We start from the raw sequence: 144,179 nt of genomic DNA, 5'->3' as shown, positions 1-144,179 counted from the left end.
GATTCAAGCTTGCAACTTCATTGGAAACAAGTGGCCGGACTTGGGGTTCATCACACCTACAGTGCCCTTGTGCCTTAAGCATAATGCAAAGTCAAGAAAGATGTCTTGAGGACATTGAAGAGAAGAATCGATGCCTCCTTTCCAAGGCCCATAGCATTCTTTGAAGGTCAGTCTCTTTTTCCGAAGCTCTGGTGTCACGTGGGCCCACTGGGCACATGGTAATGTGTCCCAAGAGATGTCTAGGAAGCCTTGAAGGAATGGAGCCCTGTCACGCTTGGGGTATGTCTCTTTGTTTGGAAGTGCTCTACAAGGGTGCTGAAAAGCACCCTCTTCCACAGGGCTTCGTTCCTTCGTGAAGGCTGCCCTCCCAGGCTAGTGTGCTCTGTTTGCCTCCATCGAAATTCTCTCCCCCTACCTCTTGCCGTAGAAGGATTATTGATTATGTGTTTTGACACCATATGTAAGGAAGTTGCACGAAAATTAGAACTTTACAGTTGTGTTTCAAGAAAAATACACAGGCCAGGGTAGAGGATGTAGGGCAAACAAATGGCCCACCCTATAAAAATTAAGTAAGCCCGTATCTGGACGGAATCTAGGGGAACGTTCAAGGATCAGGGGTCAAGTTCGAAACTTCCCAAATCCGGAAAAGAGACAGAAAAATCTCTTTCCTGGAGAGTGGAATTCATCCGATTTGTCTAAGTTGTCTTGGAAACATTGTGTCCGTGAAGGGGGTTGCCAGGACCACCTCGAATTTGGAGTTTCTGATCTCAGGATGTCAAACCAACCCACATGACCACGTGTTCTCAGGGCTTAGTTTGACCCAGGCTAGGATAGCCAAGAGTCCTACAAGTGACCGGTGCAAATTCAAGGACAACAACCAAGAGTCACGAAAGCACTCACACCTCACCCTAGAGAACATACAGCGATTAAAGAAATACAAACTAATCCCTTGGAATGAAGGAGAACGGACTGATAAGCATGTCTAAGGGAGATAGCTGAGAAAGACCATGACGAGTATACTATGGAAAAGAAAAAGAGGACCCAGAAAATGGAAGGTGAACAGAAATCACACCTGAATTATCCACAATGAAAGATGATGTCCGTCTTTAGACAGACTCTGCTGGAACGTTTGAAAGTCAGAGAAATTCACAAGCCAAAAAACGGCAGCGAAGGTCAAGCATGGGCTAACTGGGAAGGGTGAGTTATGAGACTGCTCCAAGCAGGCTCTGAAACCTGTATCCATGAAGCATGCTGGACCTCAGAGACACACTTATGACAAATCCTCTGACATCACAATGGACCCGAAAAACAACCTAGCCTCATCTACACAGTGCTAGAGTTGGGCTCACTAGTATATTTAACTCCCATTGCACTCAACTGCACGTTGCCACTGAACATGTAAGTGGCCGGCCGGTGGTGCAGTGGTGAGGTCCGCACCTCCTGGGTCTGTGGCCCAGTATGGGCTGGGTGGAATCCTCGGTTTGGGCCTCCTCACCACTGCTTCAGTTGTTCTGGTGCAGGCGTCCGAGGTAGAGTAGAGGCAGATGGGATGGGACGTTGGGCAGGGCCAGACTTCCACAGCAAATACAGGAGCATTGCCAGCAGATGTGAGCACAGCAATGCACTTGTGCCAAAACAAAACCAATTAAAAGTTGCAAAGAATAGAAAAACTGAAGCTAAGGAAAAAAAAAAAACAAAAAAACAGGAGCTTGCCATTACGAAGAATAGGATCTCTGTGAATAACCTTAGCAAAACAGGTGAATTCTATGTTAATTCAAAAACTAGCAAACCTTTGGGGAAAGAAACTCAAGAAGACACAAGAAAAAAAAAGATATCGAGGGATCTAGGAATGGAAGGATTAACACACTTGAAAGGTTCATACCGCAGTAAGGAATCTCTGGATTCCATGCAATCCCAGTCAAAGTTGCAGCAGTATTTGCCACAGAGAAGAAGAGAGAATCCTAAAGTTTCTAGCCAGCAACACGAGACCCTGACTAGGCAAAGGAATCCTCAGGAAAACGAACAAAGCAGCACGTGTCACAATTTCTGATTTCAACATAGAGGACGAAGCGCTAGGTACCGAAACGGCACAGTCTGGGCCCCAAAACAGGCATGAAGACCCATGCAAAACAATTGAGAGCCCAGAGCCCAACTCAAACTTACATGGACAGCCCATTTTGGACCAGGGAGCCAAGTGGAGACAGCGGAGAAAGGAGAGTCTCTACAATAAACGGTGCTGGGAAGCCTGCACAGCCACATGGAACACAACGAGAGTACACCATGCTGTTACACCTGGCACACACACCACCTGAAATGGATTAAAGCCTTGAATGGCAGACTTGAAACCGAGAACCTTGTAGGAGAAGACCTAGGCAGAGTGCTCTTTGCCATCTGTCTGAGCCGCCTATTGGGAAGAAGCATGTCTGACTGGGCAAGGGCAACAAAGGAAACAAGAAACAAACGGGACCACATCAAATGCACACACTTCTGCCAGTCAAGGAAACCATCAACTGAATACTAAGACACCACAACAATTGGGAGAGGATGTTTGCAAACCACACATCGGACAAGGGGTGAAAAGCCCAAAGATACAATCAACTCGCACGTCTCCACAAGAAAAAAAACAAGCCAATGAAAACCTGGTCAAAAGATGGAAGCAGAGATTTCTCCGAAGAAGACAGAAAGAGGGCCAGTAGGTGCATGAAAACTTGTTCACCATCATTAAGTCTCAGGAAAATGCAAATCCAAACTGCAAGGACATGGCAGCTCACTGTGGTCAGCATGGCTAGAAGGAAGCAGACAGGAAATAACAAGTGTCAGAGAGGAGGTGGAGAGAAGGGAAGCCTCCTGCACTGCTGGTGGGAGTGTAACCCGGTGCAGCCACGATGCCAAAGGTGTGGAACTGCCTCAGAAATTTAAGCATCCATGTCCCGTATGACCCAGCTATTAACCTGCCGCTTGTTTATCCAGAAAAGTCAGAAAGACTACCGCATGAAGACATGTGCATGGCTGTGTTCACCACAGTCTTACTCCTGATATCCAAGGCTTGGAAAGCACCCTGGTGTCCAGCAAGGGATGATTGGAGAAGGAAGATGGGCTATAGCCACACAATGGTATACCACTCAGCCGGAACAAATGATGCAATCCAGCCATTTGTGACCACCAGAATGGCTGTGAGGGTTTTAGGGGAAGTGTAACAAGCCCCAGTGAGAAATTCAAATACCATAGAATCTCACTTACAAGGAGAAGAAAAAGCAAGCACTAACCAACAGGTGGCACTGAACATTTGTATGCGGGCTCCCAGAGGCAAAGAGGGGCGGTGACGGAGGGTGAAAGAGAAGATTAGGCACAAGTGTGTGGTGAGGGCCTGTGATTAGTCTTACACTGGTGAAGATGATGTAAGCTACACAGAAGTCTAAAGCAATGAGGATGTGAATCTGGAAGTTATAGTACGTTCTAAGGCAGGGTCATGGCTATAAATTCACCTCAAATCAAAAATCCACAAAGGGGTCCAGAATGATGTCATAAAGCTTTGGGGGCGGAAAGAGTTTACAGAAGGTGAACTTCCAAGGATGGAAAATCACCTCCAAATGCTTACAGATGCTACAGAAAGGCAGACCATTCCAAATAGGTGAAGAGGAATACTACGAAGAGAACATGATCAGTCCTAAACCCATGAACGAACGGAAAATGTTACCGTCCATGATGTTATTACTAATCACCTTCACGAATAATCCAAACAGGCCCACGTCTTCCCAAGTTCAGGCAAAAGGTTGGTCCAAAAGTACAATTCAGGGCCGGCCCTGTGGTGGAGCAGGGAAGTGCCCACATTCCGCTTGGGCGGCCCGGGCCTCACTGTTTCACATTACGAGTGCATATCACATTAGTAGTGTTAGGAAATATAGATTTCATGGTATGGTGCGGGCAGAGATCATAAATAAGCAGCAATTGTGAGGATACGTTATCAATACGCACAAGAAAAGGAACCATAAGAATATTGCAATCTATGGAAGTATCTGGTACACTTCCCAAAGGCAGAAGGAAGGAAAACATGTGACCTGCCAAGGTGGAATTGGCAGAGTGCCACGAGATGACACCATCATTGTGCGTCAGAACATTCCCTGGGCAACTTCAACTTGTGAGGGAGTCCAGGACTTTTTCTGGGTAAGGTCCACCCATTTTGCCATCTACCCAAGATATAAGAGATAAAACCCAGGATAATCTTACAGGAGTGAAACCAGTGTCTAGAGAGAATGTAGGAGCCCTTTCGAAGTTCAAGGAGAAAGATAGAAACTGACAACAATTGCAGAAAAAGGAAAACTATCCTACCTAGACAGGGTGAGGAGTCAGACTGGTCTGAGATGGCTGTGAAACTCTGTGTGCACGGAGGTTGTCAGGACAACTTCGAATTTTGAGGTCGCTTATGACATCACGGTGAACATGCCCCCCAGGGTGGCCGCATGGTTACAGTCTGAGGATTGGCCTAGGCTAGGCTATTAAAGGGACAGATACCCAGAAACAGGTTTGGCAAACAGAAAGCAGGCACAGAAACTAGAAGAGATAAAACAGAGTCTGATGCAAGGGATAAGAAAGGAACCCTAGGCCACAAGTGAGAATAGAGGGACAAGCACGGAGAGGAGAACATTGTCATCTATTCAAGTCTATGGGGAGGTCATGCTGATTCAAGCTTGCAACTTCATTGGAAACAAGTGGCCGGACTTGGGGTTCATCACACCTACAGTGCCCTTGTGCCTTAAGCATAATGCAAAGTCAAGAAAGATGTCTTGAGGACATTGAAGAGAAGAATCGATGCCTCCTTTCCAAGGCCCATAGCATTCTTTGAAGGTCAGTCTCTTTTTCCGAAGCTCTGGTGTCACGTGGGCCCACTGGGCACATGGTAATGTGTCCCAAGAGATGTCTAGGAAGCCTTGAAGGAATGGAGCCCTGTCACGCTTGGGGTATGTCTCTTTGTTTGGAAGTGCTCTACAAGGGTGCTGAAAAGCACCCTCTTCCACAGGGCTTCGTTCCTTCGTGAAGGCTGCCCTCCCAGGCTAGTGTGCTCTGTTTGCCTCCATCGAAATTCTCTCCCCCTACCTCTTGCCGTAGAAGGATTATTGATTATGTGTTTTGACACCATATGTAAGGAAGTTGCACGAAAATTAGAACTTTACAGTTGTGTTTCAAGAAAAATACACAGGCCAGGGTAGAGGATGTAGGGCAAACAAATGGCCCACCCTATAAAAATTAAGTAAGCCCGTATCTGGACGGAATCTAGGGGAACGTTCAAGGATCAGGGGTCAAGTTCGAAACTTCCCAAATCCGGAAAAGAGACAGAAAAATCTCTTTCCTGGAGAGTGGAATTCATCCGATTTGTCTAAGTTGTCTTGGAAACATTGTGTCCGTGAAGGGGGTTGCCAGGACCACCTCGAATTTGGAGTTTCTGATCTCAGGATGTCAAACCAACCCACATGACCACGTGTTCTCAGGGCTTAGTTTGACCCAGGCTAGGATAGCCAAGAGTCCTACAAGTGACCGGTGCAAATTCAAGGACAACAACCAAGAGTCACGAAAGCACTCACACCTCACCCTAGAGAACATACAGCGATTAAAGAAATACAAACTAATCCCTTGGAATGAAGGAGAACGGACTGATAAGCATGTCTAAGGGAGATAGCTGAGAAAGACCATGACGAGTATACTATGGAAAAGAAAAAGAGGACCCAGAAAATGGAAGGTGAACAGAAATCACACCTGAATTATCCACAATGAAAGATGATGTCCGTCTTTAGACAGACTCTGCTGGAACGTTTGAAAGTCAGAGAAATTCACAAGCCAAAAAACGGCAGCGAAGGTCAAGCATGGGCTAACTGGGAAGGGTGAGTTATGAGACTGCTCCAAGCAGGCTCTGAAACCTGTATCCATGAAGCATGCTGGACCTCAGAGACACACTTATGACAAATCCTCTGACATCACAATGGACCCGAAAAACAACCTAGCCTCATCTACACAGTGCTAGAGTTGGGCTCACTAGTATATTTAACTCCCATTGCACTCAACTGCACGTTGCCACTGAACATGTAAGTGGCCGGCCGGTGGTGCAGTGGTGAGGTCCGCACCTCCTGGGTCTGTGGCCCAGTATGGGCTGGGTGGAATCCTCGGTTTGGGCCTCCTCACCACTGCTTCAGTTGTTCTGGTGCAGGCGTCCGAGGTAGAGTAGAGGCAGATGGGATGGGACGTTGGGCAGGGCCAGACTTCCACAGCAAATACAGGAGCATTGCCAGCAGATGTGAGCACAGCAATGCACTTGTGCCAAAACAAAACCAATTAAAAGTTGCAAAGAATAGAAAAACTGAAGCTAAGGAAAAAAAAAAAACAAAAAAACAGGAGCTTGCCATTACGAAGAATAGGATCTCTGTGAATAACCTTAGCAAAACAGGTGAATTCTATGTTAATTCAAAAACTAGCAAACCTTTGGGGAAAGAAACTCAAGAAGACACAAGAAAAAAAAAGATATCGAGGGATCTAGGAATGGAAGGATTAACACACTTGAAAGGTTCATACCGCAGTAAGGAATCTCTGGATTCCATGCAATCCCAGTCAAAGTTGCAGCAGTATTTGCCACAGAGAAGAAGAGAGAATCCTAAAGTTTCTAGCCAGCAACACGAGACCCTGACTAGGCAAAGGAATCCTCAGGAAAACGAACAAAGCAGCACGTGTCACAATTTCTGATTTCAACATAGAGGACGAAGCGCTAGGTACCGAAACGGCACAGTCTGGGCCCCAAAACAGGCATGAAGACCCATGCAAAACAATTGAGAGCCCAGAGCCCAACTCAAACTTACATGGACAGCCCATTTTGGACCAGGGAGCCAAGTGGAGACAGCGGAGAAAGGAGAGTCTCTACAATAAACGGTGCTGGGAAGCCTGCACAGCCACATGGAACACAACGAGAGTACACCATGCTGTTACACCTGGCACACACACCACCTGAAATGGATTAAAGCCTTGAATGGCAGACTTGAAACCGAGAACCTTGTAGGAGAAGACCTAGGCAGAGTGCTCTTTGCCATCTGTCTGAGCCGCCTATTGGGAAGAAGCATGTCTGACTGGGCAAGGGCAACAAAGGAAACAAGAAACAAACGGGACCACATCAAATGCACACACTTCTGCCAGTCAAGGAAACCATCAACTGAATACTAAGACACCACAACAATTGGGAGAGGATGTTTGCAAACCACACATCGGACAAGGGGTGAAAAGCCCAAAGATACAATCAACTCGCACGTCTCCACAAGAAAAAAAACAAGCCAATGAAAACCTGGTCAAAAGATGGAAGCAGAGATTTCTCCGAAGAAGACAGAAAGAGGGCCAGTAGGTGCATGAAAACTTGTTCACCATCATTAAGTCTCAGGAAAATGCAAATCCAAACTGCAAGGACATGGCAGCTCACTGTGGTCAGCATGGCTAGAAGGAAGCAGACAGGAAATAACAAGTGTCAGAGAGGAGGTGGAGAGAAGGGAAGCCTCCTGCACTGCTGGTGGGAGTGTAACCCGGTGCAGCCACGATGCCAAAGGTGTGGAACTGCCTCAGAAATTTAAGCATCCATGTCCCGTATGACCCAGCTATTAACCTGCCGCTTGTTTATCCAGAAAAGTCAGAAAGACTACCGCATGAAGACATGTGCATGGCTGTGTTCACCACAGTCTTACTCCTGATATCCAAGGCTTGGAAAGCACCCTGGTGTCCAGCAAGGGATGATTGGAGAAGGAAGATGGGCTATAGCCACACAATGGTATACCACTCAGCCGGAACAAATGATGCAATCCAGCCATTTGTGACCACCAGAATGGCTGTGAGGGTTTTAGGGGAAGTGTAACAAGCCCCAGTGAGAAATTCAAATACCATAGAATCTCACTTACAAGGAGAAGAAAAAGCAAGCACTAACCAACAGGTGGCACTGAACATTTGTATGCGGGCTCCCAGAGGCAAAGAGGGGCGGTGACGGAGGGTGAAAGAGAAGATTAGGCACAAGTGTGTGGTGAGGGCCTGTGATTAGTCTTACACTGGTGAAGATGATGTAAGCTACACAGAAGTCTAAAGCAATGAGGATGTGAATCTGGAAGTTATAGTACGTTCTAAGGCAGGGTCATGGCTATAAATTCACCTCAAATCAAAAATCCACAAAGGGGTCCAGAATGATGTCATAAAGCTTTGGGGGCGGAAAGAGTTTACAGAAGGTGAACTTCCAAGGATGGAAAATCACCTCCAAATGCTTACAGATGCTACAGAAAGGCAGACCATTCCAAATAGGTGAAGAGGAATACTACGAAGAGAACATGATCAGTCCTAAACCCATGAACGAACGGAAAATGTTACCGTCCATGATGTTATTACTAATCACCTTCACGAATAATCCAAACAGGCCCACGTCTTCCCAAGTTCAGGCAAAAGGTTGGTCCAAAAGTACAATTCAGGGCCGGCCCTGTGGTGGAGCAGGGAAGTGCCCACATTCCGCTTGGGCGGCCCGGGCCTCACTGTTTCACATTACGAGTGCATATCACATTAGTAGTGTTAGGAAATATAGATTTCATGGTATGGTGCGGGCAGAGATCATAAATAAGCAGCAATTGTGAGGATACGTTATCAATACGCACAAGAAAAGGAACCATAAGAATATTGCAATCTATGGAAGTATCTGGTACACTTCCCAAAGGCAGAAGGAAGGAAAACATGTGACCTGCCAAGGTGGAATTGGCAGAGTGCCACGAGATGACACCATCATTGTGCGTCAGAACATTCCCTGGGCAACTTCAACTTGTGAGGGAGTCCAGGACTTTTTCTGGGTAAGGTCCACCCATTTTGCCATCTACCCAAGATATAAGAGATAAAACCCAGGATAATCTTACAGGAGTGAAACCAGTGTCTAGAGAGAATGTAGGAGCCCTTTCGAAGTTCAAGGAGAAAGATAGAAACTGACAACAATTGCAGAAAAAGGAAAACTATCCTACCTAGACAGGGTGAGGAGTCAGACTGGTCTGAGATGGCTGTGAAACTCTGTGTGCACGGAGGTTGTCAGGACAACTTCGAATTTTGAGGTCGCTTATGACATCACGGTGAACATGCCCCCCAGGGTGGCCGCATGGTTACAGTCTGAGGATTGGCCTAGGCTAGGCTATTAAAGGGACAGATACCCAGAAACAGGTTTGGCAAACAGAAAGCAGGCACAGAAACTAGAAGAGATAAAACAGAGTCTGATGCAAGGGATAAGAAAGGAACCCTAGGCCACAAGTGAGAATAGAGGGACAAGCACGGAGAGGAGAACATTGTCATCTATTCAAGTCTATGGGGAGGTCATGCTGATTCAAGCTTGCAACTTCATTGGAAACAAGTGGCCGGACTTGGGGTTCATCACACCTACAGTGCCCTTGTGCCTTAAGCATAATGCAAAGTCAAGAAAGATGTCTTGAGGACATTGAAGAGAAGAATCGATGCCTCCTTTCCAAGGCCCATAGCATTCTTTGAAGGTCAGTCTCTTTTTCCGAAGCTCTGGTGTCACGTGGGCCCACTGGGCACATGGTAATGTGTCCCAAGAGATGTCTAGGAAGCCTTGAAGGAATGGAGCCCTGTCACGCTTGGGGTATGTCTCTTTGTTTGGAAGTGCTCTACAAGGGTGCTGAAAAGCACCCTCTTCCACAGGGCTTCGTTCCTTCGTGAAGGCTGCCCTCCCAGGCTAGTGTGCTCTGTTTGCCTCCATCGAAATTCTCTCCCCCTACCTCTTGCCGTAGAAGGATTATTGATTATGTGTTTTGACACCATATGTAAGGAAGTTGCACGAAAATTAGAACTTTACAGTTGTGTTTCAAGAAAAATACACAGGCCAGGGTAGAGGATGTAGGGCAAACAAATGGCCCACCCTATAAAAATTAAGTAAGCCCGTATCTGGACGGAATCTAGGGGAACGTTCAAGGATCAGGGGTCAAGTTCGAAACTTCCCAAATCCGGAAAAGAGACAGAAAAATCTCTTTCCTGGAGAGTGGAATTCATCCGATTTGTCTAAGTTGTCTTGGAAACATTGTGTCCGTGAAGGGGGTTGCCAGGACCACCTCGAATTTGGAGTTTCTGATCTCAGGATGTCAAACCAACCCACATGACCACGTGTTCTCAGGGCTTAGTTTGACCCAGGCTAGGATAGCCAAGAGTCCTACAAGTGACCGGTGCAAATTCAAGGACAACAACCAAGAGTCACGAAAGCACTCACACCTCACCCTAGAGAACATACAGCGATTAAAGAAATACAAACTAATCCCTTGGAATGAAGGAGAACGGACTGATAAGCATGTCTAAGGGAGATAGCTGAGAAAGACCATGACGAGTATACTATGGAAAAGAAAAAGAGGACCCAGAAAATGGAAGGTGAACAGAAATCACACCTGAATTATCCACAATGAAAGATGATGTCCGTCTTTAGACAGACTCTGCTGGAACGTTTGAAAGTCAGAGAAATTCACAAGCCAAAAAACGGCAGCGAAGGTCAAGCATGGGCTAACTGGGAAGGGTGAGTTATGAGACTGCTCCAAGCAGGCTCTGAAACCTGTATCCAGGAAGCATGCTGGACCTCAGAGACACACTTATGACAAATCCTCTGACATCACAATGGACCCGAAAAACAACCTAGCCTCATCTACACAGTGCTAGAGTTGGGCTCACTAGTATATTTAACTCCCATTGCACTCAACTGCACGTTGCCACTGAACATGTAAGTGGCCGGCCGGTGGTGCAGTGGTGAGGTCCGCACCTCCTGGGTCTGTGGCCCAGTATGGGCTGGGTGGAATCCTCGGTTTGGGCCTCCTCACCACTGCTTCAGTTGTTCTGGTGCAGGCGTCCGAGGTAGAGTAGAGGCAGATGGGATGGGACGTTGGGCAGGGCCAGACTTCCACAGCAAATACAGGAGCATTGCCAGCAGATGTGAGCACAGCAATGCACTTGTGCCAAAACAAAACCAATTAAAAGTTGCAAAGAATAGAAAAACTGAAGCTAAGGAAAAAAAAAAAACAAAAAAACAGGAGCTTGCCATTACGAAGAATAGGATCTCTGTGAATAACCTTAGCAAAACAGGTGAATTCTATGTTAATTCAAAAACTAGCAAACCTTTGGGGAAAGAAACTCAAGAAGACACAAGAAAAAAAAAGATATCGAGGGATCTAGGAATGGAAGGATTAACACACTTGAAAGGTTCATACCGCAGTAAGGAATCTCTGGATTCCATGCAATCCCAGTCAAAGTTGCAGCAGTATTTGCCACAGAGAAGAAGAGAGAATCCTAAAGTTTCTAGCCAGCAACACGAGACCCTGACTAGGCAAAGGAATCCTCAGGAAAACGAACAAAGCAGCACGTGTCACAATTTCTGATTTCAACATAGAGGACGAAGCGCTAGGTACCGAAACGGCACAGTCTGGGCCCCAAAACAGGCATGAAGACCCATGCAAAACAATTGAGAGCCCAGAGCCCAACTCAAACTTACATGGACAGCCCATTTTGGACCAGGGAGCCAAGTGGAGACAGCGGAGAAAGGAGAGTCTCTACAATAAACGGTGCTGGGAAGCCTGCACAGCCACATGGAACACAACGAGAGTACACCATGCTGTTACACCTGGCACACACACCACCTGAAATGGATTAAAGCCTTGAATGGCAGACTTGAAACCGTGAACCTTGTAGGAGAAGACCTAGGCAGAGTGCTCTTTGCCATCTGTCTGAGCCGCCTATTGGGAAGAAGCATGTCTGACTGGGCAAGGGCAACAAAGGAAACAAGAAACAAACGGGACCACATCAAATGCACACACTTCTGCCAGTCAAGGAAACCATCAACTGAATACTAAGACACCACAACAATTGGGAGAGGATGTTTGCAAACCACACATCGGACAAGGGGTGAAAAGCCCAAAGATACAATCAACTCGCACGTCTCCACAAGAAAAAAAACAAGCCAATGAAAACCTGGTCAAAAGATGGAAGCAGAGATTTCTCCGAAGAAGACAGAAAGAGGGCCAGTAGGTGCATGAAAACTTGTTCACCATCATTAAGTCTCAGGAAAATGCAAATCCAAACTGCAAGGACATGGCAGCTCACTGTGGTCAGCATGGCTAGAAGGAAGCAGACAGGAAATAACAAGTGTCAGAGAGGAGGTGGAGAGAAGGGAAGCCTCCTGCACTGCTGGTGGGAGTGTAACCCGGTGCAGCCACGATGCCAAAGGTGTGCAACTGCCTCAGAAATTTAAGCATCCATGTCCCGTATGACCCAGCTATTAACCTGCCGCTTGTTTATCCAAAAAAGTCAGAAAGACTACCGCATGAAGACATGTGCATGGCTGTGTTCACCACAGTCTTACTCCTGATATCCAAGGCTTGGAAAGCACCCTGGTGTCCAGCAAGGGATGATTGGAGAAGGAAGATGGGCTATAGCCACACAATGGTATACCACTCAGCCGGAACAAATGATGCAATCCAGCCATTTGTGACCACCAGAATGGCTGTGAGGGTTTTAGGGGAAGTGTAACAAGCCCCAGTGAGAAATTCAAATACCATAGAATCTCACTTACAAGGAGAAGAAAAAGCAAGCACTAACCAACAGGTGGCACTGAACATTTGTATGCGGGCTCCCAGAGGCAAAGAGGGGCGGTGACGGAGGGTGAAAGAGAAGATTAGGCACAAGTGTGTGGTGAGGGCCTGTGATTAGTCTTACACTGGTGAAGATGATGTAAGCTACACAGAAGTCTAAAGCAATGAGGATGTGAATCTGGAAGTTATAGTACGTTCTAAGGCAGGGTCATGGCTATAAATTCACCTCAAATCAAAAATCCACAAAGGGGTCCAGAATGATGTCATAAAGCTTTGGGGGCGGAAAGAGTTTACAGAAGGTGAACTTCCAAGGATGGAAAATCACCTCCAAATGCTTACAGATGCTACAGAAAGGCAGACCATTCCAAATAGGTGAAGAGGAATACTACGAAGAGAACATGATCAGTCCTAAACCCATGAACGAACGGAAAATGTTACCGTCCATGATGTTATTACTAATCACCTTCACGAATAATCCAAACAGGCCCACGTCTTCCCAAGTTCAGGCAAAAGGTTGGTCCAAAAGTACAATTCAGGGCCGGCCCTGTGGTGGAGCAGGGAAGTGCCCACATTCCGCTTGGGCGGCCCGGGCCTCACTGTTTCACATTACGAGTGCATATCACATTAGTAGTGTTAGGAAATATAGATTTCATGGTATGGTGCGGGCAGAGATCATAAATAAGCAGCAATTGTGAGGATACGTTATCAATACGCACAAGAAAAGGAACCATAAGAATATTGCAATCTATGGAAGTATCTGGTACACTTCCCAAAGGCAGAAGGAAGGAAAACATGTGACCTGCCAAGGTGGAATTGGCAGAGTGCCACGAGATGACACCATCATTGTGCGTCAGAACATTCCCTGGGCAACTTCAACTTGTGAGGGAGTCCAGGACTTTTTCTGGGTAAGGTCCACCCATTTTGCCATCTACCCAAGATATAAGAGATAAAACCCAGGATAATCTTACAGGAGTGAAACCAGTGTCTAGAGAGAATGTAGGAGCCCTTTCGAAGTTCAAGGAGAAAGATAGAAACTGACAACAATTGCAGAAAAAGGAAAACTATCCTACCTAGACAGGGTGAGGAGTCAGACTGGTCTGAGATGGCTGTGAAACTCTGTGTGCACGGAGGATCAGGACAACTTCGAATTTTGAGGTCGCTTATGACATCACGGTGAACATGCCCCCCAGGGTGGCCGCATGGTTACAGTCTGAGGATTGGCCTAGGCTAGGCTATTAAAGGGACAGATACCCAGAAACAGGTTTGGCAAACAGAAAGCAGGCACAGAAACTAGAAGAGATAAAACAGAGTCTGATGCAAGGGATAAGAAAGGAACCCTAGGCCACAAGTGAGAATAGAGGGACAAGCACGGAGAGGAGAACATTGTCATCTATTCAAGTCTATGGGGAGGTCATGCTGATTCAAGCTTGCAACTTCATTGGAAACAAGTGGCCGGACTTGGGGTTCATCACACCTACAGTGCCCTTGTGCCTTAAGCATAATGCAAAGTCAAGAAAGATGTCTTGAGGACATTGAAGAGAAGAATCGATGCCTCCTTTCCAAGGCCCATAGCATTCTTTGAAGGTCAGTCTCTTTTTCCGAAGCTCTGGTGTCACGTGGGCCCACTGGGCACATGGTAATGTGTCCCAAGAGATGTCTAGGAAGCCTTGAAGGAATGGAGCCCTGTCACGCTTGGGGTATGTCTCTTTGTTTGGAAGTGCTCTACAAGGGTGCTGAAAAGCACCCTCTTCCACAGGGCTTCGTTCCTTCGTGAAGGCTGCCCTCCCAGGCTAGTGTGCTCTGTTTGCCTCCATCGAAATTCTCTCCCCCTACCTCTTGCCGTAGAAGGATTATTGATTATGTGTTTTGACACCATATGTAAGGAAGTTGCACGAAAATTAGAACTTTACAGTTGTGTTTCAAGAAAAATACACAGGCCAGGGTAGAGGATGTAGGGCAAACAAATGGCCCACCCTATAAAAATTAAGTAAGCCCGTATCTGGACGGAATCTAGGGGAACGTTCAAGGATCAGGGGTCAAGTTCGAAACTTCCCAAATCCGGAAAAGAGACAGAAAAATCTCTTTCCTGGAGAGTGGAATTCATCCGATTTGTCTAAGTTGTCTTGGAAACATTGTGTCCGTGAAGGGGGTTGCCAGGACCACCTCGAATTTGGAGTTTCTGATCTCAGGATGTCAAACCAACCCACATGACCACGTGTTCTCAGTGCTTAGTTTGACCCAGGCTAGGATAGCCAAGAGTCCTACAAGTGACCGGTGCAAATTCAAGGACAACAACCAAGAGTCACGAAAGCACTCACACCTCACCCTAGAGAACATACAGCGATTAAAGAAATACAAACTAATCACTTGGAATGAAGGAGAACGGACTGATAAGCATGTCTAAGGGAGATAGCTGAGAAAGACCATGACGAGTATACTATGGAAAAGAAAAAGAGGACCCAGAAAATGGAAGGTGAACAGAAATCACACCTGAATTATCCACAATGAAAGATGATGTCCGTCTTTAGACAGACTCTGCTGGAACGTTTGAAAGTCAGAGAAATTCACAAGCCAAAAAACGGCAGCGAAGGTCAAGCATGGGCTAACTGGGAAGGGTGAGTTATGAGACTGCTCCAAGCAGGCTCTGAAACCTGTATCCATGAAGCATGCTGGACCTCAGAGACACACTTATGACAAATCCTCTGACATCACAATGGACCCGAAAAACAACCTAGCCTCATCTACACAGTGCTAGAGTTGGGCTCACTAGTATATTTAACTCCCATTGCACTCAACTGCACGTTGCCACTGAACATGTAAGTGGCCGGCCGGTGGTGCAGTGGTGAGGTCCGCACCTCCTGGGTCTGTGGCCCAGTATGGGCTGGGTGGAATCCTCGGTTTGGGCCTCCTCACCACTGCTTCAGTTGTTCTGGTGCAGGCGTCCGAGGTAGAGTAGAGGCAGATGGGATGGGACGTTGGGCAGGGCCAGACTTCCACAGCAAATACAGGAGCATTGCCAGCAGATGTGAGCACAGCAATGCACTTGTGCCAAAACAAAACCAATTAAAAGTTGCAAAGAATAGAAAAACTGAAGCTAAGGAAAAAAAAAAAACAAAAAAACAGGAGCTTGCCATTACGAAGAATAGGATCTCTGTGAATAACCTTAGCAAAACAGGTGAATTCTATGTTAATTCAAAAACTAGCAAACCTTTGGGGAAAGAAACTCAAGAAGACACAAGAAAAAAAAAGATATCGAGGGATCTAGGAATGGAAGGATTAACACACTTGAAAGGTTCATACCGCAGTAAGGAATCTCTGGATTCCATGCAATCCCAGTCAAAGTTGCAGCAGTATTTGCCACAGAGAAGAAGAGAGAATCCTAAAGTTTCTAGCCAGCAACACGAGACCCTGACTAGGCAAAGGAATCCTCAGGAAAACGAACAAAGCAGCACGTGTCACAATTTCTGATTTCAACATAGAGGACGAAGCGCTAGGTACCGAAACGGCACAGTCTGGGCCCCAAAACAGGCATGAAGACCCATGCAAAACAATTGAGAGCCCAGAGCCCAACTCAAACTTACATGGACAGCCCATTTTGGACCAGGGAGCCAAGTGGAGACAGCGGAGAAAGGAGAGTCTCTACAATAAACGGTGCTGGGAAGCCTGCACAGCCACATGGAACACAACGAGAGTACACCATGCTGTTACACCTGGCACACACACCACCTGAAATGGATTAAAGCCTTGAATGGCAGACTTGAAACCGAGAACCTTGTAGGAGAAGACCTAGGCAGAGTGCTCTTTGCCATCTGTCTGAGCCGCCTATTGGGAAGAAGCATGTCTGACTGGGCAAGGGCAACAAAGGAAACAAGAAACAAACGGGACCACATCAAATGCACACACTTCTGCCAGTCAAGGAAACCATCAACTGAATACTAAGACACCACAACAATTGGGAGAGGATGTTTGCAAACCACACATCGGACAAGGGGTGAAAAGCCCAAAGATACAATCAACTCGCACGTCTCCACAAGAAAAAAAACAAGCCAATGAAAACCTGGTCAAAAGATGGAAGCAGAGATTTCTCCGAAGAAGACAGAAAGAGGGCCAGTAGGTGCATGAAAACTTGTTCACCATCATTAAGTCTCAGGAAAATGCAAATCCAAACTGCAAGGACATGGCAGCTCACTGTGGTCAGCATGGCTAGAAGGAAGCAGACAGGAAATAACAAGTGTCAGAGAGGAGGTGGAGAGAAGGGAAGCCTCCTGCACTGCTGGTGGGAGTGTAACCCGGTGCAGCCACGATGCCAAAGGTGTGCAACTGCCTCAGAAATTTAAGCATCCATGTCCCGTATGACCCAGCTATTAACCTGCCGCTTGTTTATCCAAAAAAGTCAGAAAGACTACCGCATGAAGACATGTGCATGGCTGTGTTCACCACAGTCTTACTCCTGATATCCAAGGCTTGGAAAGCACCCTGGTGTCCAGCAAGGGATGATTGGAGAAGGAAGATGGGCTATAGCCACACAATGGTATACCACTCAGCCGGAACAAATGATGCAATCCAGCCATTTGTGACCACCAGAATGGCTGTGAGGGTTTTAGGGGAAGTGTAACAAGCCCCAGTGAGAAATTCAAATACCATAGAATCTCACTTACAAGGAGAAGAAAAAGCAAGCACTAACCAACAGGTGGCACTGAACATTTGTATGCGGGCTCCCAGAGGCAAAGAGGGGCGGTGACGGAGGGTGAAAGAGAAGATTAGGCACAAGTGTGTGGTGAGGGCCTGTGATTAGTCTTACACTGGTGAAGATGATGTAAGCTACACAGAAGTCTAAAGCAATGAGGATGTGAATCTGGAAGTTATAGTACGTTCTAAGGCAGGGTCATGGCTATAAATTCACCTCAAATCAAAAATCCACAAAGGGGTCCAGAATGATGTCATAAAGCTTTGGGGGCGGAAAGAGTTTACAGAAGGTGAACTTCCAAGGATGGAAAATCACCTCCAAATGCTTACAGATGCTACAGAAAGGCAGACCATTCCAAATAGGTGAAGAGGAATACTACGAAGAGAACATGATCAGTCCTAAACCCATGAACGAACGGAAAATGTTACCGTCCATGATGTTATTACTAATCACCTTCACGAATAATCCAAACAGGCCCACGTCTTCCCAAGTTCAGGCAAAAGGTTGGTCCAAAAGTACAATTCAGGGCCGGCCCTGTGGTGGAGCAGGGAAGTGCCCACATTCCGCTTGGGCGGCCCGGGCCTCACTGTTTCACATTACGAGTGCATATCACATTAGTAGTGTTAGGAAATATAGATTTCATGGTATGGTGCGGGCAGAGATCATAAATAAGCAGCAATTGTGAGGATACGTTATCAATACGCACAAGAAAAGGAACCATAAGAATATTGCAATCTATGGAAGTATCTGGTACACTTCCCAAAGGCAGAAGGAAGGAAAACATGTGACCTGCCAAGGTGGAATTGGCAGAGTGCCACGAGATGACACCATCATTGTGCGTCAGAACATTCCCTGGGCAACTTCAACTTGTGAGGGAGTCCAGGACTTTTTCTGGGTAAGGTCCACCCATTTTGCCATCTACCCAAGATATAAGAGATAAAACCCAGGATAATCTTACAGGAGTGAAACCAGTGTCTAGAGAGAATGTAGGAGCCCTTTCGAAGTTCAAGGAGAAAGATAGAAACTGACAACAATTGCAGAAAAAGGAAAACTATCCTACCTAGACAGGGTGAGGAGTCAGACTGGTCTGAGATGGCTGTGAAACTCTGTGTGCACGGAGGTTGTCAGGACAACTTCGAATTTTGAGGTCGCTTATGACATCACGGTGAACATGCCCCCCAGGGTGGCCGCATGGTTACAGTCTGAGGATTGGCCTAGGCTAGGCTATTAAAGGGACAGATACCCAGAAACAGGTTTGGCAAACAGAAAGCAGGCACAGAAACTAGAAGAGATAAAACAGAGTCTGATGCAAGGGATAAGAAAGGAACCCTAGGCCACAAGTGAGAATAGAGGGACAAGCACGGAGAGGAGAACATTGTCATCTATTCAAGTCTATGGGGAGGTCATGCTGATTCAAGCTTGCAACTTCATTGGAAACAAGTGGCCGGACTTGGGGTTCATCACACCTACAGTGCCCTTGTGCCTTAAGCATAATGCAAAGTCAAGAAAGATGTCTTGAGGACATTGAAGAGAAGAATCGATGCCTCCTTTCCAAGGCCCATAGCATTCTTTGAAGGTCAGTCTCTTTTTCCGAAGCTCTGGTGTCACGTGGGCCCACTGGGCACATGGTAATGTGTCCCAAGAGATGTCTAGGAAGCCTTGAAGGAATGGAGCCCTGTCACGCTTGGGGTATGTCTCTTTGTTTGGAAGTGCTCTACAAGGGTGCTGAAAAGCACCCTCTTCCACAGGGCTTCGTTCCTTCGTGAAGGCTGCCCTCCCAGGCTAGTGTGCTCTGTTTGCCTCCATCGAAATTCTCTCCCCCTACCTCTTGCCGTAGAAGGATTATTGATTATGTGTTTTGACACCATATGTAAGGAAGTTGCACGAAAATTAGAACTTTACAGTTGTGTTTCAAGAAAAATACACAGGCCAGGGTAGAGGATGTAGGGCAAACAAATGGCCCACCCTATAAAAATTAAGTAAGCCCGTATCTGGACGGAATCTAGGGGAACGTTCAAGGATCAGGGGTCAAGTTCGAAACTTCCCAAATCCGGAAAAGAGACAGAAAAATCTCTTTCCTGGAGAGTGGAATTCATCCGATTTGTCTAAGTTGTCTTGGAAACATTGTGTCCGTGAAGGGGGTTGCCAGGACCACCTCGAATTTGGAGTTTCTGATCTCAGGATGTCAAACCAACCCACATGACCACGTGTTCTCAGGGCTTAGTTTGACCCAGGCTAGGATAGCCAAGAGTCCTACAAGTGACCGGTGCAAATTCAAGGACAACAACCAAGAGTCACGAAAGCACTCACACCTCACCCTAGAGAACATACAGCGATTAAAGAAATACAAACTAATCCCTTGGAATGAAGGAGAACGGACTGATAAGCATGTCTAAGGGAGATAGCTGAGAAAGACCATGACGAGTATACTATGGAAAAGAAAAAGAGGACCCAGAAAATGGAAGGTGAACAGAAATCACACCTGAATTATCCACAATGAAAGATGATGTCCGTCTTTAGACAGACTCTGCTGGAACGTTTGAAAGTCAGAGAAATTCACAAGCCAAAAAACGGCAGCGAAGGTCAAGCATGGGCTAACTGGGAAGGGTGAGTTATGAGACTGCTCCAAGCAGGCTCTGAAACCTGTATCCATGAAGCATGCTGGACCTCAGAGACACACTTATGACAAATCCTCTGACATCACAATGGACCCGAAAAACAACCTAGCCTCATCTACACAGTGCTAGAGTTGGGCTCACTAGTATATTTAACTCCCATTGCACTCAACTGCACGTTGCCACTGAACATGTAAGTGGCCGGCCGGTGGTGCAGTGGTGAGGTCCGCACCTCCTGGGTCTGTGGCCCAGTATGGGCTGGGTGGAATCCTCGGTTTGGGCCTCCTCACCACTGCTTCAGTTGTTCTGGTGCAGGCGTCCGAGGTAGAGTAGAGGCAGATGGGATGGGACGTTGGACAGGGCCAGACTTCCACAGCAAATACAGGAGCATTGCCAGCAGATGTGAGCACAGCAATGCACTTGTGCCAAAACAAAACCAATTAAAAGTTGCAAAGAATAGAAAAACTGAAGCTAAGGAAAAAAAAAAAACAAAAAAACAGGAGCTTGCCATTACGAAGAATAGGATCTCTGTGAATAACCTTAGCAAAACAGGTGAATTCTATGTTAATTCAAAAACTAGCAAACCTTTGGGGAAAGAAACTCAAGAAGACACAAGAAAAAAAAAGATATCGAGGGATCTAGGAATGGAAGGATTAACACACTTGAAAGGTTCATACCGCAGTAAGGAATCTCTGGATTCCATGCAATCCCAGTCAAAGTTGCAGCAGTATTTGCCACAGAGAAGAAGAGAGAATCCTAAAGTTTCTAGCCAGCAACACGAGACCCTGACTAGGCAAAGGAATCCTCAGGAAAACGAACAAAGCAGCACGTGTCACAATTTCTGATTTCAACATAGAGGACGAAGCGCTAGGTACCGAAACGGCACAGTCTGGGCCCCAAAACAGGCATGAAGACCCATGCAAAACAATTGAGAGCCCAGAGCCCAACTCAAACTTACATGGACAGCCCATTTTGGACCAGGGAGCCAAGTGGAGACAGCGGAGAAAGGAGAGTCTCTACAATAAACGGTGCTGGGAAGCCTGCACAGCCACATGGAACACAACGAGAGTACACCATGCTGTTACACCTGGCACACACACCACCTGAAATGGATTAAAGCCTTGAATGGCAGACTTGAAACCGAGAACCTTGTAGGAGAAGACCTAGGCAGAGTGCTCTTTGCCATCTGTCTGAGCCGCCTATTGGGAAGAAGCATGTCTGACTGGGCAAGGGCAACAAAGGAAACAAGAAACAAACGGGACCACATCAAATGCACACACTTCTGCCAGTCAAGGAAACCATCAACTGAATACTAAGACACCACAACAATTGGGAGAGGATGTTTGCAAACCACACATCGGACAAGGGGTGAAAAGCCCAAAGATACAATCAACTCGCACGTCTCCACAAGAAAAAAAACAAGCCAATGAAAACCTGGTCAAAAGATGGAAGCAGAGATTTCTCCGAAGAAGACAGAAAGAGGGCCAGTAGGTGCATGAAAACTTGTTCACCATCATTAAGTCTCAGGAAAATGCAAATCCAAACTGCAAGGACATGGCAGCTCACTGTGGTCAGCATGGCTAGAAGGAAGCAGACAGGAAATAACAAGTGTCAGAGAGGAGGTGGAGAGAAGGGAAGCCTCCTGCACTGCTGGTGGGAGTGTAACCCGGTGCAGCCACGATGCCAAAGGTGTGGAACTGCCTCAGAAATTTAAGCATCCATGTCCCGTATGACCCAGCTATTAACCTGCCGCTTGTTTATCCAGAAAAGTCAGAAAGACTACCGCATGAAGACATGTGCATGGCTGTGTTCACCACAGTCTTACTCCTGATATCCAAGGCTTGGAAAGCACCCTGGTGTCCAGCAAGGGATGATTGGAGAAGGAAGATGGGCTATAGCCACACAATGGTATACCACTCAGCCGGAACAAATGATGCAATCCAGCCATTTGTGACCACCAGAATGGCTGTGAGGGTTTTAGGGGAAGTGTAACAAGCCCCAGTGAGAAATTCAAATACCATAGAATCTCACTTACAAGGAGAAGAAAAAGCAAGCACTAACCAACAGGTGGCACTGAACATTTGTATGCGGGCTCCCAGAGGCAAAGAGGGGCGGTGACGGAGGGTGAAAGAGAAGATTAGGCACAAGTGTGTGGTGAGGGCCTGTGATTAGTCTTACACTGGTGAAGATGATGTAAGCTACACAGAAGTCTAAAGCAATGAGGATGTGAATCTGGAAGTTATAGTACGTTCTAAGGCAGGGTCATGGCTATAAATTCACCTCAAATCAAAAATCCACAAAGGGGTCCAGAATGATGTCATAAAGCTTTGGGGGCGGAAAGAGTTTACAGAAGGTGAACTTCCAAGGATGGAAAATCACCTCCAAATGCTTACAGATGCTACAGAAAGGCAGACCATTCCAAATAGGTGAAGAGGAATACTACGAAGAGAACATGATCAGTCCTAAACCCATGAACGAACGGAAAATGTTACCGTCCATGATGTTATTACTAATCACCTTCACGAATAATCCAAACAGGCCCACGTCTTCCCAAGTTCAGGCAAAAGGTTGGTCCAAAAGTACAATTCAGGGCCGGCCCTGTGGTGGAGCAGGGAAGTGCCCACATTCCGCTTGGGCGGCCCGGGCCTCACTGTTTCACATTACGAGTGCATATCACATTAGTAGTGTTAGGAAATATAGATTTCATGGTATGGTGCGGGCAGAGATCATAAATAAGCAGCAATTGTGAGGATACGTTATCAATACGCACAAGAAAAGGAACCATAAGAATATTGCAATCTATGGAAGTATCTGGTACACTTCCCAAAGGCAGAAGGAAGGAAAACATGTGACCTGCCAAGGTGGAATTGGCAGAGTGCCACGAGATGACACCATCATTGTGCGTCAGAACATTCCCTGGGCAACTTCAACTTGTGAGGGAGTCCAGGACTTTTTCTGGGTAAGGTCCACCCATTTTGCCATCTACCCAAGATATAAGAGATAAAACCCAGGATAATCTTACAGGAGTGAAACCAGTGTCTAGAGAGAATGTAGGAGCCCTTTCGAAGTTCAAGGAGAAAGATAGAAACTGACAACAATTGCAGAAAAAGGAAAACTATCCTACCTAGACAGGGTGAGGAGTCAGACTGGTCTGAGATGGCTGTGAAACTCTGTGTGCACGGAGGTTGTCAGGACAACTTCGAATTTTGAGGTCGCTTATGACATCACGGTGAACATGCCCCCCAGGGTGGCCGCATGGTTACAGTCTGAGGATTGGCCTAGGCTAGGCTATTAAAGGGACAGATACCCAGAAACAGGTTTGGCAAACAGAAAGCAGGCACAGAAACTAGAAGAGATAAAACAGAGTCTGATGCAAGGGATAAGAAAGGAACCCTAGGCCACAAGTGAGAATAGAGGGACAAGCACGGAGAGGAGAACATTGTCATCTATTCAAGTCTATGGGGAGGTCATGCTGATTCAAGCTTGCAACTTCATTGGAAACAAGTGGCCGGACTTGGGGTTCATCACACCTACAGTGCCCTTGTGCCTTAAGCATAATGCAAAGTCAAGAAAGATGTCTTGAGGACATTGAAGAGAAGAATCGATGCCTCCTTTCCAAGGCCCATAGCATTCTTTGAAGGTCAGTCTCTTTTTCCGAAGCTCTGGTGTCACGTGGGCCCACTGGGCACATGGTAATGTGTCCCAAGAGATGTCTAGGAAGCCTTGAAGGAATGGAGCCCTGTCACGCTTGGGGTATGTCTCTTTGTTTGGAAGTGCTCTACAAGGGTGCTGAAAAGCACCCTCTTCCACAGGGCTTCGTTCCTTCGTGAAGGCTGCCCTCCCAGGCTAGTGTGCTCTGTTTGCCTCCATCGAAATTCTCTCCCCCTACCTCTTGCCGTAGAAGGATTATTGATTATGTGTTTTGACACCATATGTAAGGAAGTTGCACGAAAATTAGAACTTTACAGTTGTGTTTCAAGAAAAATACACAGGCCAGGGTAGAGGATGTAGGGCAAACAAATGGCCCACCCTATAAAAATTAAGTAAGCCCGTATCTGGACGGAATCTAGGGGAACGTTCAAGGATCAGGGGTCAAGTTCGAAACTTCCCAAATCCGGAAAAGAGACAGAAAAATCTCTTTCCTGGAGAGTGGAATTCATCCGATTTGTCTAAGTTGTCTTGGAAACATTGTGTCCGTGAAGGGGGTTGCCAGGACCACCTCGAATTTGGAGTTTCTGATCTCAGGATGTCAAACCAACCCACATGACCACGTGTTCTCAGGGCTTAGTTTGACCCAGGCTAGGATAGCCAAGAGTCCTACAAGTGACCGGTGCAAATTCAAGGACAACAACCAAGAGTCACGAAAGCACTCACACCTCACCCTAGAGAACATACAGCGATTAAAGAAATACAAACTAATCCCTTGGAATGAAGGAGAACGGACTGATAAGCATGTCTAAGGGAGATAGCTGAGAAAGACCATGACGAGTATACTATGGAAAAGAAAAAGAGGACCCAGAAAATGGAAGGTGAACAGAAATCACACCTGAATTATCCACAATGAAAGATGATGTCCGTCTTTAGACAGACTCTGCTGGAACGTTTGAAAGTCAGAGAAATTCACAAGCCAAAAAACGGCAGCGAAGGTCAAGCATGGGCTAACTGGGAAGGGTGAGTTATGAGACTGCTCCAAGCAGGCTCTGAAACCTGTATCCATGAAGCATGCTGGACCTCAGAGACACACTTATGACAAATCCTCTGACATCACAATGGACCCGAAAAACAACCTAGCCTCATCTACACAGTGCTAGAGTTGGGCTCACTAGTATATTTAACTCCCATTGCACTCAACTGCACGTTGCCACTGAACATGTAAGTGGCCGGCCGGTGGTGCAGTGGTGAGGTCCGCACCTCCTGGGTCTGTGGCCCAGTATGGGCTGGGTGGAATCCTCGGTTTGGGCCTCCTCACCACTGCTTCAGTTGTTCTGGTGCAGGCGTCCGAGGTAGAGTAGAGGCAGATGGGATGGGACGTTGGGCAGGGCCAGACTTCCACAGCAAATACAGGAGCATTGCCAGCAGATGTGAGCACAGCAATGCACTTGTGCCAAAACAAAACCAATTAAAAGTTGCAAAGAATAGAAAAACTGAAGCTAAGGAAAAAAAAAAAACAAAAAAACAGGAGCTTGCCATTACGAAGAATAGGATCTCTGTGAATAACCTTAGCAAAACAGGTGAATTCTATGTTAATTCAAAAACTAGCAAACCTTTGGGGAAAGAAACTCAAGAAGACACAAGAAAAAAAAAGATATCGAGGGATCTAGGAATGGAAGGATTAACACACTTGAAAGGTTCATACCGCAGTAAGGAATCTCTGGATTCCATGCAATCCCAGTCAAAGTTGCAGCAGTATTTGCCACAGAGAAGAAGAGAGAATCCTAAAGTTTCTAGCCAGCAACACGAGACCCTGACTAGGCAAAGGAATCCTCAGGAAAACGAACAAAGCAGCACGTGTCACAATTTCTGATTTCAACATAGAGGACGAAGCGCTAGGTACCGAAACGGCACAGTCTGGGCCCCAAAACAGGCATGAAGACCCATGCAAAACAATTGAGAGCCCAGAGCCCAACTCAAACTTACATGGACAGCCCATTTTGGACCAGGGAGCCAAGTGGAGACAGCGGAGAAAGGAGAGTCTCTACAATAAACGGTGCTGGGAAGCCTGCACAGCCACATGGAACACAACGAGAGTACACCATGCTGTTACACCTGGCACACACACCACCTGAAATGGATTAAAGCCTTGAATGGCAGACTTGAAACCGAGAACCTTGTAGGAGAAGACCTAGGCAGAGTGCTCTTTGCCATCTGTCTGAGCCGCCTATTGGGAAGAAGCATGTCTGACTGGGCAAGGGCAACAAAGGAAACAAGAAACAAACGGGACCACATCAAATGCACACACTTCTGCCAGTCAAGGAAACCATCAACTGAATACTAAGACACCACAACAATTGGGAGAGGATGTTTGCAAACCACACATCGGACAAGGGGTGAAAAGCCCAAAGATACAATCAACTCGCACGTCTCCACAAGAAAAAAAACAAGCCAATGAAAACCTGGTCAAAAGATGGAAGCAGAGATTTCTCCGAAGAAGACAGAAAGAGGGCCAGTAGGTGCATGAAAACTTGTTCACCATCATTAAGTCTCAGGAAAATGCAAATCCAAACTGCAAGGACATGGCAGCTCACTGTGGTCAGCATGGCTAGAAGGAAGCAGACAGGAAATAACAAGTGTCAGAGAGGAGGTGGAGAGAAGGGAAGCCTCCTGCACTGCTGGTGGGAGTGTAACCCGGTGCAGCCACGATGCCAAAGGTGTGGAACTGCCTCAGAAATTTAAGCATCCATGTCCCGTATGACCCAGCTATTAACCTGCCGCTTGTTTATCCAGAAAAGTCAGAAAGACTACCGCATGAAGACATGTGCATGGCTGTGTTCACCACAGTCTTACTCCTGATATCCAAGGCTTGGAAAGCACCCTGGTGTCCAGCAAGGGATGATTGGAGAAGGAAGATGGGCTATAGCCACACAATGGTATACCACTCAGCCGGAACAAATGATGCAATCCAGCCATTTGTGACCACCAGAATGGCTGTGAGGGTTTTAGGGGAAGTGTAACAAGCCCCAGTGAGAAATTCAAATACCATAGAATCTCACTTACAAGGAGAAGAAAAAGCAAGCACTAACCAACAGGTGGCACTGAACATTTGTATGCGGGCTCCCAGAGGCAAAGAGGGGCGGTGACGGAGGGTGAAAGAGAAGATTAGGCACAAGTGTGTGGTGAGGGCCTGTGATTAGTCTTACACTGGTGAAGATGATGTAAGCTACACAGAAGTCTAAAGCAATGAGGATGTGAATCTGGAAGTTATAGTACGTTCTAAGGCAGGGTCATGGCTATAAATTCACCTCAAATCAAAAATCCACAAAGGGGTCCAGAATGATGTCATAAAGCTTTGGGGGCGGAAAGAGTTTACAGAAGGTGAACTTCCAAGGATGGAAAATCACCTCCAAATGCTTACAGATGCTACAGAAAGGCAGACCATTCCAAATAGGTGAAGAGGAATACTACGAAGAGAACATGATCAGTCCTAAACCCATGAACGAACGGAAAATGTTACCGTCCATGATGTTATTACTAATCACCTTCACGAATAATCCAAACAGGCCCACGTCTTCCCAAGTTCAGGCAAAAGGTTGGTCCAAAAGTACAATTCAGGGCCGGCCCTGTGGTGGAGCAGGGAAGTGCCCACATACCGCTTGGGCGGCCCGGGCCTCACTGTTTCACATTACGAGTGCATATCACATTAGTAGTGTTAGGAAATATAGATTTCATGGTATGGTGCGGGCAGAGATCATAAATAAGCAGCAATTGTGAGGATACGTTATCAATACGCACAAGAAAAGGAACCATAAGAATATTGCAATCTATGGAAGTATCTGGTACACTTCCCAAAGGCAGAAGGAAGGAAAACATGTGACCTGCCAAGGTGGAATTGGCAGAGTGCCACGAGATGACACCATCATTGTGCGTCAGAACATTCCCTGGGCAACTTCAACTTGTGAGGGAGTCCAGGACTTTTTCTGGGTAAGGTCCACCCATTTTGCCATCTACCCAAGATATAAGAGATAAAACCCAGGATAATCTTACAGGAGTGAAACCAGTGTCTAGAGAGAATGTAGGAGCCCTTTCGAAGTTCAAGGAGAAAGATAGAAACTGACAACAATTGCAGAAAAAGGAAAACTATCCTACCTAGACAGGGTGAGGAGTCAGACTGGTCTGAGATGGCTGTGAAACTCTGTGTGCACGGAGGTTGTCAGGACAACTTCGAATTTTGAGGTCGCTTATGACATCACGGTGAACATGCCCCCCAGGGTGGCCGCATGGTTACAGTCTGAGGATTGGCCTAGGCTAGGCTATTAAAGGGACAGATACCCAGAAACAGGTTTGGCAAACAGAAAGCAGGCACAGAAACTAGAAGAGATAAAACAGAGTCTGATGCAAGGGATAAGAAAGGAACCCTAGGCCACAAGTGAGAATAGAGGGACAAGCACGGAGAGGAGAACATTGTCATCTATTCAAGTCTATGGGGAGGTCATGCTCATTCAAGCTTGCAACTTCATTGGAAACAAGTGGCCGGACTTGGGGTTCATCACCCCTACAGTGCCCTTGTGCCTTAAGCATAATGCAAAGTCAAGAAAGATGTCTTGAGGACATTGAAGAGAAGAATCGATGCCTCCTTTCCAAGGCCCATAGCATTCTTTGAAGGTCAGTCTCTTTTTCCGAAGCTCTGGTGTCACGTGGGCCCACTGGGCACATGGTAATGTGTCCCAAGAGATGTCTAGGAAGCCTTGAAGGAATGGAGCCCTGTCACGCTTGGGGTATGTCTCTTTGTTTGGAAGTGCTCTACAAGGGTGCTGAAAAGCACCCTCTTCCACAGGGCTTCGTTCCTTCGTGAAGGCTGCCCTCCCAGGCTAGTGTGCTCTGTTTGCCTCCATCGAAATTCTCTCCCCCTACCTCTTGCCGTAGAAGGATTATTGATTATGTGTTTTGACACCATATGTAAGGAAGTTGCACGAAAATTAGAACTTTACAGTTGTGTTTCAAGAAAAATACACAGGCCAGGGTAGAGGATGTAGGGCAAACAAATGGCCCACCCTATAAAAATTAAGTAAGCCCGTATCTGGACGGAATCTAGGGGAACGTTCAAGGATCAGGGGTCAAGTTCGAAACTTCCCAAATCCGGAAAAGAGACAGAAAAATCTCTTTCCTGGAGAGTGGAATTCATCCGATTTGTCTAAGTTGTCTTGGAAACATTGTGTCCGTGAAGGGGGTTGCCAGGACCACCTCGAATTTGGAGTTTCTGATCTCAGGATGTCAAACCAACCCACATGACCACGTGTTCTCAGGGCTTAGTTTGACCCAGGCTAGGATAGCCAAGAGTCCTACAAGTGACCGGTGCAAATTCAAGGACAACAACCAAGAGTCACGAAAGCACTCACACCTCACCCTAGAGAACATACAGCGATTAAAGAAATACAAACTAATCCCTTGGAATGAAGGAGAACGGACTGATAAGCATGTCTAAGGGAGATAGCTGAGAAAGACCATGACGAGTATACTATGGAAAAGAAAAAGAGGACCCAGAAAATGGAAGGTGAACAGAAATCACACCTGAATTATCCACAATGAAAGATGATGTCCGTCTTTAGACAGACTCTGCTGGAACGTTTGAAAGTCAGAGAAATTCACAAGCCAAAAAACGGCAGCGAAGGTCAAGCATGGGCTAACTGGGAAGGGTGAGTTATGAGACTGCTCCAAGCAGGCTCTGAAACCTGTATCCATGAAGCATGCTGGACCTCAGAGACACACTTATGACAAATCCTCTGACATCACAATGGACCCGAAAAACAACCTAGCCTCATCTACACAGTGCTAGAGTTGGGCTCACTAGTATATTTAACTCCCATTGCACTCAACTGCACGTTGCCACTGAACATGTAAGTGGCCGGCCGGTGGTGCAGTGGTGAGGTCCGCACCTCCTGGGTCTGTGGCCCAGTATGGGCTGGGTGGAATCCTCGGTTTGGGCCTCCTCACCACTGCTTCAGTTGTTCTGGTGCAGGCGTCCGAGGTAGAGTAGAGGCAGATGGGATGGGACGTTGGACAGGGCCAGACTTCCACAGCAAATACAGGAGCATTGCCAGCAGATGTGAGCACAGCAATGCACTTGTGCCAAAACAAAACCAATTAAAAGTTGCAAAGAATAGAAAAACTGAAGCTAAGGAAAAAACAAAAACAAAAAAACAGGAGCTTGCCATTACGAAGAATAGGATCTCTGTGAATAACCTTAGCAAAACAGGTGAATTCTATGTTAATTCAAAAACTAGCAAACCTTTGGGGAAAGAAACTCAAGAAGACACAAGAAAAAAAAAGATATCGAGGGATCTAGGAATGGAAGGATTAACACACTTGAAAGGTTCATACCGCAGTAAGGAATCTCTGGATTCCATGCAATCCCAGTCAAAGTTGCAGCAGTATTTGCCACAGAGAAGAAGAGAGAATCCTAAAGTTTCTAGCCAGCAACACGAGACCCTGACTAGGCAAAGGAATCCTCAGGAAAACGAACAAAGCAGCACGTGTCACAATTTCTGATTTCAACATAGAGGACGAAGCGCTAGGTACCGAAACGGCACAGTCTGGGCCCCAAAACAGGCATGAAGACCCATGCAAAACAATTGAGAGCCCAGAGCCCAACTCAAACTTACATGGACAGCCCATTTTGGACCAGGGAGCCAAGTGGAGACAGCGGAGAAAGGAGAGTCTCTACAATAAACGGTGCTGGGAAGCCTGCACAGCCACATGGAACACAACGAGAGTACACCATGCTGTTACACCTGGCACACACACCACCTGAAATGGATTAAAGCCTTGAATGGCAGACTTGAAACCGAGAACCTTGTAGGAGAAGACCTAGGCAGAGTGCTCTTTGCCATCTGTCTGAGCCGCCTATTGGGAAGAAGCATGTCTGACTGGGCAAGGGCAACAAAGGAAACAAGAAACAAACGGGACCACATCAAATGCACACACTTCTGCCAGTCAAGGAAACCATCAACTGAATACTAAGACACCACAACAATTGGGAGAGGATGTTTGCAAACCACACATCGGACAAGGGGTGAAAAGCCCAAAGATACAATCAACTCGCACGTCTCCACAAGAAAAAAAACAAGCCAATGAAAACCTGGTCAAAAGATGGAAGCAGAGATTTCTCCGAAGAAGACAGAAAGAGGGCCAGTAGGTGCATGAAAACTTGTTCACCATCATTAAGTCTCAGGAAAATGCAAATCCAAACTGCAAGGACATGGCAGCTCACTGTGGTCAGCATGGCTAGAAGGAAGCAGACAGGAAATAACAAGTGTCAGAGAGGAGGTGGAGAGAAGGGAAGCCTCCTGCACTGCTGGTGGGAGTGTAACCCGGTGCAGCCACGATGCCAAAGGTGTGCAACTGCCTCAGAAATTTAAGCATCCATGTCCCGTATGACCCAGCTATTAACCTGCCGCTTGTTTATCCAGAAAAGTCAGAAAGACTACCGCATGAAGACATGTGCATGGCTGTGTTCACCACAGTCTTACTCCTGATATCCAAGGCTTGGAAAGCACCCTGGTGTCCAGCAAGGGATGATTGGAGAAGGAAGATGGGCTATAGCCACACAATGGTATACCACTCAGCCGGAACAAATGATGCAATCCAGCCATTTGTGACCACCAGAATGGCTGTGAGCGTTTTAGGGGAAGTGTAACAAGCCCCAGTGAGAAATTCAAATACCATAGAATCTCACTTACAAGGAGAAGAAAAAGCAAGCACTAACCAACAGGTGGCACTGAACATTTGTATGCGGGCTCCCAGAGGCAAAGAGGGGCGGTGACGGAGGGTGAAAGAGAAGATTAGGCACAAGTGTGTGGTGAGGGCCTGTGATTAGTCTTACACTGGTGAAGATGATGTAAGCTACACAGAAGTCTAAAGCAATGAGGATGTGAATCTGGAAGTTATAGTACGTTCTAAGGCAGGGTCATGGCTATAAATTCACCTCAAATCAAAAATCCACAAAGGGGTCCAGAATGATGTCATAAAGCTTTGGGGGCGGAAAGAGTTTACAGAAGGTGAACTTCCAAGGATGGAAAATCACCTCCAAATGCTTACAGATGCTACAGAAAGGCAGACCATTCCAAATAGGTGAAGAGGAATACTACGAAGAGAACATGATCAGTCCTAAACCCATGAACGAACGGAAAATGTTACCGTCCATGATGTTATTACTAATCACCTTCACGAATAATCCAAACAGGCCCACGTCTTCCCAAGTTCAGGCAAAAGGTTGGTCCAAAAGTACAATTCAGGGCCGGCCCTGTGGTGGAGCAGGGAAGTGCCCACATTCCGCTTGGGCGGCCCGGGCCTCACTGTTTCACATTACGAGTGCATATCACATTAGTAGTGTTAGGAAATATAGATTTCATGGTATGGTGCGGGCAGAGATCATAAATAAGCAGCAATTGTGAGGATACGTTATCAATACGCACAAGAAAAGGAAGCATAAGAATATTGCAATCTATGGAAGTATCTGGTACACTTCCCAAAGGCAGAAGGAAGGAAAACTTGTGACCTGCCAAGGTGGAATTGGCAGAGTGCCACGAGATGACACCATCATTGTGCGTCAGAACATTCCCTGGGCAACTTCAACTTGTGAGGGAGTCCAGGACTTTTTCTGGGTAAGGTCCACCCATTTTGCCATCTACCCAAGATATAAGAGATAAAACCCAGGATAATCTTACAGGAGTGAAACCAGTGTCTAGAGAGAATGTAGGAGCCCTTTCGAAGTTCAAGGAGAAAGATAGAAACTGACAACAATTGCAGAAAAAGGAAAACTATCCTACCTAGACAGGGTGAGGAGTCAGACTGGTCTGAGATGGCTGTGAAACTCTGTGTGCACGGAGGTTGTCAGGACAACTTCGAATTTTGAGGTCGCTTATGACATCACGGTGAACATGCCCCCCAGGGTGGCCGCATGGTTACAGTCTGAGGATTGGCCTAGGCTAGGCTATTAAAGGGACAGATACCCAGAAACAGGTTTGGCAAACAGAAAGCAGGCACAGAAACTAGAAGAGATAAAACAGAGTCTGATGCAAGGGATAAGAAAGGAACCCTAGGCCACAAGTGAGAATAGAGGGACAAGCACGGAGAGGAGAACATTGTCATCTATTCAAGTCTATGGGGAGGTCATGCTGATTCAAGCTTGCAACTTCATTGGAAACAAGTGGCCGGACTTGGGGTTCATCACCCCTACAGTGCCCTTGTGCCTTAAGCATAATGCAAAGTCAAGAAAGATGTCTTGAGGACATTGAAGAGAAGAATCGATGCCTCCTTTCCAAGGCCCATAGCATTCTTTGAAGGTCAGTCTCTTTTTCCGAAGCTCTGGTGTCACGTGGGCCCACTGGGCACATGGTAATGTGTCCCAAGAGATGTCTAGGAAGCCTTGAAGGAATGGAGCCCTGTCACGCTTGGGGTATGTCTCTTTGTTTGGAAGTGCTCTACAAGGGTGCTGAAAAGCACCCTCTTCCACAGGGCTTCGTTCCTTCGTGAAGGCTGCCCTCCCAGGCTAGTGTGCTCTGTTTGCCTCCATCGAAATTCTCTCCCCCTACCTCTTGCCGTAGAAGGATTATTGATTATGTGTTTTGACACCATATGTAAGGAAGTTGCACGAAAATTAGAACTTTACAGTTGTGTTTCAAGAAAAATACACAGGCCAGGGTAGAGGATGTAGGGCAAACAAATGGCCCACCCTATAAAAATTAAGTAAGCCCGTATCTGGACGGAATCTAGGGGAACGTTCAAGGATCAGGGGTCAAGTTCGAAACTTCCCAAATCCGGAAAAGAGACAGAAAAATCTCTTTCCTGGAGAGTGGAATTCATCCGATTTGTCTAAGTTGTCTTGGAAACATTGTGTCCGTGAAGGGGGTTGCCAGGACCACCTCGAATTTGGAGTTTCTGATCTCAGGATGTCAAACCAACCCACATGACCACGTGTTCTCAGGGCTTAGTTTGACCCAGGCTAGGATAGCCAAGAGTCCTACAAGTGACCGGTGCAAATTCAAGGACAACAACCAAGAGTCACGAAAGCACTCACACCTCACCCTAGAGAACATACAGCGATTAAAGAAATACAAACTAATCCCTTGGAATGAAGGAGAACGGACTGATAAGCATGTCTAAGGGAGATAGCTGAGAAAGACCATGACGAGTATACTATGGAAAAGAAAAAGAGGACCCAGAAAATGGAAGGTGAACAGAAATCACACCTGAATTATCCACAATGAAAGATGATGTCCGTCTTTAGACAGACTCTGCTGGAACGTTTGAAAGTCAGAGAAATTCACAAGCCAAAAAACGGCAGCGAAGGTCAAGCATGGGCTAACTGGGAAGGGTGAGTTATGAGACTGCTCCAAGCAGGCTCTGAAACCTGTATCCATGAAGCATGCTGGACCTCAGAGACACACTTATGACAAATCCTCTGACATCACAATGGACCCGAAAAACAACCTAGCCTCATCTACACAGTGCTAGAGTTGGGCTCACTAGTATATTTAACTCCCATTGCACTCAACTGCACGTTGCCACTGAACATGTAAGTGGCCGGCCGGTGGTGCAGTGGTGAGGTCCGCACCTCCTGGGTCTGTGGCCCAGTATGGGCTGGGTGGAATCCTCGGTTTGGGCCTCCTCACCACTGCTTCAGTTGTTCTGGTGCAGGCGTCCGAGGTAGAGTAGAGGCAGATGGGATGGGACGTTGGACAGGGCCAGACTTCCACAGCAAATACAGGAGCATTGCCAGCAGATGTGAGCACAGCAATGCACTTGTGCCAAAACAAAACCAATTAAAAGTTGCAAAGAATAGAAAAACTGAAGCTAAGGAAAAAACAAAAACAAAAAAACAGGAGCTTGCCATTACGAAGAATAGGATCTCTGTGAATAACCTTAGCAAAACAGGTGAATTCTATGTTAATTCAAAAACTAGCAAACCTTTGGGGAAAGAAACTCAAGAAGACACAAGAAAAAAAAAGATATCGAGGGATCTAGGAATGGAAGGATTAACACACTTGAAAGGTTCATACCGCAGTAAGGAATCTCTGGATTCCATGCAATCCCAGTCAAAGTTGCAGCAGTATTTGCCACAGAGAAGAAGAGAGAATCCTAAAGTTTCTAGCCAGCAACACGAGACCCTGACTAGGCAAAGGAATCCTCAGGAAAACGAACAAAGCAGCACGTGTCACAATTTCTGATTTCAACATAGAGGACGAAGCGCTAGGTACCGAAACGGCACAGTCTGGGCCCCAAAACAGGCATGAAGACCCATGCAAAACAATTGAGAGCCCAGAGCCCAACTCAAACTTACATGGACAGCCCATTTTGGACCAGGGAGCCAAGTGGAGACAGCGGAGAAAGGAGAGTCTCTACAATAAACGGTGCTGGGAAGCCTGCACAGCCACATGGAACACAACGAGAGTACACCATGCTGTTACACCTGGCACACACACCACCTGAAATGGATTAAAGCCTTGAATGGCAGACTTGAAACCGAGAACCTTGTAGGAGAAGACCTAGGCAGAGTGCTCTTTGCCATCTGTCTGAGCCGCCTATTGGGAAGAAGCATGTCTGACTGGGCAAGGGCAACAAAGGAAACAAGAAACAAACGGGACCACATCAAATGCACACACTTCTGCCAGTCAAGGAAACCATCAACTGAATACTAAGACACCACAACAATTGGGAGAGGATGTTTGCAAACCACACATCGGACAAGGGGTGAAAAGCCCAAAGATACAATCAACTCGCACGTCTCCACAAGAAAAAAAACAAGCCAATGAAAACCTGGTCAAAAGATGGAAGCAGAGATTTCTCCGAAGAAGACAGAAAGAGGGCCAGTAGGTGCATGAAAACTTGTTCACCATCATTAAGTCTCAGGAAAATGCAAATCCAAACTGCAAGGACATGGCAGCTCACTGTGGTCAGCATGGCTAGAAGGAAGCAGACAGGAAATAACAAGTGTCAGAGAGGAGGTGGAGAGAAGGGAAGCCTCCTGCACTGCTGGTGGGAGTGTAACCCGGTGCAGCCACGATGCCAAAGGTGTGCAACTGCCTCAGAAATTTAAGCATCCATGTCCCGTATGACCCAGCTATTAACCTGCCGCTTGTTTATCCAGAAAAGTCAGAAAGACTACCGCATGAAGACATGTGCATGGCTGTGTTCACCACAGTCTTACTCCTGATATCCAAGGCTTGGAAAGCACCCTGGTGTCCAGCAAGGGATGATTGGAGAAGGAAGATGGGCTATAGCCACACAATGGTATACCACTCAGCCGGAACAAATGATGCAATCCAGCCATTTGTGACCACCAGAATGGCTGTGAGCGTTTTAGGGGAAGTGTAACAAGCCCCAGTGAGAAATTCAAATACCATAGAATCTCACTTACAAGGAGAAGAAAAAGCAAGCACTAACCAACAGGTGGCACTGAACATTTGTATGCGGGCTCCCAGAGGCAAAGAGGGGCGGTGACGGAGGGTGAAAGAGAAGATTAGGCACAAGTGTGTGGTGAGGGCCTGTGATTAGTCTTACACTGGTGAAGATGATGTAAGCTACACAGAAGTCTAAAGCAATGAGGATGTGAATCTGGAAGTTATAGTACGTTCTAAGGCAGGGTCATGGCTATAAATTCACCTCAAATCAAAAATCCACAAAGGGGTCCAGAATGATGTCATAAAGCTTTGGGGGCGGAAAGAGTTTACAGAAGGTGAACTTCCAAGGATGGAAAATCACCTCCAAATGCTTACAGATGCTACAGAAAGGCAGACCATTCCAAATAGGTGAAGAGGAATACTACGAAGAGAACATGATCAGTCCTAAACCCATGAACGAACGGAAAATGTTACCGTCCATGATGTTATTACTAATCACCTTCACGAATAATCCAAACAGGCCCACGTCTTCCCAAGTTCAGGCAAAAGGTTGGTCCAAAAGTACAATTCAGGGCCGGCCCTGTGGTGGAGCAGGGAAGTGCCCACATTCCGCTTGGGCGGCCCGGGCCTCACTGTTTCACATTACGAGTGCATATCACATTAGTAGTGTTAGGAAATATAGATTTCATGGTATGGTGCGGGCAGAGATCATAAATAAGCAGCAATTGTGAGGATACGTTATCAATACGCACAAGAAAAGGAAGCATAAGAATATTGCAATCTATGGAAGTATCTGGTACACTTCCCAAAGGCAGAAGGAAGGAAAACTTGTGACCTGCCAAGGTGGAATTGGCAGAGTGCCACGAGATGACACCATCATTGTGCGTCAGAACATTCCCTGGGCAACTTCAACTTGTGAGGGAGTCCAGGACTTTTTCTGGGTAAGGTCCACCCATTTTGCCATCTACCCAAGATATAAGAGATAAAACCCAGGATAATCTTACAGGAGTGAAACCAGTGTCTAGAGAGAATGTAGGAGCCCTTTCGAAGTTCAAGGAGAAAGATAGAAACTGACAACAATTGCAGAAAAAGGAAAACTATCCTACCTAGACAGGGTGAGGAGTCAGACTGGTCTGAGATGGCTGTGAAACTCTGTGTGCACGGAGGTTGTCAGGACAACTTCGAATTTTGAGGTCGCTTATGACATCACGGTGAACATGCCCCCCAGGGTGGCCGCATGGTTACAGTCTGAGGATTGGCCTAGGCTAGGCTATTAAAGGGACAGATACCCAGAAACAGGTTTGGCAAACAGAAAGCAGGCACAGAAACTAGAAGAGATAAAACAGAGTCTGATGCAAGGGATAAGAAAGGAACCCTAGGCCACAAGTGAGAATAGAGGGACAAGCACGGAGAGGAGAACATTGTCATCTATTCAAGTCTATGGGGAGGTCATGCTCATTCAAGCTTGCAACTTCATTGGAAACAAGTGGCCGGACTTGGGGTTCATCACCCCTACAGTGCCCTTGTGCCTTAAGCATAATGCAAAGTCAAGAAAGATGTCTTGAGGACATTGAAGAGAAGAATCGATGCCTCCTTTCCAAGGCCCATAGCATTCTTTGAAGGTCAGTCTCTTTTTCCGAAGCTCTGGTGTCACGTGGGCCCACTGGGCACATGGTAATGTGTCCCAAGAGATGTCTAGGAAGCCTTGAAGGAATGGAGCCCTGTCACGCTTGGGGTATGTCTCTTTGTTTGGAAGTGCTCTACAAGGGTGCTGAAAAGCACCCTCTTCCACAGGGCTTCGTTCCTTCGTGAAGGCTGCCCTCCCAGGCTAGTGTGCTCTGTTTGCCTCCATCGAAATTCTCTCCCCCTACCTCTTGCCGTAGAAGGATTATTGATTATGTGTTTTGACACCATATGTAAGGAAGTTGCACGAAAATTAGAACTTTACAGTTGTGTTTCAAGAAAAATACACAGGCCAGGGTAGAGGATGTAGGGCAAACAAATGGCCCACCCTATAAAAATTAAGTAAGCCCGTATCTGGACGGAATCTAGGGGAACGTTCAAGGATCAGGGGTCAAGTTCGAAACTTCCCAAATCCGGAAAAGAGACAGAAAAATCTCTTTCCTGGAGAGTGGAATTCATCCGATTTGTCTAAGTTGTCTTGGAAACATTGTGTCCGTGAAGGGGGTTGCCAGGACCACCTCGAATTTGGAGTTTCTGATCTCAGGATGTCAAACCAACCCACATGACCACGTGTTCTCAGGGCTTAGTTTGACCCAGGCTAGGATAGCCAAGAGTCCTACAAGTGACCGGTGCAAATTCAAGGACAACAACCAAGAGTCACGAAAGCACTCACACCTCACCCTAGAGAACATACAGCGATTAAAGAAATACAAACTAATCACTTGGAATGAAGGAGAACGGACTGATAAGCATGTCTAAGGGAGATAGCTGAGAAAGACCATGACGAGTATACTATGGAAAAGAAAAAGAGGACCCAGAAAATGGAAGGTGAACAGAAATCACACCTGAATTATCCACAATGAAAGATGATGTCCGTCTTTAGACAGACTCTGCTGGAACGTTTGAAAGTCAGAGAAATTCACAAGCCAAAAAACGGCAGCGAAGGTCAAGCATGGGCTAACTGGGAAGGGTGAGTTATGAGACTGCTCCAAGCAGGCTCTGAAACCTGTATCCATGAAGCATGCTGGACCTCAGAGACACACTTATGACAAATCCTCTGACATCACAATGGACCCGAAAAACAACCTAGCCTCATCTACACAGTGCTAGAGTTGGGCTCACTAGTATATTTAACTCCCATTGCACTCAACTGCACGTTGCCACTGAACATGTAAGTGGCCGGCCGGTGGTGCAGTGGTGAGGTCCGCACCTCCTGGGTCTGTGGCCCAGTATGGGCTGGGTGGAATCCTCGGTTTGGGCCTCCTCACCACTGCTTCAGTTGTTCTGGTGCAGGCGTCCGAGGTAGAGTAGAGGCAGATGGGATGGGACGTTGGACAGGGCCAGACTTCCACAGCAAATACAGGAGCATTGCCAGCAGATGTGAGCACAGCAATGCACTTGTGCCAAAACAAAACCAATTAAAAGTTGCAAAGAATAGAAAAACTGAAGCTAAGGAAAAAACAAAAACAAAAAAACAGGAGCTTGCCATTACGAAGAATAGGATCTCTGTGAATAACCTTAGCAAAACAGGTGAATTCTATGTTAATTCAAAAACTAGCAAACCTTTGGGGAAAGAAACTCAAGAAGACACAAGAAAAAAAAAGATATCGAGGGATCTAGGAATGGAAGGATTAACACACTTGAAAGGTTCATACCGCAGTAAGGAATCTCTGGATTCCATGCAATCCCAGTCAAAGTTGCAGCAGTATTTGCCACAGAGAAGAAGAGAGAATCCTAAAGTTTCTAGCCAGCAACACGAGACCCTGACTAGGCAAAGGAATCCTCAGGAAAACGAACAAAGCAGCACGTGTCACAATTTCTGATTTCAACATAGAGGACGAAGCGCTAGGTACCAAAACGGCACAGTCTGGGCCCCAAAACAGGCATGAAGACCCATGCAAAACAATTGAGAGCCCAGAGCCCAACTCAAACTTACATGGACAGCCCATTTTGGACCAGGGAGCCAAGTGGAGACAGCGGAGAAAGGAGAGTCTCTACAATAAACGGTGCTGGGAAGCCTGCACAGCCACATGGAACACAACGAGAGTACACCATGCTGTTACACCTGGCACACACACCACCTGAAATGGATTAAAGCCTTGAATGGCAGACTTGAAACCGAGAACCTTGTAGGAGAAGACCTAGGCAGAGTGATCTTTGCCATCTGTCTGAGCCGCCTATTGGGAAGAAGCATGTCTGACTGGGCAAGGGCAACAAAGGAAACAAGAAACAAACGGGACCACATCAAATGCACACACTTCTGCCAGTCAAGGAAACCATCAACTGAATACTAAGACACCACAACAATTGGGAGAGGATGTTTGCAAACCACACATCGGACAAGGGGTGAAAAGCCCAAAGATACAATCAACTCGCACGTCTCCACAAGAAAAAAAACAAGCCAATGAAAACCTGGTCAAAAGATGGAAGCAGAGATTTCTCCGAAGAAGACAGAAAGAGGGCCAGTAGGTGCATGAAAACTTGTTCACCATCATTAAGTCTCAGGAAAATGCAAATCCAAACTGCAAGGACATGGCAGCTCACTGTGGTCAGCATGGCTAGAAGGAAGCAGACAGGAAATAACAAGTGTCAGAGAGGAGGTGGAGAGAAGGGAAGCCTCCTGCACTGCTGGTGGGAGTGTAACCCGGTGCAGCCACGATGCCAAAGGTGTGCAACTGCCTCAGAAATTTAAGCATCCATGTCCCGTATGACCCAGCTATTAACCTGCCGCTTGTTTATCCAGAAAAGTCAGAAAGACTACCGCATGAAGACATGTGCATGGCTGTGTTCACCACAGTCTTACTCCTGATATCCAAGGCTTGGAAAGCACCCTGGTGTCCAGCAAGGGATGATTGGAGAAGGAAGATGGGCTATAGCCACACAATGGTATACCACTCAGCCGGAACAAATGATGCAATCCAGCCATTTGTGACCACCAGAATGGCTGTGAGCGTTTTAGGGGAAGTGTAACAAGCCCCAGTGAGAAATTCAAATACCATAGAATCTCACTTACAAGGAGAAGAAAAAGCAAGCACTAACCAACAGGTGGCACTGAACATTTGTATGCGGGCTCCCAGAGGCAAAGAGGGGCGGTGACGGAGGGTGAAAGAGAAGATTAGGCACAAGTGTGTGGTGAGGGCCTGTGATTAGTCTTACACTGGTGAAGATGATGTAAGCTACACAGAAGTCTAAAGCAATGAGGATGTGAATCTGGAAGTTATAGTACGTTCTAAGGCAGGGTCATGGCTATAAATTCACCTCAAATCAAAAATCCACAAAGGGGTCCAGAATGATGTCATAAAGCTTTGGGGGCGGAAAGAGTTTACAGAAGGTGAACTTCCAAGGATGGAAAATCACCTCCAAATGCTTACAGATGCTACAGAAAGGCAGACCATTCCAAATAGGTGAAGAGGAATACTACGAAGAGAACATGATCAGTCCTAAACCCATGAACGAACGGAAAATGTTACCGTCCATGATGTTATTACTAATCACCTTCACGAATAATCCAAACAGGCCCACGTCTTCCCAAGTTCAGGCAAAAGGTTGGTCCAAAAGTACAATTCAGGGCCGGCCCTGTGGTGGAGCAGGGAAGTGCCCACATTCCGCTTGGGCGGCCCGGGCCTCACTGTTTCACATTACGAGTGCATATCACATTAGTAGTGTTAGGAAATATAGATTTCATGGTATGGTGCGGGCAGAGATCATAAATAAGCAGCAATTGTGAGGATACGTTATCAATACGCACAAGAAAAGGAAGCATAAGAATATTGCAATCTATGGAAGTATCTGGTACACTTCCCAAAGGCAGAAGGAAGGAAAACTTGTGACCTGCCAAGGTGGAATTGGCAGAGTGCCACGAGATGACACCATCATTGTGCGTCAGAACATTCCCTGGGCAACTTCAACTTGTGAGGGAGTCCAGGACTTTTTCTGGGTAAGGTCCACCCATTTTGCCATCTACCCAAGATATAAGAGATAAAACCCAGGATAATCTTACAGGAGTGAAACCAGTGTCTAGAGAGAATGTAGGAGCCCTTTCGAAGTTCAAGGAGAAAGATAGAAACTGACAACAATTGCAGAAAAAGGAAAACTATCCTACCTAGACAGGGTGAGGAGTCAGACTGGTCTGAGATGGCTGTGAAACTCTGTGTGCACGGAGGTTGTCAGGACAACTTCGAATTTTGAGGTCGCTTATGACATCACGGTGAACATGCCCCCCAGGGTGGCCGCATGGTTACAGTCTGAGGATTGGCCTAGGCTAGGCTATTAAAGGGACAGATACCCAGAAACAGGTTTGGCAAACAGAAAGCAGGCACAGAAACTAGAAGAGATAAAACAGAGTCTGATGCAAGGGATAAGAAAGGAACCCTAGGCCACAAGTGAGAATAGAGGGACAAGCACGGAGAGGAGAACATTGTCATCTATTCAAGTCTATGGGGAGGTCATGCTCATTCAAGCTTGCAACTTCATTGGAAACAAGTGGCCGGACTTGGGGTTCATCACCCCTACAGTGCCCTTGTGCCTTAAGCATAATGCAAAGTCAAGAAAGATGTCTTGAGGACATTGAAGAGAAGAATCGATGCCTCCTTTCCAAGGCCCATAGCATTCTTTGAAGGTCAGTCTCTTTTTCCGAAGCTCTGGTGTCACGTGGGCCCACTGGGCACATGGTAATGTGTCCCAAGAGATGTCTAGGAAGCCTTGAAGGAATGGAGCCCTGTCACGCTTGGGGTATGTCTCTTTGTTTGGAAGTGCTCTACAAGGGTGCTGAAAAGCACCCTCTTCCACAGGGCTTCGTTCCTTCGTGAAGGCTGCCCTCCCAGGCTAGTGTGCTCTGTTTGCCTCCATCGAAATTCTCTCCCCCTACCTCTTGCCGTAGAAGGATTATTGATTATGTGTTTTGACACCATATGTAAGGAAGTTGCACGAAAATTAGAACTTTACAGTTGTGTTTCAAGAAAAATACACAGGCCAGGGTAGAGGATGTAGGGCAAACAAATGGCCCACCCTATAAAAATTAAGTAAGCCCGTATCTGGACGGAATCTAGGGGAACGTTCAAGGATCAGGGGTCAAGTTCGAAACTTCCCAAATCCGGAAAAGAGACAGAAAAATCTCTTTCCTGGAGAGTGGAATTCATCCGATTTGTCTAAGTTGTCTTGGAAACATTGTGTCCGTGAAGGGGGTTGCCAGGACCACCTCGAATTTGGAGTTTCTGATCTCAGGATGTCAAACCAACCCACATGACCACGTGTTCTCAGGGCTTAGTTTGACCCAGGCTAGGATAGCCAAGAGTCCTACAAGTGACCGGTGCAAATTCAAGGACAACAACCAAGAGTCACGAAAGCACTCACACCTCACCCTAGAGAACATACAGCGATTAAAGAAATACAAACTAATCCCTTGGAATGAAGGAGAACGGACTGATAAGCATGTCTAAGGGAGATAGCTGAGAAAGACCATGACGAGTATACTATGGAAAAGAAAAAGAGGACCCAGAAAATGGAAGGTGAACAGAAATCACACCTGAATTATCCACAATGAAAGATGATGTCCGTCTTTAGACAGACTCTGCTGGAACGTTTGAAAGTCAGAGAAATTCACAAGCCAAAAAACGGCAGCGAAGGTCAAGCATGGGCTAACTGGGAAGGGTGAGTTATGAGACTGCTCCAAGCAGGCTCTGAAACCTGTATCCATGAAGCATGCTGGACCTCAGAGACACACTTATGACAAATCCTCTGACATCACAATGGACCCGAAAAACAACCTAGCCTCATCTACACAGTGCTAGAGTTGGGCTCACTAGTATATTTAACTCCCATTGCACTCAACTGCACGTTGCCACTGAACATGTAAGTGGCCGGCCGGTGGTGCAGTGGTGAGGTCCGCACCTCCTGGGTCTGTGGCCCAGTATGGGCTGGGTGGAATCCTCGGTTTGGGCCTCCTCACCACTGCTTCAGTTGTTCTGGTGCAGGCGTCCGAGGTAGAGTAGAGGCAGATGGGATGGGACGTTGGACAGGGCCAGACTTCCACAGCAAATACAGGAGCATTGCCAGCAGATGTGAGCACAGCAATGCACTTGTGCCAAAACAAAACCAATTAAAAGTTGCAAAGAATAGAAAAACTGAAGCTAAGGAAAAAACAAAAACAAAAAAACAGGAGCTTGCCATTACGAAGAATAGGATCTCTGTGAATAACCTTAGCAAAACAGGTGAATTCTATGTTAATTCAAAAACTAGCAAACCTTTGGGGAAAGAAACTCAAGAAGACACAAGAAAAAAAAAGATATCGAGGGATCTAGGAATGGAAGGATTAACACACTTGAAAGGTTCATACCGCAGTAAGGAATCTCTGGATTCCATGCAATCCCAGTCAAAGTTGCAGCAGTATTTGCCACAGAGAAGAAGAGAGAATCCTAAAGTTTCTAGCCAGCAACACGAGACCCTGACTAGGCAAAGGAATCCTCAGGAAAACGAACAAAGCAGCACGTGTCACAATTTCTGATTTCAACATAGAGGACGAAGCGCTAGGTACCGAAACGGCACAGTCTGGGCCCCAAAACAGGCATGAAGACCCATGCAAAACAATTGAGAGCCCAGAGCCCAACTCAAACTTACATGGACAGCCCATTTTGGACCAGGGAGCCAAGTGGAGACAGCGGAGAAAGGAGAGTCTCTACAATAAACGGTGCTGGGAAGCCTGCACAGCCACATGGAACACAACGAGAGTACACCATGCTGTTACACCTGGCACACACACCACCTGAAATGGATTAAAGCCTTGAATGGCAGACTTGAAACCGAGAACCTTGTAGGAGAAGACCTAGGCAGAGTGCTCTTTGCCATCTGTCTGAGCCGCCTATTGGGAAGAAGCATGTCTGACTGGGCAAGGGCAACAAAGGAAACAAGAAACAAACGGGACCACATCAAATGCACACACTTCTGCCAGTCAAGGAAACCATCAACTGAATACTAAGACACCACAACAATTGGGAGAGGATGTTTGCAAACCACACATCGGACAAGGGGTGAAAAGCCCAAAGATACAATCAACTCGCACGTCTCCACAAGAAAAAAAACAAGCCAATGAAAACCTGGTCAAAAGATGGAAGCAGAGATTTCTCCGAAGAAGACAGAAAGAGGGCCAGTAGGTGCATGAAAACTTGTTCACCATCATTAAGTCTCAGGAAAATGCAAATCCAAACTGCAAGGACATGGCAGCTCACTGTGGTCAGCATGGCTAGAAGGAAGCAGACAGGAAATAACAAGTGTCAGAGAGGAGGTGGAGAGAAGGGAAGCCTCCTGCACTGCTGGTGGGAGTGTAACCCGGTGCAGCCACGATGCCAAAGGTGTGGAACTGCCTCAGAAATTTAAGCATCCATGTCCCGTATGACCCAGCTATTAACCTGCCGCTTGTTTATCCAGAAAAGTCAGAAAGACTACCGCATGAAGACATGTGCATGGCTGTGTTCACCACAGTCTTACTCCTGATATCCAAGGCTTGGAAAGCACCCTGGTATCCAGCAAGGGATGATTGGAGAAGGAAGATGGGCTATAGCCACACAATGGTATACCACTCAGCCGGAACAAATGATGCAATCCAGCCATTTGTGACCACCAGAATGGCTGTGAGGGTTTTAGGGGAAGTGTAACAAGCCCCAGTGAGAAATTCAAATACCATAGAATCTCACTTACAAGGAGAAGAAAAAGCAAGCACTAACCAACAGGTGGCACTGAACATTTGTATGCGGGCTCCCAGAGGCAAAGAGGGGCGGTGACGGAGGGTGAAAGAGAAGATTAGGCACAAGTGTGTGGTGAGGGCCTGTGATTAGTCTTACACTGGTGAAGATGATGTAAGCTACACAGAAGTCTAAAGCAATGAGGATGTGAATCTGGAAGTTATAGTACGTTCTAAGGCAGGGTCATGGCTATAAATTCACCTCAAATCAAAAATCCACAAAGGGGTCCAGAATGATGTCATAAAGCTTTGGGGGCGGAAAGAGTTTACAGAAGGTGAACTTCCAAGGATGGAAAATCACCTCCAAATGCTTACAGATGCTACAGAAAGGCAGACCATTCCAAATAGGTGAAGAGGAATACTACGAAGAGAACATGATCAGTCCTAAACCCATGAACGAACGGAAAATGTTACCGTCCATGATGTTATTACTAATCACCTTCACGAATAATCCAAACAGGCCCACGTCTTCCCAAGTTCAGGCAAAAGGTTGGTCCAAAAGTACAATTCAGGGCCGGCCCTGTGGTGGAGCAGGGAAGTGCCCACATTCCGCTTGGGCGGCCCGGGCCTCACTGTTTCACATTACGAGTGCATATCACATTAGTAGTGTTAGGAAATATAGATTTCATGGTATGGTGCGGGCAGAGATCATAAATAAGCAGCAATTGTGAGGATACGTTATCAATACGCACAAGAAAAGGAACCATAAGAATATTGCAATCTATGGAAGTATCTGGTACACTTCCCAAAGGCAGAAGGAAGGAAAACATGTGACCTGCCAAGGTGGAATTGGCAGAGTGCCACGAGATGACACCATCATTGTGCGTCAGAACATTCCCTGGGCAACTTCAACTTGTGAGGGAGTCCAGGACTTTTTCTGGGTAAGGTCCACCCATTTTGCCATCTACCCAAGATATAAGAGATAAAACCCAGGATAATCTTACAGGAGTGAAACCAGTGTCTAGAGAGAATGTAGGAGCCCTTTCGAAGTTCAAGGAGAAAGATAGAAACTGACAACAATTGCAGAAAAAGGAAAACTATCCTACCTAGACAGGGTGAGGAGTCAGACTGGTCTGAGATGGCTGTGAAACTCTGTGTGCACGGAGGTTGTCAGGACAACTTCGAATTTTGAGGTCGCTTATGACATCACGGTGAACATGCCCCCCAGGGTGGCCGCATGGTTACAGTCTGAGGATTGGCCTAGGCTAGGCTATTAAAGGGACAGATACCCAGAAACAGGTTTGGCAAACAGAAAGCAGGCACAGAAACTAGAAGAGATAAAACAGAGTCTGATGCAAGGGATAAGAAAGGAACCCTAGGCCACAAGTGAGAATAGAGGGACAAGCACGGAGAGGAGAACATTGTCATCTATTCAAGTCTATGGGGAGGTCATGCTCATTCAAGCTTGCAACTTCATTGGAAACAAGTGGCCGGACTTGGGGTTCATCACCCCTACAGTGCCCTTGTGCCTTAAGCATAATGCAAAGTCAAGAAAGATGTCTTGAGGACATTGAAGAGAAGAATCGATGCCTCCTTTCCAAGGCCCATAGCATTCTTTGAAGGTCAGTCTCTTTTTCCGAAGCTCTGGTGTCACGTGGGCCCACTGGGCACATGGTAATGTGTCCCAAGAGATGTCTAGGAAGCCTTGAAGGAATGGAGCCCTGTCACGCTTGGGGTATGTCTCTTTGTTTGGAAGTGCTCTACAAGGGTGCTGAAAAGCACCCTCTTCCACAGGGCTTCGTTCCTTCGTGAAGGCTGCCCTCCCAGGCTAGTGTGCTCTGTTTGCCTCCATCGAAATTCTCTCCCCCTACCTCTTGCCGTAGAAGGATTATTGATTATGTGTTTTGACACCATATGTAAGGAAGTTGCACGAAAATTAGAACTTTACAGTTGTGTTTCAAGAAAAATACACAGGCCAGGGTAGAGGATGTAGGGCAAACAAATGGCCCACCCTATAAAAATTAAGTAAGCCCGTATCTGGACGGAATCTAGGGGAACGTTCAAGGATCAGGGGTCAAGTTCGAAACTTCCCAAATCCGGAAAAGAGACAGAAAAATCTCTTTCCTGGAGAGTGGAATTCATCCGATTTGTCTAAGTTGTCTTGGAAACATTGTGTCCGTGAAGGGGGTTGCCAGGACCACCTCGAATTTGGAGTTTCTGATCTCAGGATGTCAAACCAACCCACATGACCACGTGTTCTCAGGGCTTAGTTTGACCCAGGCTAGGATAGCCAAGAGTCCTACAAGTGACCGGTGCAAATTCAAGGACAACAACCAAGAGTCACGAAAGCACTCACACCTCACCCTAGAGAACATACAGCGATTAAAGAAATACAAACTAATCCCTTGGAATGAAGGAGAACGGACTGATAAGCATGTCTAAGGGAGATAGCTGAGAAAGACCATGACGAGTATACTATGGAAAAGAAAAAGAGGACCCAGAAAATGGAAGGTGAACAGAAATCACACCTGAATTATCCACAATGAAAGATGATGTCCGTCTTTAGACAGACTCTGCTGGAACGTTTGAAAGTCAGAGAAATTCACAAGCCAAAAAACGGCAGCGAAGGTCAAGCATGGGCTAACTGGGAAGGGTGAGTTATGAGACTGCTCCAAGCAGGCTCTGAAACCTGTATCCATGAAGCATGCTGGACCTCAGAGACACACTTATGACAAATCCTCTGACATCACAATGGACCCGAAAAACAACCTAGCCTCATCTACACAGTGCTAGAGTTGGGCTCACTAGTATATTTAACTCCCATTGCACTCAACTGCACGTTGCCACTGAACATGTAAGTGGCCGGCCGGTGGTGCAGTGGTGAGGTCCGCACCTCCTGGGTCTGTGGCCCAGTATGGGCTGGGTGGAATCCTCGGTTTGGGCCTCCTCACCACTGCTTCAGTTGTTCTGGTGCAGGCGTCCGAGGTAGAGTAGAGGCAGATGGGATGGGACGTTGGGCAGGGCCAGACTTCCACAGCAAATACAGGAGCATTGCCAGCAGATGTGAGCACAGCAATGCACTTGTGCCAAAACAAAACCAATTAAAAGTTGCAAAAAATAGAAAAACTGAAGCTAAGGAAAAAAAAAAAACAAAAAAACAGGAGCTTGCCATTACGAAGAATAGGATCTCTGTGAATAACCTTAGCAAAACAGGTGAATTCTATGTTAATTCAAAAACTAGCAAACCTTTGGGGAAAGAAACTCAAGAAGACACAAGAAAAAAAAAGATATCGAGGGATCTAGGAATGGAAGGATTAACACACTTGAAAGGTTCATACCGCAGTAAGGAATCTCTGGATTCCATGCAATCCCAGTCAAAGTTGCAGCAGTATTTGCCACAGAGAAGAAGAGAGAATCCTAAAGTTTCTAGCCAGCAACACGAGACCCTGACTAGGCAAAGGAATCCTCAGGAAAACGAACAAAGCAGCACGTGTCACAATTTCTGATTTCAACATAGAGGACGAAGCGCTAGGTACCGAAACGGCACAGTCTGGGCCCCAAAACAGGCATGAAGACCCATGCAAAACAATTGAGAGCCCAGAGCCCAACTCAAACTTACATGGACAGCCCATTTTGGACCAGGGAGCCAAGTGGAGACAGCGGAGAAAGGAGAGTCTCTACAATAAACGGTGCTGGGAAGCCTGCACAGCCACATGGAACACAACGAGAGTACACCATGCTGTTACACCTGGCACACACACCACCTGAAATGGATTAAAGCCTTGAATGGCAGACTTGAAACCGAGAACCTTGTAGGAGAAGACCTAGGCAGAGTGCTCTTTGCCATCTGTCTGAGCCGCCTATTGGGAAGAAGCATGTCTGACTGGGCAAGGGCAACAAAGGAAACAAGAAACAAACGGGACCACATCAAATGCACACACTTCTGCCAGTCAAGGAAACCATCAACTGAATACTAAGACACCACAACAATTGGGAGAGGATGTTTGCAAACCACACATCGGACAAGGGGTGAAAAGCCCAAAGATACAATCAACTCGCACGTCTCCACAAGAAAAAAAACAAGCCAATGAAAACCTGGTCAAAAGATGGAAGCAGAGATTTCTCCGAAGAAGACAGAAAGAGGGCCAGTAGGTGCATGAAAACTTGTTCACCATCATTAAGTCTCAGGAAAATGCAAATCCAAACTGCAAGCACATGGCAGCTCACTGTGGTCAGCATGGCTAGAAGGAAGCAGACAGGAAATAACAAGTGTCAGAGAGGAGGTGGAGAGAAGGGAAGCCTCCTGCACTGCTGGTGGGAGTGTAACCCGGTGCAGCCACGATGCCAAAGGTGTGCAACTGCCTCAGAAATTTAAGCATCCATGTCCCGTATGACCCAGCTATTAACCTGCCGCTTGTTTATCCAAAAAAGTCAGAAAGACTACCGCATAAAGACATGTGCATGGCTGTGTTCACCACAGTCTTACTCCTGATATCCAAGGCTTGGAAAGCACCCTGGTGTCCAGCAAGGGATGATTGGAGAAGGAAGATGGGCTATAGCCACACAATGGTATACCACTCAGCCGGAACAAATGATGCAATCCAGCCATTTGTGACCACCAGAATGGCTGTGAGGGTTTTAGGGGAAGTGTAACAAGCCCCAGTGAGAAATTCAAATACCATAGAATCTCACTTACAAGGAGAAGAAAAAGCAAGCACTAACCAACAGGTGGCACTGAACATTTGTATGCGGGCTCCCAGAGGCAAAGAGGGGCGGTGACGGAGGGTGAAAGAGAAGATTAGGCACAAGTGTGTGGTGAGGGCCTGTGATTAGTCTTACACTGGTGACGATGATGTAAGCTACACAGAAGTCTAAAGCAATGAGGATGTGAATCTGGAAGTTATAGTACGTTCTAAGGCAGGGTCATGGCTATAAATTCACCTCAAATCAAAAATCCACAAAGGGGTCCAGAATGATGTCATAAAGCTTTGGGGGCGGAAAGAGTTTACAGAAGGTGAACTTCCAAGGATGGAAAATCACCTCCAAATGCTTACAGATGCTACAGAAAGGCAGACCATTCCAAATAGGTGAAGAGGAATACTACGAAGAGAACATGATCAGTCCTAAACCCATGAACGAACGGAAAATGTTACCGTCCATGATGTTATTACTAATCACCTTCACGAATAATCCAAACAGGCCCACGTCTTCCCAAGTTCAGGCAAAAGGTTGGTCCAAAAGTACAATTCAGGGCCGGCCCTGTGGTGGAGCAGGGAAGTGCCCACATACCGCTTGGGCGGCCCGGGCCTCACTGTTTCACATTACGAGTGCATATCACATTAGTAGTGTTAGGAAATATAGATTTCATGGTATGGTGCGGGCAGAGATCATAAATAAGCAGCAATTGTGAGGATACGTTATCAATACGCACAAGAAAAGGAACCATAAGAATATTGCAATCTATGGAAGTATCTGGTACACTTCCCAAAGGCAGAAGGAAGGAAAACATGTGACCTGCCAAGGTGGAATTGGCAGAGTGCCACGAGATGACACCATCATTGTGCGTCAGAACATTCCCTGGGCAACTTCAACTTGTGAGGGAGTCCAGGACTTTTTCTGGGTAAGGTCCACCCATTTTGCCATCTACCCAAGATATAAGAGATAAAACCCAGGATAATCTTACAGGAGTGAAACCAGTGTCTAGAGAGAATGTAGGAGCCCTTTCGAAGTTCAAGGAGAAAGATAGAAACTGACAACAATTGCAGAAAAAGGAAAACTATCCTACCTAGACAGGGTGAGGAGTCAGACTGGTCTGAGATGGCTGTGAAACTCTGTGTGCACGGAGGTTGTCAGGACAACTTCGAATTTTGAGGTCGCTTATGACATCACGGTGAACATGCCCCCCAGGGTGGCCGCATGGTTACAGTCTGAGGATTGGCCTAGGCTAGGCTATTAAAGGGACAGATACCCAGAAACAGGTTTGGCAAACAGAAAGCAGGCACAGAAACTAGAAGAGATAAAACAGAGTCTGATGCAAGGGATAAGAAAGGAACCCTAGGCCACAAGTGAGAATAGAGGGACAAGCACGGAGAGGAGAACATTGTCATCTATTCAAGTCTATGGGGAGGTCATGCTCATTCAAGCTTGCAACTTCATTGGAAACAAGTGGCCGGACTTGGGGTTCATCACACCTACAGTGCCCTTGTGCCTTAAGCATAATGCAAAGTCAAGAAAGATGTCTTGAGGACATTGAAGAGAAGAATCGATGCCTCCTTTCCAAGGCCCATAGCATTCATTGAAGGTCAGTCTCTTTTTCCGAAGCTCTGGTGTCACGTGGGCCCACTGGGCACATGGTAATGTGTCCCAAGAGATGTCTTGGAAGCCTTGAAGGAATGGAGCCCTGTCACGCTTGGGGTATGTCTCTTTGTTTGGAAGTGCTCTACAAGGGTGCTGAAAAGCACCCTCTTCCACAGGGCTTCGTTCCTTCGTGAAGGCTGCCCTCCCAGGCTAGTGTGCTCTGTTTGCCTCCATCGAAATTCTCTCCCCCTACCTCTTGCCGTAGAAGGATTATTGATTATGTGTTTTGACACCATATGTAAGGAAGTTGCACGAAAATTAGAACTTTACAGTTGTGTTTCAAGAAAAATACACAGGCCAGGGTAGAGGATGTAGGGCAAACAAATGGCCCACCCTATAAAAATTAAGTAAGCCCGTATCTGGACGGAATCTAGGGGAACGTTCAAGGATCAGGGGTCAAGTTCGAAACTTCCCAAATCCGGAAAAGAGACAGAAAAATCTCTTTCCTGGAGAGTGGAATTCATCCGATTTGTCTAAGTTGTCTTGGAAACATTGTGTCCGTGAAGGGGGTTGCCAGGACCACCTCGAATTTGGAGTTTCTGATCTCAGGATGTCAAACCAACCCACATGACCACGTGTTCTCAGGGCTTAGTTTGACCCAGGCTAGGATAGCCAAGAGTCCTACAAGTGACCGGTGCAAATTCAAGGACAACAACCAAGAGTCACGAAAGCACTCACACCTCACCCTAGAGAACATACAGCGATTAAAGAAATACAAACTAATCACTTGGAATGAAGGAGAACGGACTGATAAGCATGTCTAAGGGAGATAGCTGAGAAAGACCATGACGAGTATACTATGGAAAAGAAAAAGAGGACCCAGAAAATGGAAGGTGAACAGAAATCACACCTGAATTATCCACAATGAAAGATGATGTCCGTCTTTAGACAGACTCTGCTGGAACGTTTGAAAGTCAGAGAAATTCACAAGCCAAAAAACGGCAGCGAAGGTCAAGCATGGGCTAACTGGGAAGGGTGAGTTATGAGACTGCTCCAAGCAGGCTCTGAAACCTGTATCCATGAAGCATGCTGGACCTCAGAGACACACTTATGACAAATCCTCTGACATCACAATGGACCCGAAAAACAACCTAGCCTCATCTACACAGTGCTAGAGTTGGGCTCACTAGTATATTTAACTCCCATTGCACTCAACTGCACGTTGCCACTGAACATGTAAGTGGCCGGCCGGTGGTGCAGTGGTGAGGTCCGCACCTCCTGGGTCTGTGGCCCAGTATGGGCTGGGTGGAATCCTCGGTTTGGGCCTCCTCACCACTGCTTCAGTTGTTCTGGTGCAGGCGTCCGAGGTAGAGTAGAGGCAGATGGGATGGGACGTTGGACAGGGCCAGACTTCCACAGCAAATACAGGAGCATTGCCAGCAGATGTGAGCACAGCAATGCACTTGTGCCAAAACAAAACCAATTAAAAGTTGCAAAGAATAGAAAAACTGAAGCTAAGGAAAAAAAAAAAACAAAAAAACAGGAGCTTGCCATTACGAAGAATAGGATCTCTGTGAATAACCTTAGCAAAACAGGTGAATTCTATGTTAATTCAAAAACTAGCAAACCTTTGGGGAAAGAAACTCAAGAAGACACAAGAAAAAAAAAGATATCGAGGGATCTAGGAATGGAAGGATTAACACACTTGAAAGGTTCATACCGCAGTAAGGAATCTCTGGATTCCATGCAATCCCAGTCAAAGTTGCAGCAGTATTTGCCACAGAGAAGAAGAGAGAATCCTAAAGTTTCTAGCCAGCAACACGAGACCCTGACTAGGCAAAGGAATCCTCAGGAAAACGAACAAAGCAGCACGTGTCACAATTTCTGATTTCAACATAGAGGACGAAGCGCTAGGTACCGAAACGGCACAGTCTGGGCCCCAAAACAGGCATGAAGACCCATGCAAAACAATTGAGAGCCCAGAGCCCAACTCAAACTTACATGGACAGCCCATTTTGGACCAGGGAGCCAAGTGGAGACAGCGGAGAAAGGAGAGTCTCTACAATAAACGGTGCTGGGAAGCCTGCACAGCCACATGGAACACAACGAGAGTACACCATGCTGTTACACCTGGCACACACACCACCTGAAATGGATTAAAGCCTTGAATGGCAGACTTGAAACCGAGAACCTTGTAGGAGAAGACCTAGGCAGAGTGCTCTTTGCCATCTGTCTGAGCCGCCTATTGGGAAGAAGCATGTCTGACTGGGCAAGGGCAACAAAGGAAACAAGAAACAAACGGGACCACATCAAATGCACACACTTCTGCCAGTCAAGGAAACCATCAACTGAATACTAAGACACCACAACAATTGGGAGAGGATGTTTGCAAACCACACATCGGACAAGGGGTGAAAAGCCCAAAGATACAATCAACTCGCACGTCTCCACAAGAAAAAAAACAAGCCAATGAAAACCTGGTCAAAAGATGGAAGCAGAGATTTCTCCGAAGAAGACAGAAAGAGGGCCAGTAGGTGCATGAAAACTTGTTCACCATCATTAAGTCTCAGGAAAATGCAAATCCAAACTGCAAGCACATGGCAGCTCACTGTGGTCAGCATGGCTAGAAGGAAGCAGACAGGAAATAACAAGTGTCAGAGAGGAGGTGGAGAGAAGGGAAGCCTCCTGCACTGCTGGTGGGAGTGTAACCCGGTGCAGCCACGATGCCAAAGGTGTGCAACTGCCTCAGAAATTTAAGCATCCATGTCCCGTATGACCCAGCTATTAACCTGCCGCTTGTTTATCCAAAAAAGTCAGAAAGACTACCGCATAAAGACATGTGCATGGCTGTGTTCACCACAGTCTTACTCCTGATATCCAAGGCTTGGAAAGCACCCTGGTGTCCAGCAAGGGATGATTGGAGAAGGAAGATGGGCTATAGCCACACAATGGTATACCACTCAGCCGGAACAAATGATGCAATCCAGCCATTTGTGACCACCAGAATGGCTGTGAGGGTTTTAGGGGAAGTGTAACAAGCCCCAGTGAGAAATTCAAATACCATAGAATCTCACTTACAAGGAGAAGAAAAAGCAAGCACTAACCAACAGGTGGCACTGAACATTTGTATGCGGGCTCCCAGAGGCAAAGAGGGGCGGTGACGGAGGGTGAAAGAGAAGATTAGGCACAAGTGTGTGGTGAGGGCCTGTGATTAGTCTTACACTGGTGACGATGATGTAAGCTACACAGAAGTCTAAAGCAATGAGGATGTGAATCTGGAAGTTATAGTACGTTCTAAGGCAGGGTCATTTCTATAAATTCACCTCAAATCAAAAATCCAAAAAGGGGTCCAGAATGATGTCATAAAGCTTTGGGGGCGGAAAGAGTTTACAGAAGGTGAACTTCCAAGGATGGAAAATCACCTCCAAATGCTTACAGATGCTACAGAAAGGCAGACCATTCCAAATAGGTGAAGAGGAATACTACGAAGAGAACATGATCAGTCCTAAACCCATGAACGAACGGAAAATGTTACCGTCCATGATGTTATTACTAATCACCTTCACGAATAATCCAAACAGGCCCACGTCTTCCCAAGTTCAGGCAAAAGGTTGGTCCAAAAGTCCAATTCAGGGCCGGCCCTGTGGTGGAGCAGGGAAGTGCCCACATACCGCTTGGGCGGCCCGGGCCTCACTGTTTCACATTACGAGTGCATATCACATTAGTAGTGTTAGGAAATATAGATTTCATGGTATGGTGCGGGCAGAGATCATAAATAAGCAGCAATTGTGAGGATACGTTATCAATACGCACAAGAAAAGGAACCATAAGAATATTGCAATCTATGGAAGTATCTGGTACACTTCCCAAAGGCAGAAGGAAGGAAAACATGTGACCTGCCAAGGTGGAATTGGCAGAGTGCCACGAGATGACACCATCATTGTGCGTCAGAACATTCCCTGGGCAACTTCAACTTGTGAGGGAGTCCAGGACTTTTTCTGGGTAAGGTCCACCCATTTTGCCATCTACCCAAGATATAAGAGATAAAACCCAGGATAATCTTACAGGAGTGAAACCAGTGTCTAGAGAGAATGTAGGAGCCCTTTCGAAGTTCAAGGAGAAAGATAGAAACTGACAACAATTGCAGAAAAAGGAAAACTATCCTACCTAGACAGGGTGAGGAGTCAGACTGGTCTGAGATGGCTGTGAAACTCTGTGTGCACGGAGGTTGTCAGGACAACTTCGAATTTTGAGGTCGCTTATGACATCACGGTGAACATGCCCCCCAGGGTGGCCGCATGGTTACAGTCTGAGGATTGGCCTAGGCTAGGCTATTAAAGGGACAGATACCCAGAAACAGGTTTGGCAAACAGAAAGCAGGCACAGAAACTAGAAGAGATAAAACAGAGTCTGATGCAAGGGATAAGAAAGGAACCCTAGGCCACAAGTGAGAATAGAGGGACAAGCACGGAGAGGAGAACATTGTCATCTATTCAAGTCTATGGGGAGGTCATGCTCATTCAAGCTTGCAACTTCATTGGAAACAAGTGGCCGGACTTGGGGTTCATCACACCTACAGTGCCCTTGTGCCTTAAGCATAATGCAAAGTCAAGAAAGATGTCTTGAGGACATTGAAGAGAAGAATCGATGCCTCCTTTCCAAGGCCCATAGCATTCTTTGAAGGTCAGTCTCTTTTTCCGAAGCTCTGGTGTCACGTGGGCCCACTGGGCACATGGTAATGTGTCCCAAGAGATGTCTTGGAAGCCTTGAAGGAATGGAGCCCTGTCACGCTTGGGGTATGTCTCTTTGTTTGGAAGTGCTCTACAAGGGTGCTGAAAAGCACCCTCTTCCACAGGGCTTCGTTCCTTCGTGAAGGCTGCCCTCCCAGGCTAGTGTGCTCTGTTTGCCTCCATCGAAATTCTCTCCCCCTACCTCTTGCCGTAGAAGGATTATTGATTATGTGTTTTGACACCATATGTAAGGAAGTTGCACGAAAATTAGAACTTTACAGTTGTGTTTCAAGAAAAATACACAGGCCAGGGTAGAGGATGTAGGGCAAACAAATGGCCCACCCTATAAAAATTAAGTAAGCCCGTATCTGGACGGAATCTAGGGGAACGTTCAAGGATCAGGGGTCAAGTTCGAAACTTCCCAAATCCGGAAAAGAGACAGAAAAATCTCTTTCCTGGAGAGTGGAATTCATCCGATTTGTCTAAGTTGTCTTGGAAACATTGTGTCCGTGAAGGGGGTTGCCAGGACCACCTCGAATTTGGAGTTTCTGATCTCAGGATGTCAAACCAACCCACATGACCACGTGTTCTCAGGGCTTAGTTTGACCCAGGCTAGGATAGCCAAGAGTCCTACAAGTGACCGGTGCAAATTCAAGGACAACAACCAAGAGTCACGAAAGCACTCACACCTCACCCTAGAGAACATACAGCGATTAAAGAAATACAAACTAATCCCTTGGAATGAAGGAGAACGGACTGATAAGCATGTCTAAGGGAGATAGCTGAGAAAGACCATGACGAGTATACTATGGAAAAGAAAAAGAGGACCCAGAAAATGGAAGGTGAACAGAAATCACACCTGAATTATCCACAATGAAAGATGATGTCCGTCTTTAGACAGACTCTGCTGGAACGTTTGAAAGTCAGAGAAATTCACAAGCCAAAAAACGGCAGCGAAGGTCAAGCATGGGCTAACTGGGAAGGGTGAGTTATGAGACTGCTCCAAGCAGGCTCTGAAACCTGTATCCATGAAGCATGCTGGACCTCAGAGACACACTTATGACAAATCCTCTGACATCACAATGGACCCGAAAAACAACCTAGCCTCATCTACACAGTGCTAGAGTTGGGCTCACTAGTATATTTAACTCCCATTGCACTCAACTGCACGTTGCCACTGAACATGTAAGTGGCCGGCCGGTGGTGCAGTGGTGAGGTCCGCACCTCCTGGGTCTGTGGCCCAGTATGGGCTGGGTGGAATCCTCGGTTTGGGCCTCCTCACCACTGCTTCAGTTGTTCTGGTGCAGGCGTCCGAGGTAGAGTAGAGGCAGATGGGATGGGACGTTGGACAGGGCCAGACTTCCACAGCAAATACAGGAGCATTGCCAGCAGATGTGAGCACAGCAATGCACTTGTGCCAAAACAAAACCAATTAAAAGTTGCAAAGAATAGAAAAACTGAAGCTAAGGAAAAAAAAAAAACAAAAAAACAGGAGCTTGCCATTACGAAGAATAGGATCTCTGTGAATAACCTTAGCAAAACAGGTGAATTCTATGTTAATTCAAAAACTAGCAAACCTTTGGGGAAAGAAACTCAAGAAGACACAAGAAAAAAAAAGATATCGAGGGATCTAGGAATGGAAGGATTAACACACTTGAAAGGTTCATACCGCAGTAAGGAATCTCTGGATTCCATGCAATCCCAGTCAAAGTTGCAGCAGTATTTGCCACAGAGAAGAAGAGAGAATCCTAAAGTTTCTAGCCAGCAACACGAGACCCTGACTAGGCAAAGGAATCCTCAGGAAAACGAACAAAGCAGCACGTGTCACAATTTCTGATTTCAACATAGAGGACGAAGCGCTAGGTACCGAAACGGCACAGTCTGGGCCCCAAAACAGGCATGAAGACCCATGCAAAACAATTGAGAGCCCAGAGCCCAACTCAAACTTACATGGACAGCCCATTTTGGACCAGGGAGCCAAGTGGAGACAGCGGAGAAAGGAGAGTCTCTACAATAAACGGTGCTGGGAAGCCTGCACAGCCACATGGAACACAACGAGAGTACACCATGCTGTTACACCTGGCACACACACCACCTGAAATGGATTAAAGCCTTGAATGGCAGACTTGAAACCGAGAACCTTGTAGGAGAAGACCTAGGCAGAGTGCTCTTTGCCATCTGTCTGAGCCGCCTATTGGGAAGAAGCATGTCTGACTGGGCAAGGGCAACAAAGGAAACAAGAAACAAACGGGACCACATCAAATGCACACACTTCTGCCAGTCAAGGAAACCATCAACTGAATACTAAGACACCACAACAATTGGGAGAGGATGTTTGCAAACCACACATCGGACAAGGGGTGAAAAGCCCAAAGATACAATCAACTCGCACGTCTCCACAAGAAAAAAAACAAGCCAATGAAAACCTGGTCAAAAGATGGAAGCAGAGATTTCTCCGAAGAAGACAGAAAGAGGGCCAGTAGGTGCATGAAAACTTGTTCACCATCATTAAGTCTCAGGAAAATGCAAATCCAAACTGCAAGCACATGGCAGCTCACTGTGGTCAGCATGGCTAGAAGGAAGCAGACAGGAAATAACAAGTGTCAGAGAGGAGGTGGAGAGAAGGGAAGCCTCCTGCACTGCTGGTGGGAGTGTAACCCGGTGCAGCCACGATGCCAAAGGTGTGCAACTGCCTCAGAAATTTAAGCATCCATGTCCCGTATGACCCAGCTATTAACCTGCCGCTTGTTTATCCAAAAAAGTCAGAAAGACTACCGCATAAAGACATGTGCATGGCTGTGTTCACCACAGTCTTACTCCTGATATCCAAGGCTTGGAAAGCACCCTGGTGTCCAGCAAGGGATGATTGGAGAAGGAAGATGGGCTATAGCCACACAATGGTATACCACTCAGCCGGAACAAATGATGCAATCCAGCCATTTGTGACCACCAGAATGGCTGTGAGCGTTTTAGGGGAAGTGTAACAAGCCCCAGTGAGAAATTCAAATACCATAGAATCTCACTTACAAGGAGAAGAAAAAGCAAGCACTAACCAACAGGTGGCACTGAACATTTGTATGCGGGCTCCCAGAGGCAAAGAGGGGCGGTGACGGAGGGTGAAAGAGAAGATTAGGCACAAGTGTGTGGTGAGGGCCTGTGATTAGTCTTACACTGGTGACGATGATGTAAGCTACACAGAAGTCTAAAGCAATGAGGATGTGAATCTGGAAGTTATAGTACGTTCTAAGGCAGGGTCATTTCTATAAATTCACCTCAAATCAAAAATCCAAAAAGGGGTCCAGAATGATGTCATAAAGCTTTGGGGGCGGAAAGAGTTTACAGAAGGTGAACTTCCAAGGATGGAAAATCACCTCCAAATGCTTACAGATGCTACAGAAAGGCAGACCATTCCAAATAGGTGAAGAGGAATACTACGAAGAGAACATGATCAGTCCTAAACCCATGAACGAACGGAAAATGTTACCGTCCATGATGTTATTACTAATCACCTTCACGAATAATCCAAACAGGCCCACGTCTTCCCAAGTTCAGGCAAAAGGTTGGTCCAAAAGTACAATTCAGGGCCGGCCCTGTGGTGGAGCAGGGAAGTGCCCACATACCGCTTGGGCGGCCCGGGCCTCACTGTTTCACATTACGAGTGCATATCACATTAGTAGTGTTAGGAAATATAGATTTCATGGTATGGTGCGGGCAGAGATCATAAATAAGCAGCAATTGTGAGGATACGTTATCAATACGCACAAGAAAAGGAACCATAAGAATATTGCAATCTATGGAAGTATCTGGTACACTTCCCAAAGGCAGAAGGAAGGAAAACATGTGACCTGCCAAGGTGGAATTGGCAGAGTGCCACGAGATGACACCATCATTGTGCGTCAGAACATTCCCTGGGCAACTTCAACTTGTGAGGGAGTCCAGGACTTTTTCTGGGTAAGGTCCACCCATTTTGCCATCTACCCAAGATATAAGAGATAAAACCCAGGATAATCTTACAGGAGTGAAACCAGTGTCTAGAGAGAATGTAGGAGCCCTTTCGAAGTTCAAGGAGAAAGATAGAAACTGACAACAATTGCAGAAAAAGGAAAACTATCCTACCTAGACAGGGTGAGGAGTCAGACTGGTCTGAGATGGCTGTGAAACTCTGTGTGCACGGAGGTTGTCAGGACAACTTCGAATTTTGAGGTCGCTTATGACATCACGGTGAACATGCCCCCCAGGGTGGCCGCATGGTTACAGTCTGAGGATTGGCCTAGGCTAGGCTATTAAAGGGACAGATACCCAGAAACAGGTTTGGCAAACAGAAAGCAGGCACAGAAACTAGAAGAGATAAAACAGAGTCTGATGCAAGGGATAAGAAAGGAACCCTAGGCCACAAGTGAGAATAGAGGGACAAGCACGGAGAGGAGAACATTGTCATCTATTCAAGTCTATGGGGAGGTCATGCTGATTCAAGCTTGCAACTTCATTGGAAACAAGTGGCCGGACTTGGGGTTCATCACACCTACAGTGCCCTTGTGCCTTAAGCATAATGCAAAGTCAAGAAAGATGTCTTGAGGACATTGAAGAGAAGAATCGATGCCTCCTTTCCAAGGCCCATAGCATTCTTTGAAGGTCAGTCTCTTTTTCCGAAGCTCTGGTGTCACATGGGCCCACTGGGCACATGGTAATGTGTCCCAAGAGATGTCTAGTAAGCCTTGAAGGAATGGAGCCCTGTCACGCTTGGGGTATGTCTCTTTGTTTGGAAGTGCTCTACAAGGGTGCTGAAAAGCACCCTCTTCCACAGGGCTTCGTTCCTTCGTGAAGGCTGCCCTCCCAGGCTAGTGTGCTCTGTTTGCCTCCATCGAAATTCTCTCCCCCTACCTCTTGCCGTAGAAGGATTATTGATTATGTGTTTTGACACCATATGTAAGGAAGTTGCACGAAAATTAGAACTTTACAGTTGTGTTTCAAGAAAAATACACAGGCCAGGGTAGAGGATGTAGGGCAAACAAATGGCCCACCCTATAAAAATTAAGTAAGCCCGTATCTGGACGGAATCTAGGGGAACGTTCAAGGATCAGGGGTCAAGTTCGAAACTTCCCAAATCCGGAAAAGAGACAGAAAAATCTCTTTCCTGGAGAGTGGAATTCATCCGATTTGTCTAAGTTGTCTTGGAAACATTGTGTCCGTGAAGGGGGTTGCCAGGACCACCTCGAATTTGGAGTTTCTGATCTCAGGATGTCAAACCAACCCACATGACCACGTGTTCTCAGGGCTTAGTTTGACCCAGGCTACAAGTGACCGGTGCAAATTCAAGGACAACAACCAAGAGTCACGAAAGCACTCACACCTCACCCTAGAGAACATACAGCGATTAAAGAAATACAAACTAATCACTTGGAATGAAGGAGAACGGACTGATAAGCATGTCTAAGGGAGATAGCTGAGAAAGACCATGACGAGTATACTATGGAAAAGAAAAAGAGGACCCAGAAAATGGAAGGTGAACAGAAATCACACCTGAATTATCCACAATGAAAGATGATGTCCGTCTTTAGACAGACTCTGCTGGAACGTTTGAAAGTCAGAGAAATTCACAAGCCAAAAAACGGCAGCGAAGGTCAAGCATGGGCTAACTGGGAAGGGTGAGTTATGAGACTGCTCCAAGCAGGCTCTGAAACCTGTATCCATGAAGCATGCTGGACCTCAGAGACACACTTATGACAAATCCTCTGACATCACAATGGACCCGAAAAACAACCTAGCCTCATCTACACAGTGCTAGAGTTGGGCTCACTAGTATATTTAACTCCCATTGCACTCAACTGCACGTTGCCACTGAACATGTAAGTGGCCGGCCGGTGGTGCAGTGGTGAGGTCCGCACCTCCTGGGTCTGTGGCCCAGTATGGGCTGGGTGGAATCCTCGGTTTGGGCCTCCTCACCACTGCTTCAGTTGTTCTGGTGCAGGCGTCCGAGGTAGAGTAGAGGCAGATGGGATGGGACGTTGGACAGGGCCAGACTTCCACAGCAAATACAGGAGCATTGCCAGCAGATGTGAGCACAGCAATGCACTTGTGCCAAAACAAAACCAATTAAAAGTTGCAAAGAATAGAAAAACTGAAGCTAAGGAAAAAACAAAAACAAAAAAACAGGAGCTTGCCATTACGAAGAATAGGATCTCTGTGAATAACCTTAGCAAAACAGGTGAATTCTATGTTAATTCAAAAACTAGCAAACCTTTGGGGAAAGAAACTCAAGAAGACACAAGAAAAAAAAAGATATCGAGGGATCTAGGAATGGAAGGATTAACACACTTGAAAGGTTCATACCGCAGTAAGGAATCTCTGGATTCCATGCAATCCCAGTCAAATTTGCAGCAGTATTTGCCACAGAGAAGAAGAGAGAATCCTAAAGTTTCTAGCCAGCAACACGAGACCCTGACTAGGCAAAGGAATCCTCAGGAAAACGAACAAAGCAGCACGTGTCACAATTTCTGATTTCAACATAGAGGACGAAGCGCTAGGTACCGAAACGGCACAGTCTGGGCCCCAAAACAGGCATGAAGACCCATGCAAAACAATTGAGAGCCCAGAGCCCAACTCAAACTTACATGGACAGCCCATTTTGGACCAGGGAGCCAAGTGGAGACAGCGGAGAAAGGAGAGTCTCTACAATAAACGGTGCTGGGAAGCCTGCACAGCCACATGGAACACAACGAGAGTACACCATGCTGTTACACCTGGCACACACACCACCTGAAATGGATTAAAGCCTTGAATGGCAGACTTGAAACCGAGAACCTTGTAGGAGAAGACCTAGGCAGAGTGCTCTTTGCCATCTGTCTGAGCCGCCTATTGGGAAGAAGCATGTCTGACTGGGCAAGGGCAACAAAGGAAACAAGAAACAAACGGGACCACATCAAATGCACACACTTCTGCCAGTCAAGGAAACCATCAACTGAATACTAAGACACCACAACAATTGGGAGAGGATGTTTGCAAACCACACATCGGACAAGGGGTGAAAAGCCCAAAGATACAATCAACTCGCACGTCTCCACAAGAAAAAAAACAAGCCAATGAAAACCTGGTCAAAAGATGGAAGCAGAGATTTCTCCGAAGAAGACAGAAAGAGGGCCAGTAGGTGCATGAAAACTTGTTCACCATCATTAAGTCTCAGGAAAATGCAAATCCAAACTGCAAGCACATGGCAGCTCACTGTGGTCAGCATGGCTAGAAGGAAGCAGACAGGAAATAACAAGTGTCAGAGAGGAGGTGGAGAGAAGGGAAGCCTCCTGCACTGCTGGTGGGAGTGTAACCCGGTGCAGCCACGATGCCAAAGGTGTGCAACTGCCTCAGAAATTTAAGCATCCATGTCCCGTATGACCCAGCTATTAACCTGCCGCTTGTTTATCCAAAAAAGTCAGAAAGACTACCGCATGAAGACATGTGCATGGCTGTGTTCACCACAGTCTTACTCCTGATATCCAAGGCTTGGAAAGCACCCTGGTGTCCAGCAAGGGATGATTGGAGAAGGAAGATGGGCTATAGCCACACAATGGTATACCACTCAGCCGGAACAAATGATGCAATCCAGCCATTTGTGACCACCAGAATGGCTGTGAGGGTTTTAGGGGAAGTGTAACAAGCCCCAGTGAGAAATTCAAATACCATAGAATCTCACTTACAAGGAGAAGGAAAAGCAAGCACTAACCAACAGGTGGCACTGAACATTTGTATGCGGGCTCCCAGAGGCAAAGAGGGGCGGTGACGGAGGGTGAAAGAGAAGATTAGGCACAAGTGTGTGGTGAGGGCCTGTGATTAGTCTTACACTGGTGAAGATGATGTAAGCTACACAGAAGTCTAAAGCAATGAGGATGTGAATCTGGAAGTTATAGTACGTTCTAAGGCAGGGTCATGGCTATAAATTCACCTCAAATCAAAAATCCAAAAAGGGGTCCAGAATGATGTCATAAAGCTTTGGGGGCGGAAAGAGTTTACAGAAGGTGAACTTCCAAGGATGGAAAATCACCTCCAAATGCTTACAGATGCTACAGAAAGGCAGACCATTCCAAATAGGTGAAGAGGAATACTACGAAGAGAACATGATCAGTCCTAAACCCATGAACGAACGGAAAATGTTACCGTCCATGATGTTATTACTAATCACCTTCACGAATAATCCAAACAGGCCCACGTCTTCCCAAGTTCAGGCAAAAGGTTGGTCCAAAAGTCCAATTCAGGGCCGGCCCTGTGGTGGAGCAGGGAAGTGCCCACATTCCGCTTGGGCGGCCCGGGCCTCACTGTTTCACATTACGAGTGCATATCACATTAGTAGTGTTAGGAAATATAGATTTCATGGTATGGTGCGGGCAGAGATCATAACTAAGCAGCAATTGTGAGGATACGTTATCAATACGCACAAGAAAAGGAACCATAAGAATATTACAATCTATGGAAGTATCTGGTACACTTCCCAAAGGCAGAAGGAAGGAAAACTTGTGACCTGCCAAGGTGGAATTGGCAGAGTGCCACGAGATGACACCATCATTGTGCGTCAGAACATTCCCTGGGCAACTTCAACTTGTGAGGGAGTCCAGGACTTTTTCTGGGTAAGGTCCACCCATTTTGCCATCTACCCAAGATATAAGAGATAAAACCCAGGATAATCTTACAGGAGTGAAACCAGTGTCTAGAGAGAATGTAGGAGCCCTTTCGAAGTTCAAGGAGAAAGATAGAAACTGACAACAATTGCAGAAAAAGGAAAACTATCCTACCTAGACAGGGTGAGGAGTCAGACTGGTCTGAGATGGCTGTGAAACTCTGTGTGCACGGAGGTTGTCAGGACAACTTCGAATTTTGAGGTCGCTTATGACATCACGGTGACCATGTCCCCCAGGGTGGCCGCATGGTTACAGTCTGAGGATTGGCCTAGGCTAGGCTATTAAAGGGACAGATACCCAGAAACAGGTTTGGCAAACAGAAAGCAGGCACAGAAACTAGAAGAGATAAAACAGAGTCTGATGCAAGGGATAAGAAAGGAACCCTAGGCCACAAGTGAGAATAGAGGGACAAGCACGGAGAGGAGAACATTGTCATCTATTCAAGTCTATGGGGAGGTCATGCTGATTCAAGCTTGCAACTTCATTGGAAACAAGTGGCCGGACTTGGGGTTCATCACACCTACAGTGCCCTTGTGCCTTAAGCATAATGCAAAGTCAAGAAAGATGTCTTGAGGACATTGAAGAGAGGAATCGATGCCTCCTTTCCAAGGCCCATAGCATTCTTTGAAGGTCAGTCTCTTTTTCCGAAGCTCTGGTGTCACGTGGGCCCACTGGGCACATGGTAATGTGTCCCAAGAGATGTCTTGGAAGCCTTGAAGGAATGGAGCCCTGTCACGCTTGGGGTATGTCTCTTTGTTTGGAAGTGCTCTACAAGGGTGCTGAAAAGCACCCTCTTCCACAGGGCTTCGTTCCTTCGTGAAGGCTGCCCTCCCAGGCTAGTGTGCTCTGTTTGCCTCCATCGAAATTCTCTCCCCCTACCTCTTGCCGTAGAAGGATTATTGATTATGTGTTTTGACACCATATGTAAGGAAGTTGCACGAAAATTAGAACTTTACAGTTGTGTTTCAAGAAAAATACACAGGCCAGGGTAGAGGATGTAGGGCAAACAAATGGCCCACCCTATAAAAATTAAGTAAGCCCGTATCTGGACGGAATCTAGGGGAACGTTCAAGGATCAGGGGTCAAGTTCGAAACTTCCCAAATCCGGAAAAGAGACAGAAAAATCTCTTTCCTGGAGAGTGGAATTCATCCGATTTGTCTAAGTTGTCTTGGAAACATTGTGTCCGTGAAGGGGGTTGCCAGGACCACCTCGAATTTGGAGTTTCTGATCTCAGGATGTCAAACCAACCCACATGACCACGTGTTCTCAGTGCTTAGTTTGACCCAGGCTAGGATAGCCAAGAGTCCTACAAGTGACCGGTGCAAATTCAAGGACAACAACCAAGAGTCACGAAAGCACTCACACCTCACCCTAGAGAACATACAGCGATTAAAGAAATACAAACTAATCCCTTGGAATGAAGGAGAACGGACTGAGAAGCATGTCTAAGGGAGATAGCTGAGAAAGACCATGACGAGTATACTATGGAAAAGAAAAAGAGGACCCAGAAAATGGAAGGTGAACAGAAATCACACCTGAATTATCCACAATGAAAGATGATGTCCGTCTTTAGACAGACTCTGCTGGAACGTTTGAAAGTCAGAGAAATTCACAAGCCAAAAAACGGCAGCGAAGGTCAAGCATGGGCTAACTGGGAAGGGTGAGTTATGAGACTGCTCCAAGCAGGCTCTGAAACCTGTATCCATGAAGCATGCTGGACCTCAGAGACACACTTATGACAAATCCTCTGACATCACAATGGACCCGAAAAACAACCTAGCCTCATCTACACAGTGCTAGAGTTGGGCTCACTAGTATATTTAACTCCCATTGCACTCAACTGCACGTTGCCACTGAACATGTAAGTGGCCGGCCGGTGGTGCAGTGGTGAGGTCCGCACCTCCTGGGTCTGTGGCCCAGTATGGGCTGGGTGGAATCCTCGGTTTGGGCCTCCTCACCACTGCTTCAGTTGTTCTGGTGCAGGCGTCCGAGGTAGAGTAGAGGCAGATGGGATGGGACGTTGGACAGGGCCAGACTTCCACAGCAAATACAGGAGCATTGCCAGCAGATGTGAGCACAGCAATGCACTTGTGCCAAAACAAAACCAATTAAAAGTTGCAAAGAATAGAAAAACTGAAGCTAAGGAAAAAACAAAAACAAAAAAACAGGAGCTTGCCATTACGAAGAATAGGATCTCTGTGAATAACCTTAGCAAAACAGGTGAATTCTATGTTAATTCAAAAACTAGCAAACCTTTGGGGAAAGAAACTCAAGAAGACACAAGAAAAAAAAAGATATCGAGGGATCTAGGAATGGAAGGATTAACACACTTGAAAGGTTCATACCGCAGTAAGGAATCTCTGGATTCCATGCAATCCCAGTCAAAGTTGCAGCAGTATTTGCCACAGAGAAGAAGAGAGAATCCTAAAGTTTCTAGCCAGCAACACGAGACCCTGACTAGGCAAAGGAATCCTCAGGAAAACGAACAAAGCAGCACGTGTCACAATTTCTGATTTCAACATAGAGGACGAAGCGCTAGGTACCGAAACGGCACAGTCTGGGCCCCAAAACAGGCATGAAGACCCATGCAAAACAATTGAGAGCCCAGAGCCCAACTCAAACTTACATGGACAGCCCATTTTGGACCAGGGAGCCAAGTGGAGACAGCGGAGAAAGGAGAGTCTCTACAATAAACGGTGCTGGGAAGCCTGCACAGCCACATGGAACACAACGAGAGTACACCATGCTGTTACACCTGGCACACACACCACCTGAAATGGATTAAAGCCTTGAATGGCAGACTTGAAACCGAGAACCTTGTAGGAGAAGACCTAGGCAGAGTGCTCTTTGCCATCTGTCTGAGCCGCCTATTGGGAAGAAGCATGTCTGACTGGGCAAGGGCAACAAAGGAAACAAGAAACAAACGGGACCACATCAAATGCACACACTTCTGCCAGTCAAGGAAACCATCAACTGAATACTAAGACACCACAACAATTGGGAGAGGATGTTTGCAAACCACACATCGGACAAGGGGTGAAAAGCCCAAAGATACAATCAACTCGCACGTCTCCACAAGAAAAAAAACAAGCCAATGAAAACCTGGTCAAAAGATGGAAGCAGAGATTTCTCCGAAGAAGACAGAAAGAGGGCCAGTAGGTGCATGAAAACTTGTTCACCATCATTAAGTCTCAGGAAAATGCAAATCCAAACTGCAAGGACATGGCAGCTCACTGTGGTCAGCATGGCTAGAAGGAAGCAGACAGGAAATAACAAGTGTCAGAGAGGAGGTGGAGAGAAGGGAAGCCTCCTGCACTGCTGGTGGGAGTGTAACCCGGTGCAGCCACGATGCCAAAGGTGTGCAACTGCCTCAGAAAATTAAGCATCCATGTCCCGTATGACCCAGCTATTAACCTGCCGCTTGTTTATCCAAAAAAGTCAGAAAGACTACCGCATGAAGACATGTGCATGGCTGTGTTCACCACAGTCTTACTCCTGATATCCAAGGCTTGGAAAGCACCCTGGTGTCCAGCAAGGGATGATTGGAGAAGGAAGATGGGCTATAGCCACACAATGGTATACCACTCAGCCGGAACAAATGATGCAATCCAGCCATTTGTGACCACCAGAATGGCTGTGAGGGTTTTAGGGGAAGTGTAACAAGCCCCAGTGAGAAATTCAAATACCATAGAATCTCACTTACAAGGAGAAGAAAAAGCAAGCACTAACCAACAGGTGGCACTGAACATTTGTATGCGGGCTCCCAGAAGCAAAGAGGGGCGGTGACGGAGGGTGAAAGAGAAGATTAGGCACAAGTGTGTGGTGAGGGCCTGTGATTAGTCTTACACTGGTGAAGATGATGTAAGCTACACAGAAGTCTAAAGCAATGAGGATGTGAATCTGGAAGTTATAGTACGTTCTAAGGCAGGGTCATGGCTATAAATTCACCTCAAATCAAAAATCCACAAAGGGGTCCAGAATGATGTCATAAAGCTTTGGGGGCGGAAAGAGTTTACAGAAGGTGAACTTCCAAGGATGGAAAATCACCTCCAAATGCTTACAGATGCTACAGAAAGGCAGACCATTCCAAATAGGTGAAGAGGAATACTACGAAGAGAACATGATCAGTCCTAAACCCATGAACGAACGGAAAATGTTACCGTCCATGATGTTATTACTAATCACCTTCACGAATAATCCAAACAGGCCCACGTCTTCCCAAGTTCAGGCAAAAGGTTGGTCCAAAAGTCCAATTCAGGGCCGGCCCTGTGGTGGAGCAGGGAAGTGCCCACATTCCGCTTGGGCGGCCCGGGCCTCACTGTTTCACATTACGAGTGCATATCACATTAGTAGTGTTAGGAAATATAGATTTCATGGTATGGTGCGGGCAGAGATCATAACTAAGCAGCAATTGTGAGGATACGTTATCAATACGCACAAGAAAAGGAACCATAAGAATATTACAATCTATGGAAGTATCTGGTACACTTCCCAAAGGCAGAAGGAAGGAAAACTTGTGACCTGCCAAGGTGGAATTGGCAGAGTGCCACGAGATGACACCATCATTGTGCGTCAGAACATTCCCTGGGCAACTTCAACTTGTGAGGGAGTCCAGGACTTTTTCTGGGTAAGGTCCACCCATTTTGCCATCTACCCAAGATATAAGAGATAAAACCCAGGATAATCTTACAGGAGTGAAACCAGTGTCTAGAGAGAATGTAGGAGCCCTTTCGAAGTTCAAGGAGAAAGATAGAAACTGACAACAATTGCAGAAAAAGGAAAACTATCCTACCTAGACAGGGTGAGGAGTCAGACTGGTCTGAGATGGCTGTGAAACTCTGTGTGCACGGAGGTTGTCAGGACAACTTCGAATTTTGAGGTCGCTTATGACATCACGGTGACCATGTCCCCCAGGGTGGCCGCATGGTTACAGTCTGAGGATTGGCCTAGGCTAGGCTATTAAAGGGACAGATACCCAGAAACAGGTTTGGCAAACAGAAAGCAGGCACAGAAACTAGAAGAGATAAAACAGAGTCTGATGCAAGGGATAAGAAAGGAACCCTAGGCCACAAGTGAGAATAGAGGGACAAGCACGGAGAGGAGAACATTGTCATCTATTCAAGTCTATGGGGAGGTCATGCTGATTCAAGCTTGCAACTTCATTGGAAACAAGTGGCCGGACTTGGGGTTCATCACACCTACAGTGCCCTTGTGCCTTAAGCATAATGCAAAGTCAAGAAAGATGTCTTGAGGACATTGAAGAGAAGAATCGATGCCTCCTTTCCAAGGCCCATAGCATTCTTTGAAGGTCAGTCTCTTTTTCCGAAGCTCTGGTGTCACGTGGGCCCACTGGGCACATGGTAATGTGTCCCAAGAGATGTCTTGGAAGCCTTGAAGGAATGGAGCCCTGTCACGCTTGGGGTATGTCTCTTTGTTTGGAAGTGCTCTACAAGGGTGCTGAAAAGCACCCTCTTCCACAGGGCTTCGTTCCTTCGTGAAGGCTGCCCTCCCAGGCTAGTGTGCTCTGTTTGCCTCCATCGAAATTCTCTCCCCCTACCTCTTGCCGTAGAAGGATTATTGATTATGTGTTTTGACACCATATGTAAGGAAGTTGCACGAAAATTAGAACTTTACAGTTGTGTTTCAAGAAAAATACACAGGCCAGGGTAGAGGATGTAGGGCAAACAAATGGCCCACCCTATAAAAATTAAGTAAGCCCGTATCTGGACGGAATCTAGGGGAACGTTCAAGGATCAGGGGTCAAGTTCGAAACTTCCCAAATCCGGAAAAGAGACAGAAAAATCTCTTTCCTGGAGAGTGGAATTCATCCGATTTGTCTAAGTTGTCTTGGAAACATTGTGTCCGTGAAGGGGGTTGCCAGGACCACCTCGAATTTGGAGTTTCTGATCTCAGGATGTCAAACCAACCCACATGACCACGTGTTCTCAGTGCTTAGTTTGACCCAGGCTAGGATAGCCAAGAGTCCTACAAGTGACCGGTGCAAATTCAAGGACAACAACCAAGAGTCACGAAAGCACTCACACCTCACCCTAGAGAACATACAGCGATTAAAGAAATACAAACTAATCCCTTGGAATGAAGGAGAACGGACTGATAAGCATGTCTAAGGGAGATAGCTGAGAAAGACCATGACGAGTATACTATGGAAAAGAAAAAGAGGACCCAGAAAATGGAAGGTGAACAGAAATCACACCTGAATTATCCACAATGAAAGATGATGTCCGTCTTTAGACAGACTCTGCTGGAACGTTTGAAAGTCAGAGAAATTCACAAGCCAAAAAACGGCAGCGAAGGTCAAGCATGGGCTAACTGGGAAGGGTGAGTTATGAGACTGCTCCAAGCAGGCTCTGAAACCTGTATCCATGAAGCATGCTGGACCTCAGAGACACAATTATGACAAATCCTCTGACATCACAATGGACCCGAAAAACAACCTAGCCTCATCTACACAGTGCTAGAGTTGGGCTCACTAGTATATTTAACTCCCATTGCACTCAACTGCACGTTGCCACTGAACATGTAAGTGGCCGGCCGGTGGTGCAGTGGTGAGGTCCGCACCTCCTGGGTCTGTGGCCCAGTATGGGCTGGGTGGAATCCTCGGTTTGGGCCTCCTCACCACTGCTTCAGTTGTTCTGGTGCAGGCGTCCGAGGTAGAGTAGAGGCAGATGGGATGGGACGTTGGGCAGGGCCAGACTTCCACAGCAAATACAGGAGCATTGCCAGCAGATGTGAGCACAGCAATGCACTTGTGCCAAAACAAAACCAATTAAAAGTTGCAAAGAATAGAAAAACTGAAGCTAAGGAAAAAAAAAAAACAAAAAAACAGGAGCTTGCCATTACGAAGAATAGGATCTCTGTGAATAACCTTAGCAAAACAGGTGAATTCTATGTTAATTCAAAAACTAGCAAACCTTTGGGGAAAGAAACTCAAGAAGACACAAGAAAAAAAAAGATATCGAGGGATCTAGGAATGGAAGGATTAACACACTTGAAAGGTTCATACCGCAGTAAGGAATCTCTGGATTCCATGCAATCCCAGTCAAAGTTGCAGCAGTATTTGCCACAGAGAAGAAGAGAGAATCCTAAAGTTTCTAGCCAGCAACACGAGACCCTGACTAGGCAAAGGAATCCTCAGGAAAACGAACAAAGCAGCACGTGTCACAATTTCTGATTTCAACATAGAGGACGAAGCGCTAGGTACCGAAACGGCACAGTCTGGGCCCCAAAACAGGCATGAAGACCCATGCAAAACAATTGAGAGCCCAGAGCCCAACTCAAACTTACATGGACAGCCCATTTTGGACCAGGGAGCCAAGTGGAGACAGCGGAGAAAGGAGAGTCTCTACAATAAACGGTGCTGGGAAGCCTGCACAGCCACATGGAACACAACGAGAGTACACCATGCTGTTACACCTGGCACACACACCACCTGAAATGGATTAAAGCCTTGAATGGCAGACTTGAAACCGAGAACCTTGTAGGAGAAGACCTAGGCAGAGTGCTCTTTGCCATCTGTCTGAGCCGCCTATTGGGAAGAAGCATGTCTGACTGGGCAAGGGCAACAAAGGAAACAAGAAACAAACGGGACCACATCAAATGCACACACTTCTGCCAGTCAAGGAAACCATCAACTGAATACTAAGACACCACAACAATTGGGAGAGGATGTTTGCAAACCACACATCGGACAAGGGGTGAAAAGCCCAAAGATACAATCAACTCGCACGTCTCCACAAGAAAAAAAACAAGCCAATGAAAACCTGGTCAAAAGATGGAAGCAGAGATTTCTCCGAAGAAGACAGAAAGAGGGCCAGTAGGTGCATGAAAACTTGTTCACCATCATTAAGTCTCAGGAAAATGCAAATCCAAACTGCAAGGACATGGCAGCTCACTGTGGTCAGCATGGCTAGAAGGAAGCAGACAGGAAATAACAAGTGTCAGAGAGGAGGTGGAGAGAAGGGAAGCCTCCTGCACTGCTGGTGGGAGTGTAACCCGGTGCAGCCACGATGCCAAAGGTGTGCAACTGCCTCAGAAATTTAAGCATCCATGTCCCGTATGACCCAGCTATTAACCTGCCGCTTGTTTATCCAAAAAAGTCAGAAAGACTACCGCATGAAGACATGTGCATGGCTGTGTTCACCACAGTCTTACTCCTGATATCCAAGGCTTGGAAAGCACCCTGGTGTCCAGCAAGGGATGATTGGAGAAGGAAGATGGGCTATAGCCACACAATGGTATACCACTCAGCCGGAACAAATGATGCAATCCAGCCATTTGTGACCACCAGAATGGCTGTGAGGGTTTTAGGGGAAGTGTAACAAGCCCCAGTGAGAAATTCAAATACCATAGAATCTCACTTACAAGGAGAAGAAAAAGCAAGCACTAACCAACAGGTGGCACTGAACATTTGTATGCGGGCTCCCAGAGGCAAAGAGGGGCGGTGACGGAGGGTGAAAGAGAAGATTAGGCACAAGTGTGTGGTGAGGGCCTGTGATTAGTCTTACACTGGTGAAGATGATGTAAGCTACACAGAAGTCTAAAGCAATGAGGATGTGAATCTGGAAGTTATAGTACGTTCTAAGGCAGGGTCATGGCTATAAATTCACCTCAAATCAAAAATCCAAAAAGGGGTCCAGAATGATGTCATAAAGCTTTGGGGGCGGAAAGAGTTTACAGAAGGTGAACTTCCAAGGATGGAAAATCACCTCCAAATGCTTACAGATGCTACAGAAAGGCAGACCATTCCAAATAGGTGAAGAGGAATACTACGAAGAGAACATGATCAGTCCTAAACCCATGAACGAACGGAAAATGTTACCGTCCATGATGTTATTACTAATCACCTTCACGAATAATCCAAACAGGCCCACGTCTTCCCAAGTTCAGGCAAAAGGTTGGTCCAAAAGTACAATTCAGGGCCGGCCCTGTGGTGGAGCAGGGAAGTGCCCACATTCCGCTTGGGCGGCCCGGGCCTCACTGTTTCACATTACGAGTGCATATCACATTAGTAGTGTTAGGAAATATAGATTTCATGGTATGGTGCGGGCAGAGATCATAACTAAGCAGCAATTGTGAGGATACGTTATCAATACGCACAAGAAAAGGAACCATAAGAATATTACAATCTATGGAAGTATCTGGTACACTTCCCAAAGGCAGAAGGAAGGAAAACTTGTGACCTGCCAAGGTGGAATTGGCAGAGTGCCACGAGATGACACCATCATTGTGCGTCAGAACATTCCCTGGGCAACTTCAACTTGTGAGGGAGTCCAGGACTTTTTCTGGGTAAGGTCCACCCATTTTGCCATCTACCCAAGATATAAGAGATAAAACCCAGGATAATCTTACAGGAGTGAAACCAGTGTCTAGAGAGAATGTAGGAGCCCTTTCGAAGTTCAAGGAGAAAGATAGAAACTGACAACAATTGCAGAAAAAGGAAAACTATCCTACCTAGACAGGGTGAGGAGTCAGACTGGTCTGAGATGGCTGTGAAACTCTGTGTGCACGGAGGTTGTCAGGACAACTTCGAATTTTGAGGTCGCTTATGACATCACGGTGAACATGTCCCCCAGGGTGGCCGCATGGTTACAGTCTGAGGATTGGCCTAGGCTAGGCTATTAAAGGGACAGATACCCAGAAACAGGTTTGGCAAACAGAAAGCAGGCACAGAAACTAGAAGAGATAAAACAGAGTCTGATGCAAGGGATAAGAAAGGAACCCTAGGCCACAAGTGAGAATAGAGGGACAAGCACGGAGAGGAGAACATTGTCATCTATTCAAGTCTATGGGGAGGTCATGCTGATTCAAGCTTGCAACTTCATTGGAAACAAGTGGCCGGACTTGGGGTTCATCACACCTACAGTGCCCTTGTGCCTTAAGCATAATGCAAAGTCAAGAAAGATGTCTTGAGGACATTGAAGAGAAGAATCGATGCCTCCTTTCCAAGGCCCATAGCATTCTTTGAAGGTCAGTCTCTTTTTCCGAAGCTCTGGTGTCACGTGGGCCCACTGGGCACATGGTAATGTGTCCCAAGAGATGTCTTGGAAGCCTTGAAGGAATGGAGCCCTGTCACGCTTGGGGTATGTCTCTTTGTTTGGAAGTGCTCTACAAGGGTGCTGAAAAGCACCCTCTTCCACAGGGCTTCGTTCCTTCGTGAAGGCTGCCCTCCCAGGCTAGTGTGCTCTGTTTGCCTCCATCGAAATTCTCTCCCCCTACCTCTTGCCGTAGAAGGATTATTGATTATGTGTTTTGACACCATATGTAAGGAAGTTGCACGAAAATTAGAACTTTACAGTTGTGTTTCAAGAAAAATACACAGGCCAGGGTAGAGGATGTAGGGCAAACAAATGGCCCACCCTATAAAAATTAAGTAAGCCCGTATCTGGACGGAATCTAGGGGAACGTTCAAGGATCAGGGGTCAAGTTCGAAACTTCCCAAATCCGGAAAAGAGACAGAAAAATCTCTTTCCTGGAGAGTGGAATTCATCCGATTTGTCTAAGTTGTCTTGGAAACATTGTGTCCGTGAAGGGGGTTGCCAGGACCACCTCGAATTTGGAGTTTCTGATCTCAGGATGTCAAACCAACCCACATGACCACGTGTTCTCAGTGCTTAGTTTGACCCAGGCTAGGATAGCCAAGAGTCCTACAAGTGACCGGTGCAAATTCAAGGACAACAACCAAGAGTCACGAAAGCACTCACACCTCACCCTAGAGAACATACAGCGATTAAAGAAATACAAACTAATCACTTGGAATGAAGGAGAACGGACTGATAAGCATGTCTAAGGGAGATAGCTGAGAAAGACCATGACGAGTATACTATGGAAAAGAAAAAGAGGACCCAGAAAATGGAAGGTGAACAGAAATCACACCTGAATTATCCACAATGAAAGATGATGTCCGTCTTTAGACAGACTCTGCTGGAACGTTTGAAAGTCAGAGAAATTCACAAGCCAAAAAACGGCAGCGAAGGTCAAGCATGGGCTAACTGGGAAGGGTGAGTTATGAGACTGCTCCAAGCAGGCTCTGAAACCTGTATCCATGAAGCATGCTGGACCTCAGAGACACAATTATGACAAATCCTCTGACATCACAATGGACCCGAAAAACAACCTAGCCTCATCTACACAGTGCTAGAGTTGGGCTCACTAGTATATTTAACTCCCATTGCACTCAACTGCACGTTGCCACTGAACATGTAAGTGGCCGGCCGGTGGTGCAGTGGTGAGGTCCGCACCTCCTGGGTCTGTGGCCCAGTATGGGCTGGGTGGAATCCTCGGTTTGGGCCTCCTCACCACTGCTTCAGTTGTTCTGGTGCAGGCGTCCGAGGTAGAGTAGAGGCAGATGGGATGGGACGTTGGACAGGGCCAGACTTCCACAGCAAATACAGGAGCATTGCCAGCAGATGTGAGCACAGCAATGCACTTGTGCCAAAACAAAACCAATTAAAAGTTGCAAAGAATAGAAAAACTGAAGCTAAGGAAAAAAAAAAAACAAAAAAACAGGAGCTTGCCATTACGAAGAATAGGATCTCTGTGAATAACCTTAGCAAAACAGGTGAATTCTATGTTAAGTCAAAAACTAGCAAACCTTTGGGGAAAGAAACTCAAGAAGACACAAGAAAAAAAAAGATATCGAGGGATCTAGGAATGGAAGGATTAACACACTTGAAAGGTTCATACCGCAGTAAGGAATCTCTGGATTCCATGCAATCCCAGTCAAAGTTGCAGCAGTATTTGCCACAGAGAAGAAGAGAGAATCCTAAAGTTTCTAGCCAGCAACACGAGACCCTGACTAGGCAAAGGAATCCTCAGGAAAACGAACAAAGCAGCACGTGTCACAATTTCTGATTTCAACATAGAGGACGAAGCGCTAGGTACCGAAACGGCACAGTCTGGGCCCCAAAACAGGCATGAAGACCCATGCAAAACAATTGAGAGCCCAGAGCCCAACTCAAACTTACATGGACAGCCCATTTTGGACCAGGGAGCCAAGTGGAGACAGCGGAGAAAGGAGAGTCTCTACAATAAACGGTGCTGGGAAGCCTGCACAGCCACATGGAACACAACGAGAGTACACCATGCTGTTACACCTGGCACACACACCACCTGAAATGGATTAAAGCCTTGAATGGCAGACTTGAAACCGTGAACCTTGTAGGAGAAGACCTAGGCAGAGTGCTCTTTGCCATCTGTCTGAGCCGCCTATTGGGAAGAAGCATGTCTGACTGGGCAAGGGCAACAAAGGAAAGAAGAAACAAACGGGACCACATCAAATGCACACACTTCTGCCAGTCAAGGAAACCATCAACTGAATACTAAGACACCACAACAATTGGGAGAGGATGTTTGCAAACCACACATCGGACAAGGGGTGAAAAGCCCAAAGATACAATCAACTCGCACGTCTCCACAAGAAAAAAAACAAGCCAATGAAAACCTGGTCAAAAGATGGAAGCAGAGATTTCTCCGAAGAAGACAGAAAGAGGGCCAGTAGGTGCATGAAAACTTGTTCACCATCATTAAGTCTCAGGAAAATGCAAATCCAAACTGCAAGGACATGGCAGCTCACTGTGGTCAGCATGGCTAGAAGGAAGCAGACAGGAAATAACAAGTGTCAGAGAGGAGGTGGAGAGAAGGGAAGCCTCCTGCACTGCTGGTGGGAGTGTAACCCGGTGCAGCCACGATGCCAAAGGTGTGCAACTGCCTCAGAAATTTAAGCATCCATGTCCCGTATGACCCAGCTATTAACCTGCCGCTTGTTTATCCAAAAAAGTCAGAAAGACTACCGCATAAAGACATGTGCATGGCTGTGTTCACCACAGTCTTACTCCTGATATCCAAGGCTTGGAAAGCACCCTGGTGTCCAGCAAGGGATGATTGGAGAAGGAAGATGGGCTATAGCCACACAATGGTATACCACTCAGCCGGAACAAATGATGCAATCCAGCCATTTGTGACCACCAGAATGGCTGTGAGGGTTTTAGGGGAAGTGTAACAAGCCCCAGTGAGAAATTCAAATACCATAGAATCTCACTTACAAGGAGAAGAAAAAGCAAGCACTAACCAACAGGTGGCACTGAACATTTGTATGCGGGCTCCCAGAGGCAAAGAGGGGCGGTGACGGAGGGTGAAAGAGAAGATTAGGCACAAGTGTGTGGTGAGGGCCTGTGATTAGTCTTACACTGGTGAAGATGATGTAAGCTACACAGAAGTCTAAAGCAATGAGGATGTGAATCTGGAAGTTATAGTACGTTCTAAGGCAGGGTCATGGCTATAAATTCACCTCAAATCAAAAATCCAAAAAGGGGTCCAGAATGAAGTCATAAAGCTTTGGGTGCGGAAAGAGTTTACAGAAGGTGAACTTCCAAGGATGGAAAATCACCTCCAAATGCTTACAGATGCTACAGAAAGGCAGACCATTCCAAATAGGTGAAGAGGAATACTACGAAGAGAACATGATCAGTCCTAAACCCATGAACGAACGGAAAATGTTACCGTCCATGATGTTATTACTAATCACCTTCACGAATAATCCAAACAGGCCCACGTCTTCCCAAGTTCAGGCAAAAGGTTGGTCCAAAAGTACAATTCAGGGCCGGCCCTGTGGTGGAGCAGGGAAGTGCCCACATTCCGCTTGGGCGGCCCGGGCCTCACTGTTTCACATTACGAGTGCATATCACATTAGTAGTGTTAGGAAATATAGATTTCATGGTATGGTGCGGGCAGAGATCATAAATAAGCAGCAATTGTGAGGATACGTTATCAATACGCACAAGAAAAGGAACCATAAGAATATTGCAATCTATGGAAGTATCTGGTACACTTCCCAAAGGCAGAAGGAAGGAAAACATGTGACCTGCCAAGGTGGAATTGGCAGAGTGCCACGAGATGACACCATCATTGTGCGTCAGAACATTCCCTGGGCAACTTCAACTTGTGAGGGAGTCCAGGACTTTTTCTGGGTAAGGTCCACCCATTTTGCCATCTACCCAAGATATAAGAGATAAAACCCAGGATAATCTTACAGGAGTGAAACCAGTGTCTAGAGAGAATGTAGGAGCCCTTTCGAAGTTCAAGGAGAAAGATAGAAACTGACAACAATTGCAGAAAAAGGAAAACTATCCTACCTAGACAGGGTGAGGAGTCAGACTGGTCTGAGATGGCTGTGAAACTCTGTGTGCACGGAGGTTGTCAGGACAACTTCGAATTTTGAGGTCGCTTATGACATCACGGTGAACATGCCCCCCAGGGTGGCCGCATGGTTACAGTCTGAGGATTGGCCTAGGCTAGGCTATTAAAGGGACAGATACCCAGAAACAGGTTTGGCAAACAGAAAGCAGGCACAGAAACTAGAAGAGATAAAACAGAGTCTGATGCAAGGGATAAGAAAGGAACCCTAGGCCACAAGTGAGAATAGAGGGACAAGCACGGAGAGGAGAACATTGTCATCTATTCAAGTCTATGGGGAGGTCATGCTCATTCAAGCTTGCAACTTCATTGGAAACAAGTGGCCGGACTTGGGGTTCATCACACCTACAGTGCCCTTGTGCCTTAAGCATAATGCAAAGTCAAGAAAGATGTCTTGAGGACATTGAAGAGAAGAATCGATGCCTCCTTTCCAAGGCCCATAGCATTCTTTGAAGGTCAGTCTCTTTTTCCGAAGCTCTGGTGTCACGTGGGCCCACTGGGCACATGGTAATGTGTCCCAAGAGATGTCTTGGAAGCCTTGAAGGAATGGAGCCCTGTCACGCTTGGGGTATGTCTCTTTGTTTGGAAGTGCTCTACAAGGGTGCTGAAAAGCACCCTCTTCCACAGGGCTTCGTTCCTTCGTGAAGGCTGCCCTCCCAGGCTAGTGTGCTCTGTTTGCCTCCATCGAAATTCTCTCCCCCTACCTCTTGCCGTAGAAGGATTATTGATTATGTGTTTTGACACCATATGTAAGGAAGTTGCACGAAAATTAGAACTTTACAGTTGTGTTTCAAGAAAAATACACAGGCCAGGGTAGAGGATGTAGGGCAAACAAATGGCCCACCCTATAAAAATTAAGTAAGCCCGTATCTGGACGGAATCTAGGGGAACGTTCAAGGATCAGGGGTCAAGTTCGAAACTTCCCAAATCCGGAAAAGAGACAGAAAAATCTCTTTCCTGGAGAGTGGAATTCATCCGATTTGTCTAAGTTGTCTTGGAAACATTGTGTCCGTGAAGGGGGTTGCCAGGACCACCTCGAATTTGGAGTTTCTGATCTCAGGATGTCAAACCAACCCACATGACCACGTGTTCTCAGTGCTTAGTTTGACCCAGGCTAGGATAGCCAAGAGTCCTACAAGTGACCGGTGCAAATTCAAGGACAACAACCAAGAGTCACGAAAGCACTCACACCTCACCCTAGAGAACATACAGCGATTAAAGAAATACAAACTAATCACTTGGAATGAAGGAGAACGGACTGATAAGCATGTCTAAGGGAGATAGCTGAGAAAGACCATGACGAGTATACTATGGAAAAGAAAAAGAGGACCCAGAAAATGGAAGGTGAACAGAAATCACACCTGAATTATCCACAATGAAAGATGATGTCCGTCTTTAGACAGACTCTGCTGGAACGTTTGAAAGTCAGAGAAATTCACAAGCCAAAAAACGGCAGCGAAGGTCAAGCATGGGCTAACTGGGAAGGGTGAGTTATGAGACTGCTCCAAGCAGGCTCTGAAACCTGTATCCATGAAGCATGCTGGACCTCAGAGACACAATTATGACAAATCCTCTGACATCACAATGGACCCGAAAAACAACCTAGCCTCATCTACACAGTGCTAGAGTTGGGCTCACTAGTATATTTAACTCCCATTGCACTCAACTGCACGTTGCCACTGAACATGTAAGTGGCCGGCCGGTGGTGCAGTGGTGAGGTCCGCACCTCCTGGGTCTGTGGCCCAGTATGGGCTGGGTGGAATCCTCGGTTTGGGCCTCCTCACCACTGCTTCAGTTGTTCTGGTGCAGGCGTCCGAGGTAGAGTAGAGGCAGATGGGATGGGACGTTGGACAGGGCCAGACTTCCACAGCAAATACAGGAGCATTGCCAGCAGATGTGAGCACAGCAATGCACTTGTGCCAAAACAAAACCAATTAAAAGTTGCAAAGAATAGAAAAACTGAAGCTAAGGAAAAAAAAAAAACAAAAAAACAGGAGCTTGCCATTACGAAGAATAGGATCTCTGTGAATAACCTTAGCAAAACAGGTGAATTCTATGTTAAGTCAAAAACTAGCAAACCTTTGGGGAAAGAAACTCAAGAAGACACAAGAAAAAAAAAGATATCGAGGGATCTAGGAATGGAAGGATTAACACACTTGAAAGGTTCATACCGCAGTAAGGAATCTCTGGATTCCATGCAATCCCAGTCAAAGTTGCAGCAGTATTTGCCACAGAGAAGAAGAGAGAATCCTAAAGTTTCTAGCCAGCAACACGAGACCCTGACTAGGCAAAGGAATCCTCAGGAAAACGAACAAAGCAGCACGTGTCACAATTTCTGATTTCAACATAGAGGACGAAGCGCTAGGTACCGAAACGGCACAGTCTGGGCCCCAAAACAGGCATGAAGACCCATGCAAAACAATTGAGAGCCCAGAGCCCAACTCAAACTTACATGGACAGCCCATTTTGGACCAGGGAGCCAAGTGGAGACAGCGGAGAAAGGAGAGTCTCTACAATAAACGGTGCTGGGAAGCCTGCACAGCCACATGGAACACAACGAGAGTACACCATGCTGTTACACCTGGCACACACACCACCTGAAATGGATTAAAGCCTTGAATGGCAGACTTGAAACCGTGAACCTTGTAGGAGAAGACCTAGGCAGAGTGCTCTTTGCCATCTGTCTGAGCCGCCTATTGGGAAGAAGCATGTCTGACTGGGCAAGGGCAACAAAGGAAAGAAGAAACAAACGGGACCACATCAAATGCACACACTTCTGCCAGTCAAGGAAACCATCAACTGAATACTAAGACACCACAACAATTGGGAGAGGATGTTTGCAAACCACACATCGGACAAGGGGTGAAAAGCCCAAAGATACAATCAACTCGCACGTCTCCACAAGAAAAAAAACAAGCCAATGAAAACCTGGTCAAAAGATGGAAGCAGAGATTTCTCCGAAGAAGACAGAAAGAGGGCCAGTAGGTGCATGAAAACTTGTTCACCATCATTAAGTCTCAGGAAAATGCAAATCCAAACTGCAAGGACATGGCAGCTCACTGTGGTCAGCATGGCTAGAAGGAAGCAGACAGGAAATAACAAGTGTCAGAGAGGAGGTGGAGAGAAGGGAAGCCTCCTGCACTGCTGGTGGGAGTGTAACCCGGTGCAGCCACGATGCCAAAGGTGTGCAACTGCCTCAGAAATTTAAGCATCCATGTCCCGTATGACCCAGCTATTAACCTGCCGCTTGTTTATCCAAAAAAGTCAGAAAGACTACCGCATAAAGACATGTGCATGGCTGTGTTCACCACAGTCTTACTCCTGATATCCAAGGCTTGGAAAGCACCCTGGTGTCCAGCAAGGGATGATTGGAGAAGGAAGATGGGCTATAGCCACACAATGGTATACCACTCAGCCGGAACAAATGATGCAATCCAGCCATTTGTGACCACCAGAATGGCTGTGAGGGTTTTAGGGGAAGTGTAACAAGCCCCAGTGAGAAATTCAAATACCATAGAATCTCACTTACAAGGAGAAGAAAAAGCAAGCACTAACCAACAGGTGGCACTGAACATTTGTATGCGGGCTCCCAGAGGCAAAGAGGGGCGGTGACGGAGGGTGAAAGAGAAGATTAGGCACAAGTGTGTGGTGAGGGCCTGTGATTAGTCTTACACTGGTGAAGATGATGTAAGCTACACAGAAGTCTAAAGCAATGAGGATGTGAATCTGGAAGTTATAGTACGTTCTAAGGCAGGGTCATGGCTATAAATTCACCTCAAATCAAAAATCCAAAAAGGGGTCCAGAATGAAGTCATAAAGCTTTGGGGGCGGAAAGAGTTTACAGAAGGTGAACTTCCAAGGATGGAAAATCACCTCCAAATGCTTACAGATGCTACAGAAAGGCAGACCATTCCAAATAGGTGAAGAGGAATACTACGAAGAGAACATGATCAGTCCTAAACCCATGAACGAACGGAAAATGTTACCGTCCATGATGTTATTACTAATCACCTTCACGAATAATCCAAACAGGCCCACGTCTTCCCAAGTTCAGGCAAAAGGTTGGTCCAAAAGTACAATTCAGGGCCGGCCCTGTGGTGGAGCAGGGAAGTGCCCACATTCCGCTTGGGCGGCCCGGGCCTCACTGTTTCACATTACGAGTGCATATCACATTAGTAGTGTTAGGAAATATAGATTTCATGGTATGGTGCGGGCAGAGATCATAACTAAGCAGCAATTGTGAGGATACGTTATCAATACGCACAAGAAAAGGAAGCATAAGAATATTGCAATCTATGGAAGTATCTGGTACACTTCCCAAAGGCAGAAGGAAGGAAAACTTGTGACCTGCCAAGGTGGAATTGGCAGAGTGCCACGAGATGACACCATCATTGTGCGTCAGAACATTCCCTGGGCAACTTCAACTTGTGAGGGAGTCCAGGACTTTTTCTGGGTAAGGTCCACCCATTTTGCCATCTACCCAAGATATAAGAGATAAAACCCAGGATAATCTTACAGGAGTGAAACCAGTGTCTAGAGAGAATGTAGGAGCCCTTTCGAAGTTCAAGGAGAAAGATAGAAACTGACAACAATTGCAGAAAAAGGAAAACTATCCTACCTAGACAGGGTGAGGAGTCAGACTGGTCTGAGATGGCTGTGAAACTCTGTGTGCACGGAGGTTGTCAGGACAACTTCGAATTTTGAGGTCGCTTATGACATCACGGTGAACATGTCCCCCAGGGTGGCCGCATGGTTACAGTCTGAGGATTGGCCTAGGCTAGGCTATTAAAGGGACAGATACCCAGAAACAGGTTTGGCAAACAGAAAGCAGGCACAGAAACTAGAAGAGATAAAACAGAGTCTGATGCAAGGGATAAGAAAGGAACCCTAGGCCACAAGTGAGAATAGAGGGACAAGCACGGAGAGGAGAACATTGTCATCTATTCAAGTCTATGGGGAGGTCATGCTGATTCAAGCTTGCAACTTCATTGGAAACAAGTGGCCGGACTTGGGGTTCATCACACCTACAGTGCCCTTGTGCCTTAAGCATAATGCAAAGTCAAGAAAGATGTCTTGAGGACATTGAAGAGAGGAATCGATGCCTCCTTTCCAAGGCCCATAGCATTCTTTGAAGGTCAGTCTCTTTTTCCGAAGCTCTGGTGTCACGTGGGCCCACTGGGCACATGGTAATGTGTCCCAAGAGATGTCTTGGAAGCCTTGAAGGAATGGAGCCCTGTCACGCTTGGGGTATGTCTCTTTGTTTGGAAGTGCTCTACAAGGGTGCTGAAAAGCACCCTCTTCCACAGGGCTTCGTTCCTTCGTGAAGGCTGCCCTCCCAGGCTAGTGTGCTCTGTTTGCCTCCATCGAAATTCTCTCCCCCTACCTCTTGCCGTAGAAGGATTATTGATTATGTGTTTTGACACCATATGTAAGGAAGTTGCACGAAAATTAGAACTTTACAGTTGTGTTTCAAGAAAAATACACAGGCCAGGGTAGAGGATGTAGGGCAAACAAATGGCCCACCCTATAAAAATTAAGTAAGCCCGTATCTGGACGGAATCTAGGGGAACGTTCAAGGATCAGGGGTCAAGTTCGAAACTTCCCAAATCCGGAAAAGAGACAGAAAAATCTCTTTCCTGGAGAGTGGAATTCATCCGATTTGTCTAAGTTGTCTTGGAAACATTGTGTCCGTGAAGGGGGTTGCCAGGACCACCTCGAATTTGGAGTTTCTGATCTCAGGATGTCAAACCAACCCACATGACCACGTGTTCTCAGTGCTTAGTTTGACCCAGGCTAGGATAGCCAAGAGTCCTACAAGTGACCGGTGCAAATTCAAGGACAACAACCAAGAGTCACGAAAGCACTCACACCTCACCCTAGAGAACATACAGCGATTAAAGAAATACAAACTAATCACTTGGAATGAAGGAGAACGGACTGATAAGCATGTCTAAGGGAGATAGCTGAGAAAGACCATGACGAGTATACTATGGAAAAGAAAAAGAGGACCCAGAAAATGGAAGGTGAACAGAAATCACACCTGAATTATCCACAATGAAAGATGATGTCCGTCTTTAGACAGACTCTGCTGGAACGTTTGAAAGTCAGAGAAATTCACAAGCCAAAAAACGGCAGCGAAGGTCAAGCATGGGCTAACTGGGAAGGGTGAGTTATGAGACTGCTCCAAGCAGGCTCTGAAACCTGTATCCATGAAGCTGGCTGGACCTCAGAGACACAATTATGACAAATCCTCTGACATCACAATGGACCCGAAAAACAACCTAGCCTCATCTACACAGTGCTAGAGTTGGGCTCACTAGTATATTTAACTCCCATTGCACTCAACTGCACGTTGCCACTGAACATGTAAGTGGCCGGCCGGTGGTGCAGTGGTGAGGTCCGCACCTCCTGGGTCTGTGGCCCAGTATGGGCTGGGTGGAATCCTCGGTTTGGGCCTCCTCACCACTGCTTCAGTTGTTCTGGTGCAGGCGTCCGAGGTAGACTAGAGGCAGATGGGATGGGACGTTGGACAGGGCCAGACTTCCACAGCAAATACAGGAGCATTGCCAGCAGATGTGAGCACAGCAATGCACTTGTGCCAAAACAAAACCAATTAAAAGTTGCAAAGAATAGAAAAACTGAAGCTAAGGAAAAAACAAAAACAAAAAAACAGGAGCTTGCCATTACGAAGAATAGGATCTCTGTGAATAACCTTAGCAAAACAGGTGAATTCTATGTTAATTCAAAAACTAGCAAACCTTTGGGGAAAGAAACTCAAGAAGACACAAGAAAAAAAAAGATATCGAGGGATCTAGGAATGGAAGGATTAACACACTTGAAAGGTTCATACCGCAGTAAGGAATCTCTGGATTCCATGCAATCCCAGTCAAAGTTGCAGCAGTATTTGCCACAGAGAAGAAGAGAGAATCCTAAAGTTTCTAGCCAGCAACACGAGACCCTGACTAGGCAAAGGAATCCTCAGGAAAACGAACAAAGCAGCACGTGTCACAATTTCTGATTTCAACATAGAGGACGAAGCGCTAGGTACCGAAACGGCACAGTCTGGGCCCCAAAACAGGCATGAAGACCCATGCAAAACAATTGAGAGCCCAGAGCCCAACTCAAACTTACATGGACAGCCCATTTTGGACCAGGGAGCCAAGTGGAGACAGCGGAGAAAGGAGAGTCTCTACAATAAACGGTGCTGGGAAGCCTGCACAGCCACATGGAACACAACGAGAGTACACCATGCTGTTACACCTGGCACACACACCACCTGAAATGGATTAAAGCCTTGAATGGCAGACTTGAAACCGAGAACCTTGTAGGAGAAGACCTAGGCAGAGTGCTCTTTGCCATCTGTCTGAGCCGCCTATTGGGAAGAAGCATGTCTGACTGGGCAAGGGCAACAAAGGAAACAAGAAACAAACGGGACCACATCAAATGCACACACTTCTGCCAGTCAAGGAAACCATCAACTGAATACTAAGACACCACAACAATTGGGAGAGGATGTTTGCAAACCACACATCGGACAAGGGGTGAAAAGCCCAAAGATACAATCAACTCGCACGTCTCCACAAGAAAAAAAACAAGCCAATGAAAACCTGGTCAAAAGATGGAAGCAGAGATTTCTCCGAAGAAGACAGAAAGAGGGCCAGTAGGTGCATGAAAACTTGTTCACCATCATTAAGTCTCAGGAAAATGCAAATCCAAACTGCAAGGACATGGCAGCTCACTGTGGTCAGCATGGCTAGAAGGAAGCAGACAGGAAATAACAAGTGTCAGAGAGGAGGTGGAGAGAAGGGAAGCCTCCTGCACTGCTGGTGGGAGTGTAACCCGGTGCAGCCACGATGCCAAAGGTGTGCAACTGCCTCAGAAATTTAAGCATCCATGTCCCGTATGACCCAGCTATTAACCTGCCGCTTGTTTATCCAAAAAAGTCAGAAAGACTACCGCATGAAGACATGTGCATGGCTGTGTTCACCACAGTCTTACTCCTGATATCCAAGGCTTGGAAAGCACCCTGGTGTCCAGCAAGGGATGATTGGAGAAGGAAGATGGGCTATAGCCACACAATGGTATACCACTCAGCCGGAACAAATGATGCAATCCAGCCATTTGTGACCACCAGAATGGCTGTGAGGGTTTTAGGGGAAGTGTAACAAGCCCCAGTGAGAAATTCAAATACCATAGAATCTCACTTACAAGGAGAAGAAAAAGCAAGCACTAACCAACAGGTGGCACTGAACATTTGTATGCGGGCTCCCAGAGGCAAAGAGGGGCGGTGACGGAGGGTGAAAGAGAAGATTAGGCACAAGTGTGTGGTGAGGGCCTGTGATTAGTCTTACACTGGTGAAGATGATGTAAGCTACACAGAAGTCTAAAGCAATGAGGATGTGAATCTGGAAGTTATAGTACGTTCTAAGGCAGGGTCATGGCTATAAATTCACCTCAAATCAAAAATCCAAAAAGGGGTCCAGAATGATGTCATAAAGCTTTGGGGGCGGAAAGAGTTTACAGAAGGTGAACTTCCAAGGATGGAAAATCACCTCCAAATGCTTACAGATGCTACAGAAAGGCAGACCATTCCAAATAGGTGAAGAGGAATACTACGAAGAGAACATGATCAGTCCTAAACCCATGAACGAACGGAAAATGTTACCGTCCATGATGTTATTACTAATCACCTTCACGAATAATCCAAACAGGCCCACGTCTTCCCAAGTTCAGGCAAAAGGTTGGTCCAAAAGTCCAATTCAGGGCCGGCCCTATGGTGGAGCAGGGAAGTGCCCACATTCCGCTTGGGCGGCCCGGGCCTCACTGTTTCACATTACGAGTGCATATCACATTAGTAGTGTTAGGAAATATAGATTTCATGGTATGGTGCGGGCAGAGATCATAAATAAGCAGCAATTGTGAGGATACGTTATCAATACGCACAAGAAAAGGAACCATAAGAATATTACAATCTATGGAAGTATCTGGTACACTTCCCAAAGGCAGAAGGAAGGAAAACTTGTGACCTGCCAAGGTGGAATTGGCAGAGTGCCACGAGATGACACCATCATTGTGCGTCAGAACATTCCCTGGGCAACTTCAACTTGTGAGGGAGTCCAGGACTTTTTCTGGGTAAGGTCCACCCATTTTGCCATCTACCCAAGATATAAGAGATAAAACCCAGGATAATCTTACAGGAGTGAAACCAGTGTCTAGAGAGAATGTAGGAGCCCTTTCGAAGTTCAAGGAGAAAGATAGAAACTGACAACAATTGCAGAAAAAGGAAAACTATCCTACCTAGACAGGGTGAGGAGTCAGACTGGTCTGAGATGGCTGTGAAACTCTGTGTGCACGGAGGTTGTCAGGACAACTTCGAATTTTGAGGTCGCTTATGACATCACGGTGAACATGTCCCCCAGGGTGGCCGCATGGTTACAGTCTGAGGATTGGCCTAGGCTAGGCTATTAAAGGGACAGATACCCAGAAACAGGTTTGGCAAACAGAAAGCAGGCACAGAAACTAGAAGAGATAAAACAGAGTCTGATGCAAGGGATAAGAAAGGAACCCTAGTCCACAAGTGAGAATAGAGGGACAAGCACGGAGAGGAGAACATTGTCATCTATTCAAGTCTATGGGGAGGTCATGCTGATTCAAGCTTGCAACTTCATTGGAAACAAGTGGCCGGACTTGGGGTTCATCACACCTACAGTGCCCTTGTGCCTTAAGCATAATGCAAAGTCAAGAAAGATGTCTTGAGGACATTGAAGAGAAGAATCGATGCCTCCTTTCCAAGGCCCATAGCATTCTTTGAAGGTCAGTCTCTTTTTCCGAAGCTCTGGTGTCACGTGGGCCCACTGGGCACATGGTAATGTGTCCCAAGAGATGTCTTGGAAGCCTTGAAGGAATGGAGCCCTGTCACGCTTGGGGTATGTCTCTTTGTTTGGAAGTGCTCTACAAGGGTGCTGAAAAGCACCCTCTTCCACAGGGCTTCGTTCCTTCGTGAAGGCTGCCCTCCCAGGCTAGTGTGCTCTGTTTGCCTCCATCGAAATTCTCTCCCCCTACCTCTTGCCGTAGAAGGATTATTGATTATGTGTTTTGACACCATATGTAAGGAAGTTGCACGAAAATTAGAACTTTACAGTTGTGTTTCAAGAAAAATAAACAGGCCAGGGTAGAGGATGTAGGGCAAACAAATGGCCCACCCTATAAAAATTAAGTAAGCCCGTATCTGGACGGAATCTAGGGGAACGTTCAAGGATCAGGGGTCAAGTTCGAAACTTCCCAAATCCGGAAAAGAGACAGAAAAATCTCTTTCCTGGAGAGTGGAATTCATCCGATTTGTCTAAGTTGTCTTGGAAACATTGTGTCCGTGAAGGGGGTTGCCAGGACCACCTCGAATTTGGAGTTTCTGATCTCAGGATGTCAAACCAACCCACATGACCACGTGTTCTCAGGGCTTAGTTTGACCCAGGCTAGGATAGCCAAGAGTCCTACAAGTGACCGGTGCAAATTCAAGGACAACAACCAAGAGTCACGAAAGCACTCACACCTCACCCTAGAGAACATACAGCGATTAAAGAAATACAAACTAATCACTTGGAATGAAGGAGAACGGACTGATAAGCATGTCTAAGGGAGATAGCTGAGAAAGACCATGACGAGTATACTATGGAAAAGAAAAAGAGGACCCAGAAAATGGAAGGTGAACAGAAATCACACCTGAATTATCCACAATGAAAGATGATGTCCGTCTTTAGACAGACTCTGCTGGAACGTTTGAAAGTCAGAGAAATTCACAAGCCAAAAAACGGCAGCGAAGGTCAAGCATGGGCTAACTGGGAAGGGTGAGTTATGAGACTGCTCCAAGCAGGCTCTGAAACCTGTATCCATGAAGCTGGCTGGACCTCAGAGACACACTTATGACAAATCCTCTGACATCACAATGGACCCGAAAAACAACCTAGCCTCATCTACACAGTGCTAGAGTTGGGCTCACTAGTATATTTAACTCCCATTGCACTCAACTGCACGTTGCCACTGAACATGTAAGTGGCCGGCCGGTGGTGCAGTGGTGAGGTCCGCACCTCCTGGGTCTGTGGCCCAGTATGGGCTGGGTGGAATCCTCGGTTTGGGCCTCCTCATCACTGCTTCAGTTGTTCTGGTGCAGGCGTCCGAGGTAGAGTAGAGGCAGATGGGATGGGACGTTGGACAGGGCCAGACTTCCACAGCAAATACAGGAGCATTGCCAGCAGATGTGAGCACAGCAATGCACTTGTGCCAAAACAAAACCAATTAAAAGTTGCAAAGAATAGAAAAACTGAAGCTAAGGAAAAAACAAAAACAAAAAAACAGGAGCTTGCCATTACGAAGAATAGGATCTCTGTGAATAACCTTAGCAAAACAGGTGAATTCTATGTTAATTCAAAAACTAGCAAACCTTTGGGGAAAGAAACTCAAGAAGACACAAGAAAAAAAAAGATATCGAGGGATCTAGGAATGGAAGGATTAACACACTTGAAAGGTTCATACCGCAGTAAGGAATCTCTGGATTCCATGCAATCCCAGTCAAAGTTGCAGCAGTATTTGCCACAGAGAAGGAGAATCCTAAAGTTTCTAGCCAGCGACACGAGACCCTGACTAGGCAAAGGAATCCTCAGGAAAACGAACAAAGCAGCACGTGTCACAATTTCTGATTTCAACATAGAGGACGAAGCGCTAGGTACCGAAACGGCACAGTCTGGGCCCCAAAACAGGCATGAAGACCCATGCAAAACAATTGAGAGCCCAGAGCCCAACTCAAACTTACATGGACAGCCCATTTTGGACCAGGGAGCCAAGTGGAGACAGCGGAGAAAGGAGAGTCTCTACAATAAACGGTGCTGGGAAGCCTGCACAGCCACATGGAACACAACGAGAGTACACCATGCTGTTACACCTGGCACACACACCACCTGAAATGGATTAAAGCCTTGAATGGCAGACTTGAAACCGAGAACCTTGTAGGAGAAGACCTAGGCAGAGTGCTCTTTGCCATCTGTCTGAGCCGCCTATTGGGAAGAAGCATGTCTGACTGGGCAAGGGCAACAAAGGAAACAAGAAACAAACGGGACCACATCAAATGCACACACTTCTGCCAGTCAAGGAAACCATCAACTGAATACTAAGACACCACAACAATTGGGAGAGGATGTTTGCAAACCACACATCGGACAAGGGGTGAAAAGCCCAAAGATACAATCAACTCGCACGTCTCCACAAGAAAAAAAACAAGCCAATGAAAACCTGGTCAAAAGATGGAAGCAGAGATTTCTCCGAAGAAGACAGAAAGAGGGCCAGTAGGTGCATGAAAACTTGTTCACCATCATTAAGTCTCAGGAAAATGCAAATCCAAACTGCAAGGCCATGGCAGCTCACTGTGGTCAGCATGGCTAGAAGGAAGCAGACAGGAAATAACAAGTGTCAGAGAGGAGGTGGAGAGAAGGGAAGCCTCCTGCACTGCTGGTGGGAGTGTAACCCGGTGCAGCCACGATGCCAAAGGTGTGCAACTGCCTCAGAAATTTAAGCATCCATGTCCCGTATGACCCAGCTATTAACCTGCCGCTTGTTTATCCAAAAAAGTCAGAAAGACTACCGCATAAAGACATGTGCATGGCTGTGTTCACCACAGTCTTACTCCTGATATCCAAGGCTTGGAAAGCACCCTGGTGTCCAGCAAGGGATGATTGGAGAAGGAAGATGGGCTATAGCCACACAATGGTATACCACTCAGCCGGAACAAATGATGCAATCCAGCCATTTGTGACCACCAGAATGGCTGTGAGGGTTTTAGGGGAAGTGTAACAAGCCCCAGTGAGAAATTCAAATACCATAGAATCTCACTTACAAGGAGAAGAAAAAGCAAGCACTAACCAACAGGTGGCACTGAACATTTGTATGCGGGCTCCCAGAGGCAAAGAGGGGCGGTGACGGAGGGTGAAAGAGAAGATTAGGCACAAGTGTGTGGTGAGGGCCTGTGATTAGTCTTACACTGGTGAAGATGATGTAAGCTACACAGAAGTCTAAAGCAATGAGGATGTGAATCTGGAAGTTATAGTACGTTCTAAGGCAGGGTCATGGCTATAAATTCACCTCAAATCAAAAATCCAAAAAGGGGTCCAGAATGAAGTCATAAAGCTTTGGGTGCGGAAAGAGTTTACAGAAGGTGAACTTCCAAGGATGGAAAATCACCTCCAAATGCTTACAGATGCTACAGAAAGGCAGACCATTCCAAATAGGTGAAGAGGAATACTACGAAGAGAACATGATCAGTCCTAAACCCATGAACGAACGGAAAATGTTACCGTCCATGATGTTATTACTAATCACCTTCACGAATAATCCAAACAGGCCCACGTCTTCCCAAGTTCAGGCAAAAGGTTGGTCCAAAAGTACAATTCAGGGCCGGCCCTGTGGTGGAGCAGGGAAGTGCCCACATTCCGCTTGGGCGGCCCGGGCCTCACTGTTTCACATTACGAGTGCATATCACATTAGTAGTGTTAGGAAATATAGATTTCATGGTATGGTGCGGGCAGAGATCATAAATAAGCAGCAATTGTGAGGATACGTTATCAATACGCACAAGAAAAGGAAGCATAAGGATATTACAATCTATGGAAGTATCTGGTACACTTCCCAAAGGCAGAAGGAAGGAAAACTTGTGACCTGCCAAGGTGGAATTGGCAGAGTGCCACGAGATGACACCATCATTGTGCGTCAGAACATTCCCTGGGCAACTTCAACTTGTGAGGGAGTCCAGGACTTTTTCTGGGTAAGGTCCACCCATTTTGCCATCTACCCAAGATATAAGAGATAAAACCCAGGATAATCTTACAGGAGTGAAACCAGTGTCTAGAGAGAATGTAGGAGCCCTTTCGAAGTTCAAGGAGAAAGATAGAAACTGACAACAATTGCAGAAAAAGGAAAACTATCCTACCTAGACAGGGTGAGGAGTCAGACTGGTCTGAGATGGCTGTGAAACTCTTTGTGCACGGAGGTTGTCAGGACAACTTCGAATTTTGAGGTCGCTTATGACATCACGGTGACCATGTCCCCCAGGGTGGCCGCATGGTTACAGTCTGAGGATTGGCCTAGGCTAGGCTATTAAAGGGACAGATACCCAGAAACAGGTTTGGCAAACAGAAAGCAGGCACAGAAACTAGAAGAGATAAAACAGAGTCTGATGCAAGGGATAAGAAAGGAACCCTAGTCCACAAGTGAGAATAGAGGGACAAGCACGGAGAGGAGAACATTGTCATCTATTCAAGTCTATGGGGAGGTCATGCTGATTCAAGCTTGCAACTTCATTGGAAACAAGTGGCCGGACTTGGGGTTCATCACACCTACAGTGCCCTTGTGCCTTAAGCATAATGCAAAGTCAAGAAAGATGTCTTGAGGACATTGAAGAGAAGAATCGATGCCTCCTTTCCAAGGCCCATAGCATTCTTTGAAGGTCAGTCTCTTTTTCCGAAGCTCTGGTGTCACGTGGGCCCACTGGGCACATAGTAATGTGTCCCAAGAGATGTCTAGGAAGCCTTGAAGGAATGGAGCCCTGTCACGCTTGGGGTATGTCTCTTTGTTTGGAAGTGCTCTACAAGGGTGCTGAAAAGCACCCTCTTCCACAGGGCTTCGTTCCTTCGTGAAGGCTGCCCTCCCAGGCTAGTGTGCTCTGTTTGCCTCCATCGAAATTCTCTCCCCCTACCTCTTGCCGTAGAAGGATTATTGATTATGTGTTTTGACACCATATGTAAGGAAGTTGCACGAAAATTAGAACTTTACAGTTGTGTTTCAAGAAAAATACACAGGCCAGGGTAGAGGATGTAGGGCAAACAAATGGCCCACCCTATAAAAATTAAGTAAGCCCGTATCTGGATGGAATCTAGGGGAACGTTCAAGGATCAGGGGTCAAGTTCGAAACTTCCCAAATCCGGAAAAGAGACAGAAAAATCTCTTTCCTGGAGAGTGGAATTCATCCGATTTGTCTAAGTTGTCTTGGAAACATTGTGTCCGTGAAGGGGGTTGCCAGGACCACCTCGAATTTGGAGTTTCTGATCTCAGGATGTCAAACCAACCCACATGACCACGTGTTCTCAGTGCTTAGTTTGACCCAGGCTAGGATAGCCAAGAGTCCTACAAGTGACCGGTGCAAATTCAAGGACAACAACCAAGAGTCACGAAAGCACTCACACCTCACCCTAGAGAACATACAGCGATTAAAGAAATACAAACTAATCACTTGGAATGAAGGAGAACGGACTGATAAGCATGTCTAAGGGAGATAGCTGAGAAAGACCATGACGAGTATACTATGGAAAAGAAAAAGAGGACCCAGAAAATGGAAGGTGAACAGAAATCACACCTGAATTATCCACAATGAAAGATGATGTCCGTCTTTAGACAGACTCTGCTGGAACGTTTGAAAGTCAGAGAAATTCACAAGCCAAAAAACGGCAGCGAAGGTCAAGCATGGGCTAACTGGGAAGGGTGAGTTATGAGACTGCTCCAAGCAGGCTCTGAAACCTGTATCCATGAAGCTGGCTGGACCTCAGAGACACACTTATGACAAATCCTCTGACATCACAATGGACCCGAAAAACAACCTAGCCTCATCTACACAGTGCTAGAGTTGGGCTCACTAGTATATTTAACTCCCATTGCACTCAACTGCACGTTGCCACTGAACATGTAAGTGGCCGGCCGGTGGTGCAGTGGTGAGGTCCGCACCTCCTGGGTCTGTGGCCCAGTATGGGCTGGGTGGAATCCTCGGTTTGGGCCTCCTCATCACTGCTTCAGTTGTTCTGGTGCAGGCGTCCGAGGTAGAGTAGAGGCAGATGGGATGGGACGTTGGACAGGGCCAGACTTCCACAGCAAATACAGGAGCATTGCCAGCAGATGTGAGCACAGCAATGCACTTGTGCCAAAACAAAACCAATTAAAAGTTGCAAAGAATAGAAAAACTGAAGCTAAGGAAAAAACAAAAACAAAAAAACAGGAGCTTGCCATTACGAAGAATAGGATCTCTGTGAATAACCTTAGCAAAACAGGTGAATTCTATGTTAATTCAAAAACTAGCAAACCTTTGGGGAAAGAAACTCAAGAAGACACAAGAAAAAAAAAGATATCGAGGGATCTAGGAATGGAAGGATTAACACACTTGAAAGGTTCATACCGCAGTAAGGAATCTCTGGATTCCATGCAATCCCAGTCAAAGTTGCAGCAGTATTTGCCACAGAGAAGGAGAATCCTAAAGTTTCTAGCCAGCAACACGAGACCCTGACTAGGCAAAGGAATCCTCAGGAAAACGAACAAAGCAGCACGTGTCACAATTTCTGATTTCAACATAGAGGACGAAGCGCTAGGTACCGAAACGGCACAGTCTGGGCCCCAAAACAGGCATGAAGACCCATGCAAAACAATTGAGAGCCCAGAGCCCAACTCAAACTTACATGGACAGCCCATTTTGGACCAGGGAGCCAAGTGGAGACAGCGGAGAAAGGAGAGTCTCTACAATAAACGGTGCTGGGAAGCCTGCACAGCCACATGGAACACAACGAGAGTACACCATGCTGTTACACCTGGCACACACACCACCTGAAATGGATTAAAGCCTTGAATGGCAGACTTGAAACCGAGAACCTTGTAGGAGAAGACCTAGGCAGAGTGCTCTTTGCCATCTGTCTGAGCCGCCTATTGGGAAGAAGCATGTCTGACTGGGCAAGGGCAACAAAGGAAACAAGAAACAAACGGGACCACATCAAATGCACACACTTCTGCCAGTCAAGGAAACCATCAACTGAATACTAAGACACCACAACAATTGGGAGAGGATGTTTGCAAACCACACATCGGACAAGGGGTGAAAAGCCCAAAGATACAATCAACTCGCACGTCTCCACAAGAAAAAAAACAAGCCAATGAAAACCTGGTCAAAAGATGGAAGCAGAGATTTCTCCGAAGAAGACAGAAAGAGGGCCAGTAGGTGCATGAAAACTTGTTCACCATCATTAAGTCTCAGGAAAATGCAAATCCAAACTGCAAGGCCATGGCAGCTCACTGTGGTCAGCATGGCTAGAAGGAAGCAGACAGGAAATAACAAGTGTCAGAGAGGAGGTGGAGAGAAGGGAAGCCTCCTGCACTGCTGGTGGGAGTGTAACCCGGTGCAGCCACGATGCCAAAGGTGTGCAACTGCCTCAGAAATTTAAGCATCCATGTCCCGTATGACCCAGCTATTAACCTGCCGCTTGTTTATCCAAAAAAGTCAGAAAGACTACCGCATAAAGACATGTGCATGGCTGTGTTCACCACAGTCTTACTCCTGATATCCAAGGCTTGGAAAGCACCCTGGTGTCCAGCAAGGGATGATTGGAGAAGGAAGATGGGCTATAGCCACACAATGGTATACCACTCAGCCGGAACAAATGATGCAATCCAGCCATTTGTGACCACCAGAATGGCTGTGAGGGTTTTAGGGGAAGTGTAACAAGCCCCAGTGAGAAATTCAAATACCATAGAATCTCACTTACAAGGAGAAGAAAAAGCAAGCACTAACCAACAGGTGGCACTGAACATTTGTATGCGGGCTCCCAGAGGCAAAGAGGGGCGGTGACGGAGGGTGAAAGAGAAGATTAGGCACAAGTGTGTGGTGAGGGCCTGTGATTAGTCTTACACTGGTGAAGATGATGTAAGCTACACAGAAGTCTAAAGCAATGAGGATGTGAATCTGGAAGTTATAGTACGTTCTAAGGCAGGGTCATGGCTATAAATTCACCTCAAATCAAAAATCCAAAAAGGGGTCCAGAATGAAGTCATAAAGCTTTGGGTGCGGAAAGAGTTTACAGAAGGTGAACTTCCAAGGATGGAAAATCACCTCCAAATGCTTACAGATGCTACAGAAAGGCAGACCATTCCAAATAGGTGAAGAGGAATACTACGAAGAGAACATGATCAGTCCTAAACCCATGAACGAACGGAAAATGTTACCGTCCATGATGTTATTACTAATCACCTTCACGAATAATCCAAACAGGCCCACGTCTTCCCAAGTTCAGGCAAAAGGTTGGTCCAAAAGTACAATTCAGGGCCGGCCCTGTGGTGGAGCAGGGACGTGCCCACATTCCGCTTGGGCGGCCCGGGCCTCACTGTTTCACATTACGAGTGCATATCACATTAGTAGTGTTAGGAAATATACATTTCATGGTATGGTGCGGGCAGAGATCATAACTAAGCAGCAATTGTGAGGATACGTTATCAATACGCACAAGAAAAGGAAGCATAAGGATATTACAATCTATGGAAGTATCTGGTACACTTCCCAAAGGCAGAAGGAAGGAAAACTTGTGACCTGCCAAGGTGGAATTGGCAGAGTGCCACGAGATGACACCATCATTGTGCGTCAGAACATTCCCTGGGCAACTTCAACTTGTGAGGGAGTCCAGGACTTTTTCTGGGTAAGGTCCACCCATTTTGCCATCTACCCAAGATATAAGAGATAAAACCCAGGATAATCTTACAGGAGTGAAACCAGTGTCTAGAGAGAATGTAGGAGCCCTTTCGAAGTTCAAGGAGAAAGATAGAAACTGACAACAATTGCAGAAAAAGGAAAACTATCCTACCTAGACAGGGTGAGGAGTCAGACTGGTCTGAGATGGCTGTGAAACTCTTTGTGCACGGAGGTTGTCAGGACAACTTCGAATTTTGAGGTCGCTTATGACATCACGGTGACCATGTCCCCCAGGGTGGCCGCATGGTTACAGTCTGAGGATTGGCCTAGGCTAGGCTATTAAAGGGACAGATACCCAGAAACAGGTTTGGCAAACAGAAAGCAGGCACAGAAACTAGAAGAGATAAAACAGAGTCTGATGCAAGGGATAAGAAAGGAACCCTAGTCCACAAGTGAGAATAGAGGGACAAGCACGGAGAGGAGAACATTGTCATCTATTCAAGTCTATGGGGAGGTCATGCTGATTCAAGCTTGCAACTTCATTGGAAACAAGTGGCCGGACTTGGGGTTCATCACACCTACAGTGCCCTTGTGCCTTAAGCATAATGCAAAGTCAAGAAAGATGTCTTGAGGACATTGAAGAGAAGAATCGATGCCTCCTTTCCAAGGCCCATAGCATTCTTTGAAGGTCAGTCTCTTTTTCCGAAGCTCTGGTGTCACGTGGGCCCACTGGGCACATGGTAATGTGTCCCAAGAGATGTCTAGGAAGCCTTGAAGGAATGGAGCCCTGTCACGCTTGGGGTATGTCTCTTTGTTTGGAAGTGCTCTACAAGGGTGCTGAAAAGCACCCTCTTCCACAGGGCTTCGTTCCTTCGTGAAGGCTGCCCTCCCAGGCTAGTGTGCTCTGTTTGCCTCCATCGAAATTCTCTCCCCCTACCTCTTGCCGTAGAAGGATTATTGATTATGTGTTTTGACACCATATGTAAGGAAGTTGCACGAAAATTAGAACTTTACAGTTGTGTTTCAAGAAAAATACACAGGCCAGGGTAGAGGATGTAGGGCAAACAAATGGCCCACCCTATAAAAATTAAGTAAGCCCGTATCTGGATGGAATCTAGGGGAACGTTCAAGGATCAGGGGTCAAGTTCGAAACTTCCCAAATCCGGAAAAGAGACAGAAAAATCTCTTTCCTGGAGAGTGGAATTCATCCGATTTGTCTAAGTTGTCTTGGAAACATTGTGTCCGTGAAGGGGGTTGCCAGGACCACCTCGAATTTGGAGTTTCTGATCTCAGGATGTCAAACCAACCCACATGACCACGTGTTCTCAGTGCTTAGTTTGACCCAGGCTAGGATAGCCAAGAGTCCTACAAGTGACCGGTGCAAATTCAAGGACAACAACCAAGAGTCACGAAAGCACTCACACCTCACCCTAGAGAACATACAGCGATTAAAGAAATACAAACTAATCACTTGGAATGAAGGAGAACGGACTGATAAGCATGTCTAAGGGAGATAGCTGAGAAAGACCATGACGAGTATACTATGGAAAAGAAAAAGAGGACCCAGAAAATGGAAGGTGAACAGAAATCACACCTGAATTATCCACAATGAAAGATGATGTCCGTCTTTAGACAGACTCTGCTGGAACGTTTGAAAGTCAGAGAAATTCACAAGCCAAAAAACGGCAGCGAAGGTCAAGCATGGGCTAACTGGGAAGGGTGAGTTATGAGACTGCTCCAAGCAGGCTCTGAAACCTGTATCCATGAAGCTGGCTGGACCTCAGAGACACACTTATGACAAATCCTCTGACATCACAATGGACCCGAAAAACAACCTAGCCTCATCTACACAGTGCTAGAGTTGGGCTCACTAGTATATTTAACTCCCATTGCACTCAACTGCACGTTGCCACTGAACATGTAAGTGGCCGGCCGGTGGTGCAGTGGTGAGGTCCGCACCTCCTGGGTCTGTGGCCCAGTATGGGCTGGGTGGAATCCTCGGTTTGGGCCTCCTCATCACTGCTTCAGTTGTTCTGGTGCAGGCGTCCGAGGTAGAGTAGAGGCAGATGGGATGGGACGTTGGACAGGGCCAGACTTCCACAGCAAATACAGGAGCATTGCCAGCAGATGTGAGCACAGCAATGCACTTGTGCCAAAACAAAACCAATTAAAAGTTGCAAAGAATAGAAAAACTGAAGCTAAGGAAAAAACAAAAACAAAAAAACAGGAGCTTGCCATTACGAAGAATAGGATCTCTGTGAATAACCTTAGCAAAACAGGTGAATTCTATGTTAATTCAAAAACTAGCAAACCTTTGGGGAAAGAAACTCAAGAAGACACAAGAAAAAAAAAGATATCGAGGGATCTAGGAATGGAAGGATTAACACACTTGAAAGGTTCATACCGCAGTAAGGAATCTCTGGATTCCATGCAATCCCAGTCAAAGTTGCAGCAGTATTTGCCACAGAGAAGGAGAATCCTAAAGTTTCTAGCCAGCAACACGAGACCCTGACTAGGCAAAGGAATCCTCAGGAAAACGAACAAAGCAGCACGTGTCACAATTTCTGATTTCAACATAGAGGACGAAGCGCTAGGTACCGAAACGGCACAGTCTGGGCCCCAAAACAGGCATGAAGACCCATGCAAAACAATTGAGAGCCCAGAGCCCAACTCAAACTTACATGGACAGCCCATTTTGGACCAGGGAGCCAAGTGGAGACAGCGGAGAAAGGAGAGTCTCTACAATAAACGGTGCTGGGAAGCCTGCACAGCCACATGGAACACAACGAGAGTACACCATGCTGTTACACCTGGCACACACACCACCTGAAATGGATTAAAGCCTTGAATGGCAGACTTGAAACCGAGAACCTTGTAGGAGAAGACCTAGGCAGAGTGCTCTTTGCCATCTGTCTGAGCCGCCTATTGGGAAGAAGCATGTCTGACTGGGCAAGGGCAACAAAGGAAACAAGAAACAAACGGGACCACATCAAATGCACACACTTCTGCCAGTCAAGGAAACCATCAACTGAATACTAAGACACCACAACAATTGGGAGAGGATGTTTGCAAACCACACATCGGACAAGGGGTGAAAAGCCCAAAGATACAATCAACTCGCACGTCTCCACAAGAAAAAAAACAAGCCAATGAAAACCTGGTCAAAAGATGGAAGCAGAGATTTCTCCGAAGAAGACAGAAAGAGGGCCAGTAGGTGCATGAAAACTTGTTCACCATCATTAAGTCTCAGGAAAATGCAAATCCAAACTGCAAGGCCATGGCAGCTCACTGTGGTCAGCATGGCTAGAAGGAAGCAGACAGGAAATAACAAGTGTCAGAGAGGAGGTGGAGAGAAGGGAAGCCTCCTGCACTGCTGGTGGGAGTGTAACCCGGTGCAGCCACGATGCCAAAGGTGTGCAACTGCCTCAGAAATTTAAGCATCCATGTCCCGTATGACCCAGCTATTAACCTGCCGCTTGTTTATCCAAAAAAGTCAGAAAGACTACCGCATAAAGACATGTGCATGGCTGTGTTCACCACAGTCTTACTCCTGATATCCAAGGCTTGGAAAGCACCCTGGTGTCCAGCAAGGGATGATTGGAGAAGGAAGATGGGCTATAGCCACACAATGGTATACCACTCAGCCGGAACAAATGATGCAATCCAGCCATTTGTGACCACCAGAATGGCTGTGAGGGTTTTAGGGGAAGTGTAACAAGCCCCAGTGAGAAATTCAAATACCATAGAATCTCACTTACAAGGAGAAGAAAAAGCAAGCACTAACCAACAGGTGGCACTGAACATTTGTATGCGGGCTCCCAGAGGCAAAGAGGGGCGGTGACGGAGGGTGAAAGAGAAGATTAGGCACAAGTGTGTGGTGAGGGCCTGTGATTAGTCTTACACTGGTGAAGATGATGTAAGCTACACAGAAGTCTAAAGCAATGAGGATGTGAATCTGGAAGTTATAGTACGTTCTAAGGCAGGGTCATGGCTATAAATTCACCTCAAATCAAAAATCCAAAAAGGGGTCCAGAATGAAGTCATAAAGCTTTGGGTGCGGAAAGAGTTTACAGAAGGTGAACTTCCAAGGATGGAAAATCACCTCCAAATGCTTACAGATGCTACAGAAAGGCAGACCATTCCAAATAGGTGAAGAGGAATACTACGAAGAGAACATGATCAGTCCTAAACCCATGAACGAACGGAAAATGTTACCGTCCATGATGTTATTACTAATCACCTTCACGAATAATCCAAACAGGCCCACGTCTTCCCAAGTTCAGGCAAAAGGTTGGTCCAAAAGTACAATTCAGGGCCGGCCCTGTGGTGGAGCAGGTAAGTGCCCACATTCCGCTTGGGCGGCCCGGGCCTCACTGTTTCACATTACGAGTGCATATCACATTAGTAGTGTTAGGAAATATACATTTCATGGTATGGTGCGGGCAGAGATCATAACTAAGCAGCAATTGTGAGGATACGTTATCAATACGCACAAGAAAAGGAAGCATAAGGATATTACAATCTATGGAAGTATCTGGTACACTTCCCAAAGGCAGAAGGAAGGAAAACTTGTGACCTGCCAAGGTGGAATTGGCAGAGTGCCACGAGATGACACCATCATTGTGCGTCAGAACATTCCCTGGGCAACTTCAACTTGTGAGGGAGTCCAGGACTTTTTCTGGGTAAGGTCCACCCATTTTGCCATCTACCCAAGATATAAGAGATAAAACCCAGGATAATCTTACAGGAGTGAAACCAGTGTCTAGAGAGAATGTAGGAGCCCTTTCGAAGTTCAAGGAGAAAGATAGAAACTGACAACAATTGCAGAAAAAGGAAAACTATCCTACCTAGACAGGGTGAGGAGTCAGACTGGTCTGAGATGGCTGTGAAACTCTTTGTGCACGGAGGTTGTCAGGACAACTTCGAATTTTGAGGTCGCTTATGACATCACGGTGACCATGTCCCCCAGGGTGGCCGCATGGTTACAGTCTAAGGATTGGCCTAGGCTAGGCTATTAAAGGGACAGATACCCAGAAACAGGTTTGGCAAACAGAAAGCAGGCACAGAAACTAGAAGAGATAAAACAGAGTCTGATGCAAGGGATAAGAAAGGAACCCTAGGCCACAAGTGAGAATAGAGGGACAAGCACGGAGAGGAGAACATTGTCATCTATTCAAGTCTATGGGGAGGTCATGCTGATTCAAGCTTGCAACTTCATTGGAAACAAGTGGCCGGACTTGGGGTTCATCACACCTACAGTGCCCTTGTGCCTTAAGCATAATGCAAAGTCAAGAAAGATGTCTTGAGGACATTGAAGAGAAGAATCGATGCCTCCTTTCCAAGGCCCATAGCATTCTTTGAAGGTCAGTCTCTTTTTCCGAAGCTCTGGTGTCACGTGGGCCCACTGGGCACATGGTAATGTGTCCCAAGAGATGTCTTGGAAGCCTTGAAGGAATGGAGCCCTGTCACGCTTGGGGTATGTCTCTTTGTTTGGAAGTGCTCTACAAGGGTGCTGAAAAGCACCCTCTTCCACAGGGCTTCGTTCCTTCGTGAAGGCTGCCCTCCCAGGCTAGTGTGCTCTGTTTGCCTCCATCGAAATTCTCTCCCCCTACCTCTTGCCGTAGAAGGATTATTGATTATGTGTTTTGACACCATATGTAAGGAAGTTGCACGAAAATTAGAACTTTACAGTTGTGTTTCAAGAAAAATAAACAGGCCAGGGTAGAGGATGTAGGGCAAACAAATGGCCCACCCTATAAAAATTAAGTAAGCCCGTATCTGGACGGAATCTAGGGGAACGTTCAAGGATCAGGGGTCAAGTTCGAAACTTCCCAAATCCGGAAAAGAGACAGAAAAATCTCTTTCCTGGAGAGTGGAATTCATCCGATTTGTCTAAGTTGTCTTGGAAACATTGTGTCCGTGAAGGGGGTTGCCAGGACCACCTCGAATTTGGAGTTTCTGATCTCAGGATGTCAAACCAACCCACATGACCACGTGTTCTCAGTGCTTAGTTTGACCCAGGCTAGGATAGCCAAGAGTCCTACAAGTGACCGGTGCAAATTCAAGGACAACAACCAAGAGTCACGAAAGCACTCACACCTCACCCTAGAGAACATACAGCGATTAAAGAAATACAAACTAATCACTTGGAATGAAGGAGAACGGACTGATAAGCATGTCTAAGGGAGATAGCTGAGAAAGACCATGACGAGTATACTATGGAAAAGAAAAAGAGGACCCAGAAAATGGAAGGTGAACAGAAATCACACCTGAATTATCCACAATGAAAGATGATGTCCGTCTTTAGACAGACTCTGCTGGAACGTTTGAAAGTCAGAGAAATTCACAAGCCAAAAGACGGCAGCGAAGGTCAAGCATGGGCTAACTGGGAAGGGTGAGTTATGAGACTGCTCCAAGCAGGCTCTGAAACCTGTATCCATGAAGCATGCTGGACCTCAGAGACACAATTATGACAAATCCTCTGACATCACAATGGACCCGAAAAACAACCTAGCCTCATCTACACAGTGCTAGAGTTGGGCTCACTAGTATATTTAACTCCCATTGCACTCAACTGCACGTTGCCACTGAACATGTAAGTGGCCGGCCGGTGGTGCAGTGGTGAGGTCCGCACCTCCTGGGTCTGTGGCCCAGTATGGGCTGGGTGGAATCCTCGGTTTGGGCCTCCTCACCACTGCTTCAGTTGTTCTGGTGCAGGCGTCCGAGGTAGAGTAGAGGCAGATGGGATGGGACGTTGGACAGGGCCAGACTTCCACAGCAAATACAGGAGCATTGCCAGCAGATGTGAGCACAGCAAGGCACTTGTGCCAAAACAAAACCAATTAAAAGTTGCAAAGAATAGAAAAACTGAAGCTAAGGAAAAAAAAAAAACAAAAAAACAGGAGCTTGCCATTACGAAGAATAGGATCTCTGTGAATAACCGTAGCAAAACAGGTGAATTCTATGTTAATTCAAAAACTAGCAAACCTTTGGGGAAAGAAACTCAAGAAGACACAAGAAAAAAAAAGATATCGAGGGATCTAGGAATGGAAGGATTAACACACTTGAAAGGTTCATACCGCAGTAAGGAATCTCTGGATTCCATGCAATCCCAGTCAAAGTTGCAGCAGTATTTGCCACAGAGAAGAAGAGAGAATCCTAAAGTTTCTAGCCAGCAACACGAGACCCTGACTAGGCAAAGGAATCCTCAGGAAAACGAACAAAGCAGCACGTGTCACAATTTCTGATTTCAACATAGAGGACGAAGCGCTAGGTACCGAAACGGCACAGTCTGGGCCCCAAAACAGGCATGAAGACCCATGCAAAACAATTGAGAGCCCAGAGCCCAACTCAAACTTACATGGACAGCCCATTTTGGACCAGGGAGCCAAGTGGAGACAGCGGAGAAAGGAGAGTCTCTACAATAAACGGTGCTGGGAAGCCTGCACAGCCACATGGAACACAACGAGAGTACACCATGCTGTTACACCTGGCACACACACCACCTGAAATGGATTAAAGCCTTGAATGGCAGACTTGAAACCGAGAACCTTGTAGGAGAAGACCTAGGCAGAGTGCTCTTTGCCATCTGTCTGAGCCGCCTATTGGGAAGAAGCATGTCTGACTGGGCAAGGGCAACAAAGGAAACAAGAAACAAACGGGACCACATCAAATGCACACACTTCTGCCAGTCAAGGAAACCATCAACTGAATACTAAGACACCACAACAATTGGGAGAGGATGTTTGCAAACCACACATCGGACAAGGGGTGAAAAGCCCAAAGATACAATCAACTCGCACGTCTCCACAAGAAAAAAAACAAGCCAATGAAAACCTGGTCAAAAGATGGAAGCAGAGATTTCTCCGAAGAAGACAGAAAGAGGGCCAGTAGGTGCATGAAAACTTGTTCACCATCATGAAGTCTCAGGAAAATGCAAATCCAAACTGCAAGCACATGGCAGCTCACTGTGGTCAGCATGGCTAGAAGGAAGCAGACAGGAAATAACAAGTGTCAGAGAGGAGGTGGAGAGAAGGGAAGCCTCCTGCACTGCTGGTGGGAGTGTAACCCGGTGCAGCCACGATGCCAAAGGTGTGCAACTGCCTCAGAAATTTAAGCATCCATGTCCCGTATGACCCAGCTATTAACCTGCCGCTTGTTTATCCAAAAAAGTCAGAAAGACTACCGCATAAAGACATGTGCATGGCTGTGTTCACCACAGTCTTACTCCTGATATCCAAGGCTTGGAAAGCACCCTGGTGTCCAGCAAGGGATGATTGGAGAAGGAAGATGGGCTATAGCCACACAATGGTATACCACTCAGCCGGAACAAATGATGCAATCCAGCCATTTGTGACCACCAGAATGGCTGTGAGGGTTTTAGGGGAAGTGTAAGAAGCCCCAGTGAGAAATTCAAATACCATAGAATCTCACTTACAAGGAGAAGAAAAAGCAAGCACTAACCAACAGGTGGCACTGAACATTTGTATGCGGGCTCCCAGAGGCAAAGAGGGGCGGTGACGGAGGGTGAAAGAGAAGATTAGGCACAAGTGTGTGGTGAGGGCCTGTGATTAGTCTTACACTGGTGAAGATGATGTAAGCTACACAGAAGTCTAAAGCAATGAGGATGTGAATCTGGAAGTTATAGTACGTTCTAAGGCAGGGTCATGGCTATAAATTCACCTCAAATCAAAAATCCAAAAAGGGGTCCAGAATGATGTCATAAAGCTTTGGGGGCGGAAAGAGTTTACAGAAGGTGAACTTCCAAGGATGGAAAATCACCTCCAAATGCTTACAGATGCTACAGAAAGGCAGACCATTCCAAATAGGTGAAGAGGAATACTACGAAGAGAACATGATCAGTCCTAAACCCATGAACGAACGGAAAATGTTACCGTCCATGATGTTATTACTAATCACCTTCACGAATAATCCAAACAGGCCCACGTCTTCCCAAGTTCAGGCAAAAGGTTGGTCCAAAAGTACAATTCAGGGCCGGCCCTGTGGTGGAGCAGGGAAGTGCCCACATTCCGCTTGGGCGGCCCGGGCCTCACTGTTTCACATTACGAGTGCATATCACATTAGTAGTGTTAGGAAATATAGATTTCATGGTATGGTGCGGGCAGAGATCATAAATAAGCAGCAATTGTGAGGATACGTTATCAATACGCACAAGAAAAGGAACCATAAGAATATTGCAATCTATGGAAGTATCTGGTACACTTCCCAAAGGCAGAAGGAAGGAAAACTTGTGACCTGCCAAGGTGGAATTGGCAGAGTGCCACGAGATGACACCATCATTGTGCGTCAGAACATTCCCTGGGCAACTTCAACTTGTGAGGGAGTCCAGGACTTTTTCTGGGTAAGGTCCACCCATTTTGCCATCTACCCAAGATATAAGAGATAAAACCCAGGATAATCTTACAGGAGTGAAACCAGTGTCTAGAGAGAATGTAGGAGCCCTTTCGAAGTTCAAGGAGAAAGATAGAAACTGACAACAATTGCAGAAAAAGGAAAACTATCCTACCTAGACAGGGTGAGGAGTCAGACTGGTCTGAGATGGCTGTGAAACTCTGTGTGCACGGAGGTTGTCAGGACAACTTCGAATTTTGAGGTCGCTTATGACATCACGGTGAACATGTCCCCCAGGGTGGCCGCATGGTTACAGTCTGACGATTGGCCTAGGCTAGGCTATTAAAGGGACAGATACCCAGAAACAGGTTTGGCAAACAGAAAGCAGGCACAGAAACTAGAAGAGATAAAACAGAGTCTGATGCAAGGGATAAGAAAGGAACCCTAGGCCACAAGTGAGAATAGAGGGACAAGCACGGAGAGGAGAACATTGTCATCTATTCAAGTCTATGGGGAGGTCATGCTGATTCAAGCTTGCAACTTCATTGGAAACAAGTGGCCGGACTTGGGGTTCATCACACCTACAGTGCCCTTGTGCCTTAAGCATAATGCAAAGTCAAGAAAGATGTCTTGAGGACATTGAAGAGAGGAATCGATGCCTCCTTTCCAAGGCCCATAGCATTCTTTGAAGGTCAGTCTCTTTTTCCGAAGCTCTGGTGTCACGTGGGCCCACTGGGCACATGGTAATGTGTCCCAAGAGATGTCTTGGAAGCCTTGAAGGAATGGAGCCCTGTCACGCTTGGGGTATGTCTCTTTGTTTGGAAGTGCTCTACAAGGGTGCTGAAAAGCACCCTCTTCCACAGGGCTTCGTTCCTTCGTGAAGGCTGCCCTCCCAGGCTAGTGTGCTCTGTTTGCCTCCATCGAAATTCTCTCCCCCTACCTCTTGCCGTAGAAGGATTATTGATTATGTGTTTTGACACCATATGTAAGGAAGTTGCACGAAAATTAGAACTTTACAGTTGTGTTTCAAGAAAAATACACAGGCCAGGGTAGAGGATGTAGGGCAAACAAATGGCCCACCCTATAAAAATTAAGTAAGCCCGTATCTGGACGGAATCTAGGGGAACGTTCAAGGATCAGGGGTCAAGTACGAAACTTCCCAAATCCGGAAAAGAGACAGAAAAATCTCTTTCCTGGAGAGTGGAATTCATCCGATTTGTCTAAGTTGTCTTGGAAACATTGTGTCCGTGAAGGGGGTTGCCAGGACCACCTCGAATTTGGAGTTTCTGATCTCAGGATGTCAAACCAACCCACATGACCACGTGTTCTCAGGGCTTAGTTTGACCCAGGCTAGGATAGCCAAGAGTCCTACAAGTGACCGGTGCAAATTCAAGGACAACAACCAAGAGTCACGAAAGCACTCACACCTCACCCTAGAGAACATACAGCGATTAAAGAAATACAAACTAATCACTTGGAATGAAGGAGAACGGACTGATAAGCATGTCTAAGGGAGGTAGCTGAGAAAGACCATGACGAGTATACTATGGAAAAGAAAAAGAGGACCCAGAAAATGGAAGGTGAACAGAAATCACACCTGAATTATCCACAATGAAAGATGATGTCCGTCTTTAGACAGACTCTGCTGGAACGTTTGAAAGTCAGAGAAATTCACAAGCCAAAAGACGGCAGCGAAGGTCAAGCATGGGCTAACTGGGAAGGGTGAGTTATGAGACTGCTCCAAGCAGGCTCTGAAACCTGTATCCATGAAGCATGCTGGACCTCAGAGACACAATTATGACAAATCCTCTGACATCACAATGGACCCGAAAAACAACCTAGCCTCATCTACACAGTGCTAGAGTTGGGCTCACTAGTATATTTAACTCCCATTGCACTCAACTGCACGTTGCCACTGAACATGTAAGTGGCCGGCCGGTGGTGCAGTGGTGAGGTCCGCACCTCCTGGGTCTGTGGCCCAGTATGGGCTGGGTGGAATCCTCGGTTTGGGCCTCCTCACCACTGCTTCAGTTGTTCTGGTGCAGGCGTCCGAGGTAGAGTAGAGGCAGATGGGATGGGACGTTGGACAGGGCCAGACTTCCACAGCAAATACAGGAGCATTGCCAGCAGATGTGAGCACAGCAAGGCACTTGTGCCAAAACAAAACCAATTAAAAGTTGCAAAGAATAGAAAAACTGAAGCTAAGGAAAAAAAAAAAACAAAAAAACAGGAGCTTGCCATTACGAAGAATAGGATCTCTGTGAATAACCGTAGCAAAACAGGTGAATTCTATGTTAATTCAAAAACTAGCAAACCTTTGGGGAAAGAAACTCAAGAAGACACAAGAAAAAAAAAGATATCGAGGGATCTAGGAATGGAAGGATTAACACACTTGAAAGGTTCATACCGCAGTAAGGAATCTCTGGATTCCATGCAATCCCAGTCAAAGTTGCAGCAGTATTTGCCACAGAGAAGAAGAGAGAATCCTAAAGTTTCTAGCCAGCAACACGAGACCCTGACTAGGCAAAGGAATCCTCAGGAAAACGAACAAAGCAGCACGTGTCACAATTTCTGATTTCAACATAGAGGACGAAGCGCTAGGTACCGAAACGGCACAGTCTGGGCCCCAAAACAGGCATGAAGACCCATGCAAAACAATTGAGAGCCCAGAGCCCAACTCAAACTTACATGGACAGCCCATTTTGGACCAGGGAGCCAAGTGGAGACAGCGGAGAAAGGAGAGTCTCTACAATAAACGGTGCTGGGAAGCCTGCACAGCCACATGGAACACAACGAGAGTACACCATGCTGTTACACCTGGCACACACACCACCTGAAATGGATTAAAGCCTTGAATGGCAGACTTGAAACCGAGAACCTTGTAGGAGAAGACCTAGGCAGAGTGCTCTTTGCCATCTGTCTGAGCCGCCTATTGGGAAGAAGCATGTCTGACTGGGCAAGGGCAACAAAGGAAACAAGAAACAAACGGGACCACATCAAATGCACACACTTCTGCCAGTCAAGGAAACCATCAACTGAATACTAAGACACCACAACAATTGGGAGAGGATGTTTGCAAACCACACATCGGACAAGGGGTGAAAAGCCCAAAGATACAATCAACTCGCACGTCTCCACAAGAAAAAAAACAAGCCAATGAAAACCTGGTCAAAAGATGGAAGCAGAGATTTCTCCGAAGAAGACAGAAAGAGGGCCAGTAGGTGCATGAAAACTTGTTCACCATCATTAAGTCTCAGGAAAATGCAAATCCAAACTGCAAGCACATGGCAGCTCACTGTGGTCAGCATGGCTAGAAGGAAGCAGACAGGAAATAACAAGTGTCAGAGAGGAGGTGGAGAGAAGGGAAGCCTCCTGCACTGCTGGTGGGAGTGTAACCCGGTGCAGCCACGATGCCAAAGGTGTGCAACTGCCTCAGAAATTTAAGCATCCATGTCCCGTATGACCCAGCTATTAACCTGCCGCTTGTTTATCCAGAAAAGTCAGAAAGACTACCGCATGAAGACATGTGCATGGCTGTGTTCACCACAGTCTTACTCCTGATATCCAAGGCTTGGAAAGCACCCTGGTGTCCAGCAAGGGATGATTGGAGAAGGAAGATGGGCTATAGCCACACAATGGTATACCACTCAGCCGGAACAAATGATGCAATCCAGCCATTTGTGACCACCAGAATGGCTGTGAGCGTTTTAGGGGAAGTGTAACAAGCCCCAGTGAGAAATTCAAATACCATAGAATCTCACTTACAAGGAGAAGAAAAAGCAAGCACTAACCAACAGGTGGCACTGAACATTTGTATGCGGGCTCCCAGAGGCAAAGAGGGGCGGTGACGGAGGGTGAAAGAGAAGATTAGGCACAAGTGTGTGGTGAGGGCCTGTGATTAGTCTTACACTGGTGAAGATGATGTAAGCTACACAGAAGTCTAAAGCAATGAGGATGTGAATCTGGAAGTTATAGTACGTTCTAAGGCAGGGTCATGGCTATAAATTCACCTCAAATCAAAAATCCACAAAGGGGTCCAGAATGATGTCATAAAGCTTTGGGGGCGGAAAGAGTTTACAGAAGGTGAACTTCCAAGGATGGAAAATCACCTCCAAATGCTTACAGATGCTACAGAAAGGCAGACCATTCCAAATAGGTGAAGAGGAATACTACGAAGAGAACATGATCAGTCCTAAACCCATGAACGAACGGAAAATGTTACCGTCCATGATGTTATTACTAATCACCTTCACGAATAATCCAAACAGGCCCACGTCTTCCCAAGTTCAGGCAAAAGGTTGGTCCAAAAGTACAATTCAGGGCCGGCCCTGTGGTGGAGCAGGGAAGTGCCCACATTCCGCTTGGGCGGCCCGGGCCTCACTGTTTCACATTACGAGTGCATATCACATTAGTAGTGTTAGGAAATATAGATTTCATGGTATGGTGCGGGCAGAGATCATAAATAAGCAGCAATTGTGAGGATACGTTATCAATACGCACAAGAAAAGGAAGCATAAGAATATTGCAATCTATGGAAGTATCTGGTACACTTCCCAAAGGCAGAAGGAAGGAAAACTTGTGACCTGCCAAGGTGGAATTGGCAGAGTGCCACGAGATGACACCATCATTGTGCGTCAGAACATTCCCTGGGCAACTTCAACTTGTGAGGGAGTCCAGGACTTTTTCTGGGTAAGGTCCACCCATTTTGCCATCTACCCAAGATATAAGAGATAAAACCCAGGATAATCTTACAGGAGTGAAACCAGTGTCTAGAGAGAATGTAGGAGCCCTTTCGAAGTTCAAGGAGAAAGATAGAAACTGACAACAATTGCAGAAAAAGGAAAACTATCCTACCTAGACAGGGTGAGGAGTCAGACTGGTCTGAGATGGCTGTGAAACTCTGTGTGCACGGAGGTTGTCAGGACAACTTCGAATTTTGAGGTCGCTTATGACATCACGGTGAACATGCCCCCCAGGGTGGCCGCATGGTTACAGTCTGAGGATTGGCCTAGGCTAGGCTATTAAAGGGACAGATACCCAGAAACAGGTTTGGCAAACAGAAAGCAGGCACAGAAACTAGAAGAGATAAAACAGAGTCTGATGCAAGGGATAAGAAAGGAACCCTAGGCCACAAGTGAGAATAGAGGGACAAGCACGGAGAGGAGAACATTGTCATCTATTCAAGTCTATGGGGAGGTCATGCTGATTCAAGCTTGCAACTTCATTGGAAACAAGTGGCCGGACTTGGGGTTCATCACCCCTACAGTGCCCTTGTGCCTTAAGCATAATGCAAAGTCAAGAAAGATGTCTTGAGGACATTGAAGAGAAGAATCGATGCCTCCTTTCCAAGGCCCATAGCATTCTTTGAAGGTCAGTCTCTTTTTCCGAAGCTCTGGTGTCACGTGGGCCCACTGGGCACATGGTAATGTGTCCCAAGAGATGTCTTGGAAGCCTTGAAGGAATGGAGCCCTGTCACGCTTGGGGTATGTCTCTTTGTTTGGAAGTGCTCTACAAGGGTGCTGAAAAGCACCCTCTTCCACAGGGCTTCGTTCCTTCGTGAAGGCTGCCCTCCCAGGCTAGTGTGCTCTGTTTGCCTCCATCGAAATTCTCTCCCCCTACCTCTTGCCGTAGAAGGATTATTGATTATGTGTTTTGACACCATATGTAAGGAAGTTGCACGAAAATTAGAACTTTACAGTTGTGTTTCAAGAAAAATACACAGGCCAGGGTAGAGGATGTAGGGCAAACAAATGGCCCACCCTATAAAAATTAAGTAAGCCCGTATCTGGACGGAATCTAGGGGAACGTTCAAGGATCAGGGGTCAAGTTCGAAACTTCCCAAATCCGGAAAAGAGACAGAAAAATCTCTTTCCTGGAGAGTGGAATTCATCCGATTTGTCTAAGTTGTCTTGGAAACATTGTGTCCGTGAAGGGGGTTGCCAGGACCACCTCGAATTTGGAGTTTCTGATCTCAGGATGTCAAACCAACCCACATGACCACGTGTTCTCAGGGCTTAGTTTGACCCAGGCTAGGATAGCCAAGAGTCCTACAAGTGACCGGTGCAAATTCAAGGACAACAACCAAGAGTCACGAAAGCACTCACACCTCACCCTAGAGAACATACAGCGATTAAAGAAATACAAACTAATCCCTTGGAATGAAGGAGAACGGACTGATAAGCATGTCTAAGGGAGATAGCTGAGAAAGACCATGACGAGTATACTATGGAAAAGAAAAAGAGGACCCAGAAAATGGAAGGTGAACAGAAATCACACCTGAATTATCCACAATGAAAGATGATGTCCGTCTTTAGACAGACTCTGCTGGAACGTTTGAAAGTCAGAGAAATTCACAAGCCAAAAAACGGCAGCGAAGGTCAAGCATGGGCTAACTGGGAAGGGTGAGTTATGAGACTGCTCCAAGCAGGCTCTGAAACCTGTATCCATGAAGCATGCTGGACCTCAGAGACACACTTATGACAAATCCTCTGACATCACAATGGACCCGAAAAACAACCTAGCCTCATCTACACAGTGCTAGAGTTGGGCTCACTAGTATATTTAACTCCCATTGCACTCAACTGCACGTTGCCACTGAACATGTAAGTGGCCGGCCGGTGGTGCAGTGGTGAGGTCCGCACCTCCTGGGTCTGTGGCCCAGTATGGGCTGGGTGGAATCCTCGGTTTGGGCCTCCTCACCACTGCTTCAGTTGTTCTGGTGCAGGCGTCCGAGGTAGAGTAGAGGCAGATGGGATGGGACGTTGGACAGGGCCAGACTTCCACAGCAAATACAGGAGCATTGCCAGCAGATGTGAGCACAGCAATGCACTTGTGCCAAAACAAAACCAATTAAAAGTTGCAAAGAATAGAAAAACTGAAGCTAAGGAAAAAAAAAAAACAAAAAAACAGGAGCTTGCCATTACGAAGAATAGGATCTCTGTGAATAACCTTAGCAAAACAGGTGAATTCTATGTTAATTCAAAAACTAGCAAACCTTTGGGGAAAGAAACTCAAGAAGACACAAGAAAAAAAAAGATATCGAGGGATCTAGGAATGGAAGGATTAACACACTTGAAAGGTTCATACCGCAGTAAGGAATCTCTGGATTCCATGCAATCCCAGTCAAAGTTGCAGCAGTATTTGCCACAGAGAAGAAGAGAGAATCCTAAAGTTTCTAGCCAGCAACACGAGACCCTGACTAGGCAAAGGAATCCTCAGGAAAACGAACAAAGCAGCACGTGTCACAATTTCTGATTTCAACATAGAGGACGAAGCGCTAGGTACCGAAACGGCACAGTCTGGGCCCCAAAACAGGCATGAAGACCCATGCAAAACAATTGAGAGCCCAGAGCCCAACTCAAACTTACATGGACAGCCCATTTTGGACCAGGGAGCCAAGTGGAGACAGCGGAGAAAGGAGAGTCTCTACAATAAACGGTGCTGGGAAGCCTGCACAGCCACATGGAACACAACGAGAGTACACCATGCTGTTACACCTGGCACACACACCACCTGAAATGGATTAAAGCCTTGAATGGCAGACTTGAAACCGTGAACCTTGTAGGAGAAGACCTAGGCAGAGTGCTCTTTGCCATCTGTCTGAGCCGCCTATTGGGAAGAAGCATGTCTGACTGGGCAAGGGCAACAAAGGAAACAAGAAACAAACGGGACCACATCAAATGCACACACTTCTGCCAGTCAAGGAAACCATCAACTGAATACTAAGACACCACAACAATTGGGAGAGGATGTTTGCAAACCACACATCGGACAAGGGGTGAAAAGCCCAAAGATACAATCAACTCGCACGTCTCCACAAGAAAAAAAACAAGCCAATGAAAACCTGGTCAAAAGATGGAAGCAGAGATTTCTCCGAAGAAGACAGAAAGAGGGCCAGTAGGTGCATGAAAACTTGTTCACCATCATTAAGTCTCAGGAAAATGCAAATCCAAACTGCAAGGACATGGCAGCTCACTGTGGTCAGCATGGCTAGAAGGAAGCAGACAGGAAATAACAAGTGTCAGAGAGGAGGTGGAGAGAAGGGAAGCCTCCTGCACTGCTGGTGGGAGTGTAACCCGGTGCAGCCACGATGCCAAAGGTGTGCAACTGCCTCAGAAATTTAAGCATCCATGTCCCGTATGACCCAGCTATTAACCTGCCGCTTGTTTATCCAAAAAAGTCAGAAAGACTACCGCATGAAGACATGTGCATGGCTGTGTTCACCACAGTCTTACTCCTGATATCCAAGGCTTGGAAAGCACCCTGGTGTCCAGCAAGGGATGATTGGAGAAGGAAGATGGGCTATAGCCACACAATGGTATACCACTCAGCCGGAACAAATGATGCAATCCAGCCATTTGTGACCACCAGAATGGCTGTGAGGGTTTTAGGGGAAGTGTAACAAGCCCCAGTGAGAAATTCAAATACCATAGAATCTCACTTACAAGGAGAAGAAAAAGCAAGCACTAACCAACAGGTGGCACTGAACATTTGTATGCGGGCTCCCAGAGGCAAAGAGGGGCGGTGACGGAGGGTGAAAGAGAAGATTAGGCACAAGTGTGTGGTGAGGGCCTGTGATTAGTCTTACACTGGTGAAGATGATGTAAGCTACACAGAAGTCTAAAGCAATGAGGATGTGAATCTGGAAGTTATAGTACGTTCTAAGGCAGGGTCATGGCTATAAATTCACCTCAAATCAAAAATCCACAAAGGGGTCCAGAATGATGTCATAAAGCTTTGGGGGCGGAAAGAGTTTACAGAAGGTGAACTTCCAAGGATGGAAAATCACCTCCAAATGCTTACAGATGCTACAGAAAGGCAGACCATTCCAAATAGGTGAAGAGGAATACTACGAAGAGAACATGATCAGTCCTAAACCCATGAACGAACGGAAAATGTTACCGTCCATGATGTTATTACTAATCACCTTCACGAATAATCCAAACAGGCCCACGTCTTCCCAAGTTCAGGCAAAAGGTTGGTCCAAAAGTACAATTCAGGGCCGGCCCTGTGGTGGAGCAGGGAAGTGCCCACATTCCGCTTGGGCGGCCCGGGCCTCACTGTTTCACATTACGAGTGCATATCACATTAGTAGTGTTAGGAAATATAGATTTCATGGTATGGTGCGGGCAGAGATCATAAATAAGCAGCAATTGTGAGGATACGTTATCAATACGCACAAGAAAAGGAACCATAAGAATATTGCAATCTATGGAAGTATCTGGTACACTTCCCAAAGGCAGAAGGAAGGAAAACATGTGACCTGCCAAGGTGGAATTGGCAGAGTGCCACGAGATGACACCATCATTGTGCGTCAGAACATTCCCTGGGCAACTTCAACTTGTGAGGGAGTCCAGGACTTTTTCTGGGTAAGGTCCACCCATTTTGCCATCTACCCAAGATATAAGAGATAAAACCCAGGATAATCTTACAGGAGTGAAACCAGTGTCTAGAGAGAATGTAGGAGCCCTTTCGAAGTTCAAGGAGAAAGATAGAAACTGACAACAATTGCAGAAAAAGGAAAACTATCCTACCTAGACAGGGTGAGGAGTCAGACTGGTCTGAGATGGCTGTGAAACTCTGTGTGCACGGAGGTTGTCAGGACAACTTCGAATTTTGAGGTCGCTTATGACATCACGGTGAACATGCCCCCCAGGGTGGCCGCATGGTTACAGTCTGAGGATTGGCCTAGGCTAGGCTATTAAAGGGACAGATACCCAGAAACAGGTTTGGCAAACAGAAAGCAGGCACAGAAACTAGAAGAGATAAAACAGAGTCTGATGCAAGGGATAAGAAAGGAACCCTAGGCCACAAGTGAGAATAGAGGGACAAGCACGGAGAGGAGAACATTGTCATCTATTCAAGTCTATGGGGAGGTCATGCTGATTCAAGCTTGCAACTTCATTGGAAACAAGTGGCCGGACTTGGGGTTCATCACACCTACAGTGCCCTTGTGCCTTAAGCATAATGCAAAGTCAAGAAAGATGTCTTGAGGACATTGAAGAGAAGAATCGATGCCTCCTTTCCAAGGCCCATAGCATTCTTTGAAGGTCAGTCTCTTTTTCCGAAGCTCTGGTGTCACGTGGGCCCACTGGGCACATGGTAATGTGTCCCAAGAGATGTCTAGGAAGCCTTGAAGGAATGGAGCCCTGTCACGCTTGGGGTATGTCTCTTTGTTTGGAAGTGCTCTACAAGGGTGCTGAAAAGCACCCTCTTCCACAGGGCTTCGTTCCTTCGTGAAGGCTGCCCTCCCAGGCTAGTGTGCTCTGTTTGCCTCCATCGAAATTCTCTCCCCCTACCTCTTGCCGTAGAAGGATTATTGATTATGTGTTTTGACACCATATGTAAGGAAGTTGCACGAAAATTAGAACTTTACAGTTGTGTTTCAAGAAAAATACACAGGCCAGGGTAGAGGATGTAGGGCAAACAAATGGCCCACCCTATAAAAATTAAGTAAGCCCGTATCTGGACGGAATCTAGGGGAACGTTCAAGGATCAGGGGTCAAGTTCGAAACTTCCCAAATCCGGAAAAGAGACAGAAAAATCTCTTTCCTGGAGAGTGGAATTCATCCGATTTGTCTAAGTTGTCTTGGAAACATTGTGTCCGTGAAGGGGGTTGCCAGGACCACCTCGAATTTGGAGTTTCTGATCTCAGGATGTCAAACCAACCCACATGACCACGTGTTCTCAGTGCTTAGTTTGACCCAGGCTAGGATAGCCAAGAGTCCTACAAGTGACCGGTGCAAATTCAAGGACAACAACCAAGAGTCACGAAAGCACTCACACCTCACCCTAGAGAACATACAGCGATTAAAGAAATACAAACTAATCACTTGGAATGAAGGAGAACGGACTGATAAGCATGTCTAAGGGAGATAGCTGAGAAAGACCATGACGAGTATACTATGGAAAAGAAAAAGAGGACCCAGAAAATGGAAGGTGAACAGAAATCACACCTGAATTATCCACAATGAAAGATGATGTCCGTCTTTAGACAGACTCTGCTGGAACGTTTGAAAGTCAGAGAAATTCACAAGCCAAAAAACGGCAGCGAAGGTCAAGCATGGGCTAACTGGGAAGGGTGAGTTATGAGACTGCTCCAAGCAGGCTCTGAAACCTGTATCCATGAAGCATGCTGGACCTCAGAGACACACTTATGACAAATCCTCTGACATCACAATGGACCCGAAAAACAACCTAGCCTCATCTACACAGTGCTAGAGTTGGGCTCACTAGTATATTTAACTCCCATTGCACTCAACTGCACGTTGCCACTGAACATGTAAGTGGCCGGCCGGTGGTGCAGTGGTGAGGTCCGCACCTCCTGGGTCTGTGGCCCAGTATGGGCTGGGTGGAATCCTCGGTTTGGGCCTCCTCACCACTGCTTCAGTTGTTCTGGTGCAGGCGTCCGAGGTAGAGTAGAGGCAGATGGGATGGGACGTTGGGCAGGGCCAGACTTCCACAGCAAATACAGGAGCATTGCCAGCAGATGTGAGCACAGCAATGCACTTGTGCCAAAACAAAACCAATTAAAAGTTGCAAAGAATAGAAAAACTGAAGCTAAGGAAAAAAAAAAACAAAAAAACAGGAGCTTGCCATTACGAAGAATAGGATCTCTGTGAATAACCTTAGCAAAACAGGTGAATTCTATGTTAATTCAAAAACTAGCAAACCTTTGGGGAAAGAAACTCAAGAAGACACAAGAAAAAAAAAGATATCGAGGGATCTAGGAATGGAAGGATTAACACACTTGAAAGGTTCATACCGCAGTAAGGAATCTCTGGATTCCATGCAATCCCAGTCAAAGTTGCAGCAGTATTTGCCACAGAGAAGAAGAGAGAATCCTAAAGTTTCTAGCCAGCAACACGAGACCCTGACTAGGCAAAGGAATCCTCAGGAAAACGAACAAAGCAGCACGTGTCACAATTTCTGATTTCAACATAGAGGACGAAGCGCTAGGTACCGAAACGGCACAGTCTGGGCCCCAAAACAGGCATGAAGACCCATGCAAAACAATTGAGAGCCCAGAGCCCAACTCAAACTTACATGGACAGCCCATTTTGGACCAGGGAGCCAAGTGGAGACAGCGGAGAAAGGAGAGTCTCTACAATAAACGGTGCTGGGAAGCCTGCACAGCCACATGGAACACAACGAGAGTACACCATGCTGTTACACCTGGCACACACACCACCTGAAATGGATTAAAGCCTTGAATGGCAGACTTGAATCCGTGAACCTTGTAGGAGAAGACCTAGGCAGAGTGCTCTTTGCCATCTGTCTGAGCCGCCTATTGGGAAGAAGCATGTCTGACTGGGCAAGGGCAACAAAGGAAACAAGAAACAAACGGGACCACATCAAATGCACACACTTCTGCCAGTCAAGGAAACCATCAACTGAATACTAAGACACCACAACAATTGGGAGAGGATGCTTGCAAACCACACATCGGACAAGGGGTGAAAAGCCCAAAGATACAATCAACTCGCACGTCTCCACAAGAAAAAAAACAAGCCAATGAAAACCTGGTCAAAAGATGGAAGCAGAGATTTCTCCGAAGAAGACAGAAAGAGGGCCAGTAGGTGCATGAAAACTTGTTCACCATCATTAAGTCTCAGGAAAATGCAAATCCAAACTGCAAGGACATGGCAGCTCACTGTGGTCAGCATGGCTAGAAGGAAGCAGACAGGAAATAACAAGTGTCAGAGAGGAGGTGGAGAGAAGGGAAGCCTCCTGCACTGCTGGTGGGAGTGTAACCCGGTGCAGCCACGATGCCAAAGGTGTGGAACTGCCTCAGAAATTTAAGTATCCATGTCCCGTATGACCCAGCTATTAATCTGCCGCTTGTTTATCCAAAAAAGTCAGAAAGACTACCGCATGAAGACATGTGCATGGCTGTGTTCACCACAGTCTTACTCCTGATATCCAAGACTTGGAAAGCACCCTGGTGTCCAGCAAGGGATGATTGGAGAAGGAAGATGGGCTATAGCCACACAATGGTATACCACTCAGCCGGAACAAATGATGCAATCCAGCCATTTGTGACCACCAGAATGGCTGTGAGGGTTTTAGGGGAAGTGTAACAAGCCCCAGTGAGAAATTCAAATACCATAGAATCTCACTTACAAGGAGAAGGAAAAGCAAGCACTAACCAACAGGTGGCACTGAACATTTGTATGCGGGCTCCCAGAGGCAAAGAGGGGCGGTGACGGAGGGTGAAAGAGAAGATTAGGCACAAGTGTGTGGTGAGGGCCTGTGATTAGTCTTACACTGGTGAAGATGATGTAAGCTACACAGAAGTCTAAAGCAATGAGGATGTGAATCTGGAAGTTATAGTACGTTCTAAGGCAGGGTCATGGCTATAAATTCACCTCAAATCAAAAATCCAAAAAGGGGTCCAGAATGATGTCATAAAGCTTTGGGGGCGGAAAGAGTTTACAGAAGGTGAACTTCCAAGGATGGAAAATCACCTCCAAATGCTTACAGATGCTACAGAAAGGCAGACCATTCCAAATAGGTGAAGAGGAATACTACGAAGAGAACATGATCAGTCCTAAACCCATGAACGAACGGAAAATGTTACCGTCCATGATGTTATTACTAATCACCTTCATGAATAATCCAAACAGGCCCACGTCTTCCCAAGTTCAGGCAAAAGGTTGGTCCAAAAGTACAATTCAGGGCCGGCCCTGTGGTGGAGCAGGGAAGTGCCCACATTCCGCTTGGGCGGCCCGGGCCTCACTGTTTCACATTACGAGTGCATATCACATTAGTAGTGTTAGGAAATATAGATTTCATGGTATGGTGCGGGCAGAGATCATAACTAAGCAGCAATTGTGAGGATACGTTATCAATACGCACAAGAAAAGGAACCATAAGAATATTACAATCTATGGAAGTATCTGGTACACTTCCCAAAGGCAGAAGGAAGGAAAACTTGTGACCTGCCAAGGTGGAATTGGCAGAGTGCCACGAGATGACACCATCATTGTGCGTCAGAACATTCCCTGGGCAACTTCAACTTGTGAGGGAGTCCAGGACTTTTTCTGGGTAAGGTCCACCCATTTTGCCATCTACCCAAGATATAAGAGATAAAACCCAGGATAATCTTACAGGAGTGAAACCAGTGTCTAGAGAGAATGTAGGAGCCCTTTCGAAGTTCAAGGAGAAAGATAGAAACTGACAACAATTGCAGAAAAAGGAAAACTATCCTACCTAGACAGGGTGAGGAGTCAGACTGGTCTGAGATGGCTGTGAAACTCTGTGTGCACGGAGGTTGTCAGGACAACTTCGAATTTTGAGGTCGCTTATGACATCACGGTGAACATGTCCCCCAGGGTGGCCGCATGGTTACAGTCTGAGGATTGGCCTAGGCTAGGCTATTAAAGGGACAGATACCCAGAAACAGGTTTGGCAAACAGAAAGCAGGCACAGAAACTAGAAGAGATAAAACAGAGTCTGATGCAAGGGATAAGAAAGGAACCCTAGGCCACAAGTGAGAATAGAGGGACAAGCACGGAGAGGAGAACATTGTCATCTATTCAAGTCTATGGGGAGGTCATGCTGATTCAAGCTTGCAACTTCATTGGAAACAAGTGGCCGGACTTGGGGTTCATCACACCTACAGTGCCCTTGTGCCTTAAGCATAATGCAAAGTCAAGAAAGATGTCTTGAGGACATTGAAGAGAGGAATCGATGCCTCCTTTCCAAGGCCCATAGCATTCTTTGAAGGTCAGTCTCTTTTTCCGAAGCTCTGGTGTCACGTGGGCCCACTGGGCACATGGTAATGTGTCCCAAGAGATGTCTTGGAAGCCTTGAAGGAATGGAGCCCTGTCACGCTTGGGGTATGTCTCTTTGTTTGGAAGTGCTCTACAAGGGTGCTGAAAAGCACCCTCTTCCACAGGGCTTCGTTCCTTCGTGAAGGCTGCCCTCCCAGGCTAGTGTGCTCTGTTTGCCTCCATCGAAATTCTCTCCCCCTACCTCTTGCCGTAGAAGGATTATTGATTATGTGTTTTGACACCATATGTAAGGAAGTTGCACGAAAATTAGAACTTTACAGTTGTGTTTCAAGAAAAATACACAGGCCAGGGTAGAGGATGTAGGGCAAACAAATGGCCCACCCTATAAAAATTAAGTAAGCCCGTATCTGGACGGAATCTAGGGGAACGTTCAAGGATCAGGGGTCAAGTTCGAAACTTCCCAAATCCGGAAAAGAGACAGAAAAATCTCTTTCCTGGAGAGTGGAATTCATCCGATTTGTCTAAGTTGTCTTGGAAACATTGTGTCCGTGAAGGGGGTTGCCAGGACCACCTCGAATTTGGAGTTTCTGATCTCAGGATGTCAAACCAACCCACATGACCACGTGCTCTCAGGGCTTAGTTTGACCCAGGCTAGGATAGCCAAGAGTCCTACAAGTGACCGGTGCAAATTCAAGGACAACAACCAAGAGTCACGAAAGCACTCACACCTCACCCTAGGGAACATACAGCGATTAAAGAAATACAAACTAATCACTTGGAATGAAGGAGAACGGACTGATAAGCATGTCTAAGGGAGATAGCTGAGAAAGACCATGACGAGTATACTATGGAAAAGAAAAAGAGGACCCAGAAAATGGAAGGTGAACAGAAATCACACCTGAATTATCCACAATGAAAGATGATGTCCGTCTTTAGACAGACTCTGCTGGAACGTTTGAAAGTCAGAGAAATTCACAAGCCAAAAAACGGCAGCGAAGGTCAAGCATGGGCTAACTGGGAAGGGTGAGTTATGAGACTGCTCCAAGCAGTCTCTGAAACCTGTATCCACGAAGCATGCTGGACCTGAGAGACACAATTATGACAAATCCTCTGACATCACAATGGACCCGAAAAACAACCTAGCCTCATCTACACAGTGCTAGAGTTGGGCTCACTAGTATATTTAACTCCCATTGCACTCAACTGCACGTTGCCACTGAACATGTAAGTGGCCGGCCGGTGGTGCAGTGGTGAGGTCCGCACCTCCTGGGTCTGTGGCCCAGTATGGGCTGGGTGGAATCCTCGGTTTGGGCCTCCTCACCACTGCTTCAGTTGTTCTGGTGCAGGCGTCCGAGGTAGAGTAGAGGCAGATGGGAAGGGACGTTGGACAGGGCCAGACTTCCACAGCAAATACAGGAGCATTGCCAGCAGATGTGAGCACAGCAAGGCACTTGTGCCAAAACAAAACCAATTAAAAGTTGCAAAGAATAGAAAAACTGAAGCTAAGGAAAAAAAACAAAAAAACAGGAGCTTGCCATTACGAAGAATAGGATCTCTGTGAATAACCTTAGCCAAACAGGTGAATTCTATGTTAATTCAAAAACTAGCAAACCTTTGGGGAAAGAAACTCAAGAAGACACAAGAAAAAAAAAGATATCGAGGGATCTAGGAATGGAAGGATTAACACACTTGAAAGGTTCATACCGCAGTAAGGAATCTCTGGATTCCATGCAATCCCAGTCAAAGTTGCAGCAGTATTTGCCACAGAGAAGAAGAGAGAATCCTAAAGTTTCTAGCCAGCAACACGAGACCCTGACTAGGCAAAGGAATCCTCAGGAAAACGAACAAAGCAGCACGTGTCACAATTTCTGATTTCAACATAGAGGACGAAGCGCTAGGTACCGAAACGGCACAGTCTGGGCCCCAAAACAGGCATGAAGACCCATGCAAAACAATTGAGAGCCCAGAGCCCAACTCAAACTTACATGGACAGCCCATTTTGGACCAGGGAGCCAAGTGGAGACAGCGGAGAAAGGAGAGTCTCTACAATAAACGGTGCTGGGAAGCCTGCACAGCCACATGGAACACAACGAGAGTACACCATGCTGTTACACCTGGCACACACACCACCTGAAATGGATTAAAGCCTTGAATGGCAGACTTGAATCCGTGAACCTTGTAGGAGAAGACCTAGGCAGAGTGCTCTTTGCCATCTGTCTGAGCCGCCTATTGGGAAGAAGCATGTCTGACTGGGCAAGGGCAACAAAGGAAACAAGAAACAAACGGGACCACATCAAATGCACACACTTCTGCCAGTCAAGGAAACCATCAACTGAATACTAAGACACCACAACAATTGGGAGAGGATGCTTGCAAACCACACATCGGACAAGGGGTGAAAAGCCCAAAGATACAATCAACTCGCACGTCTCCACAAGAAAAAAAACAAGCCAATGAAAACCTGGTCAAAAGATGGAAGCAGAGATTTCTCCGAAGAAGACAGAAAGAGGGCCAGTAGGTGCATGAAAACTTGTTCACCATCATTAAGTCTCAGGAAAATGCAAATCCAAACTGCAAGGACATGGCAGCTCACTGTGGTCAGCATGGCTAGAAGGAAGCAGACAGGAAATAACAAGTGTCAGAGAGGAGGTGGAGAGAAGGGAAGCCTCCTGCACTGCTGGTGGGAGTGTAACCCGGTGCAGCCACGATGCCAAAGGTGTGGAACTGCCTCAGAAATTTAAGTATCCATGTCCCGTATGACCCAGCTATTAATCTGCCGCTTGTTTATCCAAAAAAGTCAGAAAGACTACCGCATGAAGACATGTGCATGGCTGTGTTCACCACAGTCTTACTCCTGATATCCAAGACTTGGAAAGCACCCTGGTGTCCAGCAAGGGATGATTGGAGAAGGAAGATGGGCTATAGCCACACAATGGTATACCACTCAGCCGGAACAAATGATGCAATCCAGCCATTTGTGACCACCAGAATGGCTGTGAGGGTTTTAGGGGAAGTGTAACAAGCCCCAGTGAGAAATTCAAATACCATAGAATCTCACTTACAAGGAGAAGGAAAAGCAAGCACTAACCAACAGGTGGCACTGAACATTTGTATGCGGGCTCCCAGAGGCAAAGAGGGGCGGTGACGGAGGGTGAAAGAGAAGATTAGGCACAAGTGTGTGGTGAGGGCCTGTGATTAGTCTTACACTGGTGAAGATGATGTAAGCTACACAGAAGTCTAAAGCAATGAGGATGTGAATCTGGAAGTTATAGTACGTTCTAAGGCAGGGTCATGGCTATAAATTCACCTCAAATCAAAAATCCAAAAAGGGGTCCAGAATGATGTCATAAAGCTTTGGGGGCGGAAAGAGTTTACAGAAGGTGAACTTCCAAGGATGGAAAATCACCTCCAAATGCTTACAGATGCTACAGAAAGGCAGACCATTCCAAATAGGTGAAGAGGAATACTACGAAGAGAACATGATCAGTCCTAAACCCATGAACGAACGGAAAATGTTACCGTCCATGATGTTATTACTAATCACCTTCACGAATAATCCAAACAGGCCCACGTCTTCCCAAGTTCAGGCAAAAGGTTGGTCCAAAAGTACAATTCAGGGCCGGCCCTGTGGTGGAGCAGGTAAGTGCCCACATTCCGCTTGGGCGGCCCGGGCCTCACTGTTTCACATTACGAGTGCATATCACATTAGTAGTGTTAGGAAATATAGATTTCATGGTATGGTGCGGGCAGAGATCATAACTAAGCAGCAATTGTGAGGATACGTTATCAATACGCACAAGAAAAGGAACCATAAGAATATTACAATCTATGGAAGTATCTGGTACACTTCCCAAAGGCAGAAGGAAGGAAAACTTGTGACCTGCCAAGGTGGAATTGGCAGAGTGCCACGAGATGACACCATCATTGTGCGTCAGAACATTCCCTGGGCAACTTCAACTTGTGAGGGAGTCCAGGACTTTTTCTGGGTAAGGTCCACCCATTTTGCCATCTACCCAAGATATAAGAGATAAAACCCAGGATAATCTTACAGGAGTGAAACCAGTGTCTAGAGAGAATGTAGGAGCCCTTTCGAAGTTCAAGCAGAAAGATAGAAACTGACAACAATTGCAGAAAAAGGAAAACTATCCTACCTAGACAGGGTGAGGAGTCAGACTGGTCTCAGATGGCTGTGAAACTCTGTGTGCACGGAGGTTGTCAGGACAACTTCGAATTTTGAGGTCGCTTATGACATCACGGTGACCATGTCCCCCAGGGTGGCCGCATGGTTACAGTCTGAGGATTGGCCTAGGCTAGGCTATTAAAGGGACAGATACCCAGAAACAGGTTTGGCAAACAGAAAGCAGGCACAGAAACTAGAAGAGATAAAACAGAGTCTGATGCAAGGGATAAGAAAGGAACCCTAGGCCACAAGTGAGAATAGAGGGACAAGCACGGAGAGGAGAACATTGTCATCTATTCAAGTCTATGGGGAGGTCATGCTGATTCAAGCTTGCAACTTCATTGGAAACAAGTGGCCGGACTTGAGGTTCATCACACCTACAGTGCCCTTGTGCCTTAAGCATAATGCAAAGTCAAGAAAGATGTCTTGAGGACATTGAAGAGAGGAATCGATGCCTCCTTTCCAAGGCCCATAGCATTCTTTGCAGGTCAGTCTCTTTTTCCGAAGCTCTGGTGTCACGTGGGCCCACTGGGCACATGGTAATGTGTCCCAAGAGATGTCTTGGAAGCCTTGAAGGAATGGAGCCCTGTCACGCTTGGGGTATGTCTCTTTGTTTGGAAGTGCTCTACAAGGGTGCTGAAAAGCACCCTCTTCCACAGGGCTTCGTTCCTTCGTGAAGGCTGCCCTCCCAGGCTAGTGTGCTCTGTTTGCCTCCATCGAAATTCTCTCCCCCTACCTCTTGCCGTAGAAGGATTATTGATTATGTGTTTTGACACCATATGTAAGGAAGTTGCACGAAAATTAGAACTTTACAGTTGTGTTTCAAGAAAAATAAACAGGCCAGGGTAGAGGATGTAGGGCAAACAAATGGCCCACCCTATAAAAATTAAGTAAGCCCGTATCTGGACGGAATCTAGGGGAACGTTCAAGGATCAGGGGTCAAGTTCGAAACTTCCCAAATCCGGAAAAGAGACAGAAAAATATCTTTCCTGGAGAGTGGAATTCATCCGATTTGTCTAAGTTGTCTTGGAAACATTGTGTCCGTGAAGGGGGTTGCCAGGACCACCTCGAATTTGGAGTTTCTGATCTCAGGATGTCAAACCAACCCACATGACCACGTGTTCTCAGGGCTTAGTTTGACCCAGGCTAGGATAGCCAAGAGTCCTACAAGTGACCGGTGCAAATTCAAGGACAACAACCAAGAGTCACGAAAGCACTCACACCTCACCCTAGGGAACATACAGCGATTAAAGAAATACAAACTAATCACTTGGAATGAAGGAGAACGGACTGATAAGCATGTCTAAGGGAGATAGCTGAGAAAGACCATGACGAGTATACTATGGAAAAGAAAAAGAGGACCCAGAAAATGGAAGGTGAACAGAAATCACACCTGAATTATCCACAATGAAAGATGATGTCCGTCTTTAGACAGACTCTGCTGGAACGTTTGAAAGTCAGAGAAATTCACAAGCCAAAAAACGGCAGCGAAGGTCAAGCATGGGCTAACTGGGAAGGGTGAGTTATGAGACTGCTCCAAGCAGGCTCTGAAACCTGTATCCACGAAGCATGCTGGACCTGAGAGACACAATTATGACAAATCCTCTGACATCACAATGGACCCGAAAAACAACCTAGCCTCATCTACACAGTGCTAGAGTTGGGCTCACTAGTATATTTAACTCCCATTGCACTCAACTGCACGTTGCCACTGAACATGTAAGTGGCCGGCCGGTGGTGCAGTGGTGAGGTCCGCACCTCCTGGGTCTGTGGCCCAGTATGGGCTGGGTGGAATCCTCGGTTTGGGCCTCCTCACCACTGCTTCAGTTGTTCTGGTGCAGGCGTCCGAGGTAGAGTAGAGGCAGATGGGAAGGGACGTTGGACAGGGCCAGACTTCCACAGCAAATACAGGAGCATTGCCAGCAGATGTGAGCACAGCAAGGCACTTGTGCCAAAACAAAACCAATTAAAAGTTGCAAAGATTAGAAAAACTGAAGCTAAGGAAAAAAAAAAAAAAAAACAGGAGCTTGCCATTACGAAGAATAGGATCTCTGTGAATAACCTTAGCAAAACAGGTGAATTCTATGTTAATTCAAAAACTAGCAAACCTTTGGGGAAAGAAACTCAAGAAGACACAAGAAAAAAAAAGATATCGAGGGATCTAGGAATGGAAGGATTAACACACTTGAAAGGTTCATACCGCAGTAAGGAATCTCTGGATTCCATGCAATCCCAGTCAAAGTTGCAGCAGTATTTGCCACAGAGAAGAAGAGAGAATCCTAAAGTTTCTAGCCAGCAACACGAGACCCTGACTAGGCAAAGGAATCCTCAGGAAAACGAACAAAGCAGCACGTGTCACAATTTCTGATTTCAACATAGAGGACGAAGCGCTAGGTACCGAAACGGCACAGTCTGGGCCCCAAAACAGGCATGAAGACCCATGCAAAACAATTGAGAGCCCAGAGCCCAACTCAAACTTACATGGACAGCCCATTTTGGACCAGGGAGCCAAGTGGAGACAGCGGAGAAAGGAGAGTCTCTACAATAAACGGTGCTGGGAAGCCTGCACAGCCACATGGAACACAACGAGAGTACACCATGCTGTTACACCTGGCACACACACCACCTGAAATGGATTAAAGCCTTGAATGGCAGACTTGAATCCGTGAACCTTGTAGGAGAAGACCTAGGCAGAGTGCTCTTTGCCATCTGTCTGAGCCGCCTATTGGGAAGAAGCATGTCTGACTGGGCAAGGGCAACAAAGGAAACAAGAAACAAACGGGACCACATCAAATGCACACACTTCTGCCAGTCAAGGAAACCATCAACTGAATACTAAGACACCACAACAATTGGGAGAGGATGCTTGCAAACCACACATCGGACAAGGGGTGAAAAGCCCAAAGATACAATCAACTCGCACGTCTCCACAAGAAAAAAAACAAGCCAATGAAAACCTGGTCAAAAGATGGAAGCAGAGATTTCTCCGAAGAAGACAGAAAGAGGGCCAGTAGGTGCATGAAAACTTGTTCACCATCATTAAGTCTCAGGAAAATGCAAATCCAAACTGCAAGGACATGGCAGCTCACTGTGGTCAGCATGGCTAGAAGGAAGCAGACAGGAAATAACAAGTGTCAGAGAGGAGGTGGAGAGAAGGGAAGCCTCCTGCACTGCTGGTGGGAGTGTAACCCGGTGCAGCCACGATGCCAAAGGTGTGGAACTGCCTCAGAAATTTAAGTATCCATGTCCCGTATGACCCAGCTATTAATCTGCCGCTTGTTTATCCAAAAAAGTCAGAAAGACTACCGCATGAAGACATGTGCATGGCTGTGTTCACCACAGTCTTACTCCTGATATCCAAGACTTGGAAAGCACCCTGGTGTCCAGCAAGGGATGATTGGAGAAGGAAGATGGGCTATAGCCACACAATGGTATACCACTCAGCCGGAACAAATGATGCAATCCAGCCATTTGTGACCACCAGAATGGCTGTGAGGGTTTTAGGGGAAGTGTAACAAGCCCCAGTGAGAAATTCAAATACCATAGAATCTCACTTACAAGGAGAAGGAAAAGCAAGCACTAACCAACAGGTGGCACTGAACATTTGTATGCGGGCTCCCAGAGGCAAAGAGGGGCGGTGACGGAGGGTGAAAGAGAAGATTAGGCACAAGTGTGTGGTGAGGGCCTGTGATTAGTCTTACACTGGTGAAGATGATGTAAGCTACACAGAAGTCTAAAGCAATGAGGATGTGAATCTGGAAGTTATAGTACGTTCTAAGGCAGGGTCATGGCTATAAATTCACCTCAAATCAAAAATCCAAAAAGGGGTCCAGAATGATGTCATAAAGCTTTGGGGGCGGAAAGAGTTTACAGAAGGTGAACTTCCAAGGATGGAAAATCACCTCCAAATGCTTACAGATGCTACAGAAAGGCAGACCATTCCAAATAGGTGAAGAGGAATACTACGAAGAGAACATGATCAGTCCTAAACCCATGAACGAACGGAAAATGTTACCGTCCATGATGTTATTACTAATCACCTTCACGAATAATCCAAACAGGCCCACGTCTTCCCAAGTTCAGGCAAAAGGTTGGTCCAAAAGTACAATTCAGGGCCGGCCCTGTGGTGGAGCAGGTAAGTGCCCACATTCCGCTTGGGCGGCCCGGGCCTCACTGTTTCACATTACGAGTGCATATCACATTAGTAGTGTTAGGAAATATAGATTTCATGGTATGGTGCGGGCAGAGATCATAACTAAGCAGCAATTGTGAGGATACGTTATCAATACGCACAAGAAAAGGAACCATAAGAATATTACAATCTATGGAAGTATCTGGTACACTTCCCAAAGGCAGAAGGAAGGAAAACTTGTGACCTGCCAAGGTGGAATTGGCAGAGTGCCACGAGATGACACCATCATTGTGCGTCAGAACATTCCCTGGGCAACTTCAACTTGTGAGGGAGTCCAGGACTTTTTCTGGGTAAGGTCCACCCATTTTGCCATCTACCCAAGATATAAGAGATAAAACCCAGGATAATCTTACAGGAGTGAAACCAGTGTCTAGAGAGAATGTAGGAGCCCTTTCGAAGTTCAAGGAGAAAGATAGAAACTGACAACAATTGCAGAAAAAGGAAAACTATCCTACCTAGACAGGGTGAGGAGTCAGACTGGTCTGAGATGGCTGTGAAACTCTGTGTGCACGGAGGTTGTCAGGACAACTTCGAATTTTGAGGTCGCTTATGACATCACGGTGACCATGTCCCCCAGGGTGGCCGCATGGTTACAGTCTGAGGATTGGCCTAGGCTAGGCTATTAAAGGGACAGATACCCAGAAACAGGTTTGGCAAACAGAAAGCAGGCACAGAAACTAGAAGAGATAAAACAGAGTCTGATGCAAGGGATAAGAAAGGAACCCTAGGCCACAAGTGAGAATAGAGGGACAAGCACGGAGAGGAGAACATTGTCATCTATTCAAGTCTATGGGGAGGTCATGCTGATTCAAGCTTGCAACTTCATTGGAAACAAGTGGCCGGACTTGGCGTTCATCGCACCTACAGTGCCCTTGTGCCTTAAGCATAATGCAAAGTCAAGAAAGATGTCTTGAGGACATTGAAGAGAAGAATCGATGCCTCCTTTCCAAGGCCCATAGCATTCTTTGAAGGTCAGTCTCTTTTTCCGAAGCTCTGGTGTCACGTGGGCCCACTGGGCACATGGTAATGTGTCCCAAGAGATGTCTTGGAAGCCTTGAAGGAATGGAGCCCTGTCACGCTTGGGGTATGTCTCTTTGTTTGGAAGTGCTCTACAAGGGTGCTGAAAAGCACCCTCTTCCACAGGGCTTCGTTCCTTCGTGAAGGCTGCCCTCCCAGGCTAGTGTGCTCTGTTTGCCTCCATCGAAATTCTCTCCCCCTACCTCTTGCCGTAGAAGGATTATTGATTATGTGTTTTGACACCATATGTAAGGAAGTTGCACGAAAATTAGAACTTTACAGTTGTGTTTCAAGAAAAATACACAGGCCAGGGTAGAGGATGTAGGGCAAACAAATGGCCCACCCTATAAAAATTAAGTAAGCCCGTATCTGGACGGAATCTAGGGGAACGTTCAAGGATCAGGGGTCAAGTTCGAAACTTCCCAAATCCGGAAAAGAGACAGAAAAATATCTTTCCTGGAGAGTGGAATTCATCCGATTTGTCTAAGTTGTCTTGGAAACATTGTGTCCGTGAAGGGGGTTGCCAGGACCACCTCGAATTTGGAGTTTCTGATCTCAGGATGTCAAACCAACCCACATGACCACGTGCTCTCAGTGCTTAGTTTGACCCAGGCTAGGATAGCCAAGAGTCCTACAAGTGACCGGTGCAAATTCAAGGACAACAACCAAGAGTCACGAAAGCACTCACACCTCACCCTAGAGAACATACAGCGATTAAAGAAATACAAACTAATCACTTGGAATGAAGGAGAACGGACTGATAAGCATGTCTAAGGGAGATAGCTGAGAAAGACCATGACGAGTATACTATGGAAAAGAAAAAGAGGACCCAGAAAATGGAAGGTGAACAGAAATCACACCTGAATTATCCACAATGAAAGATGATGTCCGTCTTTAGACAGACTCTGCTGGAACGTTTGAAAGTCAGAGAAATTCACAAGCCAAAAAACGGCAGCGAAGGTCAAGCATGGGCTAACTGGGAAGGGTGAGTTATGAGACTGCTCCAAGCAGGCTCTGAAACCTGTATCCACGAAGCATGCTGGACCTGAGAGACACAATTATGACAAATCCTCTGACATCACAATGGACCCGAAAAACAACCTAGCCTCATCTACACAGTGCTAGAGTTGGGCTCACTAGTATATTTAACTCCCATTGCACTCAACTGCACGTTGCCACTGAACATGTAAGTGGCCGGCCGGTGGTGCAGTGGTGAGGTCCGCACCTCCTGGGTCTGTGGCCCAGTATGGGCTGGGTGGAATCCTCGGTTTGGGCCTCCTCACCACTGCTTCAGTTGTTCTGGTGCAGGCGTCCGAGGTAGAGTAGAGGCAGATGGGAAGGGACGTTGGACAGGGCCAGACTTCCACAGCAAATACAGGAGCATTGCCAGCAGATGTGAGCACAGCAAGGCACTTGTGCCAAAACAAAACCAATTAAAAGTTGCAAAGAATAGAAAAACTGAAGCTACGGAAAAAAAAAAAAAAAAACAGGAGCTTGCCATTACGAAGAATAGGATCTCTGTGAATAACCTTAGCAAAACAGGTGAATTCTATGTTAATTCAAAAACTAGCAAACCTTTGGGGAAAGAAACTCAAGAAGACACAAGAAAAAAAAAGATATCGAGGGATCTAGGAATGGAAGGATTAACACACTTGAAAGGTTCATACCGCAGTAAGGAATCTCTGGATTCCATGCAATCCCAGTCAAAGTTGCAGCAGTATTTGCCACAGAGAAGAAGAGAGAATCCTAAAGTTTCTAGCCAGCAACACGAGACCCTGACTAGGCAAAGGAATCCTCAGGAAAACGAACAAAGCAGCACGTGTCACAATTTCTGATTTCAACATAGAGGACGAAGCGCTAGGTACCGAAACGGCACAGTCTGGGCCCCAAAACAGGCATGAAGACCCATGCAAAACAATTGAGAGCCCAGAGCCCAACTCAAACTTACATGGACAGCCCATTTTGGACCAGGGAGCCAAGTGGAGACAGCGGAGAAAGGAGAGTCTCTACAATAAACGGTGCTGGGAAGCCTGCACAGCCACATGGAACACAACGAGAGTACACCATGCTGTTACACCTGGCACACACACCACCTGAAATGGATTAAAGCCTTGAATGGCAGACTTGAAACCGAGAACCTTGTAGGAGAAGACCTAGGCAGAGTGCTCTTTGCCATCTGTCTGAGCCGCCTATTGGGAAGAAGCATGTCTGACTGGGCAAGGGCAACAAAGGAAACAAGAAACAAACGGGACCACATCAAATGCACACACTTCTGCCAGTCAAGGAAACCATCAACTGAATACTAAGACACCACAACAATTGGGAGAGGATGCTTGCAAACCACACATCGGACAAGGGGTGAAAAGCCCAAAGATACAATCAACTCGCACGTCTCCACAAGAAAAAAAACAAGCCAATGAAAACCTGGTCAAAAGATGGAAGCAGAGATTTCTCCGAAGAAGACAGAAAGAGGGCCAGTAGGTGCATGAAAACTTGTTCACCATCATTAAGTCTCAGGAAAATGCAAATCCAAACTGCAAGGACATGGCAGCTCACTGTGGTCAGCATGGCTAGAAGGAAGCAGACAGGAAATAACAAGTGTCAGAGAGGAGGTGGAGAGAAGGGAAGCCTCCTGCACTGCTGGTGGGAGTGTAACCCGGTGCAGCCACGATGCCAAAGGTGTGGAACTGCCTCAGAAATTTAAGTATCCATGTCCCGTATGACCCAGCTATTAATCTGCCGCTTGTTTATCCAAAAAAGTCAGAAAGACTACCGCATGAAGACATGTGCATGGCTGTGTTCACCACAGTCTTACTCCTGATATCCAAGACTTGGAAAGCACCCTGGTGTCCAGCAAGGGATGATTGGAGAAGGAAGATGGGCTATAGCCACACAATGGTATACCACTCAGCCGGAACAAATGATGCAATCCAGCCATTTGTGACCACCAGAATGGCTGTGAGGGTTTTAGGGGAAGTGTAACAAGCCCCAGTGAGAAATTCAAATACCATAGAATCTCACTTACAAGGAGAAGGAAAAGCAAGCACTAACCAACAGGTGGCACTGAACATTTGTATGCGGGCTCCCAGAGGCAAAGAGGGGCGGTGACGGAGGGTGAAAGAGAAGATTAGGCACAAGTGTGTGGTGAGGGCCTGTGATTAGTCTTACACTGGTGAAGATGATGTAAGCTACACAGAAGTCTAAAGCAATGAGGATGTGAATCTGGAAGTTATAGTACGTTCTAAGGCAGGGTCATGGCTATAAATTCACCTCAAATCAAAAATCCAAAAAGGGGTCCAGAATGATGTCATAAAGCTTTGGGGGCGGAAAGAGTTTACAGAAGGTGAACTTCCAAGGATGGAAAATCACCTCCAAATGCTTACAGATGCTACAGAAAGGCAGACCATTCCAAATAGGTGAAGAGGAATACTACGAAGAGAACATGATCAGTCCTAAACCCATGAACGAACGGAAAATGTTACCGTCCATGATGTTATTACTAATCACCTTCACGAATAATCCAAACAGGCCCACGTCTTCCCAAGTTCAGGCAAAAGGTTGGTCCAAAAGTACAATTCAGGGCCGGCCCTGTGGTGGAGCAGGTAAGTGCCCACATTCCGCTTGGGCGGCCCGGGCCTCACTGTTTCACATTACGAGTGCATATCACATTAGTAGTGTTAGGAAATATAGATTTCATGGTATGGTGCGGGCAGAGATCATAACTAAGCAGCAATTGTGAGGATACGTTATCAATACGCACAAGAAAAGGAACCATAAGAATATTACAATCTATGGAAGTATCTGGTACACTTCCCAAAGGCAGAAGGAAGGAAAACTTGTGACCTGCCAAGGTGGAATTGGCAGAGTGCCACGAGATGACACCATCATTGTGCGTCAGAACATTCCCTGGGCAACTTCAACTTGTGAGGGAGTCCAGGACTTTTTCTGGGTAAGGTCCACCCATTTTGCCATCTACCCAAGATATAAGAGATAAAACCCAGGATAATCTTACAGGAGTGAAACCAGTGTCTAGAGAGAATGTAGGAGCCCTTTCGAAGTTCAAGGAGAAAGATAGAAACTGACAACAATTGCAGAAAAAGGAAAACTATCCTACCTAGACAGGGTGAGGAGTCAGACTGGTCTCAGATGGCTGTGAAACTCTGTGTGCACGGAGGTTGTCAGGACAACTTCGAATTTTGAGGTCGCTTATGACATCACGGTGACCATGTCCCCCAGGGTGGCCGCATGGTTACAGTCTGAGGATTGGCCTAGGCTAGGCTATTAAAGGGACAGATACCCAGAAACAGGTTTGGCAAACAGAAAGCAGGCACAGAAACTAGAAGAGATAAAACAGAGTCTGATGCAAGGGATAAGAAAGGAACCCTAGGCCACAAGTGAGAATAGAGGGACAAGCACGGAGAGGAGAACATTGTCATCTATTCAAGTCTATGGGGAGGTCATGCTGATTCAAGCTTGCAACTTCATTGGAAACAAGTGGCCGGACTTGGGGTTCATCACACCTACAGTGCCCTTGTGATTTAAGCATAATGCAAAGTCAAGAAAGATGTCTTGAGGACATTGAAGAGAGGAATCGATGCCTCCTTTCCAAGGCCCATAGCATTCTTTGAAGGTCAGTCTCTTTTTCCGAAGCTCTGGTGTCACGTGGGCCCACTGGGCACATGGTAATGTGTCCCAAGAGATGTCTTGGAAGCCTTGAAGGAATGGAGCCCTGTCACGCTTGGGGTATGTCTCTTTGTTTGGAAGTGCTCTACAAGGGTGCTGAAAAGCACCCTCTTCCACAGGGCTTCGTTCCTTCGTGAAGGCTGCCCTCCCAGGCTAGTGTGCTCTGTTTGCCTCCATCGAAATTCTCTCCCCCTACCTCTTGCCGTAGAAGGATTATTGATTATGTGTTTTGACACCATATGTAAGGAAGTTGCACGAAAATTAGAACTTTACAGTTGTGTTTCAAGAAAAATACACAGGCCAGGGTAGAGGATGTAGGGCAAACAAATGGCCCACCCTATAAAAATTAAGTAAGCCCGTATCTGGACGGAATCTAGGGGAACGTTCAAGGATCAGGGGTCAAGTTCGAAACTTCCCAAATCCGGAAAAGAGACAGAAAAATCTCTTTCCTGGAGAGTGGAATTCATCCGATTTGTCTAAGTTGTCTTGGAAACATTGTGTCCGTGAAGGGGGTTGCCAGGACCACCTCGAATTTGGAGTTTCTGATCTCAGGATGTCAAACCAACCCACATGACCACGTGTTCTCAGGGCTTAGTTTGACCCAGGCTAGGATAGCCAAGAGTCCTACAAGTGACCGGTGCAAATTCAAGGACAACAACCAAGAGTCACGAAAGCACTCACACCTCACCCTAGGGAACATACAGCGATTAAAGAAATACAAACTAATCACTTGGAATGAAGGAGAACGGACTGATAAGCATGTCTAAGGGAGATAGCTGAGAAAGACCATGACGAGTATACTATGGAAAAGAAAAAGAGGACCCAGAAAATGGAAGGTGAACAGAAATCACACCTGAATTATCCACAATGAAAGATGATGTCCGTCTTTAGACAGACTCTGCTGGAACGTTTGAAAGTCAGAGAAATTCACAAGCCAAAAAACGGCAGCGAAGGTCAAGCATGGGCTAACTGGGAAGGGTGAGTTATGAGACTGCTCCAAGCAGGCTCTGAAACCTGTATCCATGAAGCATGCTGGACCTCAGAGACACAATTATGACAAATCCTCTGACATCACAATGGACCCGAAAAACAACCTAGCCTCATCTACACAGTGCTAGAGTTGGGCTCACTAGTATATTTAACTCCCATTGCACTCAACTGCACGTTGCCACTGAACATGTAAGTGGCCGGCCGGTGGTGCAGTGGTGAGGTCCGCACCTCCTGGGTCTGTGGCCCAGTATGGGCTGGGTGGAATCCTCGGTTTGGGCCTCCTCACCACTGCTTCAGTTGTTCTGGTGCAGGCGTCCGAGGTAGAGTAGAGGCAGATGGGATGGGACGTTGGACAGGGCCAGACTTCCACAGCAAATACAGGAGCATTGCCAGCAGATGTGAGCACAGCAAGGCACTTGTGCCAAAACAAAACCAATTAAAAGTTGCAAAGAATAGAAAAACTGAAGCTAAGGAAAAAACAAAAACAAAAAAACAGGAGCTTGCCATTACGAAGAATAGGATCTCTGTGAATAACCTTAGCAAAACAGGTGAATTCTATGTTAATTCAAAAACTAGCAAACCTTTGGGGAAAGAAACTCAAGAAGACACAAGAAAAAAAAAGATATCGAGGGATCTAGGAATGGAAGGATTAACACACTTGAAAGGTTCATACCGCAGTAAGGAATCTCTGGATTCCATGCAATCCCAGTCAAAGTTGCAGCAGTATTTGCCACAGAGAAGAAGAGAGAATCCTAAAGTTTCTAGCCAGCAACACGAGACCCTGACTAGGCAAAGGAATCCTCAGGAAAACGAACAAAGCAGCACGTGTCACAATTTCTGATTTCAACATAGAGGACGAAGCGCTAGGTACCGAAACGGCACAGTCTGGGCCCCAAAACAGGCATGAAGACCCATGCAAAACAATTGAGAGCCCAGAGCCCAACTCAAACTTACATGGACAGCCCATTTTGGACCAGGGAGCCAAGTGGAGACAGCGGAGAAAGGAGAGTCTCTACAATAAACGGTGCTGGGAAGCCTGCACAGCCACATGGAACACAACGAGAGTACACCATGCTGTTACACCTGGCACACACACCACCTGAAATGGATTAAAGCCTTGAATGGCAGACTTGAATCCGTGAACCTTGTAGGAGAAGACCTAGGCAGAGTGCTCTTTGCCATCTGTCTGAGCCGCCTATTGGGAAGAAGCATGTCTGACTGGGCAAGGGCAACAAAGGAAACAAGAAACAAACGGGACCACATCAAATGCACACACTTCTGCCAGTCAAGGAAACCATCAACTGAATACTAAGACACCACAACAATTGGGAGAGGATGCTTGCAAACCACACATCGGACAAGGGGTGAAAAGCCCAAAGATACAATCAACTCGCACGTCTCCACAAGAAAAAAAACAAGCCAATGAAAACCTGGTCAAAAGATGGAAGCAGAGATTTCTCCGAAGAAGACAGAAAGAGGGCCAGTAGGTGCATGAAAACTTGTTCACCATCATTAAGTCTCAGGAAAATGCAAATCCAAACTGCAAGGACATGGCAGCTCACTGTGGTCAGCATGGCTAGAAGGAAGCAGACAGGAAATAACAAGTGTCAGAGAGGAGGTGGAGAGAAGGGAAGCCTCCTGCACTGCTGGTGGGAGTGTAACCCGGTGCAGCCACGATGCCAAAGGTGTGGAACTGCCTCAGAAATTTAAGTATCCATGTCCCGTATGACCCAGCTATTAATCTGCCGCTTGTTTATCCAAAAAAGTCAGAAAGACTACCGCATGAAGACATGTGCATGGCTGTGTTCACCACAGTCTTACTCCTGATATCCAAGACTTGGAAAGCACCCTGGTGTCCAGCAAGGGATGATTGGAGAAGGAAGATGGGCTATAGCCACACAATGGTATACCACTCAGCCGGAACAAATGATGCAATCCAGCCATTTGTGACCACCAGAATGGCTGTGAGGGTTTTAGGGGAAGTGTAACAAGCCCCAGTGAGAAATTCAAATACCATAGAATCTCACTTACAAGGAGAAGGAAAAGCAAGCACTAACCAACAGGTGGCACTGAACATTTGTATGCGGGCTCCCAGAGGCAAAGAGGGGCGGTGACGGAGGGTGAAAGAGAAGATTAGGCACAAGTGTGTGGTGAGGGCCTGTGATTAGTCTTACACTGGTGAAGATGATGTAAGCTACACAGAAGTCTAAAGCAATGAGGATGTGAATCTGGAAGTTATAGTACGTTCTAAGGCAGGGTCATGGCTATAAATTCACCTCAAATCAAAAATCCAAAAAGGGGTCCAGAATGATGTCATAAAGCTTTGGGGGCGGAAAGAGTTTACAGAAGGTGAACTTCCAAGGATGGAAAATCACCTCCAAATGCTTACAGATGCTACAGAAAGGCAGACCATTCCAAATAGGTGAAGAGGAATACTACGAAGAGAACATGATCAGTCCTAAACCCATGAACGAACGGAAAATGTTACCGTCCATGATGTTATTACTAATCACCTTCACGAATAATCCAAACAGGCCCACGTCTTCCCAAGTTCAGGCAAAAGGTTGGTCCAAAAGTACAATTCAGGGCCGGCCCTGTGGTGGAGCAGGGAAGTGCCCACATTCCGCTTGGGCGGCCCGGGCCTCACTGTTTCACATTACGAGTGCATATCACATTAGTAGTGTTAGGAAATATAGATTTCATGGTATGGTGCGGGCAGAGATCATAACTAAGCAGCAATTGTGAGGATACGTTATCAATACGCACAAGAAAAGGAACCATAAGAATATTACAATCTATGGAAGTATCTGGTACACTTCCCAAAGGCAGAAGGAAGGAAAACTTGTGACCTGCCAAGGTGGAATTGGCAGAGTGCCACGAGATGACACCATCATTGTGCGTCAGAACATTCCCTGGGCAACTTCAACTTGTGAGGGAGTCCAGGACTTTTTCTGGGTAAGGTCCACCCATTTTGCCATCTACCCAAGATATAAGAGATAAAACCCAGGATAATCTTACAGGAGTGAAACCAGTGTCTAGAGAGAATGTAGGAGCCCTTTCGAAGTTCAAGGAGAAAGATAGAAACTGACAACAATTGCAGAAAAAGGAAAACTATCCTACCTAGACAGGGTGAGGAGTCAGACTGGTCTGAGATGGCTGTGAAACTCTGTGTGCACGGAGGTTGTCAGGACAACTTCGAATTTTGAGGTCGCTTATGACATCACGGTGACCATGTCCCCCAGGGTGGCCGCATGGTTACAGTCTGAGGATTGGCCTAGGCTAGGCTATTAAAGGGACAGATACCCAGAAACAGGTTTGGCAAACAGAAAGCAGGCACAGAAACTAGAAGAGATAAAACAGAGTCTGATGCAAGGGATAAGAAAGGAACCCTAGGCCACAAGTGAGAATAGAGGGACAAGCACGGAGAGGAGAACATTGTCATCTACTCAAGTCTATGGGGACTTCATGCTGATTCAAGCTTGCAACTTCATTGGAAACAAGTGGCCGGACTTGGGGTTCATCACACCTACAGTGCCCTTGTGCCTTAAGCATAATGCAAAGTCAAGAAAGATGTCTTGAGGACATTGAAGAGAGGAATCGATGCCTCCTTTCCAAGGCCCATAGCATTCTTTGAAGGTCAGTCTCTTTTTCCGAAGCTCTGGTGTCACGTGGGCCCACTGGGCACATGGTAATGTGTCCCAAGAGATGTCTTGGAAGCCTTGAAGGAATGGAGCCCTGTCACGCTTGGGGTATGTCTCTTTGTTTGGAAGTGCTCTACAAGGGTGCTGAAAAGCACCCTCTTCCACAGGGCTTCGTTCCTTCGTGAAGGCTGCCCTCCCAGGCTAGTGTGCTCTGTTTGCCTCCATCGAAATTCTCTCCCCCTACCTCTTGCCGTAGAAGGATTATTGATTATGTGTTTTGACACCATATGTAAGGAAGTTGCACGAAAATTAGAACTTTACAGTTGTGTTTCAAGAAAAATACACAGGCCAGGGTAGAGGATGTAGGGCAAACAAATGGCCCACCCTATAAAAATTAAGTAAGCCCGTATCTGGACGGAATCTAGGGGAACGTTCAAGGATCAGGGGTCAAGTTCGAAACTTCCCAAATCCGGAAAAGAGACAGAAAAATCTCTTTCCTGGAGAGTGGAATTCATCCGATTTGTCTAAGTTGTCTTGGAAACATTGTGTCCGTGAAGGGGGTTGCCAGGACCACCTCGAATTTGGAGTTTCTGATCTCAGGATGTCAAACCAACCCACATGACCACGTGTTCTCAGGGCTTAGCTTGACCCAGGCTAGGATAGCCAAGAGTCCTACAAGTGACCGGTGCAAATTCAAGGACAACAACCAAGAGTCACGAAAGCACTCACGCCTCACCCTAGAGAACATACAGCGATTAAAGAAATACAAACTAATCACTTGGAATGAAGGAGAACGGACTGATAAGCATGTCTAAGGGAGATAGCTGAGAAAGACCATGACGAGTATACTATGGAAAAGAAAAAGAGGACCCAGAAAATGGAAGGTGAACAGAAATCACACCTGAATTATCCACAATGAAAGATGATGTCCGTCTTTAGACAGACTCTGCTGGAACGTTTGAAAGTCAGAGAAATTCACAAGCCAAAAAACGGCAGCGAAGGTCAAGCATGGGCTAACTGGGAAGGGTGAGTTATGAGACTGCTCCAAGCAGGCTCTGAAACCTGTATCCACGAAGCATGCTGGACCTGAGAGACACAATTATGACAAATCCTCTGACATCACAATGGACCCGAAAAACAACCTAGCCTCATCTACACAGTGCTAGAGTTGGGCTCACTAGTATATTTAACTCCCATTGCACTCAACTGCACGTTGCCACTGAACATGTAAGTGGCCGGCCGGTGGTGCAGTGGTGAGGTCCGCACCTCCTGGGTCTGTGGCCCAGTATGGGCTGGGTGGAATCCTCGGTTTGGGCCTCCTCACCACTGCTTCAGTTGTTCTGGTGCAGGCGTCCGAGGTAGAGTAGAGGCAGATGGGAAGGGACGTTGGACAGGGCCAGACTTCCACAGCAAATACAGGAGCATTGCCAGCAGATGTGAGCACAGCAAGGCACTTGTGCCAAAACAAAACCAATTAAAAGTTGCAAAGAATAGAAAAACTGAAGCTAAGGAAAAAAAAAAAAAAAACAGGAGCTTGCCATTACGAAGAATAGGATCTCTGTGAATAACCTTAGCAAAACAGGTGAATTCTATGTTAATTCAAAAACTAGCAAACCTTTGGGGAAAGAAACTCAAGAAGACACAAGAAAAAAAAAGATATCGAGGGATCTAGGAATGGAAGGATTAACACACTTGAAAGGTTCATACCGCAGTAAGGAATCTCTGGATTCCATGCAATCCCAGTCAAAGTTGCAGCAGTATTTGCCACAGAGAAGAAGAGAGAATCCTAAAGTTTCTAGCCAGCAACACGAGACCCTGACTAGGCAAAGGAATCCTCAGGAAAACGAACAAAGCAGCACGTGTCACAATTTCTGATTTCAACATAGAGGACGAAGCGCTAGGTACCGAAACGGCACAGTCTGGGCCCCAAAACAGGCATGAAGACCCATGCAAAACAATTGAGAGCCCAGAGCCCAACTCAAACTTACATGGACAGCCCATTTTGGACCAGGGAGCCAAGTGGAGACAGCGGAGAAAGGAGAGTCTCTACAATAAACGGTGCTGGGAAGCCTGCACAGCCACATGGAACACAACGAGAGTACACCATGCTGTTACACCTGGCACACACACCACCTGAAATGGATTAAAGCCTTGAATGGCAGACTTGAAACCGAGAACCTTGTAGGAGAAGACCTAGGCAGAGTGCTCTTTGCCATCTGTCTGAGCCGCCTATTGGGAAGAAGCATGTCTGACTGGGCAAGGGCAACAAAGGAAACAAGAAACAAACGGGACCACATCAAATGCACACACTTCTGCCAGTCAAGGAAACCATCAACTGAATACTAAGACACCACAACAATTGGGAGAGGATGCTTGCAAACCACACATCGGACAAGGGGTGAAAAGCCCAAAGATACAATCAACTCGCACGTCTCCACAAGAAAAAAAACAAGCCAATGAAAACCTGGTCAAAAGATGGAAGCAGAGATTTCTCCGAAGAAGACAGAAAGAGGGCCAGTAGGTGCATGAAAACTTGTTCACCATCATTAAGTCTCAGGAAAATGCAAATCCAAACTGCAAGGACATGGCAGCTCACTGTGGTCAGCATGGCTAGAAGGAAGCAGACAGGAAATAACAAGTGTCAGAGAGGAGGTGGAGAGAAGGGAAGCCTCCTGCACTGCTGGTGGGAGTGTAACCCGGTGCAGCCACGATGCCAAAGGTGTGGAACTGCCTCAGAAATTTAAGTATCCATGTCCCGTATGACCCAGCTATTAATCTGCCGCTTGTTTATCCAAAAAAGTCAGAAAGACTACCGCATGAAGACATGTGCATGGCTGTGTTCACCACAGTCTTACTCCTGATATCCAAGACTTGGAAAGCACCCTGGTGTCCAGCAAGGGATGATTGGAGAAGGAAGATGGGCTATAGCCACACAATGGTATACCACTCAGCCGGAACAAATGATGCAATCCAGCCATTTGTGACCACCAGAATGGCTGTGAGGGTTTTAGGGGAAGTGTAACAAGCCCCAGTGAGAAATACAAATACCATAGAATCTCACTTACAAGGAGAAGGAAAAGCAAGCACTAACCAACAGGTGGCACTGAACATTTGTATGCGGGCTCCCAGAGGCAAAGAGGGGCGGTGACGGAGGGTGAAAGAGAAGATTAGGCACAAGTGTGTGGTGAGGGCCTGTGATTAGTCTTACACTGGTGAAGATGATGTAAGCTACACAGAAGTCTAAAGCAATGAGGATGTGAATCTGGAAGTTATAGTACGTTCTAAGGCAGGGTCATGGCTATAAATTCACCTCAAATCAAAAATCCAAAAAGGGGTCCAGAATGATGTCATAAAGCTTTGGGGGCGGAAAGAGTTTACAGAAGGTGAACTTCCAAGGATGGAAAATCACCTCCAAATGCTTACAGATGCTACAGAAAGGCAGACCATTCCAAATAGGTGAAGAGGAATACTACGAAGAGAACATGATCAGTCCTAAACCCATGAACAAACGGAAAATGTTACCGTCCATGATGTTATTACTAATCACCTTCATGAATAATCCAAACAGGCCCACGTCTTCCCAAGTTCAGGCAAAAGGTTGGTCCAAAAGTACAATTCAGGGCCGGCCCTGTGGTGGAGCAGGGAAGTGCCCACATTCCGCTTGGGCGGCCCGGGCCTCAC

Source organism: Equus asinus, chromosome 25, assembly GCF_041296235.1.
Source record: "Equus asinus isolate D_3611 breed Donkey chromosome 25, EquAss-T2T_v2, whole genome shotgun sequence".
NCBI classification, from domain to species: Eukaryota; Metazoa; Chordata; class Mammalia; order Perissodactyla; family Equidae; genus Equus; species Equus asinus.
The sequence above is the reverse complement of the archived record's forward strand: the minus strand, read 5'-3'. Positions refer to the sequence as shown.